The sequence below is a fragment of the Carassius auratus genome, unplaced genomic scaffold (genome assembly GCF_003368295.1).
Source record: "Carassius auratus strain Wakin unplaced genomic scaffold, ASM336829v1 scaf_tig00216060, whole genome shotgun sequence".
NCBI classification, from domain to species: Eukaryota; Metazoa; Chordata; class Actinopteri; order Cypriniformes; family Cyprinidae; genus Carassius; species Carassius auratus.
Genome location: NW_020528388.1, coordinates 71,691 through 190,735, shown reverse-complemented (window position 1 = coordinate 190,735; position 119,045 = coordinate 71,691). Strand labels below are relative to the sequence as shown.

Below are 119,045 nucleotides of genomic sequence, written 5' to 3'. Positions count from 1 at the left end.
AAAATTCCATCAGTATACATACGGGCGAAAAGTCAATGTACATTCCAATCATAAGCCACTGGAAAATAAAGTAAGAAAACCCCTGCTGACACCCCAAAACGCCTGCAAAGAATATTACTTAGGCTACAGAGATATGATATTGAAGTCAAGTACATTCCAAGGAAGAGCATGTTGCTAGCTGACACGCTATACTTACCTGAACATGCATGCCAGGGTTCAGTATAAATGAAGAGAGAGAGTATAACATGGTCCAGCACATACATATTGCAGAACAAAGACTCCAGACCATCAGAGAGGAAACAAGCAGGACAGAAATTGCAGTCACTAATTAAATTAATAAAAGAAGGTTGGCCATATGAACAAGAAAAACATACCGAGCGACATTGCACACTATCACTCCTTTCAAGAGGAACTGAGTGCCCAGGGTGGAATTGTCTTCAGGGGGGAGAGCGTTATAATCCCCGATGCACTCAGGGGTGACAGTGTTCGGCGCATTCACTCCTCACATTTGGGCATAGATGCATGTCTAAGAAGGACAAGAGAATGTGTTTATTGGCCGGGGATGAATGAACAGATAAAGACATTCATAGAGAAATGTTACGTCTGCAGGTCTATGGATGTGAAACAGCAGAAGGAGACTCTACAGTCTCACAAACTACCCAGTAGCCCGTGGTCTAAGGTGGGGACAGATATATTCACTTTAGACAGCAGAAACTACCTAATCACTGTCGACTACCTCTCTAATTTCTGGGAGCTTGACTACTTACCTGACACACAATCCATCACTGTCATCCGTAAGCTGAAAGCCCATTTCGCAAGACACGGTATACCGGATGTCATTATCTCTGATAATGGCCCACAATACACATCAGAAGATTTCAAAAGGTTCAGTAGACTGTGGGAATTCAAACACAAAACATCTTCACCTGCATACCCACAGAGCAATGGGATGGCAGAATCAGCTGTAAAGTCTGCAGAACGACTGTTGAAAAAGGCAAAAGCTGACGGGAAAATCCATACCTCGCCATCCTTGATCAGGGAAATACACCATCACAATAGATCAAAGCAAGTCCAGCGCAGCGGCTGTTCAGTAGGAGAACTAGAACTCTGATGCCCATGCATGACAACCTGCTACAACCAAAAGTAATTCATTCACGACAAGAGCAGATTGAAAACAGAAACCGTCAGGCTGTATACTATAACAGACATGCAAAGGACCTAAATCTTCTAAAAGAAGGAGACAGAGTTCATGTCCAGCCAGGAGAGCTGACCAAAACATGGAGAAAAGCGACTGTTGTGAAACCTGTGGACTACAGATCTTATGATGTCCAGCTTGACTCAGGAAACATTCTGAGGAGAAACCGCCGACACCTCAGGAAGGACAAAGTGATAGTAAAGGAACAAACCGAGACCAGACAGCATGCAGAAGTACCCAGATACAGTGTGACAGACTTAAACGCAAGCAAGGACACTCCCAGCGTTTCTATCACAAAGTCTGGAAGAAAAGTGATCATACCTTCCTACCTTAAAGACTATGTTCAGTAACTTAGTAATAATTACCTCCAATTCTCCAGTGAGAAGAGGAGAAAAAGAAAAGATGACACTAGACACTTTATTTTGTATGAGTTTAACACGTAACACTTCATTGTGTTATTAAGGACACATTACAAATTCAGTTAAATACAAAGTATAGTGAACATATACATACATGTTTTCTGAGTTACAGTTCATGAAGTTCTTAAGTGATCAAATTATCTATCCTTTATGTTGGAAAAAAAAGAGAAAGGATGTTGGGATGGTTGTGGTTGCAGTACAGTGTCAGGACAGATGAGGATCCAAGAGCGGAATGAGGCTGAAAATGTACTTTATTAAATGGAACGTCTTAACATCAAAAAACAAAACAAAAACAAAAACTGGGGAAAAAAACTCAGTCTTTGCTTCCAACTGCTCAGCAGGCAGGTCGTGCGCTCAGCCTCCGAGAGCGCCATGAGAGAAGGAGCAACAAATCCAAAACGGTAGGCAGGAGAATGGTCGGACAGACAAGGGGTCAAGCGAGGTGCAGACAGGGCTGAGAACGGCGGGCAGTACCAGGGTCAAAAACAGTCCAGGTCGAGAACCAGAAGAGCAGTCTACTAGTTATCTTTTTTTGCTCAGGATGAGAAAGTTTTGATTATTAGCTGTTTTAGCAGATAATGCTTTTAAGTCAGTCTCTCCAGAAAAATGCGATTATGCGATCGCATGATTTAATGCATAATCAGCCAAAGGCCGCATATTTATGCGGGGTTGCATTTTTCAAATATGCCGCTCTTTTGCCGCATAAATTGCCGATTTCAGAAAGCAAAATATGCGGGGCTAGCATGATTTCATAATCATGATTTTCATAATTGCATAATTGCATCATTGCAAAAACTCACATATATATTAGCAGAAAGTTGAAAAATTTTGCGTTTACTTCACACAAGGAAAGCGCCATTTCTCCCTATTGCCATGGGAACCTTATGAAGTGACGTAATTATGTGACGTGAACATCATCTGCAAATCCCACGGTGAAACCAGGGTGAAACTTGAAGCGCGCAAATCATTCTTATTTGCCAACAAAAATAAGCACAAAAGAACGCGCAAAGCAGTTTCCCGGTTTGTTACATGACAGTGGAGCCAAATTATATTGCGAGAACTTGCGAAAACTGAGGTTTGATGAAATAGAGAAAAAAAGGTGATTCCCCCAACACCCCCTTCTCACTAGGCTACTAAGCACTGTTGTAGTTTTATTCAGAAGTTGATGCAACTTTACAGTTGTAAGATTGCACTTTTTTGTTACAGAACAGTACCAAAAACTTACAGTTGTAATTATATTAGTAGTATGTAAAATAATTTACGTTGCAGTAAGAGATTGCAACTTAAATATTCTGTGATTTAGTATGCTCGCTTATCATAGGAAGTAATAAGAAATTACTCTTTACATTAAAGGGGGGGTGAAATGCTATTTCATGCATACTGAGTTTTTTACACTGTTAAAGAGTTGGATTCCCATGCTAAACATGGACGAAGTTTCAAAAATTAAGTTGTACGTTTGAAGGAGTATTTTTGTTCCCAAAATACTCCTTCCGGTTTGTCACAAGTTTCGGAAAGTTTTTTTCGAGTATGGCTCTGTGTGAGGTTAGATGGAGCGGAATTTCCTTATATGGGTCTTAAGGGCACGTCTGCCGGAAGACCGCGCTCCTGTATAGCAGAGCAGAGAGAGGCTGTGCACAGACAATCACTGATCAGAGCGAGAGCATTGCGAAAAGTCACAAAAGAAGTGTTTTTTTGGTTGCCAGGGCAAGACAACCCTGCACAGATTACCAAAAGAGAAACAGCATTAAGGGACCAGTGGATGGAGTTTATTTTTACAGAGCATCAACGGAGTTGTGCAAGTGTTTTTGTTTGTTCCCTGCATTTCGAAGATGCTTGTTTTACAAACAAGGCCCAGTTTGACGACGGATTTGCGTATCGTTTATTTCTTAAGGATGATGCAATCCCAACAAAAAAGGGTCACGATTGTGTGTTGGAACCGCAGGCGGGGAGTAAAACTGCTTAAAATATCTCTGCCTCCTTGTTAGTGCGTCCCCTCCCATGCCAGAGACGCTGGTTCGAACCCCGCTCGGAGCGAGTCGTTGCTGCTGCTGCTCTCGTTCAGTTTCAGCCTCGGGATCTGATTCTGGATCATAAATAAACGGCTGAATCTGACTGTTAGCCATGGTTTGTTTTGGATGATGTTTTTTTTTCCCTCAAGGTAATGTCACATCTTCCAAACGCTATCAACGCAAAAGCCTACTGGCGCTCGTGATTCTTTAGCTCCAGCCGGTCGTGTTTTTTCGGGAAAAATCGGTACAGACTATGGAGTTATGAAGGATGCAGTACTACTCTATAGGTACTCAAGATTAACAGGATATTGAGTGAAAACGAGCATTTCACCCCCCCTTTAAGGTAGTAGCCTAGTGAGAAAAAGGTGCTGGGGGAATCACCTTTTTTTTCTCTTTTTCATCAAACCGCAGTTTTTGCAAGTTCACGCAATTTCTTCGCATAAAATTGCAAAAAATATCCAGCATATTCCATCACATTTTTTAAGAAAACGTGCCGTGAAATCAAGGATTTTTGCTCGCAACAATCACAAAAAAAGTCTGTGTTTTTCTGGAGGGACTGTTAAGTAAAATATTAAAACAGTATAGATTTCATGAGGAAAACACTGGAAAAATAATCATTTTCTGTCACGTGGCACAGCTCTAAAGGTAAAATTACAATACATATAAAAACGATTTATTTTAATTTATTTATTTTGTCTGGCAGGCACGTGCACAGGTAGGGCTCAACCTGTGCAGAGCACATGCCCTTACACTGCGAAATGCCCTTTTTTTAGTGGTGTTTTTTTATTATTTTTTTTTTTAATCAATGCTATTGGTTACCCTTTACGCCTGTCTGTCTGTTTTACAAATATTTAGCAAATGAAAGTTATTAAAATGAGCTTCTGTAAATCTTATTCGATCCTCAAGCTGTCAGTAAGCTGATAACTCCGCCCCCTCTATATTCATGGACCATTTACGCAAAAACCGGAAACACATCAACGAAGTGTAACGTCTCGGTTACGTACGTAACCCTCGTTCCCTGATGGAGGGAACGGAGACATTATGTCGACCGAAAAATGGGGTCTCACTTGGGAGGCCAATCATCTCTGATTTTAAGAGAAAACGCCAATGAAATTGGCAAGTGGATTAACACACCTGAGCCACTCCCCGTGCCAGCGGGTATAAATAGGGCGACAGGTGCATCCACTCATTAGGTTTTACGCTGAGGAGCCGAGAACGTGTCCCGGCAACAGCGAATGGTTCAAGGTTGTGGCATGGGGACATAACGTCTCCGTTCCCTCCATCAGGGAACGAGGGTTACGTACGTAACCGAGACGTTCCCTATCTGTCGGTCACTACGAGTTATGTCGACCGACAAATGGGGTCCTATGGAAAACGCCATAACCTGAACCTCGTCACAACCCTGAGGCGCTGCAATTGTTGACAAGCCTTGGCGTGCCACAAAAGCTACGCTTAAGGTCGTAACCTTCCCAAAGCCCCAGCGCAAATTCACTGACCTTGGTACCGAAGGGGCCAAAGGGTGAGTACATCGCTGCTGGAGAAGGCCATGCTGCTGTTCCGCCCACATAAAGTAAATGGAAGGGATTTCAACCTTCAGTGAAAGATTGCTTCAAATCTTCCCTATTTGTTCTTTCAGCTGGCAAGACAATGGGGAAGCGAGCCTTTAGGAAAGGTCGCTACGGAGACCACATCCTACCCGTAGGGAGGTGACATGTGGATATACCGATATGGACTGACCCAGGGGGCAGTACTACATATGGAAAGGGTCTCTGAGGCAGGTCCTACCTTGGAGTAGGGATGGAACGGCTGCCAGAAGAGACTGACAGAGCGATCTGTCAAGGGAAGACACGGGTTTGCCAAGAGGGAAACCTTACCGTGGAAGAATACACATATGGGATTACCCGTAGGGAACCCAGCCATATGGACACCTAGCCCAGTACAGGGGCTGACCGGCTCCGGGCATGCTAACGCCAGTACTGGGCCTGGCGCCAGACTGCTCCGCCAAGTCTGACGCCGAGGGTGCTGGAGGATGCTCGACCAGGGTACGCCAACCGGGGAACTCTACTGGGAGAAGAAGGCGCTCACATCCCCGTGTTAGGGGGAATGGCGCAGCAAGCGAGACACCCAGCCAGCCCTTCCCGCCAATTACCTGTTACCCAACACACGGGAGGAAACTGGCTCTACACGGAGGTTGTAAAACCTCGCAAAGGTGTTAGGTGTCGCCCAGCCCACAGCTCGACAAACGTCTGCCAGAGAGGCGCCGTGCGCCAACGCATAGGAGGAGGCCACACTCCGTGTGGAGTGGGCCCTCACCCCCAGGGGGCACGGCTCGCCTTGGGAATGGTAAGCCAAGGCGATGGCGTCCACTATCCAGTGGGCCAACCTCTGCTTAGAGACAGCCTTCCGCTTCTGCTGACCTCCAAAGCAGACCAGGAGCTGCTCAGAGCTTCTGAAGCTCTGGGTGCGGTCCACGTATATGCGAAGCGCTCTTACGGGACACAGCAACGACAAGGCTGGATCTGCCTCCTCCAGGGGCAGCGCTTGCAGGTTCACCACCTGGTCTCGGAAGGGAGTGGTGGGAACCTTGGGCACGTATCCAGGCCGGGGTCTCAGGACAACGTGAGAGTAGGCCGGCCCGAACACAAGGCACTCTTCACTTACCGAAAATGCTTGGAGGTCCCCGACCCTCTTGATGGAAGTGAGCGCGATCAGGAGCGCTGTCTTGAGAGACAGGAACTTCAGCTCAACCGAATCCAGCGGCTCAAAGGGACCCCTCTGAAGTCCCGCCAGGACAATAGAGAGGTCCCAGGAGGGAATCAGGGGTGTCCTAGGAGGATGTAACCTTCTGGCACCCCTCAGGAACCTAACGATCAGGTCATGCCTCCCCAGGGACCGGCCGTCCACTGCATCATGATGTGCTGCAATGGCAGCCACATACACCTTCAGGGTGGAGGGTGACAGCCCACGCTCCAGCCTACCTTGCAGGAAAGAAAGCACGACTCTGACCGGGCATCTCCGGGGGTCTTCTCGGTGAGAAGAACACCAATTCGTGAACAGACTCCACTTCAGAGCATAGGCCTGCCTCGTAGAAGGGGCTCTAGCCTGAGTGATAGTGTCTACCACCGCTGGGGGCAGATCACTTAGGTCTGCCGCGTCCCGTCTAGAAGCCACACGTGGAGGTTCCAGAGATCTGGACGCGGGTGCCAAATGGTGCCAAGCCCCTGAGAGAGAAGGTCTCTCCTCAGGGGGATGCGCCAGGGAGGGGCTGTCACGAGGAGCATGAGTTCCGAAAACCAGGTCCGGGTGGGCCAGTAAGGCGCAACCAACAGGACCTGTTCCTCGTCCTCCCTGACCTTGCACAGTGTCTGTGCGAGCAGGCTCACTGGGGGAAACGCATACTTGCGTAAAGCCCGAGGCCAGCTGTGTGCCAGTGCATCTGTGCCCAGGGGGGCCTGGGACAGGGAATAGTACAGCTGGCAGTGGGAGGACTCGTGGGAAGCAAACAGGTCTACCTGGGCTTCCCCGAATCGACTCCAGATCAGCTGGACCGTCTGGGGATGGAGTCGCCATTCCCCGGGGAAAGTGAGCTGTCGTGAGAGCGCGTCGGCTGCACGATTGAGCTCCCCCGGGATGTGGACAGCGCGCAGCGACTTGAGCCACGTCTGACTCCAGAGGAGGAGATGACGGGCGAGTTGAGACATGCGACGTGATCGTAACCCGCCTTGTCGGTTGATGTACGAAACAGCCGCAGTGTTGTCCGTGCGGACCAACACGTGCTTGTCCAGCACTAGCGGACGAAACCGTCGCAAAGCTAGATGCACTGCCAGCAACTCCAGGCAGTTGATGTGCCAAAGCAGTCGAGGTCCTGTCCAGGACCCTGAGGCTGCCTGCCCGTTGCATGTTGCACCCCAGCCCGAGTTGGAGGCATCTGTTGTGACAACAACGTGCCGGGACACTTGTTCTAAGGGCACGCCGGCCCGTAGAAAGGCAAGGTCCGACCAAGGACTGAATAGGCGGCGACACATCAGTGTGATGGTGACACGATGTGTACCGCGGCGCCATGCCCATCTCGGGACTCGGGAGTGTAACCAGTGCTGAAGTGGTCTCATATGAAGCAACCCGAGCGGCGTGACTGCGGCTGCGGATGCCATATGCCCCAGGAGCCTCTGAAAGTGTTTCAGCGGTACCACTGTCCTGCCTCTGAAGGAACTCAGGCAGTTCAGCACTGAGTGGGCACGCTCGCTGGTGAGGCGTGCCGTCATACTCACCGAGTCTAACTCCATACCGAGATAAGAGATTCTCTGCACAGGGGAGAGCTTGCTCTTCTCTCGGTTGACCTGAAGCCCCAACCGACTGAGGTGCCAAAGCACGAAGTCCCTGTGATCGCACAACTCTTCTCGGGACCGGGCCATAATGAGCCAGTCGTCGAGATAGTTGAGGATCCTGATGCCCACTTCCCAAAGTGGGGCAAGGGCGCCCTCCGCGACCTTCGTGAAGACACGGGGGGACAGGGAGAGCCCGAAGGGGAGGACCTTGTACTGCCATGCCTGACCCTCGAAAGCAAAGCGCAGGAACGGTCTGTGACGAGGGAGGATAGAGACATGAAAGTACGCGTCTTTCAGGTCGATCGCTGCAAACCAGTCCTGGGGCTGGACGCATTTGATAATGCGTTTCTGCGTCAACATCCTGAACGGGAGCTTGTGTAGGGCCCGATTCAAGACTCGCAGATCCAGGATAGGTCGAAGGCCACGCTCTTCTTGGGCACGATGAAGTAAGGGCTGTAAAACCCCGTCCTCATCTCGGCTGGAGGGACCGGCTCGATTGCATCCTTCGCCAGGAGGACAGCAATCTCCTCGCGCAAGACAGGGGCGTCCTTGACTGCCACCGAAGTCTCGAGTACGCCATTGAACTTGGGGGGGTCGCCGGGCGAATTGAATCGCATAGCCGAGTCGAACCGTCCGGATGAGCCAGCGTGACGGGTTGGGCAGCGCAAGCCACGCTCCCAGATACCGTGCAAGTGGCACCAAAGGGACAGTCGACATACCCGCAGTGGTGCAGCGATGGGGAGTCGTGCCGGAAGGCCCAGAAGGCACTGCGTCCTGGGTCATCGCAACCACACTCCTCGTGTTCCCGGAGGAACTGGCCAGAGTCTCCGAACCGCGACCTCTTGGCCGCTGGCGAAAGGGGGCGTCGTGGGTGAGAGTGAGGAAGCTGTGCGTCGCTCATTGTCAAGCCACGAGCCTTGCAACTCGGAGGAAGGAGAATTTGCTCTTTTATTGAAAATGTGGGTACCACTGGCCGTCCGGCCAGTGGCGGAACAAAACAAAACAGAAACTGAAGATTCTCCGCCCGGCCCTCCTCCGGGGGAAGGAGTGGCGCTGTCTTCGCCATCTCCTGAAGAGCAGTTCTCCGCATCTCCGAGTTGCCCGTGTCAGGGCCGCTTGGTCGACTTCTTGGAGGACTTCGCAGCCGGGAGTGACACGGGGGGCGCCGCTCTCCTGCGCGGGGCTCGACGCGCCGGCCTCGAAGAACTCTCAGCACGGGGCGGAGCTGGTGTAGAGGACGCAGGGGGGCGCCCACGGCGACGAGCAGGCTGAGGCGCTACCCGCGACGGAACGGTGGCAGCCGGAGAGACACGTCGGGCAGGATGTGCTGGATGGCCTCAGTCTGCTTCTGTACCGCCGAGAACTGCTGGGCAAAGTCCTCAACAGTGTCGCCGAACAGGCCTGCCTGGGAGATGGGGGCGTCGAGAAAGCACGCTTTGTCCATGTCCCTCATCTCAGCCATGTTCAGCCAGAGATGCCGCTCCTGGACCACCAGCGTGGACATCGCCTTCCCGAGGGACCGCGCCGTGACCTTCGTTGCCCGTAAGGCGAAGTCGGTCGCCGTGCGCAGCTCCTGCATCAACCCCGGGTCGGTACCACCCTCGTGCATGGCTTTGAGTGCCTTGGCTTGGTGTACCTGCAGGATAGCCATGGCATGCAGGGCAGAGGCAGCTTGGCCCGCAGCACTGTAAGCCTTGGCAGCGAGTGCGGCCGTCAGCTTACAGGCCTTGGACGGGAGGCGCGGACGATTCCTCCAAGTGGCGGCGTTTTGTGGGCACAAGTGCACCGCAACCGCCCTCTCCACCTGGGGAACCTCTACGTACCCCCTGGCTGCCCCGCCATCGAGGGTGGTGAGGATGGAAGAGGGAGAAGAGCGGCTTCTGGCCGTGAAAGGGGCCGTCCACGACTTCGTCACCTCTTCATGCACCTCCGGGAAGAAAGGCACCGGAGCAGAACGAGGTTGTGAGCCGCGTCCCGCACCGAGAAACCAATCATCCAGCCGTGAGGGCTCGGGACTGGGCGGTGTAGTCACCTCCAGTCCGATACTCACGGCTGCCCGGGCAAGCATGGCCGACAACTCCAAGTCCGATTCGGCAGTAGCGACAACACCCGAGGGGGGCAGCCCCGCCGAACCTTCATCCTCAGAGGTCGATAACCCATCCCCCGATGCAGCAATCGACATCTGGTCTTCGGGCGGCACACCGAAAGACACCCTGGACCGCTGTGAGACGGCCCAGCAGAATCAATCGGCAGCTGCACGGGACAGTCGCTGCGTGAGGAGTGAGAGGTCCGTGGGGCGTGGCCCGGCGGAGAAGCTCTCACTGTGATCCTCAGATCTCCCAGAGCGCCAGCCGGCGGCCCTCTGCTCGAGCCAGAGAGACCGGGACGGGTGGCGACAGAGGGGTCTGCTGCACTCCCCTTGAGGAGTGAGAGATGCGATCGCAGCGCTGCCATGTTCATATGCCCACAGTAGACGCATGAATCATCCACGAGCGCAGCCTCAGCGTGTTGGACGCCCAGACACTGCAGACAACGCTCGTGACCGTCAACCGAAGACAGGAAACGACCGCATCCAGAAGGACACGGACGAAACGGCATCTTGAAAAAGACGCGAATCGTCCGTGATTTGCTCTTTTAGAACTGTCTCTTTTAGCCGAAGCGCCCAGGGGAATCGCCGTCTCGCAGGGACACCGCTGTAACGCGCCGTCACACCGACCAGGAACAGTTTAGCAAAAACAAAGATGAATGGCTTTGTAGTGATCTTCTTCATCGACTACTCGGCTCCGAAGCAAAAATCTAATGAGTGGATGCACCTGTCGCCCTATTTATACCCGCTGGCACGGGGAGTGGCTCAGGTGTGTTAATCCACTTGCCAATTTCATTGGCGTTTTCTCTTAAAATCAGAGATGATTGGCCTCCCAAGTGAGACCCCATTTGTCGGTCGACATAACTCGTAGTGACCGACAGATAGGGAAACCCAGTTCCGGTGTGAGCTTTGTTGGCGGAGAAATCGAAATGTCAGCTAGAGTGTTTTCGACGAGCCTGAGTTTTCTTCCGAAGTTCACCAGCGCCGATGTGGTGAAGAGTGTGGAGGTGCATTCGTCCACTAAAGGGAACAAATTGGACAAAGGATACAAGTTCTTCCAAGAAGAGTTTATCCACAATTACCAAGGTAAGCTTTAGCTAGCTTTAGCCATAGCACCGGTTATAACTCTGTTAACGTTAACTGTATATCTTAGGTGTTGCGAATTTGTAATATAAGGTATAACACATCGCAGTGAATATGTTGTGTGTATGTTTAACTGAGAAGGCAAGAGATTAACGTAACAACCAGTAATTTGGTGAAGCTGTAACGTTACTAGGTAACGTTGAATGTGAAATGTTACTGAAATTGTCTTGTAAAGTTGTGTATTTCTATGTGAGATAACACGTAATGTTTTCTTGTTGTATGCGGTTATAGTATCAAATATACTCCAGGGACAGGTAGTAGTGAGAGGTAAATGCTTCAGGTCAATGAGAAAGAGCGAGGAGCCTCACAAACTGGAGGTTTGACTATAAACAGACAGAATGCCGGTTGGCAAAAGTTGGCCGTTCTTGCGTGTTCACTCTTCTTGCTGCGGTTGCGGCATTTTCTTCACTTACTATTATTTTACTGAAAGTAGGGTGACCAGACGTCCTCTTTTTCCCGGACATGTCCTCTTTTTTGATACCTATATAATAAAATAACATTGAACATACATGAAATGTAATCATATTTGCATTATGTACGCAGCTCTGCACACCCATTACTCTCAATGAAATATCTCTCAAACTCACTTCACTCTTCCTTTTTTTTACCAACTCAAATCTGGTCACCCTACTGAAAGTTATAGTTTCATGTTATTATGAACATTGATGTAGCAACATAAGTATGACTTAATTGTGACCTATTTAATGTATTGTGTCTAGATATCACTGGATGTAGAGAGTGCCAACCTGAAAGCTTTCTCCTGCAGTTGTGCGGCTGGTAAAGGATTCTGCAATCACATAGTTGCCATCCTGTACCAGACCGCACATTATTCACAGCTGGGTCTGCAGGCTGTTCCACCCCCACTGGCCTGCACAAGTGACTTGCAAAGATGGCACAGACCAAGAACAGAGGTGGGTTTGTGATAAACATGTCATTATGAATTAAGAACCGATGCGTATCTATCTGTCCTGCGAGATAGCACAAGAAACTCAGCAGCAATCCAAATGTCCTGCGTGGACACAGCTACGGCGAACAAGGCTGACTGCTAGTCGTTTTTGGGATGCTTGTTGTAGTAGGGCGTGTCGTGCAGAGCTGGAGTCTGCAGCTATTCAGATGATCAGAGGCTCCACAAAGCAAACAGTTGCAATGAAGCGTGGGCTACTAGTGGAGCCTGAAATACTGGCAAACTATGCTGAACTGTTGCGAGTTAATGTGTTGCCAGCAGGGTTCGTCATTCACCCTGATGCACCACATCTCGGGGCCAGTCCAGACGGTCGAGTGTATGACCCTTCAGAGTCACCTCCTTTTGGCCTGGTTGAAGTGAAAAGCAGCACAAAAACTGATCCATCTCAGGTTGCTCACCTCAAGGTGCAGGAAGGCCACGCCAGTCTGAGGCGTTCACATAAGTACTACTGGCAGGTTCAGGGCCAACTGGCAATCACAGGACTGACATGGTGTGACTTTGTTACCGATACCCTATCAACTTTAACCGTGGAAAGAATTTGGCGTGATGACTCATTCATTGCGGAAATGAAAGAGCAAGTAGATATATATTATCATGGCACATACATGAATGCATACCTTAAATTACACTAATCTTGTCTTACCAATCAGTTTGTCTTAATGTTGATGATCTGTAATGTTAATTGTTTTATTGTAAATATTTGATGTTATGAGTTTTTATTAATCAGTTGATGTTATGCATACCAAAAAAATTAAATGATGCACAATTTTGATCAAAATTGTTTTATTTGTTCATCTATTTTTTGTGTGAAATCAAAGTCACATTTCAACAGAAAAATATTAAGAATATAACAATTATATTTAATTAGATTTTTAAGAATATGTGGGAACATTCAATTATTTACATACTATTAACACTTTATTTACATACCAAACATTAATTCACTCTTCAAAACAAAAAGGTCCTTGATAATTTGCCAAAACACAGCAGTTAAGCCAGATCTGATTCACACTGCCAATCAGTGTGAGCGGCACGGGAGAGTCCCAGATGTGAAAGGACTTTATCCTACCGATCACTCTTTCCACTATAATTCTGAGGCGGGCAATGGCTTGGGTTTGTTCCGTTTCCTCCTTGCTGAATTGAGCTGAACGCTTAAAAGGTGGAATGATGAGCTTAGATCCAACGTCAGCAAGGAGGTCTTGAATGAGGAACCCTTTGTCCGACATGACATCGTCTCCTGGCTCCAGCAAGGGAAGGACTCCACTGATCCTGGTGATCTCCTTATCTGAGATGCACCCAGTGTACAGGGGTGAGATGAATGTCACCAAAGCATTGGGAGCAACTCCAATTAGCCCTTTCAATGTCGTCCTGTTTTTGTAATTTGAAAATGTTTCTGATATTAAGGTCAGGGATGAGGCTGTTTCCAGGGCAATTTCTGTGCAGTCCAGTATCACTATGACATCGGGACAGTACCGCTGGAATTTAAGGGGCATAGTGGACTTAACCTTTTCCCTGCTTATCCAGATGGGAAGTGAGCTCAGCATCATAAAAAGATAATTGGCCCAGGTGATGGTAACCCTGCTAACCCTGGCAATGCTCACATTAAACATGTCAGCAATGAGCTGCTCCTTCATGCCAACAGCAACCCGCATGGAGTACATCAAGAACTCATCTATTAATGGCATGATGCGTGGTGGGCTGGGATCTTCGCAGCCTTCCTCACCTGCCCTCTGTGCTTTGGTCCAGTACACCAGTCTAAGTGCAGATGGTGCAATTGACTCCCAAAAAATAGTAAAAACACTCTCAGATGGAAATTTGGTGTAGAAACGTATTTGGTCGTCTGACGCACAGTATTGGCTGAAGAGAGTAGGGGGTGGTAGACCAGTGTTTTGCAATTTGGCTTCTAGGTCATGGATGTAATCCAAAGCCTCATCCAGAGCACCTGTAAAGATAAAGAAATTAAAAACCAGTCTTAACATATTTATGCTACATTTCAACACAACACAGTATTTTTAAGAATAAAAAGTATTTTAAGTATTTAATTACAAATTACACTTCATTTATTTTTTGTTAAGGAAAATACAAATGACAACATACTCAAAAGTAATTAAATACATGTAATTAAAATAGGGGAGAACAGGGCACAACCTAACACAAGGCCATTTGTAACACTTGTATTAAATACTTTCACACTTGCTAGTATGATGAAACAGTGTATTTACTAGCTGCTACATCAATACATTTTTCATTATTGTTTAAAAAAAATACATTATTTTATATGAACACTTAATAATTGTATTTTATTGAGAAAATATTTTAAGATTTCTTGTATTATTATTTTTTTATTAGATCGGATTACATTTTAAACTGTTATATGGTCGTGTTATATAATTTTTTGGGGAAAAAAACCTCTAAACCCAAAGTAGGTTTACAAAAATGGAGTCAAAAAGTCAAAAAGCGTTAGGTTGTGCCCGCTCTCTCCTACTGCCCATCTCTGGCCCCTTACAGCTAGACAGCATGAGACTATGTTACAGATGTAGGCTAACGTTAGTTGAATTTCGTGAACAGCTTATAATATAAACATCAGTTTGTTCAGGTATAAATGCATTTATCCAATAACGGTACACATAGTTGACTAGCGTTAACTAAACACATTATGAACAATCTTACCTGCAGGTGGGTGTGTCACATAGTCGTGATCCATCCTTGCTGCCTTAGCCACCATGTCGCTATCTTCACAGCATAGCTATATAGACTGACGTTTTAAGGTTCTGTCATATACTGACTCCCTTCTCAAAGGAGCAGTAAAGTTGTTCCAAGGGAATAGGCTTGGGACGACACCACTCTTCAGGCGAAGAACGACGCAGCCACCACTGTAATCATCCGGTGCGAAGTGCTGGCTGCAAACATAGGTGCTACCTGTTTTAACATTAAAACTATGCCCTTCCTCTCTTCGGATTGCCTGTATCCATTTGGGTTTCAGGTTTGGATCCACAGGAAAAGAATGAAAAGAAAGGTAGGGCTGTTTTTGGTTGGAAGACGAACAGCCTGGAACACAACAGAAACTGCGACTCTTTGACTCTGCCATTTTTCGTATATGCCGCGGACCGCTATGATAACAGGAAGTTCTAATACACTTCATTGACGTATTTCCGTTCGAAAAATGCGGAAGTGCGAAAAAGGTCTATTGAACCAACTGAAGTTCCACAGCAGCCGCACAGTAGACAACAGCTGAGCTGAACAAAGTTTTGCGAAGGGTAAATAAATATCTTGTTGTTTGAATAAGTACTACTAAACATTGTCTATAAAGGCTCATATTTTATTTATTTGATGTCTGACTGACTCAGACATGTGGGATGTCGCCTGAGAGAGAGGGCTAGCATTTGCCATCTAGTCATAGCCAATACATAGCCAACACTTAAATAGCCTGTGCATATAGTAGCATTTCATCTTTTATAAAATGCGATTTTGGCCAAATGCATTTAACACAGGAAAAACTGAGCGATCCATCTATATAGCTACAAAAACTAGTTTGTAACCTGTAGATGAAAATGTAATGTGATGCCGGCAGCGGCAGGCGCTGTCGCCGTTTTAATGACGGACAAAAAAAAACTATATATTGATTAGTAATACAACAACATATAATTTGTTTTTACCATCGGAAAATCATAACAGGTGCGCCCCCGCGCTGTTTTGTACTGGAACTAACACATAGCGACGAGTGATCCTCGTCACCTAGATAACTATATTTCTAAGAACTTTCTTTTTTGATTTATGATTGCTGATACACTTAATTTATTAACATTTAGGCTAATCATGTTATGGTATACTCTCCGTTCGTCCTCACATGTATAAAATGTTGTAAAACATGGTTTTACCACAGTAATGTAGTAGTAACTAAAAAAAAATAGAAGATCACTGTGAAATCTTTATTTTTTATCATGCAGAATGTAATTCATGATTCATTCCAAGGCTTCATTTATTTGATCCAAAATACAGCAAAAATAGTTATATTGTGTAATATTTTTACAATTTTAAATAACTGTTTTCTATTTGAATATATTTTAAAATGTAATTTATTTTTGTGATCAAAGCTGAATTTTCAGCATCATTACTCCAGTTCAGTACTCTTCAGTGTCATGTGATCAGAACGCTTCAGAAACGCTTTTCACTGCAACTGTACTTTTCACACTATTTTTATTTATTTTTTCATTGCTGGCTTATTTTAGGGAAAGTGTAGTGAATAAGAGACCTTTAAGAGACCAACATCCCTGGTCCACCACAGTATCAAATTTTTGCCAGGTAGGCGAATACATGTTGGATATGTTGGGTATGTTTGTGTATGAGTCAAGTATTTTTTTCTCTATAAATGCAATTAAGTACACAAGAGCAATTCACAAACAAAGGACCCTACAAATAATACTGACAAAAAAACGTACTAAATAATCTTGATATAAAAAAAGGGAGGGGGGTGCCCTTTTTCAGTTTCAGCACATGCCCCTCAAGAGGTCTGTGCACGGCCCTGTCTGGACCTCTGCTTGGAAAACATAGAGGCCATGCCTCTCAGAACATTAATGAATACCCCTAACTTTTATCATAAAGAAATGCTTTATTGGTATGGTTTTGTAATATCTGCGTCACATGTTTACTTGTGTCAAGGTAGATTTTTGTCTTATTATAGGATAAGTTTTAAACAGAGTAATGGATCAAAACAAACAAATAACAGGATGTACATTAATTAACCTTACATTTTAACACATTTTTTTCTTTTTTTTACAAAGATTATAGAATAGATCAGTGGTTTTCAACCTGTGGTCCACGGTGGTATTGCAGGTGGGCCACCAATTATTTTCTGTTCATTTCCAGTCCATTCTAGGGCTGTGCGATTAAAAGAAAACGTCCTAAAATCACGATTTGAGCGTGCGCATATGCCTAACTCCAGGTTCACACACTGTCTGTGATGCGCCTTTTTTCTGAGCCAATGTTGACGGATCAGAGCATTCTCACTGCGGTAAAAGGCTAGAAATAAAAACGTTCTAAAATAATTCATGTCTAACACATGAGCATAGAGTGAATTTGTTAGTGAACAGGATGCAGTTTAAGTGAGAGGAGACACGTTTTAAGTGTGCACACTCTCTCCTCGCAAAGCAGCGTGTATCTGAGCAAGCACGACCGGTTTTGTGACAGAGCAAAGGAAATCTGCTGCGAACAGAGAGATTCGCACTTGTGCATTATTTTAATGTGCTTTCGTGTTATATTTATGCGCTCTCACTGCTGACCGCATACACATACTGTATACACACTGCAAACACCTGAGGCACTGCTACAATTAATGAGCTCTATGAACAATGCATGGCAAAAAAGAAAAAAAAGTCCCTGTATACAGGATTTTTTATTTATTTATTTATTTTGTCTATACATTTTTTTACATCTTCACTATAGTGATAATTTTGACTTATGTCGGTTCTAGAGATGTTACAACTTTTTGATAAAGCTCTGATTGGTTTTCTTTTGGAAATATGTTTCAAATTAATCCTGAATGCATTTATGACTGTAAAAGCACAGTTGCAAAATTGATCAAAAAAATCGCGATAGTTTTTTTTTTTTTTTGTCCATATCGCACAGCCCTAGTTTATTCAATAAATATAGTTTAAAAATCTATCTTATGAGTACCAAGTTATTAACCCAACAATAGCGGGGTCAGTTAATTTTTTTGAAGTGGGCCGCGCAAACATATGTGTTTGGTTGTGTGGACCGCGAGTTGAAAAAGGTTGGGAACCACTGGAATAGATTTTGTCTATAGCCAAGATTTCAATACCTGATGATCGTGAATGGGATTTTTTTTTTAGCGAGTCATTAAATGACGTGAGACTTCAGACTTGACTAGGACTCCAGCGATAAAGATTTCAGACTTCACTCAGACTCTAGCGATAAAGACTTCAGACTTGACTAGGACTCCAGCGATAAAGATTTCAGACTTGACTAGGACTCCAGCGATAAAGACTTCAGACTTGACTAGGACTCCAGCGATAAAGATTTCAGACTTGACTAGGACTCCAGCGATAAAGACTTCAGACTTGACTAGGACTCCAGCGATAAAGATTTCAGACTTGACTAGGACTCCAGCGATAAAGATTTCAGACTTGACTAGGACTCCAGCGATAAAGACTTCAGACTTGACTAGGACTCCAGCGATAAAAGACTTCAGACTTTACTCAGACTCTAGGTTAAAGACTTCAGACTTGACTAGGACTCCAGCGATAAAGACTTCAGACTTGACTAGGATTCGAGCGATAAAGACTTCAGACTTTACTCAGACTCCAAGTTAAAGACATGTGAACATCTCTCGTCACACTCAATCGAAAATAAAATTAGATTAAGCAGACCTAAATTACAAGAGCGATTTCACTTCTAGATTGCAAAAATAACAAAAAACACATCAGTGATGAATTTCTCAATTTTATCTCATGTAGAAACATTTGACAATAAACAATTAGCTTGATAATGTTTATGTAAGAATAATAAATTGTGTGTTTTTTTTTATATACCCAGCATCAAAAGTAGAACAGTTAGCAATAGAGCTTATCATTACTACAGTCTTTTGTAATTTAGCCCCAGGACTCCTTTAAAACCGGGTTTAGGTTTCCATTCCTACTTACAAGAGAAGCAAAGAAGGAGCAATCACAAGTCTACATGACAGTTTTTCTTGCATTTGCATTTCCAAAATACATATTAAGCAGAATAACTCAGTCATTTTAAAAATAACCAAGAACAATTTAAAAAAATAATCTCAGTCTCTCTTAAAGTGTTATAGTCTCTTTTTCAGCTTCCTGATCAAGAACAATTTGTGAAAATCTCCATTAATTCATGAAAGAGTAAGCAAACCACAAGTGACACACATGCATTATAAGATAATTGACCATAACATGAAACTCATAAAAAAACAGTGATATCATTAATATCATGCAGCAAAATGATACGCAATAATAAAATATTTTGACATTGTTCTTTGGGAAGGATCTCCATCTTTGAGTTGAACTGAATCTCAGAGTTCATCTGCTGGTTTTGAAGATTAACTTTATTCACTCTGATAACTTGATTCACTGTGATAACTTTAGATGTTTCTTTGTCATATCACTCGGAACGACTGGTTAGAAACAGATTAATCCAGATGATACTGCTTAATGCATTACCGTTTCAAGTTTGATGACAAGGCAGCATCAGATCTGAAAGTGCTGGATCTGAAGATGATCTACTTACTGTGTTTTTTGTGAATGTTTTTTGTATGACTGTGTAGAGAAGATAATTGATTGAAACACTTCCCACATTCAGTGCAGTAATACGGTTTCTCTCCAGTGTGGATCCTCTCATGTTTCTTCAGGTTTGCTGACTGACTGAATTTCTTGTCACAGTGTGAACACTTAAAAGGTTTCTCCCCAGTGTGGATCCTCTCATGTTTCTTCAGGTCTCCTGGATGACTGAATCTCTTGTCACAGTGTGAACACTTAAAAGGTTTCTCTCCAGTGTGGATGTACATGTGTACCTTAAGGTTTGCTAAGAATGAAAAACTCTTTCCACATTGATAACATATAAACAGCTTCTCTCCTGTATGAACTTTCATATGTGTCATAAGGTTTCCTTTGTGTGTAAAACTCTTCCCGCACTGACCACATGTGTACGGTTTCACTCCAGTGTGGATTAACTTGTGTTTCTTCAGGTTTCCTGACTGACTGAATCTCTTGTCACAGTGTGAACACTTGAAAGGTTTCTCTCCAGTGTGGGTGTTCATGTGCTGCTTAAGGTGAGTTAAAAGTGAAAAACTCCTTCCACATAGATTACAGAAGAAAAGTTTCTCTCCTGTATGAACTCTCATATGTGTCAAAAGGTTAGATTTTTTTGTAAAACTATTCCCACACTGACCACATGTGTGTGGTTTCTCTCCAGTGTGGATTAACTTGTGTTTATTCAGGTTTCCTGACCGACTGAATCTCTTGTCGCGCTGATCACAAGTGAAAGATTTCTCTCCAGTGTGGATCATCTCATGTGTTTTCAGACTTCCTGACCGACTGAATCTCTCGTCACATTGTGAACACTTGTACTCTTTCTCTCCAGTGTGGATTTTCATATGTACCTTAAGGCTTAACGATTGTGTGAAACACTTCCCGCACTGATCACAAGTGAATGGTTTCTCTCCTGTATGAACTCTCAAGTGAACATCAAGATTATATTTGCATGTCAAACTCTTTCCACACTGAGTGCAGGTGAAAAATTTCTTGGCTCCTCTTGTCTTTAAATCTTTCTGTTTGGTTTGAGAGCAACTCAAATGTTTTTCTGAAGTTTTGGCATGATTCTTCTCCTGAACTTCATTTAATTCTTCGTTCTCCTCACTTTCTTCAATAAACTCTAAAATAAATGCATAAACAGTTAATTTTTCAGTAACTTTGGGGGGAAAAAAAGAGACACGTAAAAGTACATAAAAGTGAACCCTGTTGTAACAGAGTAAAGACTATTTATGTTTAAAATGTAGTTCCTTTTGATGCAATTTTACAATTTATACTTCCCTGAAACTTTTGAGTTACACTGTATTCAAAATATGATTTTTTAAACATTATAGACAAAAACAGGGCTGGACGATTAATCGAAAAGTTATCGAAACTGAAATTCAGAACCTCTAACCGACGTAATTTTCCCATGACGGTTATTTCGGTTTTTTAATCCTGTTTATACTTCCCCCTTAAAAGCACATGTAGCCACATGACTCTGCCCCGTCCAGTCAGTGGCATAAAAGCAAAACACGGAGGTGAACGCCGGTTCAACACATAGTGATGGCGCAAGAGCGGTGAGCGTTGCCTCTTCACTAAACTTTGTCAGTTGTAATTGTTTTATGGTTTGGACATTCAAGCGATTTGATGATTGGATGTGTATTATTATATTCGAGCTACCATGTTCGCGCAGCTGCATTGTGGCACTAACACTCATATAAACTGTTGCTGTGAAGATTGCACGCACAGAGGAACGCAGAAACTAGTTGCCTGCGCTGTCCTGTGATTTATCACTAAAGTAGCTTAGAATCTCAAACCTTATTATAGAATATTTTTCTACTTTTGAAGGAACTAGGCTATTTACAAAAATATAGAGACGGTATGACTAATTTACACACGCAATCACTTGTGTCTCGTACTGGTGCTGTGCAACCCTTTACATTGCGAGTAATCACTGGCTTTTAGCCATTGGCTAATAAGTTCTTAGATTTTACTCACCAAGTGTGTGTGTTCAAGGCTATTATAAGATTAGCACATTTTTACTCGCTGAACACAGACTAAGAGCTTCAGAGTTCTCTCTCCATCAAGCTAGCTGTACTTTTCAGTTCATCTCAATGGATGCACAGCGCACCTGTATTTGATGCTCTGTAAACTCGGTGTGAAGGCGCTCGACTCTCCGTGGCTTTACTGATAGCGCGGTTTCTCACACATTCAAAGAGAGAGAGAGCGAGGGTCTTCCCACGCTGAATCGACACACTACATCTAAACTATATTCTTTGTTATCTTCTCCTGTCAAAATAATGGAGGTCATTTAGAATTATTCAACTTTTTCGAACAAGCAGAAGATATGCCGGTTTCTCCGGTAGTGGGCGGAGCTAACTCGCAAATTTCATTGGCTGGCGTTGATCTAGTACCCGTCCCTGTTTTGATTTCAGCAAATCAGTTCGACCGAACCCAGACAACGTGATTAATATTCATGAACCCAGCAGCTCATCAATCCATAGTGCACTGTATATTGTTAGTATGGTAGTAGAATTAGTAGTAGTATTATCTTTTAATAATAATTAATATGATCGATTTTTTTTTTTACAGAAACCCTCAATGACCAAATATATCTTAAGCATCACCACCAGTCTTAAGTACAGTTAACATGACAAATATGCATTCATTTATGGTTACCAAGTTTTAGTTCTAATCAGTAAAGTTCTATCATTAAATAAATGCCATACACAGCCTTTCCTTTAGATCGGCATGTTTGAATGCAGGAAAATACACAGTTTATGCATTCAGCAAATACATTTTCTGTTGGGCGTTGGACCTTGTTGCGAAACAAAGTACTACATCGTAGATCTGGAGCCATTTCCATTCATGTCACCAATCCACATTTGTACAAGTTCCCGTGTAAGGTCCAGACACTAAGGCCCAAGGAAGGTATCCGGTGCTGGATGAAGGTTTCCTGCGTGTTCGGTCTTTCAGCGCGTAGAGTTATTCAGTTTAGGTTAAACTCAAATCTGACTCCATTATTTATTTAATCTGACTCCATTTTAGTATGACCTTGAATTTAGGATGAAATGCAAATTGGTTGTATGCCTTTTTAATGAGTATTCTTCTGACATTTGATTATTCTAGTTAACTCTTTACTTTTATAGTAAACCATTCATTCGGGTGCTCATGTTGCTATCAAGGATTCAACGTAATCTACTAGAGTCAATAATTATAGAGTAAAACACAATAAAATCAAATCTAACAATTTATTATCACACAGGTAAATATGTATTCTTCCAATTACATATCCAATTGAAAACACATCAAATCATATCAATACAAAACATCAAATTCTCAAAGATGAATCTAAAATCGAAATATGCATACCTGACCTTAGGAAATACATAGTATGAAGTGAAGAGACACACAACACACTACGGGCTTTCTGGCTACAGAAATCGCCCTGATCCTCTTGCTGCAATCGTTTAAATACCTCGGACCAAGACAAACATCCCCCGAGATGGAGACAGAAACTAACAATAGGAATTTGCATTAAGTCAGGTCCCAGACCAGGGTAGTTTACACCTCAAAGGGAACATAAGGTAATTTACATGGAAGACCCTGGGAAGGGGCACTCCCTCCCATTACAGTAGGCAAAATATCTCTTAATTCTTAGGAAATGAATTATTTTTGAATCTACTTTTGTAAGACTGAGACAATTTAAATGATACCAGACATGAGTGTTAGTTCACTTGCGTTGACATTTTCATGTGATAATTTTGAGCTGATTGAGTAGAAGGAAGAATGGGTGAAGGGATTTAAAATGAAACAAATGGCCATAAGGGTAGGAGGTCTCCTGCTCCTCCACTTTGTGGGGTGTCTCGAAGATGCCCGTGTGTGTTTGTATTGTCTGTTTCTCAGGAGATCAAAATATCTCAGGTTCTTTCATCCTTACAGATGCCTCTAAGGTTCATCAAATTCCTTGACACGTCTGTGTATAATTGCTCTTGATGCCTTGACCCCAGCCTCAGTCCATTCCTTGTGAAGTTCACTCAAATTCTTGAATTGATTTTGTTTGACAATCCTCATAAGGCTGCGGTTCTCTCGGTTTGTCTTTTCCTTCTACTCAACTTTCTGTTAACATGCTTGGATACAGCACTCTGTGAACAGCCAGTTTTGGCAATGAATGTTTGTGGCTTACCCTCCTTGTGAAGGGTGTCAATAGCCGCATTTCCACTGTCAGGCCAGTGCGAGCCAGGGCTTAAACCGGGCCAGGCGGGGCTCATAGCCTCGAGCCAGTAGCACGGAGGCCAGAATAGCGCAGGGTTTCCACCGTGGAGCCTGAAGCTCCACTGCGCGTCACTTTCTATTTTATTTATTTATTTTTAACGCTTATGAAAATAGCCTGCTTATTCAGTCGAGTCTGTTTCTGTTTGTTTGTAGTCACAGTGGCCTATACTTCACATTAAGAATGAATGATAATTTATTTTTATAAAGGCTCCCGAACAAAAACATTATTATATTTTTATGATAGGCTACGTGAAGCTAAACTCTCGAGACGAGGCTTGTGACAGATAATATACTAAATGAATACACGATTGTGATAGAGAATAAGAAGCTGACGTCTGATTTCTTCAAGCGGTCATATTTTACCATGTTTAATGTTAATGCCCAGCGTGCATAGTCTTTTACATCGCTTATAAATATTTCTGCCTTGTATGGTGATTATAATCCACATTGGATCAAGTTATTTCAAACACTTGCTGCTGACTGAAAGTGAGTTTTGAGCTCAACTTATTTAAAAAAAGTGTTTAATGCTGGTGTTAAAGCTGTAAAGAAATGATCCACAGCACAGACTCTCTATTTTTATAAAAGCTCCCGAACAAAAATCATTATTATATTTTGATGATATGCAATGAAGAGCTAAACTCTTGAAACGAGACGACAGATAAAATGTTACTTAATAAATACACAATTGTGATAGAGAATAAGAAGCTGATGTCTGAATTCTCCAAGTGGTTGCATTTACCATGTTTACCATGGTAATGTTAATGTTTAGCGTGCATAGTCTTTGACATCGCTTATAAATATTTCTGCCTTGTTTAGGGATTATAATCCACATTGGATCAAGTTATTTCAAACACTTGCTGCTTACTGAAAGTGAGTTTTGAGCTCAACTGATTTTAAAAAGTATTTAATGCTGGTGTTACAGCTGTTATCTTTCTGAAATGATCCGCGCTGACGCTCTCCAGACGCTGAGAAACTCCACCTTTGTTCATAACCCCTCCTCTAGCCCCAGCTGGCCCGCTTTGGCCCAAGGATTTCGTCGGGCCGAAAAAACCTGGCCGTTGGCCCCGAGGAAGCCCCGGCGAGGCACAATCAAGCCCCGGAAGTGACAGTGGAAACGCGACTGGCCCTGGCACGCACTAGCACGCCCGGTTTAAGCTTGCCAGTGGGAACGCGGCTAATGATTGTCTTCTGGACAACTGTCAGATCAGCAGTCTTTATATGAACGATATGAACATTGAGCCATGAGATGTTCAGTTTGAAGTCCTTAAAACACTTAATTTAGATTTTCTTTTTAATTTATCTTGAGATGTTTTGAGTTTAAATTTCAGCTCAATTAAGCACTTTAAGCACCAATACTTTTATTTTAGAATTGTCCTTCAAATAATGAACTTTATGTTGACCAGACTGTTAGATAATCATTTAGGCTACAAGTCAATAATGCCTATATGCCAAAATAAAATATAAAAAAATAAATTGTGGTGTTAATAGAGAGTTATTGACATATTTACATATTAATTCATCATCTACTTTTCATGGTTAAACCGGATGTAATTTCCTAAAGGAAATGGCGTTATGCAAAGTCTAGCCTAATTACTTTGAGGCTGATGAAGTGTTAATTGTTAAAAGTAAGGTTGTGCTTGCAATATATGAGAGTTGTTGAGCAGACTCTCTTCACAGAGTGAGGAGGCAATTTTCTCAGCTTCTTCAAAAGCAAGGGAAAGATGATTAAGGCAAGTTCATAATTCCATCATGTTATCACTTATTTTATTTTATTACTAAGAGTAAAAGAATGTTGTTTTTTGTAGTTGTTGAAACTTAGAGGGATAGGAGAGCATCATTCTATTGAGAATTGATGTGTTTTTTTATGCATATGATTATGTGTTCATATTTTAAGAAAACTATTGATGTCTGTGTATTTCATTGCAGAACTCAACCAACTTTGAAGTTGTCTGATTTAGAGTGTCATCATTCTTGGTAGCTTTCTGAAAGCAATCTATTTATTAAAAAAAAAAAAAATTCACATACTAGTGCTGTCATTATAGCATTCTAGAGCGCTGTGGTAGACAGAGACGTTAAAGGGTTAGTTCACCCAAAATTATCTTTCAAGCTGTTTAATGGCATTCAGCAGGTGTTGCAGTGCTTCAGTCCAAAAGAAGTGGAATAAAAAACAATGAACATGGAAAAACAACTGTGCCCTTGGCAACACTGGTTCAGATGGAGAACACAGAGCCATAGTTCACTGACAATCTACACAAAGTCGCTTTCAAAATCGCAGGCGATTCCTTGCAATTTTGAAAGTGATTTTGTGTAGATTATCAATGAACTGATGTCAAAATAGCCGTCCTGGCAAGTAACTTTGTAGATTTAACAATTATTTATCTATATTGAATTTATACACTGGAGTACAGATGCACCAATCAACCAGACTTTTTTTATTCATATTTTAGACTATCTTGTTCTGTGCTTGCACACAATCAATGGCCATTTGAGTGGAAATGCTATTATGTAAATGGCCATTTACACAGGCCAGAGATGCTGAAGACGGACACAAAGAGGAGAAAATACAGTAACAGACAGAACAAGATCACCATTCACGTTGCGTGAAATATATGAAGGAAATCCAAACATTGAAATTTATATGAATTTTAAATTCATATAAAAGTCAGGTTATTCTGTTTTTGAAATTATACAGTCTAAATGTAAATCAAACATTGCAAATATACTCTCAAAATATTTTAACTTTAATCTTTATTCATGAAACATTTTGACATTGTTCTTGAAACATTTTGACTTTATTTTGTTTAAATATTACAACTTTAATCTCGTAATCTTATATTTAATCTTATATTCTAAAACGCTCTCGTATGGTTCGGCAAGCACTAGGACAGATTTAATATTTAAATCTGACAACGCATCTTGAAAATAAATTACTATAATTAACACGTAAAACAAACAGGGTTCGGATAATGTATGTTTTTGTTGATGGATGCACATTCTGGCTTCCCAATACATTAGGACTACAGCAATGAAAAAAGAAAACAGGTGCTGATAGCGCACAGGCATAGGTGAGACCAGAACGTCACACACTGATATTTGTCTTTAAACTAAACTGATGTAAGCTTTGCCAGTGTAAACATTTAAGAGCCAGAAGACATGAGCTTGTGTGCGCAGTGAAAAGATTTGTGCATGTGTTCATCTGAAGCATGCCAACCTGTGCCTCAAAACACACACAACATTAAGCTTTCTCTGAAGTATTGTGTTTACATGGACAAATTCATACAAAAATGTTCCCGTCTTGGTAAGTATACTATAGCAGACATAGCCGGCTGAACGTAATTACAGTGGCTTAAAGTGACAGCACTTTCTTAATATTAATCAAACGGCAACAACACAGAAATCACTAACTGCTTTTTTTATTTTAATTAAGATTAATATTTAATTCATAGAGTCAAATATGCAATGCTGTTTTACATTTCATTACTTTATAAAATGTCTGTATTTAAAAACTGTTAGACCTAAAAAAAAAAAAAAAAACTGAAAATCACTGTTCATTTTATTAGAATCTTTATTCCATTATTTGTGCGGTTGCTTGTAGTTAGATTATTTTTATTTAACAGTATAGTTTTCCCCTAAACATAGCACATACCAAATTGTACCAAAACCGTGACTCTAAAACCGAACCTTGAGTGAGTTTTACCATTCCACCCCAAGTGAGTAGTATCTAACTTAAAGCCATAAAAAGTTTTAAATATGTTAAATGGTATAGGAAAAGTCTTAATTATAATTTCAAGAGGTCTTACAGTTGGGGACAGAAGGACAGCTGGATCAGACTTCAAAAGGCAATGATGTCATTGAATAAATATGAGTGCTGCAGTTAAAACGCAGGGCGGATGTCTTTATTTTAATCTAACTGAAGAAAACCGACTGTCCTCAGAAATGTGTAGTTGCCATTTTTATTTATTTAAACCTATAATTCCTGATAAAGCAACATTTATAAGTGCAAAGTTGCTGTATGTACTGCTGTTATCGGGGAAACTGCAATATTCCAACAACCACCTCATTGCAAAAGAATGAATTTGCATTTCCAACATGCCTTTCTTGCAGTTTATATTTAGATCAATGCAAATATCAACTTATGTTTTCATCCAACAAACAGTTGTAAATGAGAAAGAAGTTAATGTGCCTTCCAAAAATCTAAACAATTAAGATGCTTAATTTATCCTTTTTCATAAAAATGGTCTAAAGGCTGAAATGCTGTTGTATAAGATTTTTGTTTTTGTGGAAACCTGTATCTTAACTGTAAATCATGTAATTTTATGGCTTAATACTGTTTTACTATAGACATTGTCCAACACCACTCATACGGTGTTATTTTTTTACTTGTGCAGCTCTTAAAATGGGTCACAAATTGCCTTAAATGTATTATCTTTTAAATCTGTAGATATCCTGTATATAATATATATATAATCGAGCAGCCACAGCAAAAGCTGTAGTCTAGATGAAGAATAAACACAAACCTTCTTGTTCCTCCTGTTTAATTCTCCAGGTTTCTGGTTCCTCGCGTTTTATTCTCAAGGTTTCTGGTTCCTCATAATTTATTCTCCATGTTTCTGGTTCCTCGTGTGTTATTCTCCAGGTTTCTGGTTCCTCGTGTTTTATTCTCCAGGTTTCTGGTTCACTTGTATTTTCTTCACTCTCTTCTTTAACCAACTCCATCTTCACAGCAGCAGATCTCAATTCAGATGATAATCCTCCAGATATTCCTGCTTGCTTCAGAACGTAGTCAAGACTACGGGGATAATAGACTATTACAGGTATTTACTTACCGATTCAAAAACTGTTTTCTATTTAAAGAAATAATTCTAAAAGCTTAGCATCACGACAGAACAACAGAGGAAGCGGTGCACTAATCTTCTTCCTCTGTGGTTTAAAGGTGTTTGGCAAACAAACATATGTGTTTTAGCGCCAAACGCTGGACTGGAGAGAGAAGCGACGAGAGGAGAAAAATAATAAGGGGAAATTTCATAGAAATTACTCGGTGCGTGCATCTATAACGTGCGCTGTTTCCTTCTTCTTCTTCTTCTTCTTCTTCTTCTTCTTCTTCTTCTTCTTCTTCTTCTTCTTCTTCTTCTTTATAAAAAGCACAAATAGACGAAAGAGAATTAAAATTAACTTTTTATTATTATATTATTTAAAAGCCCATGCTATGAGGGCTTTTAAATAATATCACAATGAGGACGAAAACATTCCTATAAAAAAAAAAAATCAAGCTTGTCCAGTGGCTTTTTACAGTGATTTAATATTTAGTGAAGTTTTGACCATATGATAAAATAAAAACACTATTGCTGTGAAGATCACTAAGTTTATTTGTTCACTTTATTCATTAGCCTTGACATAATTGTATTAACAGTTGCTTGTGTGCAGAATGATTCCAGTCAGTTCACCAGTCAGTCAAACTATCTGTTCCCAAAATAAATGTACATAAAAACAACAAGTGCATCATTTCTTTTTTATTTAGTCATTCATATGAATTATGTAAATGACATTCAACGGCTATTTGAATTATACTTAAATATAAACATTCACTCTGTTATAAAACTACATCATTATGCAAAGTCACACATTTGCTCTGGGAGAGTCTACATAAACAAGAGCTGAGATCATTCTATGGCATCATTTTTTTAAGGTAAATGTGTTTAAAGCTATGGAATTAACCAACTAATAAATCAAACAAAATCATATTATGTGCATATTAATAAATGCAGTAAAAACAACAACTGTTAACAGATAGCAATGCAAGTACAGGAAATATTAATGCATATTTTTAATGCAAACTTCAGCAAACATATCTGGAACTAATGCTTCTGCTCATTTTATATTGTTGGTCTGATTTCACTTCATGGATCCGACGGTGATATCTAGTCTCTTCCATCCTGTTCAGCTCACGTCTTGTAGATCTGATGTCATAAACAATAAAAGCAACAGCAGCCACGCCCACCAGAGCAGAGATGACCAATCGGATCACAGGTTCAATAAAAACACAACAGTGGTTTGCTGAAAAAAGAGAAACATCAATCCGAATTGTGCATTTAACTCCTTTTTAATTAGGCTTACAGGTTTTGTGGGTTATATTATCAAGCATTCATTGCGAAGGAAAAATATCCACAAGCTTTACTGTCTGGATGTTTGAGTGTGTTTGCACACACTCCCCAAACTTGCCAAAACAGCATTAGCTAGAACTGTATGACATAATTAACATCATTCTTTTACAACTCTTTTAAAAGCCTCTTCTGTAATCTAAATGAAATAATGATCCATGATTCAATTATTATTATTTTTAATTACTTTATGCATAAAAACCCAGCCATGAATAACATTACATTTATCCCATGACGTTATAGCTCTCTTTTTTAACATTATAAAGGGCTCACATACTGTCCATTCTTTTTTTAATTGTTTTACATAAATAACTGCTCACCTTGTAACTCTAAACTTAACTGTGTATTTCAGAAGCTGTCACATCCCACCACCTCATCATCAGTAATTAGAAACATAAAGATGGACTTGAAGACATTGAGAAGGTATTTCACTTGAACCTTGTCTTCATTAATTCCATGTTCAGTGTCAACTTATATTTATTGATGTTTTCAGCTAATAACAGCTGCCCTGTGATTTTTTCTACACTTTGCCATGTCAATAAAAAGTACATAATTAACATACGCTGTTTGTTTGTTTATTTTTTTATGTTAAACCTAAATAGAAGCCACAATATATTATAAAATCAGGTAGATAGAGGAATGACAATTAATATTAACAGAAGAAGAAGAATGAGCTTTAATGCTAGGTATGTTTATATGAGGAATTTGTTTTTATGGCAGAAGCTTCTGCAGTGCAACAGAATGACAGCGATAGAACAAAAACACAGATAATAAAATAATAATATTATTATTATTAATAAATTATGTATAAATAATTTATTAATAAATAAAAAATAATATTAATACAATTATTAATAATTACAAAAATATTTAGGCTACTGATATTAATTGAAAATAAACTGTAACAGTTCTTTATGGAACCTTATTTATAAAGGTTTCTTTTTAGAACAACAACAAAAAAAAAAATTGGTTCTGCTATTTTTAAAACTCGAAGAACCCCATTTGGTACTGTTTAGAACATTTTACCAGGGAAACTTTGGAGGATGTTGTTGAATAAAACAGATTATACATTATATATTCTAGGCCATTCATAAAAAAATAAAATAAAATGGGAAAAACCCAACCCCACATTTATAATAAAATTTATATTCAAATAAGTTACGTTTTATGAACTGAATTCACAAATTCTGTGGATGACCGTATGAATATATGTGATGGTGTGACTTCGTTACAGATAATGAGTTCAGAAGGGAAACACAGCACCTCTCATTGGTTTCATTTGAATTACATATGCCTAAATATAAAATTATTATTATTTTTCAATTTAAATAGATTATTTTAAAAGTAGACATGTCCAGCTAGACATGGTTCGTCTGATGCATGAGCCTGGTTCTTTTCTGACGTTTCAGAAAGAAGTTAATGTAGACCGAGATGACAGAAAGCACATCCTGTTGAGTTTTGTAAGGTTTTCATGTTATTTTGGGTGTCTTACGACCCAAACTGACAGAGCTGAAGCTCTCATTGTAGATCATATAGGCCTACAGTAAAATTCAAATGTCATTGAATAAATTAATTTCTGTTTGGTCAAATAAATAAATAAATATATATATAAATATATATATTAAAAAACATCTTCAGTTCTCTCTTCACAGCAGTTCAGTCAGTGTACTGTTTATGTGCATGCATTACTCCGGGATATTGGTTTGTTTGGTTGAATTTCAAAAAATTCTAACTGACCCTCTGATGTCACATGGACTACTTTGATGATGTTTTTCTTACCTTTCTGAACATGGACAGTATACCGTACACACAGCTTCAATGGAGGGACTGAGAGCTCTCTAAATCTAAAATCTAAAATGTGTGCCAAAGATAATCAGAGTTATTACAGGTTTGAAACAACATGAGGGTAAGTTATTAATTACATAAATTTGCTATCTGGGTGCACTAACCCTTTAATTACTGCCTCAGTTCAGCGTGGCACCGAGGTGATCAGTTTGTGGCACTGCTAAGGTGGTATGGAAGCCCAGGTTTCTTTGACAGTGGCCTTCAGCTCAATTGCATTTTTTTGGTCTCTTGTTTCTCATCTTCTTCTTGACAAAAGCCCATAGATTCTCTCTGGGGTTCAGGTCTGGTGATTTGCTGGCCAGTCAAGCACACCAACACAACTTTTGGTGCTTTTGGCAGTGTGGGCAGGTGCCAAATCCTGTTGGAAAATGAAATAGTCATCCTCAAAAAGCTGGTCAGCAGAAGGAAGCATGAAGTGCTCCAAGATTTCTTGGTAAACGGGTGCAGTGACTTTGGTTTTCAAAAAAACACAATGGACCAACACCAGCAGATGACATTGCACCCCAAATCATCACAGACTGTGGAAACTTAACACTGGACTTCAAGCAGCTTGGGCTATGAGCTTCTCCAGCCTTCCTCCAGACTCTGGGACATTGGTTTCTGAAAAAAAAAAAAATTCTCTCATCTGAAAAGAGGACTTTGGACCACTGAGCTACAGTCCAGTTCTTATTATCCTTAGCCCAGGTAAGATGCCTCTGACATTGTCTTTGGTACAGGAGTGGCTTAACAAGAGGAAAACGACAACTGTAGCCAAATTCCTTGACACTTCTATGTATGGTGGCTCTTGATGCCTTGACCCCAGCCTCAGTCCATTCTTTGTGAATTCCACTCAAATTCTTGAATCCAGTTTGCTTGACAGTCCTCATAAGGCCGCGGTTCTCACGGTTGGTTGTGCATCTTTTTTTCCCCACACTTTTTTGTTCCACTCAACTTCCGGTTAACATGCTTGGATACAGCACTCTGTGAACAGCCTGCTTATTGGCAATTGATTTTTGTGATTTACACTCCTTGTGAAGGGTGTCAATGATTGTCTTCTGGACATCTGTCAGATCAGCAGTCTTCCTCATGATTGTGTAGCCTAGTGAACCAAACTGAGAGACCATTTTGAAGGCTCAGGAAACCTTTGCAGGTGTTTTGAGTTGATTAGCTGATTGGCATGTCACCATATTCTGCTTTGTTGAGAGTGAATTGGTGGGTTTTTGTTAAATGTGAACCAAAATCATCACAATTAAAAGAACCAAAGACTTAGACTACTTCAGTCTGTGTGCATTGAATTGATTTAATACACGAGTTCCACAATTTTGGAACTTTGGAACTTTTCCAAAAACATTCTAATTTATTGAGATGCATCTGTACAACAATAAAACATTGTTACAATGTTTCAAGATAACAAAGAAAGAACATTCTCTCAGCCACATTAGGAGAACATTATAGGAACATCACTGAGGCCTGAGATAGTGTATTATTTTTATTATTATTATTTTATCAAACTTTTCTTGTAACTTGACATAATAACAAAACTAGAACATTTTACCTGCAAAATTTTAGGGATGTTTAGAGGATGTTGTTGAGGTAACCAACAACATCAACAACAGTTATACAATATTGTCAATAATACATCTTCATCGTCTTCATATTCTAATTGGTTGAGATCGTGAAAATCATCAAAATTAAAAGAACCACAGACTTAAACTACTTCAGTTTGTGTACAACAAATTTATTTTAATACACGAGTTTCACAATTTGTGTTGAATTACTAAAATAAATGAACTTTTCCTCAACATTCTAATTTATTGAGAAGCACCTGTATATTGGTTGTTAATAGGGGTGGGCGATATGGAATATATATATTTTTTTAGAAATGTCAAGATTCACGATTTTATCACAATTCTTTGTCATGTTGGTTTTACTATTTTGCAAGTTGTCTGAGAACTACATCCAAACAAATTTCCCTATATAAAGAAAAAACCTTTCAAGGTAACAGAAAAAAAATAATGGCAGATATTTAAGCCAAGGAGGGCGAGGATAAGTTTTTTTGTTATTTTTTAATAACAAGGACAAAAGAATGACAAAGATATAAATTACAACTACACATGACATACAAATAAAACAAAGTGCTTTATTTTCAGGTGCAATAGGTGCATTTAGCAGGACCATTCAAGAAATTAAATGAGCAAATATAAAAATAAAATACTTTATGAACTGATTCCTAAAGCAACTGTATTCAATTTCTCCAGTCAAGAGCAGTGAGTGATTTTTTTTTTCTTTGTGTTTTGTTTTATTTTATTGTTTTATTTGACAGGCTTTAGCGCATGCCTTTTGGGTGTATGCGGCGCTCAGAAAAAGCACAGGTCAGACCAGCACGCGAATGAAACATTTAAAAGAACACACTTAGCACATGAGTAACTTTACTGCTGAGTTAACACTGCTGTGAATGCATGTGGCATTGTACAGCCTATATGACGGAGGCCCCAGAAATGCAGCTGATAGAATGTGCACTGTAGCACGATACTACGATATTTCTTCAAAAGCAGATCGTGGAGACATTTTTATCGTCCACGATCCAAAATTGTCATATCGCACACTCCTAGTTGTTCAATAGTATTTTAAGGGACACTCCCCCCTAAAATGAAATTTTTGTAATTAATCACTTACCCCACGTCGTTCCAAACCCGTAAAAGCTCCAGTTGTCTTCGGAACACAATTTAAGATATTTTGGATGAAAACCTGGGGGCTTGAGACTGTCCCATAGACTGCCAAGTAAATAACCGTGTCAAGGTCCATAAAAGTTATGAAATGTGTCTTCGGAATACTCCATCTGCCATCAGACGTGCAATATGAGTTATATGAAGCGACAAAAATACTTTTTGTAAGCGAAGAAAACAAAAATGACTTTATTCAGCAGTTTCTTTGTCAATCGTCTCCTCTGTGTCACTCCAGATCACTGTATGCTCTTTTGTGTCCTCTGCGCCACAAGGATGCGCTGTTTCTACTTGTATTTAGCTTCACCCAAAAATGAAAATTCAGTCATTAATTACTCATCCTAATTTCGCTCCAAACCCGCAACTTCATTCATCTTCAGAACAAATGCGGAGGCAAAGAATTGTTCAAGGAAGTGGCTTATTTTGTGTTTTTTATTCTCTTAGCTTCGTAAATTTATGATTGAACCTGGACCATTTTAACAATGTCCTTACTATGTTTGTGTGCCTTGACCGTGGTGGTAGTACCGTTGCTGTCTATGGAGGGTCAGAGAGTTCTGGGATTTCATTGGTGGCCGTGGGTTAAATTGAATCTTTTGATTTTTCCTTTTTTTTTTTTTTTTTTTTTTTTTTTTTTAATTCTGCACAAACAGCTGCTTGTGCTGCCTGACTGTTTCATGAACTGTTTCATGAAGAGACTTTCATGAAGAAATGAAATGTGTAACGCCACTCATAAAGAAATTCACAGAAACATACTGAGGTAAAAATTGAATCTCGGCTCAAGATTCGAGCTTTTCAAGCCAATGCCAAGTTGTTTTATTCATGTATAATTGATTACGTAGATGTGTTTTAAATTTATTTGAAGCAGTATATATACTCATAAGGTGTCATGCATACTTTCAATAAATTAGTCTTTTCACAGTTTGTGAAGACTAATTAGGCTGGGTAGTTCAGAAAGTTTTCAATATTGTTTGTGATCTTAAGATGTAATAATTATTTGTATTCTTTCTGTTTACACTATTGTATGCTCCTCTGTTACAGGCCATGAGGAAGAACTCTATCATGCACACAGTGAATAGAGCTCAGTGCTGCTAACTGGGAGAATAGCTGGAAAACTGGAGGAGGAGAACATTTGAACATACAGACAACTGTATTATTTTTCTGCAAGAACCACAACAAGCAAAGACGATGAGCACTCTGAGCAAACAACAGTCAGATGGTTAATTATGACTGAGTTCTACAACATGTGATGCTGAGTTAGATTTTTTTTTTTTTCAGGTTAATAAAATTATATGTTTTGAGAATGATATAGCTAAGAATTTAAGAATTTTGAGTGTTTTTTTTAAGAATGTTAGGGAATGATGTTCTCTAACAATGTTATCACTAAACATTTTCAGAATGTTTTTAGAGAATGTTATCCTAACTTTTTGAGAGAACGTTCTGGGAACTAAAATAAAACTACCCGCTAAAAACTTTGTAAGAATGTTAGGGAATGATGTTCTAACAATGTTATCACTAAACATTTTCAGAATGTTTTTAGAGAATGTTATCCTAACTTTTTGAGAGCATGTTCTGGGAACTCAAATAAAACTACCCACTAAAAACTTTGTCAGAATGTTATCACTTAACATTTTCAGAATGTTTTTAGAGAATGTTACCCTAAGAGAACATTCTGGGAACTTAAATACAACTACCTGCTAAAAACTTTGTAAGAATGTTAGGGAATGATGTTCTAACAATTTTATCACTGAACATTTTCAGAATGTTTTTAGAGAATGTTACCCTACCTTTTAAGAGAACATTCTGGGAACTCAAATAAAACTACCCGCAAAAAACTTTAAAAGAACATTATGGGGAAAATAATGTCCTAACAATGTTTTTAACTAACATTTTTAGAATGTTTTTGAAGAATGTTACCCTACCTTTTAAAAGAACATTCTGGCAACATAAATAAAATTCCGTGTTGGAAACATAAAAAAAAAAGTTAGTGACTACTGTTATAACAATGTTTTCACTTAACAGTTTTATAATGTTTTTAGACAATGTTATCCTACCTTTAAAGAGAACGTTCTGGGAACTTAAATAAAACTACCCGCTAAAAACATTAATAGAACACTGCCTGATAATGTTATAAAAACATTTTTAGAACCAAAAATTCTAGCTGGGCTGTAGCCTAGTGTGTTTAAACCCCACCAACGATCAACTGCAAGATAGAATACAACCAACTTACTGCTCCTTTTCAATAATCCGACTTGCGTTCCAATACTAAAAAAACTTATGTTTGCTACTTATGTCTCATGTCAACTGTAAATGGTTACATACAACTTAACAGATACAAAACACATTCCCATTTCCCAGAATTCCATTATAATCAGAGAACATCTCCTCTCGTAGCACAACTTACAACTAGTCTTGCTGATCCTAGCACTTAGAACTGACACTCTGTTTAAAAACAGCACTCACTGATGGTCTTATTGTACTCTATCTTTTTTTATATATAATTGTTGAGAGAATTGCCTTAAAAAGAAAACTGTGTAGGCTAGCATGTTAGTTGCTTTGGTTAAAAATGTGTCAGCCAAATGTAATGCAGCCTAATGTATCACATACCAAAACCCAGAGACACTTCAAGCCTCGGATTTCACAGCTATTTCTCTTCCTGACATCTTTAACAAGGCGCAGTGCAATCATGTTTACACACTGGATTCACTGCATGAATTTTGGATGAGAATGATGTTATCAGGCAGTGTGGGGAAAAAAAGTATCATTGCAGGCGGAATTTTATGAACGAGTCCAAAACGGACCCGGGCCGGATACGATGCTCATATGGACCCGGAGCGGATATGCAGATCATTCGCGGATCCAAAGCGAAGCCTGGGTGGATGTACCCATTTATATACGGAGCGGTGTCAAGTAGGTATCGCTGTAGCCCAGAGACCACCAAGTGGGAGGAGCTTTTGCCGCTAGTGGGCGGGACTTTACAAATGGGCGAGGTTTAAGCGGAAATTTCACATTGCGTCATTGCCGGGGTGCGCGCGAATGAGGATGGCATAGCGATACTAATGAAAAACAGATTTATTGTTTTTCATTGTAGTTTAAATTTTTATTAACAAGAGGTTGTTATATAATTTTGTGACAACTGCAAACATTCAAGTATATTAAATTATATTAATTTTATAATTATATCAGTATCAAGAAAATGAATGAGTAATTTAGAGCAATAAAATGTTTACTGTATGTTAATGTTTTTCTTTAATGCAAGTTTGAAATCTGAGGGAGAATTATATTGTTTAGATTGTTACAACCCCCTTGGCTCTAGGTGAAACAACATTACAAAAGGCCACACATGGAAGTAAATTTTACAAATAAACATTTAATTTAAAAAAAGAAAAAAAAATCTAAATATATTACAAGAATTAATAATAATAAAAAAAAACATTCCAAGACTTAAGAGGAAAATATTATTGGTACCAAAGTCCAATTTAACAATGTGCAGTGATGATGAGTTGCATAGTTAGGTTGTCATAAAATCTCAGTGTGCAGAGTTATTGGGTAGCCCTAAACAACCAGTCTATAAAGTGCAGTGTGTTTAATGTCCATGTTTAGTAGTCTGATAACATGAGGGAAGAAACTCCTCCTGAGCCTCTCCGTCTTTGCCATCAGACTGCAGAAGCGTCTGCCTGACTGTAGCAGATTAAACAGTGGATTTCCAGGGTGGGTGGAGTCTTTAAGGATCTTAACAGCCCTAGATTTACATCTCCTGGTGTGGATGTCTTGCAGAGAAGGGAGAGATGTTCTGGAGATGTGCTCAGCTACTCTTTGCTGGGCATCTGGAGGTATTTGAAGCTGCTCACTCTCTCCACTGGGGTCCCGTTAATGATAACTGGGGTAGATCTACCCAAGCTGCCTCAAATAGAAAAGAGCTATTGTAAAATATTACATTGGAACACTTTGCAGCTGCTTTCCCTCCAAGGTTATGGATTATATTTGTACTGAAATGAAGTGTCATTAGTCACTAAACATTCAGTCCAATGACATCCTAAAATAATTCACTGTTGACAAGTTAACATTAACTAAAGTACAATGCACATTTATGTGAGACGTCTACAGAATGTAATGTCATTTACATTCCATCATTTGTCATTTAGGACAGTCTCTGACCATACCCCTGGAGCAATTTTTGGGACAAGCGCTGTTGCAAATGTCCACCTTTAAAGTATGAACATAATTTATCCACACAAAGACCCCCCCCCCCCACACACACACACACACATTAGTCAAAAATCTTCAGAAAAAAAAAATTACACATCTTGATGCATAGAAAGAACAAAAAAAAAAGTTTACAGGAACGTGATCCTTTGTGTTTGCAGAGAGAGGCGGTAACCAGGTCACTGAAATATAACTTTTGGCCACCCAGACTTGAACTTTCTGTAACACAAAGTTTACACATAATGTTTTTGTTTGTTTGTGTCTCCTACAATGACAAAATTAATTCTACACCTTATACTGTTGATATGTAATGCATGGTAGTGGACACTGCAGTTATCCTCATATATCCACTGTTATGATTATTAAATTGAAAAATCAATTTTGTAATTAAACCAAATGTTTCAATTGCATTACATTATTTGGATTAACGTTACATGTAAAAATAGATAACATTTTAAAAATATAACAGCAGGTTTTGAAACAATGACAAGCTTTGTTAAAGTCAAGCATTATCAGTTAGGAGTTTTAACTAAGACTCATTCTTATGGAACACTGTACTAAATCTATTAATAGTTATTGATCGCTTAAATATCAGTGCAGTTAAAATACATAGGCCTACATATTTTACGTAACGTTAGTCACAATACCTGCTTATGGTCTTCAGTGTCCATAATCTGCAGCGTAAATCCTATATATTTATTGCAGAAATATTTAGCACAAAAGGGTAACAGATCAATAAAGATGTAATTTATCTGTGCTGCTAATGCTGTTTTAACGTGCTCTCGGAATAATCGTAAACATGAGTTTTGAAGGTAAAAAGTGCACATGTATGTCCTCCCATTTTCAAAATTGAATGCAATGAGCTTGTAATCATGATTTAACTACGTCAAGAATAAAACATCAACCGCCAAGATACTGCACTTTTTCACAACTTGTAATACGTTGTACAAGTCTAAACTTACCCCAAACTCCTCTTTCTTGACGCTGAAAAGCCTGGGAAGTTGAAGTCGTCTTTTTTTTTTTTTGGTGGTGGTGGGGGGGGGGGATTCGCAGCGTGCATTAACCCCATGACATTAAATAAACCAATCAAAAGTCTCTGGAGGTTTGTACAGCCCACTTGGAGCTGAAGTCCCACCCATTTGGATCTGACCCGCCCATTTGGAGCTAGCTCCGACCTCTGTTTATACCCATCTCAGCGGTGTCGGACCGTGTGCAAGTGGACGCAGTTTCGGATCCGCTTTCTGGATCCGAACGAGCAAGTTTCGTCCCGCTACCGCCTGCAAGATTCCGTGGGTAAAGTATACGTTTTTTTTGTTTTTTTTTAAAATGCATTGCATATTCTGCTTGCTACTCTGTTCTTTTTTCAATTGCTCCCCTGTTGAATATAAATTAAAAAAGAAACAAATGTTTTGTTTTATTTGCGTTTAATTAAAGCTGCAGTAGGGGAACTTTTGACGCTCTAGCGGTTAATAAACATAACTCCTTGGGTCTTGCGGAAGAACATCGTAGCTGGAAATACTTCTCTCTGTTTATGTCTATGAAGAATCACAAAGGTACTGGGTTACTCCGCCGCAGTATCCCCGAAGCAATCTAAAATAGTCCGAATATAAACACTTATTATAGGTGCACCCTAGTGATTCAGGACAAGCCAAAAACACGGTTTGGAAAATGGATTCATGGTGTACTCACTTATCATATTCATTTTTCTACATTTTGAACACAAAAAAAAGTTACAGACCGCAGATCTGATTGGTTATTTTTTACCGGGAGCGGCTGGCTTTCTGCAAATGGCAATAGGACCACTGGGAGGAGCCAGAGGAGCTTGATTTTTTTCACAGATTATCTGTCTCATATTCTACTGTCAGGACATAATGACAGGTTTAATAAATATGTAAAAAATATTTTTTTACAAAAGTTCCCTACAGCACCTTTAAATAGATGAAAGGAACGAACAAGGAACTTAGAACATAGAACATAGAAATACAGTAAAAAGTAAGAAATATAACATCCTTGTTGATCCAGGAACAACATTCCAATCAACCAATTAGAAGTGAGATATAACTTTTCAAGGTCATTCCAATCAACCAATCAGAAGTAAGATATAACTTTTTTGTCGGTCTTCCGTTTAGTGCGTGGCGTAATGGGTTTTTGTCTAAAATTAAGAATGCCACATAGTTTAAGTGCTACAATGCAATAGTGCAATGTACAATTACAGATTAATAATGTGTTGAAAATAATCATAAGTGGAGGTGAGTAGTGCCACTGGCACAACTTAACCCAGGCCCTTTGGCACAAATCACCCCATACCCAAAAATTAGAAAAACTAGCATGATCCAGCAGTTAAGAGCTAACATCATGCTAACTGTATAGACTCATTGTGTAGCCTGGTAAAGCACTAAAACATGTGTGAAATGTTTTCAAACTTCTCTAGAATTGTTCAGATGCTACAATCAAAAAACCTTGATAATAGAAATTTTACTTTTAAAGGAAAAAAACTGTTTTTTGAGCTAAAATATGATTACCATAAGTCTCTCTTCTTTGGAGGATGAGTAAAATGGATGGCTTTTTAAAATTATGTGGTCACGTGACCAATTTCTTCAAAGGTTTTCCAGAAACAAGGGGTGGAACTACTTCCCCCCCCCCCTGGCACAAATCACCCCACTTTCCCCTAAACGGAACGATAAAATAACGTTATTAACCGGTTAATGGCCATTTCAAATTTTCAATTCTGTTCAGAACTAAAAAAATTCATTTAGTTTCTGTTTCTGTTCCTGTCAAAATATAGTTCGTTTCCGGTTTTCGTTTCCGTTCCTTGAACCGGTTCAGAGCCCTGGTGAAAATACATTGTTTGTTGTGAAGTTATTCCCCCTGCATTAATCCTACAGAAGACATAGAAGATATTACATACTATATATCCACAACAGTCCTGCAGGATATTCCTGCAGGTATTCCTTCAGGAAAATGAGCTGAAAATCCTGTAGGAAATCTTCATAATATTCCTGCAGTATTCCTGTAGGTTATTTTTGTAAGGGTTCATTAAACTGAATTAGTAAACCTACAAAAATACAAAACACATACTCCTTTTCGATGGCATTTAATGTTATATCAGTTAAAATCTATGAATTAAAAGTAGATTTATAGCGCTTACCTTTTCCTCCGTGTTCATCCACTGGAAGCTGACCGTTACAAAATGACAGCGGGCACGCGCACGTCGCACACTTTACTCAGAAAGTGACGTGCACTGCTAGTTTAAGGTTTAAATGTTAATTTGTCCCGTAATCTCTTTCATTAACAAACATTAACACCATTTGCTAAGTAAATTGCTTACTTGTTTTGTTCTTAAACTGATGGCAAATTAGTCCACTAATTAAGTGTTTTCTTTCTATGAGGGATAGCCACTGTAAACAGAAAATGCGAGGCAGTCGCCACACTCCTGACACGCAGCAGAGATGCCACGCAGCCAGTGTGTCACCGGCCTTAAAGTGCAGTTTTTCTGGGTTACGTTCATATTCTGCTTGTCTGTCTGCTTTAATAAATTTAAAAAAAAAAATATTGGGGAAAACTGTTGATAGATGGCTAGGATAGAAGTTAAACTTTGAAACTAGTTATCTTTTTTTGCTCAAGTGTTTTGATTATTAGCTGTTTTAGCAGATACTGCTTTTAAGTAAAATATGAAAACTATAGATTTCAGGAGGAAAACACTGGAAAAGTAATCATCAGGCCATGCCTCTCAGAACATTAATGAATACCCCTAACTTTTATCATAAAGAAATGCTTTATTTGTATGTTTTTCTAATATCTGTGTCACATGTTTCCTTGTGTCAAGGTAGATTGGGGTCTTATTATAGGATTTTATTACAGAAAAACAGTTTTAAACAGGGTAATGGGTCAAAACAAACAAGTAACAGGATGTACATTAACCTTACATTTTAAGACCTTTTTGCTTTTTTACAAAGATTGTAGAATAGATTTTGTCTATAGCCAAGATTTCAATACTTGATGATCGTGAATGGGATTTTTTTTGGCGAGTCATTAAGGGCCGGTTTCCCGTATGGGGTAACCTGGATTTATTGATTAGCTTTCTCACACATGGATTACAATAGTCTAAGACTTGCACTAGTCTAGACTTTAACATTGAGATTTCTAGAAGTAGGATTAGACCTAATTCAGATCTAAATGAAGTCTTAAATTAAACCTGGACAGAAGCCGGTTTAACCTCAGATTAAAAACTTCTTGCCTCAAGGCTCACGTCCACAGTAGCAGAAAATGGATTACCTCGACTATTTCAACGACAATCAGAGACCACCACCAAGACCAGAAAGAAGGTTGCTGAAAGACGGGAACAACCCACTAAATGATTTTGATGATTTACATTTTCTTGACCGTTTTCGTGTGTCAAAGGAAAATACAACAGAAATAATTGGTTTGCTCCAGCCCAAGCTTTCAGGTGACTTAGTCAGGGGCACCCCTATTTCTCCTTCCTCACTGTTTTAAAAAAAGCTTCCTAATCATCCAGAAGAAGGAGGCGGGAACTCCAAATAAACACAAAACAGCACACCAGCCCCTCACGGACGACTGGTGCGCATAAATAAAAATCAAAACATAAAATATTGCCCAGGCCTGGTCCTCTCTCGTCCTTCACAGCCGTTGCTCCAGTTTTATATCCTTCCATCTCCTACGTGGGACTCGAGACAGGTGGTGGGGCGCAGGTGCAGCGCATCTCCAATCACTACACCTGGCCTCACTCCTCGTGCCCACGTCTCTCTGCCCCGCCCCACTCGTCACATACCCCCATCGCCCCTTGCAGGCCGGGGAGTACCCTCGAGACTGCGCTCTACTCCCCCCTCCCCCCCTCCGGGGGGGACCGCTCACGGGGACCTACGGGAACCTGGGGGTAGGACAGACGAGGCGAGAGAAAAGGAGATGGAAGGAGGAGCGACAGGGACGAGAGAGGGGAAAGAAAAAAAAAAGAAAAAAAATACGGTTCACAGACGCACTGCTGCTCGGCCCTCCACCAGCTGGGTGATCTCCTCCGCGGTGCCTGGCGGTGGCACTGGACGGCCCTCGGCGGACGGCACGACACTCCTCCGCTGCCCGGTGGACGGCTCCTCTGGTTTTGGGCAGCCGGCAGGAGTCCCCCGTTCCCTGCCCCTCCGGATTCCATCGCGGAGGCAGCAGGCTCCGGCCCCCTGGCGAAGGGGGCCGACTCCTCCGCTCCATCACGGACGGCAGCCGCCCCTCCATATCGTGGGCTCGACCGTCCCCGGCAACTCGCTCCAGCCCACCGCCTCGAGCACATACCTCGCCAGCTCGAGGGCACCGCGGATTCACCACAGCGGCGAGGGATCTTCAGCAGTGTGTCCCTCCTTCTCCCGAAGAATGGCTGCCACATTCCCATCAAGTGTCCATCTACAGCAGATGCTGAGGAATTCAGAAATCGTAAAAACTGGTTTTCTATAAATGCACTCCAACTATGCAGTTCTCCAATATTGTTGCACGTTGGAAAGGTTCAACTCATGACTCAAGGATTTTCCACAACTCCTCTTTGTACGGTCAGTTTGAAACAAGACAACAGATTAATCCAGATGATACTGCTTAAATGCATTACCGTTTCAAGTTTGATGAAAAGGCAGCATCAGAAGATGATCTACTTATTTTGTTTTTTCTGTGAATGTTTTTTGTATGTCTGTGTAGAGAAGATGATTGACTGAAACACTTCCCACATTCAGTGCAGTGATACGGTTTCTCTCCGGTGTGGATCCTCTCATGTGTTTTCAGATTTGCTGAATGAGTGAATCTGTGGTTGCAGTGTGAACACTTGTAAGGTTTCTCTCCAGTATGAATCATCTCATGTGTTTTCAGACTTCCTGACTGACTGAATCTCTTGTCACAGTGTGAACACTTGTAAGGTTTTTCTCCAGTGTGGATGCTCATGTGTTCTTTAACATGTACTGATTGTGTGAAACACTTCCCGCACTGATCACATGTGTATGGTTTCTCTCCAGTATGAACTCTCATGTGACCATCAAGGCTAGATTTGCATTTCAAACTCTTTCCACAAAGATCACATGTGTACAGTTTCTCTCCTGTATGAACAATCATATGTGCCATAAGACTTCCTTTTGCTGCAAAACTCTTCCCGCACTGATCACATGTGTACGGTTTCTCCCCAGTGTGGATCCTCTCATGTGTTTTCAGGTGTCCTGACAGACGGAATCTCTTGTCACAGTGTGAACACTTAAAAGGTTTCTCTCCAGTGTGGATGTTCATGTGATCCTTAAGGTTTGCTAAGAGTGAAAAACTCTTTCCACATTGATTACATAAGAACAGTTTCTCTCCTGTATGAACTTTCATATGTGTCACAAGGTTTCCTTTTTGTCTGAAACTCTTTCCACACTGATCACATGTGTACGGTTTTTCTCCAGTGTGTATTAACTTGTGTTTCTTCAGGCTTCCTGACCAACCGAATCTCTTGTCACAGTATGAACACTTGTACTCCTTCTCTCCAGTGTGGATGTTCATGTGTCTCTTAAGGTTTAATGATTGTCTGAAACGCTTCCCGCACTGATCACAAGTGAATGGTTTCTCTCCAGTATGAACTCTCAAGTGAACATCAAGTTTATATTTGCGCGTGAATCTCTTTCCACACTGAGTGCAGGTGAAAGATTTCTTGGCTCCTCTTTTCTTTACATTTTTCTGTTTGGTTTGAGAGCAACTCAAATGTTTTTCTCCAGTTTTGACATGATTTTTCTCTTGAACTTCATTTAATTCTTTGTTCTCCTCACTTTCTTCAATAAACTCTAAAATAAAAGCATAAACAGTTCATTTGTCAGTAAGTTGGGGAGAAAAGAGTTCCGTAAAATTACATAAAAATGAACCCAGTTGTAATGGAGTAAAGACAATTTCTATATAAAATGAAGTTCCTTTTGATGCAGTTTTACAAATCAAACCTCCTTGAAACTTTTGAGTTACAATGATATTCAAAATGTTAAAACATTATAGACACAAACCCCATGTTTCTGTAAGGAGAAGTATTAAATATCTTTGATCATCTTCACAATTATCTAACCTAGAGGGTTCTGTGACTGTTTGTACAATTTTATGAAAAATTATGTCGGACTGGTCCAAATGCTACTCAATATATATAGACACATATGGAATGATGTTCTGGACATTATTCAAAAGGAATTGCAAATTGTTAACGTTTACACAGAAACCTGTCAATCAAGGGGTGAGGCCATTTTATTGGGCGTGTTTGCATTGGGAAGTGATGTCACTCACAGTCGACGTTAATAAATAATTAATTAATTAATTAGTGTGGACTTTGTCATCTAAATACTTAACCAATAAGGTTAAGGATGTGTCTTACAAATTACTTCATCTTTTCTATCCTGTGACGCTTTACTTAAAAAAGATGTTTCCTGATATTGACACTTTATGTTCTATTTGTGGTGCTGAACATGAATCCATTTCTCATCTCTTCTGGGAATGCACATATACAAGTCTGTTCTAGTAGAATTTTTGTATCTTCGATCATACTAAAAAGTACCATGTTTTTTACTTTTTCGTAAATATGAGTTAACAATAGTGTTTATAATTAAACCACAGTAGCCACAAATGTACAGTTGTCTGAGACGTTATGAAATATTCTTTAACATCATGAACCATAAAATGTAGTCAGTGTTCTGCTATGGTTTATTTTCATAATAGGTAAGCACAGGTCACAAGTTAACATGGTCACATTTCCTTGATTCAGCAGCTGCACGATGTGATGCCGAGAGTCCTGTCTTGATATCTGTCGTCACGCTGCATGCAGTCTTTTAGCGCGTGTTCAAAACCCGCACCAACACAGACATACTTTATTTTTATTTTTTTGTTTATCCTAAATACTTCAGCCGCGAAACTGGCGATCATACTAATAACTTGTAATCTTTACAAGAACATCTGAATCATGCAATGAGCAAGTCCGTGTTTAATAAACACTTAATATCGCGTCAGTTTGTGCTTTCAGAATCGCCGAATCTACTGCCGTCGTTCCAGAACTCCTGCAATGGAGACCTGAACCAGGAAGTTGGTCACCAGATAACACGGTAACCAGTTGAACCGTAACACCAGGAAGATTAGGCAAATAGACTGGTGACGTAGGTCTGCACGCATTTCTCAATACAAAGTACGCTGATTTTGGACTTGCATCCTCAGCAGTTCAGACTTTGTGGATTCGACTCGGGAGTGTGATGTCCGCAAGGATGCAGTTCCGGTAATTCTGCAAACAGCAGCGTACTTGATAAAATGTCAGCTCGCTTTGACTACTGCAATTTTCCTCACTGTATATTTACAATAAAATGAAAAAGGATATGAAATACCACTGCCTCCTTTCATTTTTCATTTAAACAATTACAGCAGCAGAAATGTACATAGTTCAGGGAAATGTGTATATATACAGTCATTACAAATGAAACTAAATATTATATCAATTGCATCTTTTATTACCGTCGACTGTGAGTGACGTCACTTCCCAATGCAAACACGCCCAATAAAATGGCCCCACCCCTGTCACTTGATTGACAGGTTTCCGTGTAGACGTTGGAAATTCAAATGCAAAAAGAATTGCGATTCCATTTGAGTTTTGGCAGTTTACATGCGCAGTGCAGAGAGAGTGAAAAGGCAAATGTGGTAATTAATATTGCTATTTAAATATGACAGGGGATATGGGAATCTTCCCACAAGATATGGGAATCACAATAACAAACGGATTTGCATTTCCATTTTAAATTTGGCAGACACTGTGTTCACTTAAACGAAAATGCAAATGGTAATGCGTGATTTGCATTTGGATTATGTCACATTTTATGCGTCAACAAATTGAAAACGCAATTGCAAATACAATTTGCAATTCCTTTTGAATAATGTCTGGAATATCATTCCATACACACACACACAAATCAAACACATGGCAGCAACTAACAATCTAGATGTGGTGAAGAGGACTTGCTGAAGTTCAAACTGAGCATCAGACTGGGGAAGAAAGGGGATTCCAGTGACTTGGAATGGATGTTGGTGACATACAGGCTGGTCTGCGTATTTAAAAACTGCTGATCTGCCATCTCTAGGGTTTACAGAGAATGGTCCGAAAAAGAGAAAATATGTGTGGCAGCTGTTTACAAAAATGCTTTGTTGATATCAAAGGTAGGGATGTGCGATATCTTGTTGTTTGCGATATACCATTTGAAAATTCTCCTCACAAAAAAAAATTTGTCTCCTCACGATAACGATAAGTCTAGTTGATGACGTAGTTTTGTACGCGTGCCCGATTCACTATTCATGTGCGGACGATGTTAAGCGAGGAGCTACCTCCACAATTTGGAACTGGTTTGGTTACAGAAAATCAGTTGAGGAGCAAACTACGGTTATATGCAAAGTTTGCAGAAAAATGGCCATTACAAAGAGTGGAAACGCGTCCAATTTGTTCCACCATCTGAAACACAAACACAAACCAGAGTATGAAGAAACTCAGAAGATACGCGAGGCAACAGAGGCGAAAACTACAAGTGTAACGTTACCTAGGGGTAAGAAAATTCCCACCCAAATGAAAATTGGCAGCGCATTTGCTAATTGCGTCCCTTATGATAAGTAGGCCTGGCACGATAACAAATTTTGCTGAACGATAAATTGTTCAAGAAATTATCGCAATAAACGATAATATTGTCATTCTAAAAGCAGTTTCAACCACTGATCTATAATAATAGATCAGTGGTTTCAACTAATATAATGATAATGGCATAATGACGCAGGTACACCTTTTCAAAGATCAATAAACATATTTTATTTTATGGCAGATTCCCGAGCAAGAAATACCAACATGTAGACTTTGTGTGGCTTAAAATTAATTAATTTTTTATGTTATATTTATATGCCTGTTAGGGATGCTCATATTGACCGTTTAACCGTTAACTGAAAGTAAACATTTCGACCGATGAAGGGGCTGTTGACATATCACGTCTTTTTTTGTGTTCAAGTTCGTTATTTCAAATGCGGTATGTGCACTTATAATGGAAGAGACGCGCTTGTTTTTTCTAGTCATGTCCGCTCCACATCTAGTAAAATACATCTCAGAATGACGCAAGCGCATTAGCTCATGTGACAAGAACCAACTCAGTCAGCTTCCTTCGGGTTGAAATTCCCCATTGTTTTTGAAAAATGGGGTGCACTGAATTAAACAACTACCTGCATGGGCCACTTGCAGATGGTGAAAGCAATACACTTACATGGTGGAAGGTACATGAGGCGAATTTCCCTAACATCAGTCATTTGGTGAAAAAGTACTTGTGCGTCTCCGCTACTAGTACACCCTCAGAGAGGGTGTTCAGCGCTGCTGGAAATGTAGTGACATCCCAAAGGTTTTTTCTAAAACCAGCTATACAGTGGATATGTTGGTCTTCTTGACCAAAAATCGTGAGGTGTGAGCCCTGTTCTTTTTTTGAAAGCTACTGAATCACACTAGTATGTGTGTTATACTTGCACTACCAGACATGTTCATGTCCGCCTCATTTCTACATTTTGCAAGAGTATATCAGTGTTTACAGTTTAATTAAACTTATTTAAATTTAATTTATTGATTTGTTTTAAGTTATCATCTTGTTTTGCAATATTTTGTAAACTATCTGAAGACATAGTTGGGATTGTTACTTTCTGATTGTGATTGCACTATTTTTACAATTTGTTCCATGGGATAAGAGTATTGAAAATTTAACTACTTAATTGGTGGTAGCATGTTCCATTTACGTATTATACATTCTAATAGAGTGTCTGTCATTGACCGTTTTGTTTCACACTGAACTTCTTTACTTTATTAGGTTACTTTAACATGTTTGGTACTTTATCAGGATTTATTAGCAGTTATACTCTGTTGTAATTTTGAAACAACTGAAGACATGGTTGGTGATTGTTACTTTTGCTGTTTGCACTATTTTTGCACCATGAGAGTACAAATAAATACAGAATCGGTTTACATTTTAAACTTGTAATTGATTTGAATTATTATTGTGTAATTGTTATTGTGTGATTTTTTTTTTTTCAGCACAGTCACTGGAACACAACTTAAACATAACATAATCTGATATTTTACAGAAGAAAATAATCTATCGTCATTTGTATCGTTATCCATATCGCCCATTCCTAATCAGAGGTCAGAGGAGAATGGCAGACTGGTTAGAGATGCTAGAAAGGCAACAATAACTTATGCCGCGTTTCCACCGCAGGAACTTTACCCAGGAACTAGGGACTTTGGCCTGGTACTTGGTGTGTTTCCACCGCAGGAACCAGGAACTAAATAAAGTTCCGGGTAAAAAAAATGCCCCCCAGAAAGTCCCTGCTGGCGAGGTATAATGCAACAAAGCTACGCACAAGTTTCCACTTTTAAGAGGACGAGTGACAGACACATGCTCAGTAACAGAAAGCACGGTTATTTTCAACCGCGTAAAAGAAACAATATGCTAGGCCTATTAAATGACCATGGAGCTAGCAGCAGCATCATCTCAACCCACGGCCTGTCACGAATTCAAATGCGTCCCACCATGCTGAACACAATAAAAAAAAAAAAATCCCAGTTTTACAATTATTATTATTTTACAATTATATACTATTACAATTACAATGATATATTATTTACATTAATTTAAACATTTACTTAAGAAATATCATCGTCATGGGAGAGTGTGTGCGGAGGCTCTGAGAGGACAAACGCGTACCTCACTTTTTTTTATGACCGTGCGGACAGGTGCGCGTGGTCAGTAGGCTTCAAAAGCACAATTGCACATGTGGAGGCAGTGTGAAAAAGCCCATTGCTACTCGAACCTGTGCAACCCGCTTGCACTTGGACTTGGACCATAGTGCGGCCCAGTGGAAAAAAAAGGTTGAGAACCACTATAACATAACGGTTATGGAAATTAGAACGACAGTACATTGAATAAAATTGCAATGAAGTTATAAACAATCCACATCATTAAAGAGAATAAGCTTCGAAATAAAAATATAAATATAAAATAAATAAAACGAGGATCAACCTGAAACTTTTCAAGTGCGACAATAAAATTAGCCTACACACAATCCACAACATAATTAAGTTGCAAAGAGCATAGGCTCAAACATAAAATAAAATGAAAGAGGATGCATCTGGAACTTTTCGAGTGAAAAAAATCCCATTTAAAAAAACAGACCGCCATGACGTTTTTCCTCTCGCGCACACCCTGGTGGCAGCTCGCGAACCACACTTTGGGAATCCCTGATATAATTCATTCATATAATCATACTACTCTGCGCTGTGAGCACGTGAGACTGTTACTGAAAACGGTGCTTTATACTGGACTGGACAGTATTTATTTATCGCAAGTTGATCAAATACAGTTTTAATGATAAAAGATGAAACATTAATACTAACTGTGAGGAAACTTACAGTGTTTTATCCTCAAACCGATGATTGTTACATCCCTATTCTAAAGCAGCAGTTCTCGATCCTGTTCCTTGCAATGCTCTGCATCTCTCTCTCTCTCATTCAGATTGTCAGATCAGCTCAAACAAACTGTTCCTTTTATACACTTACTTTCAAAAAGCAGTAAAAAGCATAATACAAGCCCGATTCCAAAAAAGTTTGGAGACTACAAATTGTGAGTAAAAATGTATTTACAAAATACCATAAACTTATATTTAATTCACAATAGAATATAGATAACATATAAAATGTTGAAAGTGAGACATTTTGAAAAGTCACGCCAAATATTGTCTCATTTTGGATTTCATAAGAGGAGCAATAAGAGGCTGGAAAAGTTAAATGTACATATAAGGAACAGCTGGAGGACCAATTTACAACTTATTAGGTCAATTGGACACATGATTGGGTATAAAAAGAGCCTCTCAGAGTGTCTATCAGAAGTCAAGATGGGCAGAGGATCACCAATTGCCCCAATGCTGCTGCAAAAATTAGAGTCAAGAACCGTTTCTGTTGGACACGTCCGATTCGAGAACCGATGATTTGATGATTGATTCTGAACTGATTCTGTGAATCACTTCAGAATCAACCAGTTCTTGACTCGAGAACGAGTCAATCTTTCATTCATTATCTGGCTCGGTGTTCATCTTCATTTCTCTCTTCACAGCAATTCAGTTAGTAATGCTATTAGTAATGTTTGAGTAAATTAATTACTCCGGGATATTGGTTTATTTTAACTCAGAGGGAGTGTCAGCCACATTAAAAAAGTTAACAGCTTAAGTTATTTGTGGATTAATGCTTATGCGAACCATTTAAAACGATTCAGTTTGATTTGGTGAACTGGTTAAAGAAGATCCTGTTACATCGAATGATTCGTTCGTGAACCGGATATCACAAACTGCAACGTTTTGAATCGTCTCACAACAGACTTGGAAGAGAAGACAATGCTGAATGAAGTCATAGTTTTTGCTATTTTTGGACCAAAATGTATTTTCAATGCTTCAAAAAAATCAAACTGACCCTCTGATGTCACATGGACTACTTTGATGATGTTTTTCTTACCTTTCTGGACATGGACAGTATACCGTACACAGAGCTTAAATGGAGGGACTGAGGGCTCTCAGACTACATCTCACATATTTTAAACTGTGTTTCGAAGATTAACAGAGATCTTACGGGTTTGGAATGACATGAGGGTGAGTTATTAATGACATCCTTTTGATTATTGGGTGAACTAACCCTTTAATGTTGTGCATTGCTTATCAAGCTGCGTGTAATGAAGCTGAAGAGCTGAATGGACACTGCTAAAAAGTGCTGCCAGCTTATTCAACACAGGGAAACGCATTATATATTCAGACAATTATACAACATAAATATAACATTACAACTTATATACATTCAAAAAGACCCATAAGCACATGTGAACTCCAACTACGTTGCGTGCTAATCAGAATGTGTAACTAACAGCGTTCTTGGCTCTTCCCGGCAATATATTTTGCATTATTCAAGAACACTTGAAAAATGTCCACGAAAATGTTTTGGTGTTTTATAAGGTTTTTGTGCCTTTCGTGGGGCTCAACAATAACACAATAGTATAAGCACAATATCGGATTTGGATCTGTCTCGTCTGACCGATACCCGATCTGCGGAAAGTGCCAATAACAGAGCCAATACAGAGTATCGGACTGTTAACGACGACAGCAAAACAAGAGGGTGAATGTGAGCACTGGAATAAAAGTTAAATGCGCCATCAAAATAAAAGTCCCGCCTCAAACACATCAACCAAGCAGAAAAACATATCGGCCAGTGCCGATTTAGAAAAATGCCAAATATACCACTACTCTCTATATCAGTGGTTCCCAACCTTTTTCAACTCGCAGCCCACACAACCAAACACATATGTTTGCGCGGCCCACTTCAAAAGAATTAACTGACCCCGCTATTGTTGGGTTAATAACTTAGTACTCAGAAGATAGATTTTAAACTGTATTTATTGAATCAACTAGGGCTGTGCGATATGGACAAAAAAAAAAAAAAAACTATCACGATTTTTTTGATAAATTTTGCAATTGTGACACACCGATATGCTTTTACAGTCATAAATGCATTCAGGATTAATTTGAAACATATTTCCAAAAGAAAACCAATCAGAGCTTTATCAAAAAGTTGTAACATCTCTAGAACAGACATAAGTCAAAATTATCACTATAGTGAAGATGTAAAAAAAATGTATAGACTTGTGGCAAAAAAAAAAAAAATCCTGTATACAGGGACTTTTTTTTCTTTTTTACCATGCATTGTTCATAGAGCTCATTAATTGTAGCGGTGCCTCAGGTGTTTGCAGTGTGTATACAGTATGTGTATGCGGTCAGCAGTGAGAGCGCATAAATATAACACGAAAGCACATTAAAATAATGCACGAGTGCGAATCTCTCTGTTCGCACGCAGATTTCCTTTGCTTTGTCACAAAACCAGTCGTGCTTGCTCAGATACACGCTGCTTTGCGAGGAGAGAGTGTGCACACTTAAAACGTGTCTCCTCTCACTTAAACTGCATCCTGTTCACTAACAAATTCACTCTATGCTCATGTGTTAGACATGAAATATTTTCGCACGTTTTTATTTCTAGTCTTTTACCGCAGTGAGAATGCTCTGATCCATCAACATTGGCTCAGAAAAAAGGCGCATCACAGACGGTGTGTGAACCTGGAGTTAGGCATATGCCCAGTCTCTGTTCTCGCGCTAGGCGCAATGCATTCTGATGGGATCGGATAGCATACTACGGGAGGTCAGGGCCGCGGAAAATTGTGCAATAAAGCGATTTAGAAATCGCGCACGCTCAAATCGTGATTTTAGGACGTTTTCTTTTAATCGCACAGCCCTAGAATGGACTTGGAAATGAACAGAAAATAATTGGCGGCCCACCTGCTATACCACCGCGGCCCACTAGGGTGCCGCGGACCACAGGTTGAAAACCACTTCTCTATATTAATACGTCAATTTATATTGTCAATGGTTTTATGTTACATAGTCTGGAGATTTTTTTAGTTTTATTTAGTTACCAAATTTAGTTTTCATTCTATTCATATTGAAGGGGCAAATTATAATCTGTTGATTTATTAAAATGAAAACATTTACATGTGTGGAGATTTAATTTTACATAAAGTTTGAGTAAACACTAATATTTTCTATAAAACACATTAAAATTTATTTAATAAAATGTTTGAATGTTATAAAATATATGTAAATTTATAGAAATTTTATATACATACATATATACAGAAATGTAATGTGTTAACATATTGCAAATTAATATATAGACATATATTGCAAATAATACATTTACATAGTCTGATATCTAGATGTATTTACATGTAAAGGATATAAATACATTTAAATATGTCCAATATATATTTAATATATCTGTAAAATATTAAAAAGTGGCTAAAATCAAATATTGAAAATATTAAATGTATTTAAAATATATTTCAAAATATATTTTAATTTAAGATATTTAAAAAAATAAATAAATAAATAAAATAAAAATAAATAAATAAATAAATAAATATATATATATATATATTTATTTATTTATTTATTTATTTAAATCAATTTATTATTATTATATTTCAATCTTTGTGACTTCTGTATAGGTAATATGCTGGATTTATCCTTTTCAATAAAAATGGTCTAAAGGCTGAAATGCTGTTCCATAAATGTTTGTGTGTGTGTGTGAAAACGTATATCTTAACTGTCAATCATGTAATTTTATGGTTCAATACTGTATGTTACCATAAACATTGTCCAAAACTAATGATAGTGTTAAATTTACTAGCTCTTAAAATGCGTCATACATCACTTTAATTATTATTTTAAATTCTGCAGATACCATAGACAGTGAAATACAGTTAATTCTTTCTAATTTTGCGGGCCGTGATATATTTTTTTAATCACTATCTTTAAATAAATTACTAATGTAAAGTTTTGGGCATATGGCACTCATGTTAAAATAAGCATGATTACAATATTGACAAAAAAATTGTGATTACGATTTTTGCCATAATCGAGCATTTCTAGGAAAAAACTCTAGTCTAGATGAAGAATAAACACAAACCTCCTTGTTCCTCTTGTTTTATTCTCCAGGTTTCTGGTTCCTCCTGTTTAATTCTCCAGGTTTCTGTTTCTTCGTGTTTTATTCTCCAGGTTTCTGTTTCACTCGTGTTGTCTTCACTCTCCACTTTAACAAACATCATCTTTACAGCAGCAGATCTCAGTTCAGATGATACTCCTCCAGATATTCCTGCTTGCTTTAAAACTTAGTCACGACTGTGAGGATGAAAATATCAAAGGTATTTATTGACATGATTCAAAAAAAAAATTCTACTTACAGAAACCATTCTAACCGATTAACATCCCTACAAAACAACAGAGAGCGCGGTGAAACTAATCTTCTTCCTCTGTGGTTTAAAGGTGTTTGGCAAACAGAGTCTGTGTTTAGCGCCAAACGCTGGACTGGAGAGAGAAGCGACGAGAGGAGGAAATTTATTACTCCGTGCGTGTTTAGTCTCGCGCATGTTATCTTGGTCTTCCTGAGTGAGAATTTGAGGAGAAAAACGAGCTAATTATTAGTGAAATATTTCACTGAAAATCACACAACGTTGCAGCATGTAAATCTGGATAAAAAATAAAACCCTCAAAATTTAAACCGGTTTAGCTGTTTATATTGTCTAATTCAAAACAGTATCAGAATATCCTTGTAAACACATAACCGACTGTGTTGATATTTTGATATTGTTTTGAATTCAAGAATAATTCCAATCACCCACAAAACTGCTGGTCCACAGCCAGGTAGGGAAAGGGCTCTATTTGGATTTTTTTGTGATGTATTCATAGCTATCAAATATATGTAAATGACATAAAAAAGCCAAATAAATATTATAAAGGAAAAGAAACACAAAAATTCAAATGAAGATACACCCCAAAAAAAACTTAAGTACTTTAACGAAAGTGAAGTGACATACAGCCAAGTATGGTGACCCATACTCAGAATCTGTGCTCTGCATCTAACCCATCCAAATGCACACACACAGCAGTGAACACACAAACCACACCCGGAGAAGTGGGCAGTCATTTATGCTCAAGGGCAACTAAGCTTTTATTAACAGAAAATCAAATAAAACGGGATAAAAGGTGGCCAAAGGGGAAGAGTGTCCAAAATAACGGAATCTGGTGTCCTCGTCGTGCTGCAGGGTTCGTGAGGGTCGGGCAGTGTTCATGGGGGAAGGGTCCAGGTAAGGGGCGGAGTCCGGCGGCCGCATGCGCTCCCCTCTTCAGTCCGGTACGCGAGGGGCGCCGGCTTCCTCTAGCGGCCGTATCACTCTCGTTGGCCGCGGCGCTGGCAGGGGATGGACGGCCCAGCATCCTGGCCCGTCGGCCGTGTAAACGGGTGCGGTTCTCCTCCGGATCGCGGGACCGGCAGCTCACGTCTCTTGTGGTGCGGGAGTCCCTCAACGCACCCTTCCTGGACCCACGAGGACACCAGAATCAGAATGAGCTTTATTGCCAGGTATGTTTACACATACGAGGAATTTGTTTTCGTGACAGAAGCTCTGCAGTACAACAGAATGACAGCGACAGAACATAAAACACATAATAAAATAATAAAAAATACAAATAAGTAGATAGTGAATGGCAGTATACAAGTGACAATTGTAGGCAGGTATATTACAAAATGAAGTTATGTATGTACATATATATTGTGTGCAAAATTTAAGTGTATACTAAGTATGTGTGTTAGATAAATAAATTGTGTGTGTATATAAATATAAAGTGTAGTGTGTTCGCAGTTATTATCAGCTGTTCATAAGATGGATTGCCTGAGGGAAGAAACTGGTCCTGTGTCTGGTCGTTCTAGTGCTCAGTGCTCTGTAGCGTCGACCAGATGGCAACAGTTCAAAGAGGGAGTGTGCTGGATGTGAGGGGTCCAGAGTGATTTTGACATCCCTTTTTCTCACTCTGGATAAGTACAGTTCTTGAATAGATGGGAGAGTTGAACCGATGATTCGCTCAGCAGTCCGGACTACCCTCTGTAGTCTTCTGAGGTCAGATTTAGAAGCCAGTGTGCAAGCACAGGGAAGAGACCGGTCTCCTGAGGAGAGGCGCATTGGGCTTTTAAACAGCGGTGGTGATGAGGCTCCATTCCCTTCAGGTGTGCCCCATTACACGCCACCAGCCCTGACTCGTCCAGCGCCCCTCCTCTCACACACCCACTCCAGTCGGGAGCCTGGTGAAGGGCGGCGATTTAGGACGGGGATGCCGGTTACAATCAGGGAGGAGGCAGCTGACTCGTCAGAATATATAGATATATAAAACTGTATTTTAAACTGTAAATATGCTTCCACTATTCGAGCTCGCCGATTGGTTTAAGAATGAACAGATCATTTATCTTAGATAATTTTGCTGCATAAATGGCTGTCAACAGGGTTCCTGAAAAGAACAAATGGACATGTTTCTCCATCTACAAGTAGGCCTGACACTGAAAAGAATCAAAATAAATCAAAATGAAAATACAGTACTGACTACAGCGCATGTGTTTGTTTGCTCAGAAGTCTTATCAATTGAATTTTGAAACGGAACAAACTACGACGGCACCTGGGAGACTAAACACAGTGAATATTTGTCCTAACTTATCATAAAGAAATGCTTTATTTTTATTGTTTTGTAATATCTGTGTCATATATTTACTTATGTGTCAAGGTAGATTGGAGTCTTATTATAGAATTTGATTACAGAAAAACAGTTTTAAACAGGGTAATGGATCAAAACATACAAGTAACAGGATGTACATTAATCTTACATTTTAGCACCTTTTTTTACAAAGATTATAGAATAGATTTAGTCTATAACCAAGATTTCAATACTTGATGATTGTGAATGGGATTTTTTTTAGCGAGTCATTACATTACTTGAGACTTCAAGACTGGACAAAGCGACAAAGACTTCAGACTTGACTAGGACTCCAGCGATAAAGACTTCAGACTTTACTCAGACTCTAGCGATAAAGACTTCAGACTTGACTAAGACTCCAGCAAAAAGACTTCAGACTTGACTAGCACTCTAGGTTAGACACTTCAGACTTGACTAGGACTTCAGCGATAAAGACTTCAAACTTTACTCAGACTCTAGCGATAAAGACTTCAGACTTGACTAAGACTCCAACGATAAAGACTTCAGACTTGACTAGGACTCCAGCAAAAAGACTTCAGACTTGACTAGGACTCCAGCAAAAAGACTTCAGACTTGACTAGGACTCCAGCAAAAAGACTTCAGACTTGACTAGCACTCTAGGTTAGACACTTCAGACTTGACTAGGACTTCAGCGATAAAGACTTCAAACTTTACTCAGACTCTAGCGATAAAGACTTCAGACTTGACTAAGACTCCAACGATAAAGACTTCAGACTTGACTAGGACTCCAGCAAAAAGACTTCAGACTTGACTAGGACTCCAGCAAAAAGACTTCAGACTTGACTAGGACTCCAGCAAAAAGACTTCAGACTTGACTAGCACTCTAGGTTAGACACTTCAGACTTGACTAGGACTTCAGCGATAAAGACTTCAAACTTTACTCAGACTCTAGCGATAAAGACTTCAGACTTTACTCAGACTCTAGCGATAAAGACTTCAGACTTGACTAAGACTCCAACGATAAAGACTTCAGACTTGACTAGGACTCCAGCGATAAAGACTTCAGACTTTACTCAGACTCTAGCGATAAATTACAAGAGCGATTTCACTTCTAGATTGCAAAATAACAAAAAACACATCAGTGATGAATATCTCAATATTATCTCATGTAGAAACATTTGGCAATAAACAATTAGCTTGATAATGTTTATGTGACAATAATAAATTGTGTTTTTTTAATATAACCAGCATCAAAAGTAGAACAGTTAGCAATAGAGCTTATCATTACTACAGTCTTTTGTAATTTAGCCCCAGGACTCCTTTAAAACCGGGTTTAGGTTTCCATTCCTACTTAAAACAGAAGCAAAGAAGGAGCAATCACAAGTCTACATGACAGTTTTTCTTGCATTTGCATTTCCAAAATACATATTAAGCAGAAAAACTCATTCATTTTTAAAATAACAAAGAACAATTAAAAAATTAATCTCAGTCTCTCTTAAAGTGTTATAGTCCCTTTTTCAGCTTCCTGATCAAGAACAATTTGTGAAAATCTCCTTTAATTCATGAAAGAGTAAGCAAACCACAAGTGACACACATGCATTATAAGATAATTGACTATAACATGAAACTCATTAGAAACAACAGTGATATCATTAATATCATGCAGCAAAATCATACGCAATAATAATATATTTTGACATTGGTCTTTGTGGAGTTACTCCTTCTTTTGAGTTGAACTGAATCTCAGAGTTCATCTGCTGGTTTTGAAGATTAACTTTATTCACTGTGATAACTTGATTCACTGTGATAACTTTAGATGTTTCGTTGTCATATCACTCGTAACGACTGGTTAGAAACAGATTAATCCAGATGATCCTGCTTAATGCATAACCGTTTCAAGTTTGATGACAAGGCAGCATCAGATCTGAAAGTGCTGGATCTGAAGATGACCTACTTACTGTGTTTTTTGTGTGATTGTTTTTTGTATGACTGTGTAGAGAAGATGGACGACTGAAACACTTCCCACATTCAGTGCAGTAATACGGTTTCTCTCCAGTGTGAATCCTCTCATGTATTTTCAGATTTGATGAATGACTGAATCTGTGGTTGCAGTGTGAACACTTATAAGGTTTCTCTCCAGTGTGGACCATCTCATGTGTTTTCAGATGTGTTGACCGACTGAATCTCTTGTCACAGTGTGAACACTTGTATGGTTTCACTCCAATGTGGATCCTCTCATGTTTTTTTCAGGTCTCCTGACCTATCGAATCTCTTGTCACAGTGTGAACACTTGTATGGTTTTTCTCCAGTGTGGATGCTCATGTGTTCTTTAACATGTACTGATTGTGTGAAACACTTCCCGCACTGATCGCATGTGTATGGTTTCTCTCCAGTATGAACTCTCATGTGACAATCAAGACTATATTTGCATTTCAAACTCTTTCCACAAAGATTACATGTGTACAGTTTCTCTCCTGTATGAACTCTCATATGTGCCATAAGTCTTCCTTTACCTGCAAAACTCTTCCCGCACTGATCACATGTGTACGGTTTCTCTCCAGTGTGGATTCTCTCGTGTGTTTTCAGGTATCCTGAATGACTGAATCTCTTGTCACAGTGTGAACACTTAAAAGGTTTCTCTCCAGTGTGGATGTTCATGTGTACCTTAAGGTTTGCTAAGAGTGAAAAACTCTTTCCACATTGATTACATATAAACAGTTTCTCTCCTGTATGAACTCTCAAATGTGTCATAAGGTTTCCTTTTTGAGTAAAACTCTTCCCACACTGACCACATGTGTACGGTTTCTCTCCAGTGTGGATTAACTTGTGTTTCTTCAGGTTTCCTGACCGACTGAATCTCTTGTCACAGTGTGAACACTTGAAAGGTTTCTCTCCAGTGTGGATGTTCATGTGATCCTTAAGGTGAGTTAAATGTGAAAAACTCCTTCCACATTGATTACATAAGAAAAGTTTCTCTCCTGTATGAACTCTCATATGTGCTGTTAGGCTTCCTTTTTGTGTGAAACTCTTCCCACACTGATCACATGTGTGTGGTTTCTCTCCAGTGTGGACTAACATGTGTTTCTTCAGGTCTCCTGACCGACTGAATCTCTCGTCACATTGTGAACACTTGTAATCTTTCTCTCCAGTGTGGATTTTCATATGTACCTTAAGGCTTAACGATTGTGTGAAACACTTCCCGCACTGATCACAAGTGAATGGTTTCTCTCCTGTATGAACTCTCAAGTGAACATCAAGATTATATTTGCATGTCAAACTCTTTCCACACTGAGTGCAGGTGAAAGATTTCTTGGCTACTCTTGTCTTTAAATCTTTCTGTTTGGTTTGAGAGCAACTCAAATTTTCTGAAGTTTTGACATGATTCTTCTCCCGAACTTCATTTAATTCTTCGTTTTCTTCATTTTCTTCAATAAACTCTAAAATTAAAGCATAAACATTTCATTTGTCAGTAACTTTGGGGAAAAAAGAGACACGTAAAAGTACATAAAATTGAACACTGTTGTAACAGAGTAAAGAATCCACTTTTGCTATTTTAACGATGGAAAACGATCTGTGCACTGGGGCACGTTTGGAATGGGTTTTCCCCATTCTCTTAATGAGTAATGGGCGTAACGTTCAATACACCAATCAGAGTGTCTTCTTCCATTTCCTTTAAGAGTGAGATGGCGGATCGCTATTTACATGGTGGAATTTGTTGGCGGAAAAGCTGAATGATTCTATTCTCGAAGAAACCGATCTGCTCCTGCGCGAAGTTAAAGCACACAAGCAGATCTACGGGACAAGCAGGAATCCACCAAAGCTCCAAGCGATGAGTCAGTTAATATATATGTGTGTTTATTGGCACAATATATATATATATATATATATATATATATATATATATATATATATATATATATATATATATATATATATATATATATATAATGCAAATAGGTAGCCTAATTCTAATACATGCAATGACTATCCATCATTAAATTTTTATATTTATGTAGCCTACACAATAATATTGTTTTACACTGTAATCCTTTTGTTCTACCAGCGCGCGCTCTTTAAATAAGATAAAAATATTGCTCCATTGACTTTGGACTAGGTTTGAGTTGGCCTATGGCGCAGTCTATTTTCAGGTCCTTAAAATAGCAATGCGCCAGCAATAGCCTACACCTGAACACACCTCTTTTTTTGACCTGCACGTCCATGGGCGCACAAATGGGTGCAAATGCATTTGCTAATTAAACAACGTGGCACTAGACGGGACAATGCAAACAGCGCTGGACTGAAACTTATATTTAATATAATCTTAAATTTAATATAATCTTTAATCTTATATTTATATTTTTTTCCATGGCACTAAAATGCTCTCGTATGGTTCAGCAAGCACTAGGACAGATTTAATATTTAAACGCAACGCATCTGTAAAATTAATTACTATAATTAACACGTAAAACAAACAGGGTTCGGATAATGTATGTTTTTGTTGATTAATGCACATTCTGGATTCCCAATACATTAGGACTTCAGCAATGAAAAAAAAATACATTAGGACTTCAGCAATGAAAAAAATAAAATAACGGGTGCTGATAGCGCACAGGCATAGGTGAGACCAGAGGCCCGTTCTTCGTACGTCGCTTATTACATCCGATATCAAATGACACATCCAAGATGATATCATCGTGCTAATCCTGATCCAGATAATTGGCTTAAAGGGGATATTTATCGATACTCGAAACCATGATCAGCAGTGCAGCGATTGGCTGGTGGCAAGACGCCAATGTAATGACGTCATATAATTTAAGACAACAACTAACGAAAAACTTGACAAATTCCTGGACTTTTATAAGGAAATAGCCAAGCAAACACAACTAAAGAAATGTTATAATAGATACATGAAACAGATAATAGATACATGCTTTTATTTTTATTTTATTTATTTTTCACGATTCCCAATTATTTAGATTCGCAATTTATAATAGTTGGCCAGTCTTTACATTTTTTATTTCAATGTAGAAATTATCTATTCATTTCATTTTATATTTGGACAGATATGTTACGTGACAGCATTAATGAAAGTTTCTTAAGGGTCAATATCATGTTATCTGCATCTCCTGCACTCTTATAATAGCAGTCATCACTCAAAATAATGCACGACTCTATTATCTGTATAGCATGTGTGTAAGACTCTAATACAATTATGAAGTTATAATTTTATGACAAATAAATATTTCAGCGAGTAAAACTGGCTGTGCCTATAGTAGGACTATAGTTATGGACTACACAGCCAGTGTTAATTTTGACACGAAATTTTAATTTAGTTTTAGTCTTAGTCTTTTGACTATAATTCTTTTTAGTTTTAGTCAAGTTTTAGTCATCTGATTTGTTTTAATTTTAGTCTTATTTTAGTCGACTAAAATTGCTTAGTATTTTAGTCGACTAAAATAAGACTAAAATCAATAACAGATTTACTAGACAATTTTTTACAGCTGGTATAGGAAACAAACTTAACCAAAATATATAAAACACAAATTCAACTTTATTTCAACACAACTGTGTCTTTATTTCGATTCAAAAGCTTTTATGCAGCAACAAACACTGTCATGATAATGTAAACAATAACTAGCTGCCAATTGACCATCAATAAAAGAAAAATAAAGTTAGGTCCAGGACCTTAAAGCTTACAGCTGAGCTGAACAATAAGTGCATACATTTAAAGTAAATATTTAATAAGTTGGCAGCTAGGTGGATAAAAAAAAGTAACAAGATTTTATAAGGTATTCATTTGTCTAGCAATATTGTATGTTTTAAATACTGCAATATTGCTAGATTTGTATGTATAATGATAGGATGTGAACATTCATGTTTCACATGACTAATATAGAAATATTTGTGATATTGTCAACAAGTAGAACATTATAAAATATACTAAACATTAGTATTAATCAAATGTATTTATCATGATATTACGTATTAGTATTGTGCTCTCATCTAACTTGAAGAAGGGGCTATTTTACAGTACTTTTCAGTTCGTAATATTTAATGAAACAACATCTACGCACTGCAGTCTTCCAATTTTGCTTAGCTCAATAAACAAAAGAACATCGTTGTGAAATTACATTTGAGAAAATGTCCAGGTGGCTCATCTGTAAATGTCTTTTCAAATTGGTGGTGTTCTTGCCACGAATGAGCGCTCCGCGTGCTTTACACTTCGTTTTGTTTTGTTCGTCGTCAAACGTGAAGTGAGCTGTGGACATTTTGTCGCTCTTTTAGACATCACCTCTTCGAATGGCGTCTTCCCGGGAGCTCATTTAAAAACGGAAAACCTTCGCTTCACGTCTCAATAAGTCAGGCTCGGATTGGTTCTCTTCTATCATGCAGTCTGTTCTGTTTTGCCGGTTCTTTTGTTCATTCCTCGCATCTCTCCCGTCTGGTGATTTGATTTTCGTCACAGTCTATTTTCGTCTCGTCCTTTATTCGTTGACGATAATGTCAATCAATTTAGTCATAGTTTTAGTCTCCATCAGTGCCTCCTATTTTAGTTTTCGTTTCGTTTTCGTCCGCAAAAATATATTCGTGACGAAAATAATGACGAAAATATTTAGTCAACGAAATTAACACTGTACACAGCATTTTTATATTATTTTTAAATATATTTTTAAATGATTATTATTTTAAATTATTGTCCCTGGATCAGTATGATACTCTTGTAATAAAGTAGCGGTGGTAGCAGACATATCTTGAGGATCAGTTCTGGTTGAAAAGAAGCGATCTAATCCTGTTTACATGAAATAAGCTGCTCCCCAGCAGGTTTAAGCTTACGGACCTGTTGCTATGACAGCAGCTCTGGGATGATCTTCGAAGAACCAAAAGATCACGCCAAATCGTCAACATTCAAATCCAGCTAACTGAGTTAGCGACATACAAAGAACAGGCCCCAGAACATCACACACTGATATTTGTCTTTAAACTAAACTGATGTAAGCTTTGCCAGTGTAAACATTTAAGAGCCAGAAGACATGAGCTTGTGTGCGCAGTGAGAAGATTTGTGCATGTGTTCATCTGAAGCGTGCCAACCTGTGCCTCAAAACACACAATATTAAGCTCTCTCTGAAGTATTGTTTAAATGGACAAATTCATACAAAAATGTTCCCGTCTTGGTAAGTATACTATAGCAGACATAGCCGGCTGAACGTAATTACAGTGTCTTAAAGTGACAACACTTTCTTAATATTAATCAAACAGCAACAACACAGAAATCACTAACTGCTCTTGATTGGATAGCTTTTACAATTTTAATTAAGATTCATATTTAATTTATAGAAAATCACTGTTCATTTTATTAGAATCTTTATTCCATTATTTGTGCTGTTGCTTGTAGTTAGATTATTTTTATATTCTTTATTTTTATTTAACAGTATAGTTTTCCCCTTAACATAGCACATACCAAATTGTACCAATTGTAAGTGGGACCATTCCACCCCAAGTGAGTAGTATCTAACTTAAAGCCATAAAAAGTTTTAAATATGTTAAATGGTATAGGAAAAGTCTTAATTATAATTTCAAGAGGTCTTACAGTTGGGGACAGAAGGACAGCTGGATCAGACTTCAAAAGGCAATGATGTCATTGAATAAATATGAGTGCTGCAGTTAAAACGCAGGGCGGATGTCTTTATTTTAATCTAACTGAAGAAAACCGACTGTCCTCAGAAATGTGTAGTTGCCATTTTTATTTATTTAAACCTATAATTCCTGATAAAGCAACATTTATAAGTGCAAAGTTGCTGTATGTACTGCTGTTATCGGGGAAACTGCAATATTCCAACAACCACCTCATTGCAAAAGAACGAATTTGCATTTCTAACATGCCTTTCTTGCAGTTTATATTCAGATCAATGCAAATATCAACTCATGTTTTCATGCAGCAAACAGTTGTAAATGAGAAAGAAGTTAATGTGCCTTCCAATTAAGATGCTTAATTTATCCTTTTTCATAAAAATGGTCTAAAGGCTGAAATGCTGTCGTATAAGATTTTGGTTTTTGTGGAAACCTGTATCTGAACTGTAAATCATGTAATTTTATGGCTTAATACTGTGTTACTATAGACATTGTCCAACACCACTCATACGGTGTTAATTTTTACTTGTGCAGCTCTTAAAATGGGTCACAAATTGCCTTCAATTTATTATATTTTAAATCTGCAGATATCCTGTAAATACTGAAATAAAATTCTTTCATATCTGTGATATTTTTTTATTATTTATTTTTTTAGCAAGCCCTGATATATATTTGAAACTCTATCTTTAAATAAATTACTAATATAAAGTTCTGGACATATGGCACTATAATCATGTTAAATATCAGATATTGACCAAAATAATCGGGATTATGATTTTTGCCATAATCGAGCAGCCACAGCAAAAGCTGTAGTCTAGATGAAGAATAAATACAAACCTTCTTGTTCCTCCTGTTTAATTCTCCAGGTTTCTGGTTCTTCGTGGTTTACTGTCCAGGTTTCGGGTTCCTCGTGTTTTATTCTCCAGGTTTCTGGTTCTTCGTGGTTTATTCTCCAGGTTTCTGGTTCCTCATGGTTTATTCTCGAGGTTTCTGGTTCTTCGTTTTTTATTCTCCAGGTTTCTGGTTCCTCATAATTTATTCTCCAGGTTTCTGGTTCCTCATAATTAATTCTCCAGGTTTCTGGATCCTCATGTTTTATTCTCCAGGTTTCTGGTTCCTCGTGTTTTATTCTCCATGTTTCTGGTTCCTCGTGTGTTATTCTCCAGGTTTCTATATCCTCGTGTTTTATTCTCCAGATTTCTGGTTCACTTGTATTTTCTTCACTCTCTTCTTTAACCAACTCCATCTTCACAGCAGCAGATCTCAATTCAGATGATAATCCTCCAGATATTCCTGCTTGCTTCAGAACGTAGTCAAGACTACGGGGATAATAGACTATTACAGGTATTTACTTACCGATTCAAAAACGGTATTTTTCAATTTACAGAAATAATTAAAAAAGCTTAGCATCACGACAGAACAACAGAGAGTGCGATGACGCTAATCTTCTTCCTCTGTGGTTTAAAGGTGTTTGGCAAACAAACATATGTGTTTTAGCGCCAAACGCTGGACTGGAGAGAGAAGCGACGAGAGGAGAAAAATAATAAGGGGAAATTTCATAGAAATTACTCGGTGCGTGCATCTATAACGTGCGCTGTTTCCTTCTTCTTCTTCTTCTTATTCTTCATAAAAAGAACCAATAAATGAAAGGGAATTAAATTATAATCTTTAAAATTTGATCTTAATTCAGTGGCGCAGTATTATTTTTTTAAATTAAAAAGAGCGTTAGTAATATGCTTGGATCCACAACATTACACACACAAGAATAATTCGCATCACCACAAAACTGCTCATCCCCACAGCCATGTACAGAGGGAAAGTGCTTTATTTTGAGTTTTGTTCTACCATTTAAAATGCAATGATGTATTCATAACTATCAAATTTATGATATAATTAAATGACATTTAATAAATAAATAAATGCTAAATAACTATTTTAAAGTATATAATGAATGTAGTGGTCCCCTGGAGTTGTATAACTGGTTTTACCATAAGTGGTGTATAAAGAACCTGACAAATACATTTTAATTAGGAAATGAAGTGGAGTAAAAGTAAAAGTTGTTTGAAACACAAAAATTCTAGTAAAGTAAAGATAACTTTTTTTTTTTTTTTTGCTTTTTATTTATTATATTATGTAAAAGCCCTTGCTACGTGTACTCCATTTAAGCTAATAGACTTGTCATAACACTTACATATCATTGCTCTTTTGTTGTTTTTGATTGCTTCCATTGTCCTCATTTGTAAGTCGCTTTGGATAAAAGCATCTGCTAAGTGACTAAATGTAAATGTAAATGAAATAAAAAACCATGGACACTAACAGACAATGGGACAGAGGGAAATGTAAAGTCAGAAACAGATCATAACCATGACACTTCTCATGTGTTGTGGATCCAGACTGAAGCTGGTTTAAATCCTTGATAACGCATGGCAAGAAAAAGAAACAAATAGAGACATAAGTAGCATAGCTGCCGTTCCAGCCAAGTAAAAGTAATTTGTTTAACCCAAGCTAAAGAATGATAATGTGCATTTGATCAGATTCAGCCTTCAGGTCTGGAGATCGGGAGGCTTACAGCTCAGCCAGAGTCAACCTGAGGAAGGGTATCTGCCAGACCAAACTAACACACAAACAGAGGATTGAAGAACACTTCAATTCTTCGAACTCCCGTCATATGTGGCAAGGCATATAAACTATCAAAGACTACAAACCAGCCAGCACTATGTCTCCCTCAAGCTCTGCCTCCCTCCCTGATGAGCTTAATCACTTTTATGCTTGTTTTGATTAAAATAATATGGAGGTCTCCCTCAAAGCTGAGCTTCCACCCAATATACTGCCACTAACTCTCCGCAGCTCAGATGTTTCCTCCACTCTGCGTAAGGTGAATGCATGGAAGGCAGCTGGTCCTGAGGGAATACTTGGTTGTGTGCAACTGTCCCCACTAGTTTCAAAACCTCCACCATCGCACTCACCCCATTCATTGACAAATGTTTTGAGAAACTGGTTATATGCCATTTAAAACCCTGTCTCCCTGCTACACAAGACCCATTTCAATTTGCCTATCGCCGCAATAAGTCAACAGAGGACGCCATCTCAACGGCATTGTCAGTTTGACAGTACTCTAGCCCAATGATGTTGGGGGATCCATTGAGGGCGGCAGTCATATTCAGAGTGTCCATGCCACTCTTTATCACAACCATGCTAAAATGTAGCAGTGTAGTGCCAGAATGAGCGCTCATTGGCACCCCTTCAGCTGGTGACGCCCCTAGGTGACCACCTAGATCTCCGCCTAGAAACAGCACTGTGCTCGGTAATGAAAGAGGCAGGGCAGCGTTTTTATTTTTTGGTTTGTGACATCCTTTACAGGAAACGCTGGTGCAAGGCTGCTCATAGCACTTGGTCACGTGTCACACCTGAACCATTTTTGGAAACCGTGTTCTCTTTTGGGTGCCGGTTCTTAAAAAAAAAAAAATAGAACCGGTTCTGAATAAGAACCAGTTCTTGGTTCCCAACCCTAATTTTAAGAAATCTTGACATACCAGAAGTGGACGTTTCTGTAGAATGGCCCACCACCTGCTGGTTTGTGTTTGAAGAGATTCACTCAGCAGATCTCAGTTGAGCCAATCGTCTCTGAAAAGGACCTCAGTGGAGTCAATCCATGATGTTGATGATTTCAACCTCCTAGAAGATGTGATTAGACAAGAAATTTCTGCTGTCTGAGATCAGATTGAGAGTCAAAACAGAGACATTTCCAGTAAATATGGACTATAGGTTCAGACCACATTACCTTCTGTCTGATCACTTGTGTCGGTGTTGTTGGATTCAGTGTCCGTTCTGTGGAGCCACCTTCACAAACAGCAGAGAAAAAGAGTTCATCTATCCTTAAGAGCTTCATCATACACAGAAGAGGGTTTAAGACTCAGTTCCACATATTAAAGGGGTCATATGATGCGGAGGGTTGGGAGTGTTACAAGCTCTTGGTGCATAAAGAATATCATTCCAAAATCCAAAGAGATATTCTTTATCAATGTTAAGCTTCTGCCAAGCCCTCTTAAAATGGCTCATTCCAGCACGCCCCCAGATGTCTATGTCACTATGTGTAAATATTTGTGTAACAACACTCAAATGTTCACGCAAAGAAAGAAGACATGCTTTCAGTAACCGCAGTAGGTGTTGAGGTAGTCATGTCAAGGAGATGCTGTGTGAATCTAGGAGAAAGCAAAAGCACTTGATTTGGCCTTCTGAAAGTAGATGCATTTAGGAATCTTTAAGATTATTTACAACAGAACAGCAACGCATTTTATGGATGACCGTTTTGTGAACCTTGGAGAGGAGGTAATTCTGACTTTGCTGACTGTTCAGATGCAGAGTTTTGCACATTGTGTGTGTGTGTGTGTGTGAGAGAGAGAGAGAGAGAGAGAGAGAGAGAGAGATTTCATACACCTTTATTATACAGAGATATTAAAAAAAACATTACAAAACAACTTGACCAAAACAAATCAAAACATATACCCCAAGCTCAAATTAACAACATATCAAAAATTAATACTCCATCAATTACAACACAAATAATATTACTAAAACACCACTGTAATTCAAAAGACTCCAAATCATTCATTAGTTGGTAATACTTAAATTCAACACCCACTCGAGCCCTTAAAAAAGCTTTAAAAAGAGTTACAGCATCTTGATTTGATCTGTTTTCAATTCTGTTTCTCCTTGTAACATATATTGCAAATTTTGCTTGTCCAACAATAAAGTTGATCAGCTGCCACTTTATTCTCTGCTTCTGACAATATCTCAATCCTAAAATAAAGGCATTAGGAGAGAAGTTTTCCTGAAATCTTAAAAATAAGCCCTTTAACAAGGCAAAGATCGGTCCCAATCGAAAACATTCTGTAAAGCAATGAAAAACAGTCTCTCTTATCCCACAAAACACACATTTATCAACAACATCTGAGTTAATAACAGAGACAAAGGCGTTCACCGCTATAGCCCCATGTAAGATACGCCACTGCAGGTCACCAGACTGCTTATTCAATGGTGGTTTGTATAGCACCCTCCAAACCGGCTTGTCTTCCTCTCGTAAACCAAATTTTTCTCGCCAAATAGTGTCTTTTTTCTGGTTTAATGCCCCTTTATTCAAAATTTTAACAAAACACCTATAAAGCTCTTTTCCTCCAGCAAAACTCAGATCCAGATCTTTTAGACCTTCTATATCTAGCAGTATGCTAGACATACCTCTCATATCAGGAGATATGGCAACTTTGGGAAAAGGATCTTTTATATCTGGAACCAAACTTCCATCAGCAAAGCTTTGTAACATAGTTAATTCTTCCTCTGTTAATCTTTTTTTCCAGAGTTTTAAAATAAATTCAGTTTGGCGTACGGATCTCTGACCTAAAATGGCGGCCAGTGCAAGAGCATCGCTTAAATGAGGCCCAGCCACATCAATTAAGTTCCTTAACTTTACTAAACCAGAGCCACAAAGTCTTAATGATAGACCTGGCAAACACTCATTTGACAAGTCAAAACGAGATCCTTTAACCAAAGGCTCCTCAAGTAACCAAAACAATGACTCTGTTTTACAAACCCTGATGATACTGAAAAGTCCCCACATTTTAAATAGTCCATGATAAAATGAAGGAAGTCCTTTGAAATTCAGTTGTTTGTGATCCGTAAATACCAGAGTACTGTCAAGTCCAAGTCCATCAATCCTCTGTAATATGTTCTGAGCCACTTTCCTCCAGACTAGATCTTCAGGCCCAGTTAGCAGTCTCTGGATAAACTGCAGGCGAAAAGTTGCAAGTCTACTGAACAGATGCACCAGACCTTGACCTCCTTCATCCAAAGGCAGGAAAAGTATGCTTTGAGGGACCCAGTGAAGCCGATCCCAAAAAAAGTCTACCAGCATTGCTTGTAATCTTGAAAGCAGACCGGAAGGAGGGTCTACACATACCAGTCTGTGCCACAATGTTGAAGCAGCCAAGTTGTTAATTATTAAAACACGTCCTCTAAAAGAAAGTTGTGGATGAATCCACTTCCATTTTTTTAACCTACCCTCTATTTTTTCGATCACCCCAAACCAGTTCTTTTCTTGTGTGACAGCATCTCCAATAAACACACCTAGATATTTAAGACCTCCTTTTTTCCAAGTTAACCCACCCGGTAATAAAGGTGGCCCCTTCTCCCATTTTCCAACAATTAAGGCATCACTCTTACTCCAATTTATTTTAGCAGCAGATACATTCCCAAACTCTTGAATTATTTTTACCAGAGTATTTATGTCATTCTGCCCATTGACCATTATCATTACGTCGTCAGCATAAGCTGATATCTGGTGTTGCAGATTAACGTTAGGTAACAGTAAACCTTCTATATTAGAGCGTAATTTGTTTAATAATGGTTCAATTGCTAAGGAGTACAGCATTCCAGAGAGTGCACAACCTTGTCTGATGCCCCTGTTAACACTAAAAGGGGCGGACAAACCACCATTGATTTTTAGCATACTTTCAATGTCTTTATATTACTCCACTTTGATTACTCCAATAAAACCTGGACCAAACCCAAAAACATCAAGGGTGTTCCAAAGATACTGGTGCTCAACCCTATCGAAAGCTTTTTCTTGATCAATGGAGATGAGTCCTAAATTAATGCCCAAAAGGCCTGCAACCTCCATTACATCTCGAACAAGAAAAATGTTATCAGAAATACACCTGCCCGGCACACAATACGTCTGGTCAGGATGTATAATGTCCCCCATCACTTCTCTTAATCTATTTGCCAGAGTTTTAGAAAAAATTTTCAAATCGGAGCACAACAAGCTCACTGGTCTCCAGTTCTTAATTTCCTGAAGGTCACCTTTCTTGGGTAGGAGAGTGATCACAGCTCTCCTACAGCTCACTGGTAAGAGACCTTCAGCTATGCTCTCATTGAGAACATCCAAAAAATCCTCACCCAACACCTCCCAAAAAGCTTTATAAAACTCAATCGGGAGCCCATCAATTCCTGGAGCTTTTCCACTCTCCATAGTCTGCAGTGCTTTCCAAAGCTCTTGTGCACACAAAGGCTTCTCTAGTGCCTCCTTTGACTTTTTTGGGAGCTTCGGTAAACCTTGATAAAAACTGGAAGACATTTCTTCATCATGTTTATATTCACTCCCATACAGATCCTTATAGAACCTTACAGCCCTTTGTCTTATTTCAGACAGCACTGTAAGCTCTTGCCCGTTCTCCGATCGCAAGGAGTGAATGTATCTACTCTGGCCATTCTTTCTTTCCAAATTAAAAAAGAATTTGGATGGGGCATCCATTTGTGTTAAATTTTGGTAGCGTGACCTAACCAATGCACCTTTTGCTTTCACGCCTAGCAGGTTTGCAAGAACCATCCTTTTGGACTTGAGAACATCAACACCATTTTGTCCTCCAGTGGACTCCAATATTGTTTGCACCTCTACAATTTCCTCTTCAAGTTCTTTCATTTTTTGTGTGATATTTTTAGAGACATTGAAAGTATACTGTTGACATAATAACTTGGTTTCAACTTTTCCAACATCCCACCATTGTTTTAAATTGATAAAACACTTTTTCTTTAATTTAAATTCCTTCCAAAAAAAGCGAAAGACCTCTTTAAATTTTGCATCACTCAACAAAGATACATTAAAATGCCAGTAGGCACTCTTTGACCTTATATTTGATATAAACACTTTACAAATAACAATAGCATGATCAGAAAACCCAGAAGGACTAATTACACAGCTTTTGACAATATTGAAATGATGTTTAAAACAGTAGAGTCTATCTAATCTGGCCAAAGAAATAAAATTCTCCCGAGTATGCAACCATGTATATTGTTTATCATTTCCGTTTAAACGTCTCCATATGTCACACAGTTTATGGGTTTCAATCAAGGTGCGCATGGTACGACTGGAAGCTGTATGGGGTTCAGCATGATTTCGATCTAGTACACAATTCTCAGTACAATTAAAATCCCCACCTAAAAACACATATTCATCTGAATTACAGCTCTGCAAAATTTCATTAAGATTATTAAGAAAACAAACTCTCTCATTACCACTATTAGGGGCATATACATTAATAAACACCACATTAAATTTTTCAAACTGTGCACGTACAAAAATGAGTCTACCAGCAATTTCTTGCTTCACTTCAAAAGAAACAGGAGTGAAATGTGTAGCAAAAAGCACAGCTACCCCTCCTCTAGAAGAACTCATGTGAGAGCACACCACCACCCCTTCCCATTCTCTCCTCCAATCAGTTTCATTTAACACATCACTGTGTGTCTCCTGAATAAACATCACATCAATTTTCTTTTGTCTTATTAATTCAAATAACAATGCCCTTTTATAAGCATCTCGTGCACCATTAATATTAAGAGAGCCTATTCTCACCACACTCATCAAGAAGAATGAGAGAAGGATTACACACAAAGCAGCTTTCAGCATGTAAAGACAGAGAGAACTACATTGTTTCAAACCCATCCTCTGCCTGAAGTTCTGATCTTAGTTTAGCAATAATTTTCCTTAATCTATATATTTCTTGAACAGTGAACTTTTCTTCACCCTCACTCCTCATCAACATCACAACAGAATCAACAAACATTTTACGATCAGGAAAAAAATCTGTAACCTGCACATTTTTCACATTTTTTGATCTTTGTAAAAAAGATTTGACTTTATCAAAAGAATAGTCACTACTTGTATTCCTTCTACTCTTAATTTCCTGAGTTTCACTGTCAGAATCTTCAACAGGACTACTTTCAACATCATCACATTCATCAACCTGTGTTTCAGACCATTGTTTTGACTTTTCATTCCTCATCTTTGCTTTGTTTCTTTTTCTCTTAACAGGAGGTGTCTTAAACAGTGCGTCATCGCCCACATAATCTGTAATAATTTCTTCTCCAGTCACCCGTTTAGCTGCTTTAACAGCATCTATCACCGTTTCCTCCGCTATCACCTCGGGTTCTCCCTCCGCAGCAGTACTCGCTCCTGCCGCTGGTGCAGCAGACGCACCTTCTTCAGCCTGATCAGCTTCAGCCGAACCACTGACGACCGCATCTACAACCTCTTCATCAGCCTCGACATGAGCGCTGTCATCCGCGCTCTGTACCCGGCACGAACTACGAATGTGGCTCTCTGATCCACACTTAAAGCATTTCATAGTCTCTGAACTTGCATAAACAACATAGTCAAAGCCATCAATTTTGAATTTGAACGCCACACTTAGATCCTCGACTTCACTTTTAAGAACCATAAAGATTTGACGTCTAAAAGAGACTACGTGTTTAAGTAAAGGGGACTTGCAGCCTAGCGGAACTTTCCTCATTTGTGAAACAATTTTTCCATGTCTAGACAATTCCGCTATCAACAAGTCATCTTTTATAAACGGGGGAACATTGGACAAAATTATCTTTTTTGCCGGTTGAACTAGAGGAATTACTGGCGTAAACGTATCCTGAATAGAAATTCCATTTTCCACCACCCTGTTTACTTTCTCAACGTTATCCAAAAAGATCACCACAGCACTATTCATTCGAGATGCTGACATAATACTGTCGTGTCCAACAATCTGTCCGACCGCTAAACTGCAGTCTTCAACTGAGCAATTCATTACCGGCGCGATCTTGATTCCATGCCGGCGAGAAAGCCGATCATAACTCACGCGCTCTGAAGACGCCATCGTCAACCAGCGCGCGCTGGAAGACCGCGCTTCCTGAACACCTTACGCAAACCTAAGTTAAAATCTGGCAGACAGAAGCAAAAGTAGCTTAGAAAAAAAGGAAAAGAAACTCAATCTCACCGAAGAACTCTCACCCACACGCTCTGCACACTCACGCTCGCACCGGAAATGACGAGAGAGAGAGAGAGAGAGAGAGAGAGAGAGAGAGAGACCGGGTCACTCACATTACAGTGGAGTCATCTGTCTTAATCACGGTTTGTGTACTGCAAACACATACGAGCTTACAATCCAGTGCAAACGTACAAACATCACTGTGAGGACGAAAACATTCCTATAAAAAAAATCAAGCTTGTCCAGTGGCTTTTTACAGTGATTTAATATTTAGTGAAGTTTTGACCATATGATAAAATAAAAACACTATTGCTGTGAAGATCACTAAGTTTATTTGTTCACTTTATTCATTAGCCTTGACATAATTGTATTAACAGTTGCTTGTGTGCAGAATGATTCCAGTCAGTTCACCAGTCAGTCAAACTATCTGTTCCCAAAATAAATGTACATAAAAACAACAAGTGCATCATTTCTTTTTTATTTAGTCATTCATATGAATTATGTAAATGACATTCAAAGGCTATTTGAATTATACTTAAATATAAACATCCACTCTGTTATAAAACTACATCATTATGCAAAGTCACACATTTGCTCTGGGAGAGTCTACATAAACAAGAGCTGAGATCATTCTATGGCATCATTTTTTTTTGGGGGGGGGGGGTAAATGTGTTTAAAGCTATGGAATTAACCAACTACTAAATCAAACAAAATCATATTATGTGCATATTAATAAATGCAGTAAAAACAACAACTGTTAACAGATAGCAATGCAAGTACAGGAAATATTAATGCATATTTTTAATGCAAACATATCTGGAACTAATGCTTCTGCTCATTTTATATTGTTGGTCTGATTTCACTTCATGGATTTGATGGTGATATCTAGTCTCTTCCATCCTGTTCAGCTCACGTCTTGTAGATCTGATGTCATAAACAATAAAAGCAACAGCAGCCACGCCCACCAGAGCAGAGATGACCAATCGGATCACAGGTTCAATAAAACCACAACACTGGCTTGCTGAAAAAAGAGAAACATTAAATCCAAATTGTGCATTTAACTCCTTTTCAATAAGGCTTACAGGTTTTGTGGGTTATATTATCAAGCATTCATTGCGAAGTAAAAATATCCACAAGCTTTACTGTCTGGATGTTTGAGTGTGTTTGCACACACTCCCCAAACTTGCCAAAACAGCATTAGCTAGAACTGTCTGACATAATTAACATCATTCTAGACTCTTTTAAAAGCTTCAGCCTCTTCTGTAATCTCAGCTCTCATAGGAACCCTTTGTGATTATGTGATTCTTTCTCTGAGATCCTTGTTTTGTCTCAGTGTTTCATAAAGCTACAGGGCTCCTGCTCAGACACCTGTTTCACAGCTGCCGCTCGTCTGCGGTCTGCTCTCGGTTCCAGTGAAATCACAGAAAGAAATAAAAGGAAGTGCACTTATTTGCACAAACATATTTATCTTTCTATGAATGCATGAGCTGATCAAATAAACCTTGAATGCAATTTAAGAAAATGCATCTGCCAAATGCATATATGCAATGTAAATTAACATCTTGCTGGATTGCTTAAAACTCATCAACAGTAACATAAAGTGAAACTTAAGAATATGTTTGGAAACAACTGCATGAGTGTGATTTCTGACTTTCAGAGTGAAATATATTAGTTCTCACATATATTATAAGGTATGTACCTGAACACGGCTGATGGAGATCAGTAATGTTGACGTCCTCAGTCTGGTTGACAGTTAATGACAGAAAATTGGACCTTGATGAACTTTCTGGAGATGAAGTACTTTGTGGAGATTCTGTTAATGACAGATACTTTGACATCAGTCTCATTGTACACACTTCTGATCTTTATTTATAGTAGAGCCATAGCAATATCAAAATATAAATCAAATGATGAATGGTCAAGCTAACATTTCCCCCCCACTCACCGTAGACAGTAAGATTGAAACGCATGTAGCTGGTGTCTTTGCTGTTTTTGCTGATAACTGTTACTTTATAAAGTCCAGAGTCGGTGGTTCTGGTGTTTGTGATGGTCAGAGATCCAGTCTGAAGATCCAACTTCAGTCTGTCTCTGAATCTCTCATCAGGACCATCATATGTCGAGTTGGTTTGTGAGAGACTTTCGACTTCAGCAATTCTTGTGCTTCCAAACATCCATTGTATCAACAAATATTTCTGTACTTCAGAAAGATCAGTGTTCAGAGTGACAGAATCTCCCTCCATCACTGATAATGTCTTCACATCTACAGAAAAATGATTAAAATAGACTATAGTTAAAGTGATTTGTATTATGCATTTTTTTGTGAAAATTGGATGAATTGCATTAATTAGGATGTAAGAACTTAAAGTGGTTGATATTAGACATTTAAACAATGACAGTTCAGTTTCAGGTATTTTTTCTCTCATGAAAACAGAAGTGAAACAAACAGTTGTTTTGTGGATCAGACTGATTTCAAACTAAATATCAATCTTTGTGTGGATTTGCTTCCACTAGTACTCAGCTGGGGTCAAAAGTACTACATTACATTTGCAAAGATATTAAAGAGATATGAAACTGATACACTTTTATTGTTTTATGTAAACCACAATAACACAATCCTTTATTTATAAAAATGAGTGGACCTTCATAATTAAAAACACTCATAACTTACCAACCAGACCCCACGAGCACATAAAGAACAAGACAAAAGCATTAACCATATTCCCTGGTCGTTTGTCAGCCACTTTAAAGACGCAGGAAACCTCTCTACCCGTTTACATCAACAACGATCACTTTGTCTCTTCATGTCGACAGATATTAGTAGGTGTTCCCACTGGTTGCCTAAAGAGGATGTTGTGGCAAGTTGTTCACTGAATATGTTTTCTTACCGTTTAAAATATACGTTTTGGAGGAGATATTTTGTACATTAAGTTCTTAAACTTACACACCTAAAATAATAATAATAGTAATAATAATACTTACCATTGTAGTTGTGCACATTAAAACACAAAGTACAATTTTATGCATATTAAATAAAACCTACTTTTGTAATTAAGGACTGGAACTTTTTTGACACTAATCAGTTAAAATCAAAAAAAAAAAAAAAAAAAAAAAATACTACTACTAATAATTTTTGTGTGTGTTAATAAAAAAACTGACCTAAGTGAATAAAACAGCCCTTTAAAATACCCTATTTATTTTCCTTCTAATTAAATTTTCCATATCCATTCAAGAAATCCTTGTGTACACATTTACAAAACAGATGGACTTCTTTTCCATCACAGAAAAATCACAGAAATACTCAATATCAAAATGAAATTTCTCTAAGACACTTTTAGTTGGACATATACCATATACAATTTTAGATATAACCTATTTTACTTCAAGCTTTTATGGTTGGTTTTATCACCCACAATGTTCTTAATATAATTATGAGGAAGTAATGGTGCCCCATTGAAATGTTCTGTTTCCCACGTTCTTCAAAATATCATCCTTTATGTTGAGCAGAAGATATATATGCAGGTGTGTAACAATATAAGTGTGAGTAAATGAAAGAGTTTTCATTTTTGGGCGAACTATCCCTTTAAGTCAAAAAACGAACCCACTGCAATTTACTTATTACTTCTTTAAAACTGTAATTTGAATACATTACTGATTACTGCATTTAAAAAAGTAATCAGATTACAAATTACTTTACTTTCAGGTTTAAAAAAAATACACTACAAAGCAGTGTATTATCACTACACAAACTAGTTCTTCTATTAATATAATATTGACTGAAAAAATGCATAAGTAGCCTGTTATATTTATAGCCCACACTCCTAAAATCTACCAAAACTTCTTTTTTTGTAGAATAAAGAAAACAAATAGGGTGAGCTTTTTGCATTCAGTCTCCGTGAATATCTTCCAGAAACGTCACTAAAATGAAAGAAAGCTTGAAGTGTCTCTATTAAATGAAGTAAGTCAAGTCTAAAACAAATACTCTGTTATAATATAATCTGCATGAAACCAACAGGTACATTCTCTTCCGTATGAGCTCAGCTCTCATAATGTGCACGCGCATTGATGATGACGCGGCTTAATGCAGCGGATCTATTCTATGAGTAATTTATATATTTACTCGTTTTAGTGTTACTGTGACATAACCTGGTACACATTCACTTTATGAAATTTTCCCAAACTATAATGCCATACTAAAATATTTAAAGTGCAACATTTTTAAATATGATTCATATGAATTTAAATACAATCTTTAATTGCGTCTACTCGTCTGCGTTTTAGCTCGCATTGATTTATTAAAGGGCCTATAACGCGCAAAACACTTTTTTTTCTTCAAGATTATTAACACTGCATTTGTTACAAAAGTTACGTAATTTTATTGACATAAGTAATTGTAATACACTTACATACATTTAAAATGTAACTCATTACTTTACTGCGTTACCAGGAAAAGTAATTAGATAATATAAAACGCTTTACCCCCAAATCTGTTCCACGCAATCCTTCAGCAACCACCTTTACAGTGTGCTTTTATGAGAATAAAAAAAAAACCGTAACATTTAAAACAGTACCAAAATAAAAAAGTGTTTAGGAAGTCTTAGTAAAAGGTTTTTGAAAGCTTAGTCCACGCTCCTAACCAGCAGGTGTCGGTGATGCACCTTGAAGTTGCATGCCAACCGCCATTAAAACCAACAAAGAAAAAGAACAAGAAGAAAAGAAGAGACGCGCTCCGAACTACTGCTTTAAAAGTAAAGATTTGAGACAAAAGCATTTTAGATCATTCACGAGTGAAAACAGTGAATGAAAGCATTCAAAGCAACAGTAATAACAGAAACCTGTAAAGATAGAGTTTACTGAATAGTACAGAGAGAACACGAGTGATCCAGAACCCTTCAGACTCAAGCATGAAGAAACTGAAGAAGAAGAAAGAGGTTGCTGTTTATTCTTAATTCTCGTTATCAATGTTGTAAAACATAAAAAGCATTACAAATTTGGTTTGTGGTACTCTTTCTGTTTATATAACATTACAATCACTTTCAGTTAAACTGTAACATTCACATTCGGTGAATCTACTCTCACAGCAAATCGCACTTTCAGCAATTCAGTAATAAATGCTGCGATATTCCCATTAGTTTACAGGAGAATCAAATCATCAGAAAGAGGTGAAACTTGCAAAGAGTGAGTTTATTAAAGAGGACAGAGAGAAGATGGGAGATCCAAAGCACACTGAACATACTCAAGAACAAACAGGTTGGTGATTATTATTGATTCTTCATTAATGAGGCTGATGGTTGGTTATAAAGCTTCAAGCACATTTAGATTTTGTTTGATGTGACATGAACAATTGCTTACCCCTGCAAACAAATGTATTAGTTCTCCCTATAGAAACATGGGATTTGTGCCTATAATGTTTTAACCCTTATGCGTTGTTCACTAGGGGGTCAAGTTGAGTCTTATTTTGGCCACAACTTTCTCTGTGTTTGAGCAAATGGAATGATTTTTGGTGACAAATCTTATTTTGACACATATTTTGGGAAATGAAAATGGTCAAACACTGTGGGCAAATTCACTATCCTTTTGGTTTATTTTGTGGATTAAAACATCCACTAAATTAAACTGCTGTAAAAATGTATCAGATAAATATTTTTTTCAATTTTTTTTAGCAGAAATCTATTAATCAACCCCAGTCCTGATCAAAACTACCAAATGTTAAAAAGAAATCCAATATTTTAACTCTTTAATTACCAAGTTCATTAATGATGTCACTGATTTGAGAAAAAAAAAAAAAAAACACAAAATGACATTTTCAATAAAAAAGTGATTGTGGACTGGATATTTTTTTTTACCTTTTATCACAGTATTGGGCATGTCAAAGATTTGTAACAACATTGGCTTTGATGCATTGTTAGTTTTTGTGCAAAATTAGAATTCAATATTTTCTCCCTCAAGCCATGACACCATAAAATCATGCATTGTTTGTGGATTTCCATTTTTGCAAGAGGTAAAAAAAAATATTTTTACAGTTGATCACTAGGTGGGACCATCAACCCTTTAGATAGGCCTGTGCTACAAAAGGCTTAGTTTCTGGCTTGTATATGGAGTAATATGGAGTATAACAGCAAATTTTAGTGTTTGTGTGTGTGAAAGATTCTTGATTGTTGGTGGTTTTACCTGTTGGGAAAAGGTAACATTTGTTCTTTTTACAGTTGATCACTAGGTGGGATCATTAACCCTTTAGATAGGCCTGTGCTACAAAAGGCTTAGTTTCTGGCTTGTATATGGAATTATATGGAGTATAACCAGGGTCGGCGCGTGCCTATAGGCGAACTAGGCTCAGCCAGGGCGGCAAGAGAGAGAGAGAGGGGGAGAGGGAGAGAGAAAGAGAGAGAATTATTAATTTATTTGTTTGTTTCACATTAGGTTACAATTATCGCACTTCAACAGAATTTTTTAGTAGCTATAGGCTAAATAAAAAAACTTTACATTTCGAATAAAAATTCCCGCCCGGCAGCGCCCTTAGTAGGTCAATAGCTGACTGCTTTGGGCAGATGCCTGGTTGCTGCATCTAAACCACTGGATGCGCTTAAATTCATCTGTGAAAAAGGGATGGAAAACTAATTTCCAAATGTTTTTGTAGCATTGAGAGTGTTTCTCACTCTCCCCGTCACTGTGAGATCTGGAGAACGCAGTTTCTCAAAGCTTAAACTGATAAAAATTATCTCAGAAGTACAAGTTAAACTCGAGGACGCAATCAAAGCATTTGCTGCAGCGAAAGCCCGACGTGCACGCTTCCGAAATTAGGTGTGTGAATGTGTGTATCAGCCAAGAAAAAATCGAAACCTCCAGTTTTGTGAGCTAAAAAGTTGTGTGAATATGTTACATTTTATTCTGTACACTATCTATTAGCCTATAAAACAGAAATTATATGCAGCTGTTGCATTGTGTAGCCTACCTTTTTCACCTTTTTGCAGAATGAAAAAAAACCCTCTGAAAACATGCTTGCACGTTTTTATTTTAGTATAATTTCATAGATAAAAAAAATAATAAAATTGTTTACATGCATCTTAAGGATCCCTGATTGTGAATGTGAGGTGGGAGCGGCACGATCGCGCTCCGCCTAGAGCGGCATTTGAGCTTGCGCCGGCCCTGAGTATAACAGCATATTATATTGTGTGTGTGTGGTTGTGTGTGTGTGAGAGAGAGAGAAAGAGAGGGTGTGAGAGAGACCTTTGTGCACTTACCTTAATGTATCTGAAAAAATCCAAATATGCACCTCAGCTCTTAGTACTACATAGAGTAAACAATAACAAAGTAAGTGTATTTATGCACCTGCTGCCTTTTGATGGTGAGGAGCAGAGATGGCTTATGTGTGAAGTGCTGGTCTTTTCTTGATGGTAAAGTGACACTTTTAGATTTTTCTGTAAAAAAATCTACTTTGCATCAGATATAAGAACATAATTTATTATGAAACAAAATGCAATACCAACTTCAAATAAACTGCAGCTCGCTGGAGGGTTCAAGCTGCATAATCATCTCTAAAACTTTGGTATAAGTCAAGCCCTTTCTCGTGTTGCTTGCTGCTCTTCTCACCATCAAATGACCAGCAGGATGGCATGCAAGTGTTTAAATCCACATACTTTGCTTTTGTTTAGTCTATACTTATCACCACCATTAAAAGGCAGCAGGTGCATAAATACACTTTTGTTTACTCCATGTTGTTCTGAGAGCTGAGGTGTACATTTAGATTTTCCTCAAATACATCAAGGTAAGGTCAAAGGTCTCTCTCTCACACACACACACAATATGATATGCTGTTATACTCCATGTAGCTTAATATACAAGTCAGAAACTAAGCTTTTTTCTTCCCAAAAGGGAAAACCACCAACCATAAAGAATGCATTGTTTTATGGTGTCATGGCTTTGCAATCAAAAGAATTCTTTGTAATGGGGGAAAAATTGTAAATCTAATGCTGCACAAAAACTAAAAATGCATCAAAGCCAATGTTGTTACAAATCTTTGACATGCCTTAGACTGTAATAAAAAGTAAAAAATAAGTTTTTTTTCTCTAATCAGTGAAATTCATGAACTTGGCAATTAAAGAGATAAAATCTTGGATTTTTAAAATTTGGTAGTTTTGATCAGGACTGAGGTTGATTAATAGATTCATGGAAAAAAAGTACGTTTTTATATACATTTTTAGATACATTTTTACAACAGTTCAATTGAGTGGATGTTTTCATCCAGAACATAACGAAAGGGTAGTGAATCTGGGGCCCGTTTCACTAATGAGGTTCAACCAACTCTGAGTTTAAACTTGAACTCTGAGTTGACTTATATATATATATGCATTTTTCTTATTTTACAAATGATATGCCAAGAGATTAAGAAAAATACGGCAGTGGCTGTTTTCACTAAGTTTATTTAACATACTTTCTTTGCGATAGATCCTGTTTACAGTAGGCTAAGTGCAAGTAGCTCTAGATGCTATTTACAGAAAAAATGTACAGTGAAAATCGTGATGTATTCTATTCACCATGTAAAAGTAGCAGTTCTTTGCAACAGGCCAAGTGTAAATAATAATTAGATGCTAGTTATACTTTATACTGGCAGATACATTTGCACCTCACTATTGTTATACATTAACAGGATGCAATAATAACAGATTGTAAATGATTACATTTGTCATTATTAAACACTCGTTAGGCACTTAACTTCCACTTTTAGAACATTTTGTTCATTTTTATTGAAAATAAATTCTAATGTCAGCAAAAGCCAGACTCTAATACAATCAATCAAGCTAGTTTTCTCTGCCCAAAACATTAGTGCCTACAAGAAGAAGAAAAGAAGAAGAAAGAAGAAAAAACTATTAGTAAGAAGAGCATTTTTCCAGCGGTAATCAATGAAGTTTTTAAAAAGGGGGAGGAGACCGAAAGAAACTCTGGGTTTATCGAAGAAAACCTGCTCCTGACCAGGTTAGGTTCACAGTGTAAGTTACCATGGTAACTGACTCTGAGTATAAGTTACCTCTCTTTCAGAAACTCAGGCTTGATTTATCTTGCTTTCTCGGGTTTGACAAACCTCCCATTCTGAAACCGAAAACCTAAAGTTTCCCTCATTTCAGGGTTAACATACTCAGAGTTTTCTCTTAACCTAATTTGTGAAACAGGCCCCTGAACAATGAACAATGGTTAAGAAAGTAGTTTTAAGTTTATAAAAAATACATCAGGATTATCTACACTCTGCATCGCAACTATCTACTTCACATCAGGTTTGACAATTTTTTTATTTCTTTTTTATTTATTTCAGAGCTGATTGAAGAGAACCAAAAGAGTGAAGAATCAAGTGAAGTTGAAGAGAAAAATCATGCCAAAACTAGAAAAAAACTTTTGAGTTGCCCTCAGACCAAACAGAAAGATTTAAAGAAAAGAGACAAGAAATCTTTCACCTGCACTCAGTGTGGAAAGAGTCTCAGAAACAAATATGGTCTTGATGTTCATATGAGAGTTCACACTGGAGAAAAACTGTACAAGTGTTCACACTGTGACAAGAGATTCAGTCAGTCAAGAGACATGAAAATACACGAGAGGATCCACACTGGAGAGAAACCGTTCCCTTGTAATCAATGTGGTAAAATGTTTGTTTGTGCTTTAGCCCTAAAGAAGCATCAGAAACTTCATAAAAAGGAGAAACCACATTCATGTGAATTGTGTGGAAACAGTTTTTCATCACTGAGCTATTTTAAAAAACATCAGAAAATGCATGCTGATGTTAAAGAGTACATGTGCTTTGAGTGTAAAAAGACTTTTACAACAGCAAACTGTTTAAAACGGCATGAGAGGATCCACACTGGAGGAAAACCTTACAAGTGTTCACACTGTGACAAGAGATTCAGTTTTTTATCAATTCTGAAAACGCATGAGAGGATTCACACTGGTAAGAAACGGTACAAGTGTTCACACTGTGACATGAGATTAAATCATTCAGGAGACCTGAAAACACACGAAAGAATCCACACTGGCGAAAGACCGTACACATGTGATCAGTGCGGGAAGGGTTTCACAAAAAAAGGGAGCCTTTCCAGACATATGAGAGTTCATACTGGAGAGAAACCATTTGCTTGTGATAAATGCGGGAAGAGTTTTACACGATCATCAAGCCTTAATGTACACATGAACATCCACACTGGAGAGAAACTGTTTGCTTGTGATCAATGCGGCAAAACATTTTTGAGAGCTCCTGACCTGAAGAAACACTTGAAAGTTCATTCAAAGGAAAAGCCACATTCATGTCAATTGTGTGAAAAGAGTTTTTCACGTTTACAATATTTAAAAGTACATCAGAAAACGCATACTGGTGTGAGAGAGTACATGTGCTTTGAGTGTGAAAAGACTTTTACTTCGGCATACAGTTTAAAACTGCACGAGACGATTCACACTGGAGAGAAACCTTATAAGTGTTCACACTGTGACGAGATTCAGTTGGCCAGGAGACCTGAAAATACACGAGAGGATTCACACTAGAGAGAAACCTTATAAGTGTTCACACTGTGACAAAAGATTCACTCATGCAGGAAGTCTGAAAATACACAAGAGGATTCACACTGGAGAGAAACCTTATAAGTGTTCACACTGTGACAAGAGATTCAGTCGGTCAGGAGACCTGAAAACACATGAGAGGATTCACACTGGAGAGAAACCTTATAAGTGTTCACACTGTGACAAGAGATTCAGGGTGTTAGGAAACCTGAAAATACACGAGAGCAGACATCCCAAGTCTCCCGGAAGTTCCGGGAGTCTCCCGCATATTGAAGGCGGCTCCCTGAGACCCGCAAATTAGTTAAAATCTCCCGGAATCTAGACCGAGCAAGCAAAAGTGCGCATGCGAAACAGATACTGTGTTTCAAACCGTGTAGCGCGCGCACGGCAGAGAGGGAGAGGGAGCGAGAGACCTTGCGTGTGTGTGCTAATGTGCGTGTGTGCGAAGCGCATGTCAGACAGAGAGCATCCTGATTGGCCGGTTTCTGCAAATCAACCAATCAATTGTCAGTGTGGGCGGGCTTTTATCTCTTTTCCCGAACAAAATTAATCAGTTATGTCTCTCTAGAAACAGGAGCACCATGACAGAGGGAAAGTGCCAAAAAAAAAAAAAGTACAAGACACATTTTACGGCAGACTACACGAAAGTGTACCCCTGTCTTATATATGTAAAACATAATGACAGTCTTGCTCAAGCATTGCCCATGGCAGGTTAAATGATTGCAAAAGGCATGTTGAGGTGAGTTGACAAGTTTAATTTCATCTGCATATTATTCAGGCTAGTTGCCAAGGCTACATGAAAACAACAAACTCTTTAGACCTGTTTAAAGTTGCAATGGAAAATAAATAAAAGCAGTTTACATAAATTGTATAAGCAGTTTATATAAATAGTAAAAGTAATCTACATATTTAAACATAATTAACAAATAATTACATAGGCCTATAGCTTATAGAAATAATATTTTATGCCATATCTTTTAGGGACCACAACATGCTAGGGAGGCTAAGCGCAGGGAAGTTCTCCCATTCACATAGGCAAAGTCTCACTGAGAAGGTGACTACAGCTGAGATGTATTTCCTTCCTTTTTGGGGGGGGTCTTCGGGATACCTCCCTGAAATGACTTTTTGCAGGTTGGGATCTCTTCGACAGGATCCACACTGGAGAGAAACCGTATCACTGCACTGAATGAGGGGATTTCATTTCACTGATTCATCTAATCTACACAGTGAAATCATTGTGAAATCATTACAGTGACTAGATCATCTTCAGATCCAGCACTTTCAGATCTGATGTTGATGAGAAAGCTGTCCTAACCAAACATGAGAAGTTATGTATATATAAAGAAATATATAAAGTTTCACAGCGAATAAAGTGAAGTGACATTCAGCCAAGTATGGTGACCCATACTCAGAATTTGTGCTCTGCATTTAATCAGAATCAGAATCAGAATGAGCTTTATTGCCAGGTATGTTTACACATACGAGGAATTTGTTTTCGTGACAGAACCCATCCAAAGTGCACACACACAGAGTAGTGAACACACACACACTGTGAATACACACCCGGAGCAGTGGGCAGCCATTTAAAAAGTTTATCCTTATATTCAAAACCTGCAGATTCAACTGTGAGGTTTAATCAACAGGATGGAATTCCTCCCACAGAACAATGTCAAAAAGTTGTATTATTATTGTGTATAATTTTCTTCACGATATACATTATATCATTTTGCTTTCTTGCGAGGTTCATATTATGTTCAAATGTCTTAAAATGCATATGCATCATTTGTAGTTTCCTGTCTCTTTCAGGAAAGTAAAAGTTTTTTTTACAAACTGTTTTTGTTCACGAAGCTGAAGAGGTGCTAATTAAGTGCAACAGATTTATTTTATTTATTTATTTTTATTTTTCACTGATGTTTTTTTAAGTGACTAGTTATTCTTCCACATGTTGTTTTCAGAAAACACAAATCGAAGAAATACTGTCATTTAGCTTTGCAACTGATCATTATTTGCTTCTCTTGTAAGAAGTAATGAGTATCTGAACCTCGTATTAAACAAACCCTGGGGCTAAAATCTCAAGTGTCTTGAGGACTTTATGGCCACTGTGTGCATGTGTCTGTTAAGTCCACATGACAGTAGTAATACATTATTATAAGTTTACACCACATTGATCTATAACAGAACTGGATTGGTCATGATATCACAGAAGTTAAGCCGCCACACCACCATATTGCTTTTTATTACACTGAACAAAATTATGAACACAACACTTTTGTTTTTGCCCCAATTTTTCATGAGACTAACTCAAAGATCTTTTTTCTATGTACACAAAAGGCCTATTTCTCTCAAATATTGTTCACAAATCTGTCTAAATCTGTGTTCGTGAGCACTTCTCCTTTGCCGAGATAATCCATCCACCTCACAGGTGTGGCATATCAAGATGCTGATTAGACAGCATGATTATTGCACATGTGCCTTAGGCTGGCCATAATAAAAATCCACTCTAAATCTGAATAAAGTTTTATGCGGTTGTGGCAGAAGACCAAGGGTTTTAGAGATTGAACACCTAGCGATTATAGCACCCTGGAGTTTAACCAGGGACTATACAAATTTGCTCTTAAGGCAACACAGGTTCATTCACAGTGAGTAAGCAGGAGACGTGTATATATAAAAGAAAATATAAATTTATTAAAAATAAGCACAGAGGAGACGAGCAAATTCTAAACAGTTAAGTAGTTATACAATATAAAGAAATCCAAGAATAGTGATCTGAATAGCCTCAGACGTCTGAATTCAGAGTGCAGGAAGCATGATAGCAGGGAATAAAATCCACAAAAAGGCAAGTCACCGTTCCCTTACACTTGTGCATAAACACACTCACGCCTACACACACCAGAATCATCACAGCTCCAGTTATAAAACTACAGTCACCCCATAACATTAAACAATCAATTAATGCACATCAATCTCGAAATAAAAACAGTACAGTTTCTTTCAAAAGAAAGAGAGAAAAAAAAGAAAATGGTAATAATGATCACTTATTAATTCACAAAATAAAGCACAGCTCAAGATAAATAGAAGAAAAAGAACAGTGCAATTTTTACAAAACAATATAGAAGAAACAACCAATGAAAAGAAACACATGATGACAAATCTTCAATATCTAATTACACACTATTACTATTGTTAGCCTTGTTTTGGGAGATATAAAGTACTTTTGTACCTATTTACCACAAAAATCCTCAACTACACCATTAGCTTGCATGTGAAATATAACATTTTTGCAAAAAAAAAAAAAAAAAAAAGAGTATCTAAATTTGATTTAAGTTGTTTCTGGGAATTGATCTAGGTGTTTGATGTTGAATTATGCTATCTGCTGGTTCGAGACAAAAACTTGTAGAAATCATCTTTTTGAAAGAATAGTGTAATGAGCATAAAAACCCAGTAGAGGCCCATAGAGACCCATTCATTTTTCTGGAAGCGGCCAACTACTCACAACTTTTCTGAAATATATTTTAAATATGTATATATTGAAACATTATAAAATACATTAAAAATAAAAAAATTTCTCAAAGGTTAGAATATGTTTTGTTGTTTGCGGTATTTTGAAGTGCCCACTTTTGCAATAATAAAAACAGCCTTCTTTCAACTCAGAAACACTGCTAAGCTTCGGTACAATTTATATATATATATATATATATATATATATATATATATATATATATATATATATATATATATATGTATGTATACTTAAGCATGTGGACATCGAACTATATAAACTCTTAACTCTTTTTTCTGAAATGGCGATATAATTGCAACTCACATAATTAGAAACACATTGTATTCTCCTGTTTAAGCTTAGGTTTACAAATGATAGCATTATTTTTTACTTTGCACAAGGAAATAAATCATTTTAATTAGTTTGGTGTTACTGGAATAGCCTCCATAACTCTTCAGAATCAACAAAAATCACCAAAACTGAACTAAGATAGTTAAGGTTGGCTTGTCATGGTCAATTTAGAAGAAATCTTTACATTTCTCCTATATTGACCAAAACAAGCTAACCTGCATAATATTCATGTCAGGAGGAACGACTCTCATTATCTGCGGAAGTTCTGTATTAAATTTTAGTTATTTTCTTTACCCCATTCACAAGCAGTGCCTTGTCAAAAGTTTGCATATATGCGCATATTATTTAGCCTAGTCAACACCTGTATATTCAATGGGGAGATTGTGATGAAGATTTAGAAACAACTTTTACTGTAGGTTTTTTACATGCCTCCAATAAAGTAGGCTACAGTAGATTATGCTACTTAGTTAAACTTTATCTAGTTTATTTAATTGGTTAGTGCTAACGAATCAAACTTGACACAGGATAACTACCCTTACGAAAAATAACCATGGTTTTATTATAGTAAAACTGTAGTAACCCATGGTTTCTTGGTGTGTTGACTACCATTTGTATAACCACAGATTTACTACAAATACCATGGTTAAACTATGGTTAATTTAGCAAAACCATAGTTAATTTGTGGTTACCATGGTTTAACTATAGTAACCATGGTTTTTTGTTTTATTTGTAGTAAAACCATGGTTAATTTTCATAAGGGTATATTTGTTTTCAGTCCATTAGCCGTAAAGTCAAGTCCAGGTAGTTTGTTTGTTCAGCACCATATAACCTCACCAACACAAGCTGAGAAAAACACGAAAGTGCGGATGAGTGCGCGATCTGAGATTTGATAAATATAGTTCTTTGACAGGGAAGTGCGCAAACTGGAACATATTTAGGACTATAATATAATAATAATAATAATCAATGAACGAGCTCGGGGAAAAGCGCACTTCCTCCTCTCTCCTCGAGGAAGAAAAGGGGCAGGTGCAGACACCATTGGGCTTTCGAAACTGCGCCTCGATCGCGACACGCCTTTAGGACACATATATATATTTTTATATACTGGCTACAATTATACTGGTTCTTCTTTAATCCACATTCACAAGTCTTTATCCTATCTCTTTTAACGTCTCTCCGTTGAAGATTGTTTTTCAAAACTGTCTTTTGAGTTTAGGATCTTGTCTAGTGCGAGCTACTGAAGGACGACAGCGATTCAGCCGGACAGAAACATTAAAATCTCATCGATCATCGTAAATACATTCAGTTTCTTCACAGCTCTACAACAGCATGTGGAACATGTTGATCTTTGTGTTTTTATTAGTCATTCACGGTAAGTTTTGGACCTCGATTTCGTTTCATTTTCATGTTTAAGTTAGTCATGTTTAGGCACGTTTGTATAATTTCTCTAGTCAATGACTATTTATGACAGAAGAAGTAACACATCTAATAGAGATAAACTTACAGAGTATTTTTGTCTTCAATAGTCGAGATGCGATTGAAACTACACGAAAGACCACATACCAGTTGCATAAACTATATGTTAAGACTGTATGAAGAACTAGTTTTACAAGCTTGCAGTCATCAAGGGAAAGTCCATCTAAATTTTCCAACTCAACTCAAACCAATCTACAACTTCATGTAACTAACATGAAAAAATATTACCAAATTGTAGTCTGGGCAGTTAATGCAACCGTCAACAATTGGTATAAGTTAATGTTTTGTGGTTGTTTTCATTTATGTATTCAATTCTGTATACTACAAGATGAAAACTCTGACAATGCATTGAGACACAATATTTATTTTCAAGTTTCAATCTTTGAAAACAATTTAAGGATAAAATAAAAATTTTGTTGTCCAAGTTGTTATGAACCTAGGTTGTTTTGTTTTGTTTGTGTGTGTGTGTGATGGTTAACATAAAAGAAATCATGCAACTTTGATTTCATATACTATGAAATACTGAACCAAATGACAGCATTTCCATTTTTAAATACTTTTATCTTGTTAAGTTGCTTAGCTATGTTGTGTATGGTCTTTATTTTCTCAGTTTTTCCCTTCACAATCTGAAGAGTAATTCCTAATCAGTTTGTCTTTTCAGCAGCTACACAGTGATTTCAGCTGAATGTGTTTGCTGAAGTTAGTGTGTAGTCATTAAAGCGGTTGTGTTTGTTTTCCAGGTGTGTCTGCTACAGAGACGGATGATGAATCGGAGTCAGTGACTGTGATGGAGGGAGATTCAGTCACCCTACACACTAACCTTTCTGAACTACTGAACGATGATACAATACTGTGGATGTTCGGACCTAAAGACTATCTCATATCTCAAATAAAGAGAAAGCATGACTTGACCACATTTTTTGTCACCAATGATGCTGGAATCGGTGGCAGATTGCAGGTGGATCAAAAGACAGGATCTCTCACCATCACAAACACCAGAATCAGACACTCGGGACAGTATAAACTCACCATCTCTAGAGAAAAGACTACGACGAAGACATTTGATGTGACTATCATGGGTGAGTATCTCAAGTCTTTCACTGTAACTTCAGCTGCTCTTCCACCATTGGGCCAAACTTTTTCCATTGCTTATGCATTCTATTCCGAGATCCAATTGTACTTTTATATTTCACAATTCTGACTCTTTTTGGCACAATCGCAGGTTTATATTTCACAATTCAGACTCTTTTTGGCACAATTTTAAGTTTATATTTCACAATTCGGAATTTGTCTTAACAATTACGTGTTTGGATCTCATAATTCTGACATTTTTCACACAATTTCAAGATTAAATCTCACAATATCACAGTTTTGTTTTTCTCTCATTGGAGAATTTATATTTTGCAATCCTAAATCCTAAGTTAATATCTCATACCTGACTAAGTTTCTTTCAGTTGTGAGTTAATATGGCACAATTCTGACTTTTCTCGCAATTGCAAGTTTTTATCTTGCAGTTCTATTTTTTTATCCCATTGTTATCTCTCAATAATGGCTTTATAACATGCAATTACAAATTTATATTTTACAATTTTGAGAACAAGTCAGAACTGTAAAATAAAAAGATTCAATTACATTTTTATTAATATTTAATTCAGTGGCGTAGTTGAACTTTGATAAACAGTGTTCTTGGCCAGCTACACTGAAGCTGTGAGTCAGACAACAGACAAAAAAAAGAGACCAATCCGAAATGTTTACATAGTGTATAGTGGTTATAGTTATTCAGGTTTCATGATTTCAGGTCACACGTTTGCAGTTATTGAGTGAGGGTTTCCAGATTTTGCACCATTTTGGTTTTCATGATGGGAAGTGTTGTGTAAAACATTTTGTTAATGTTTTGCAGGTGTGGTTGGTGAGATGGATGGAGTGAAATCAGTGTCAGTATCAGTGACAGAAGGAGATCCTATCACTCTACGTATCGATGCTGAAACACACAAAGATGCTCTGATGCTGTGGAGGTTTGGAGATAAAGGAATCCTCCTCGCTAAAATCGATAGTGAAACAGGTGAAACCTCATTGAACAATGCTGACGAGAGATTCAGAGATCAACTGCAGCTGAATCAGAACGGATCTCTGACTATCAAGAAGAGCAGAAGTGAACACGCTGGACTCTATGAGCTCCAGATCAGAGGCCGTGAGGGCTCACAGCGATTCCTTCTTTCGGTCAATGGTGAGGAACTGAAAGAGCTAGACTAGGCATACAGTATTACTAGTCCTCTAAGATTATTACATTGACTGTCTCTCTTTATCGCTGTCCCAGATCCAGGTCTTTCTTCCGGTGCTATAGCAGGAATCATTTTTGGTGTTTTAGTTCCTGTTTTGCTGCTTGTGGCTGCAGCTTTGGTCGTGAATCACTATCGCCACAGGATCTCTACATTAAAAAAGCAAGTGGGTAAGTATTATATTCTCTAAATAGGATTTTAATCTCCTCCAAACTGTGTTTTAATTATTTTGAGTCACGCATTTATCCATTTATTTTAGAGTCCAGTCCTCTGAAACTGTAGTTTGGCAAGCTACTTGCCTTCTACTCCTGCATTAATAAATAAATTAGCCGATTGCTGATCGATAAAGGTCATCAAATACAGGATTTTAAATTATTTGAATGACCTGAATGACTTTCCTGACAGGGACTTTGACCCTCATGAACACATTTCTGTTCTGTGTTTCTAGGTGAAGCTGTGCCAGCTGAAGAGAAAGAAGAGACTGTGAAGGAGGGAGATTCTCTAACTCTACGCACTGGCCTCACTGAAATAAATGCTAATGAAACGATAGAGTGGTGCTATGAAGAAGACAACAATCGCATTGCTGAAATCACTGGAGGGAGCAGAAGGACATCTACATTTGCGGGTGCTGATGGGAGATTCTGGAGCAAACTGACGCTGGATGAAAGAACTGGAGATCTCACCATCAGTAACATCAGAACCATTCACTCTGGACTCTATAAACTAAACATCAGCGGGAGCACTATGAAAACCAAACACAAGAGATTCATTCTTTCTGTCAAAGGTAAGTATATCACATCTCTTCCAGTGTGCTACTGAGCCCAGGATCTGAAGCACATTCACACACACACACACACATTCTCAGAGTGCTCAAATATTACATTTCCTTTAGATCGCTTGCAAGTATAGGACCACGTATTCCCAATGTCATGAGAATAAAGCCTATACAATTAGAAGATTAAAGCTGCAATACTGCATGAATAAATATGCATATTTTAAGGAGAAATAATTCAGAAAGTGAGAAAAAGCATGATCAGGAATCATAGATAGTCAGAGATTCAGGCTGACTTGTCAATATCGATTACTTAATTTTAATTTATCTTAAGGCTACATCTACTTTAATCGATTTAAGTCTGCAGTTAAAACTACATTTTATGACGCAGCTGTAGTAACCAAAGTAGCTTATTTCATTAAGAGAAAATAAGTGGTTTTAATCTAATTAAAATGGTTGTTTGTATTTGACTATTACTTATGTTATCTAAATAATACAGCTGGTCCAAGAGGATTACCTGTATAGTTTACAGTATTACGGTTCAAAAGTCTCAAGAAATGTATGAGATATTGAAAATGCAAACAGAATTAATTCAGTGGCTTGTTTTCCTGTATTCCTCTGTTTCTGCGCTGCTGTGACGTGAAGTGGAGTCGATGTCAGTGAAGGAGGGAGCGTCTGCTCTTCTCCAGACTTCTGCTGCGGTTCAGAAGGATGATCTCATAGTGTGGACGTCTGGAGCTCAAAACCGTCTCGTTGTTAAACGGGATTCAGGAAAGGTGACATATGGTAAGCAATTCAGAGACCGACTGAATCTGAACCCGAAGACTGGATCGCTGACCATCACGAACATCAGATTCACAGACTCTGGACATTTTAAACTGCAAATCATCAACAGCGAACAGACCACATTCAAAAGATTCGATGTGACTGTCACTGGTGAGTAACAAACAAAGAAACAAAGCTAAAATGTAAGTCTTTATTCACTGATTATCTTCTGAAGTCAACAAAAAAGATGACCTGCTTCTTTCACTTGTTTTAATTTCTCTGATTGTCTTTCAGACGCCACAGCTGAAGGAGTGAATGAACAGATGACTGTAGTAACGGCGCTGTTACAGTATCAATTCTAGGTGGCCACCCCAGATCTGCTAGTTGGTCAAGTTCGTCAGCACAAGAAAGGAGAAATGCTGTCAATCAATGATGACAGCTGATCAACTGATTAAGGGCCAGTTTTACATTTTTTACTAACACAGTAACGGTCGTACGGAGACAGAGAGCTGATTTCTGCTCAGCGGACGTTTGGCCATGCAGGTCAGGTGACCCGTGAGATGAGCGCGCGCTGCACCTACTGCTGCTGGTCCGTGAAACACAGGAGGACGGTCACACAGAGTAGCAACGACAAAAGTGCTGGAATCAGTCGATTGAGATGTATGGTAAATCAATGTTTAGTTAGTTCTCTCTGAATGTGTAGGAAAAATGTATCTAGCACTAAGTAGCAGCTTAAAGTCGAACTACACTGCACTGGCTAGTTTAGTAGCCTGCAAACTAAGTTAAAGGGGGGGTGAAATACTCGTTTTCACTCAATATCCTGTTAATCTTGAGTACCTATAGAGTAGTACTGCATCCTTCATAACTCCAAAAAGTCTTTAGTTTTATTAAATTCATAAGAGAAAGATAGTCTTTACCGATTTTTCAAACTGGGCTTTGTTTGTAAAACAAGCATTTTAGAAATGCAGGGAACAAACACAAACACTTGCACAACTCCGTTGATGCTCTGTAAAAATAAACTCCATACTGGTCCCTTAATGCTGTTTCTCTTTTGGTAATCTGTGCAGGGTTGTCTTGCCCTGGCAACCAAAAACACACTCCTTTTGTGACATTTCACGACGCTCTCGCTCTGATCAGTGAAGTCTGTTATGCTCTCAGTGCTGTGCTATATGGGAGCGTGCTCTCTTCCGGCAGAAGTGCGTCAGGACCCATATAAGGAAATTCCGCTCCATCTAACGTCACACAGAGCCATACTCGAAAAAAACTTTCCGAAACTTGTGACAAACCGGAAGGAGTATTTTTGGAACAGAAATACTCCTTCAAACGTACAACTTAATTTTTGAAACTTTGTCCATGTTTAGCATGGGAATCCAACTCTTTAACAGTGTAAAAAACTCAGTATGCATGACATAGCATTTCACCCCCCCTTTAAGCATTGAAGGTTAGATTACCGCCGGTGCAGCAGCAGTTAAATATTTCTGCTCTTTTTTTTAAGACATGGATAAATACCTTGAGTTTTCCTCATGTAGGTTTGATCTATATGAACTATATTTCGCTGTATCAGTAAGAAGGTAAACAGATTAATCATAGAATATTAGTTCAAATGTATTGTTGCTCTATATTGAAACGTCAGCATTTGGACATCAGCATAGACAGATTACACTAATTTGCAATGGAAAAATTAAACTGCAAAAACTCGGACATAAGACAAAAACAAAGGAACAACTGCAAGATGAAGAAAAATAATAACGGAACATTAACTGGAGTGTAAGAATCATTTTACTATGTTGCAGTGTAGCAAGAGATTTGTCCCTTTTTGCTTTCCTTACATCCAGGTGTGTTTGGTGTATTTGCATGCGGCACAATTTAGGCTACTTTGGGGCAATGTTTGATAAACTATTTGGTTGGGTTTATTACACAGACCTTGCAACCCGAGGGGAAATAATAATTCCAGAGGGGAACAGAATCAACTGCTGCGCCATGAAATATGAAAAGCTATTTTCTGGACTGAAGACTTAGGGTGTTTTTTTGCAGATGTGTGTGTTCAGTAGAGCTAATGTTATATTTTTGGCCAACCAGTGTGTGAAATATAGTGTGACAGCCTAGATTTAAGTAACTATAACACAAGAACAAGCTTTGACTTATTTATCTGCTCTGTGATTAAAGGGCTGTTTAAAGTCTTTTAGTCTTGAAGATGTCTACATCTAAGTCATGAAATCACAGAAAAGGCGATTAAAGCTGCAAACTGTGCGTGTATAAGCAGCAAACCACGTATCTCAAATAGATGTTCAAATGAAATATAACCTATTCTGTAATTCTGTAATCACAATATCAGACGTAAGTTGATTTGTATTTTTTTATTAGTAATTTAATTTTATAGTACAGTGCACTTATACTATAAAATATGCGAAAATTAAACCATTTAAATGCATAAACAAATTCTACTGTTATGTTGATTTCTGGCCTTTTTCACATTTTTTTTTTTTTTTATCATTGCACGCCTCATCCATGATTAATGTTGGAGAACAAGCATTTACAAGTTTTGAGAAGCTGAATGAGCAATAAAGTTAAAGTGAGCCCCTTTTTTAAAATACCTGGAGGTGAGGAATAATACAAAAATTAATTGTGTTTAAGGCACTAAAATAGCCCATTATGCCTACATTATAGTCAAACACATTTTTTATATAAAACAATGAAGATTTCTGTGCCACCCCAGACTGGTTGCTGGCCCTTACTTGGCCACCCCTATAAAAACATCCTGGCTTCGCCACTGCGCTGTTAAACGGAGAAGTTACTGATGGAGGCAACGAGTATCAGGCAACCAGTCCAGTTTGACGAGATAAGACACGCCCACCACTGTGACATCATCCACAATTATGCCGAACAACATTTCTGCTGTCAGTGAAAAATATGAAGAACACTGACAAAAAGTTACATGAGCACATGACAAGCAACAGGTTATACAAGATGTGATATCTGACACGGAAACAAGCAGAGAGTGTTGAGTCCCAAACTAAACCATTCTCTGTCCACACTGAAGACACTTTGATGACACTGTGAACTGATCTGTGGTGCTACAACTATCACATCAATACTGGAAAAGATGTACCTACATTGTTTACTACATCTGAACCAATTCCAGAGAGTCAAGATGATACAAGAACAGGCAAACACTTTTCACTTAAAACACTACTGTGTTTACCTTGTTTATCTCTGCAAACTTTGAGTACACTACTAGTTTACCTCTATGTTTGTAGCTTGTACTGCAATTATAAAGGTACACTGAGAGTTTACTAATTAAAGACTTTTTACACTTTGAAGTATAGTCTCAGTAATCTACTAGATTAGTAGTTTTATACTGCAAGTACTTATAAGTTCTTTAAGTGAACTTTACATCATACTTTAAGTATACTATTATGTCCCTATTTAGGTTTTTATTTGTATATATTTTGTTATATGAATATCTGAACATACAAAAAATCCATAGAAAGAACAGAATATCTGTTTGTAAACAAAAACATTGTATTCATCCATTGTTTTTTTTAAACACTTTAATGTGGGTAAGTTTCATAAAAAATAAAGAAATAAATAAGCTGAAAAAAGACTGAATTAAGAATGATAATCAAAACGTAGATGGAGTCGATCAACTCCCCAAAGCTTGACTGTAATTATTACCTCTTCATCGGTCGACATTTTATTCCAAAATGTTACAGTTTTGATGCTGTTTCATGTCAGATGATTGTGTTAGATTACATGTGTTAGTTTATTCTTCTTAACTTGTGTTTTTTGGAAATTCTGTACAGAATATGTGTACTAGCGCCCTCTACTGTATAATAATAAAAACATGGATTCTAGGAGTATAGCTCAAATATATTTAGACTTTTGTAAGTATAAGTCAAGAATACTTAAAGGTACAGGTTGTAGGACCTGCCACTAGAGGGTGCACTACCAAAACAATAACAATCGCGTGGTTTGATGACGCTATGAAGGAGCGTGGAATGATGGTATGTGTTGTCTTCTACCCAACTGCTGACGACCATCAATCAGACGGAAAGATAAATCATGGATTTAACGCAAGTTCAACGATTTGCGCAAGTAGATTACATACAAAGTCAATGCAAAGACGCGATTAGACTATGGATCATACCCGTCCTCACGCAGGTATAGAGATGCGATGCCCCGCATTTGGCATGTATGCCCCATAATACTAATCTTGTTGATCGTTATAAAAGCATACGTTTTCTGTAAATATACGAATCAAAACAACTCACCTGTCGAGTAATACACAAGCGAGATCGGCATCTCTTTTAGTTGAAGTTTATCGCGAAGCTACTTCTGCATTTGTCCACGACGCTGTTGTCATGTGGTTTCTACGTCAGTAAAGGCGGTAACAAAGGGTAACTGACGTCATTGACAGGTGACTGCACTGCCCCGCGTCACTGTTTAGAACGGGAATTTTCTCATGATTTACAAGTACTTGAAGTCATGGCCTAACGGTTAGCGACTCGGACTCGCAATCGAAAGGTTCTGAGTTCGAGTCTTGGGCCGGCAGGAATTGTAGGTGGGGGGAGTGCATGTACAGTTCTCTCTCCACCTTCAATACCACGACTTAGGTGCCCTTGAGCAAGTCATCAAACCCCCAACTGCTCCCTGGGCGCCGCAGCATAAATGGCTGCCCACTGCTCCGGGTGTGTGTTCACAGTGTGTGTGTGTGTACACTTCGGATGAGTTAAATGCAGAGCACAAATTCTGAGTATGGGTCACCATACTTGGCTGAATGTCACGTCACTTTCTTTTTTTCTTTGAAAACATTAGAGATATTGTTAGTAATCAGCTGGAAAAAAATATATAACCCTAGTGGTTTTTGGATATTTTACTGCAAATATCTTACAAATTGTACCTTTAAATGTCATTTTAAGTATATTTCTGTAAAGCACATAAAGCCTCTTTCTGAGAAGCACATAAAAAGTAAACTAAAAGCATACTTTCCTATTTTTAGTTTAAAAGAAGCATAGGGATATCAATATTTATTTACTCATTTTTTCTGTTAGTTGAGCTTGTGTTGTAAGCTATGATGCATTTAGTCATGTAGAGATCAGAGAAAGTCTCCATTCCAAGATTTTGTTGTCATATGATGTTGACTGATGACTGATGATGATGATGCCGCTTCTATAATAATAACACTTCAGTTAAATTTGTGCTGGTCAGACACTAGAAATGGTTATTAAGGAAACTCTGCTCATCTTCACTTTGTCTCCTGCTCTCTCCTGCCTCTCTTTTGATTTATTCCAAAGAATCCAAATTGTTTTCCAAATTGGTGCAGTAGTCCTTAGTCTCCTGAAGAAAATGAATGAAATTTGGCTTGGATCCTGACCATTTCTTCTCATGTACAGTATGTGAAATTTTCCCAAATAAATAAAAAGAAAATAAGTTATGTTAGCGTCACTGTAATAATATATCCACATAGCCTATCAACTTGAATATAGTATTTGTTTCCCGATTTATATTTCTAAATACAGTGGTACATATTAAGCTTTTATGAGTAGTTGTATCACCCTATTTATTAGTACAGTACAACTTTCTACCTCAAAATAAATAAAAAAAATCCCTTCCTAAAGCAAGTCATTACTCACAATCCTGCAGCCTTCAGTAAGGAATTACCAGTATTAAAACAGACAAGTAAAAGGTGTTTTTTCTGCCTTATTCTTTGCCCCCATCCCCCCTTTCTCTCTCTCTCTCTCTCTCTCTCTCTCTCTCTCTCAACAATTGAGTGCTGAACTGTGCGATTCACACTCCAGAGCATTGGGTGGCAGAATGGCGCGTTTTTTATTTCTATTTTCAAACGATCCGAACAAGAGAAGAAGAAGAGCTGCGCTCCTAGCTGTTGTTTTAAAAGATTTTCTAAGTTTTCAAAGCATCCCGAGATCATTCACGAATGAAAACATGCATTCGAAGCAGCAGGAAGATCAGAAACCTGTAAAGATAGAGTTTACTGAAGAGTGCAGAGAGAACACGAGTGATCCAGAACCTTTCAGAGTGAAGCATGAAGAAACTGAAGAGTGCAGAGAGAACACGAGTGATCCAGAACCCTTCAGAGTGAAGCATGAAGAAACTGAAGAAGAAAGAGGTTCCTGTTTATTCTTAATTCTTCATGATGCTCTAAAACAATAAGGTTATTAGAACAGAAATTGAAATAATTGCATCAGATTTTATGGTTGTAGTCAGTCAGCATTAAGAAGTCTATTACACTAATGTAAATGTAAAGATAAATTATTATAGAAATTGGCTTAAGAAAAAAATAAAGATGCTCACTGATAATAAAACCTCTAGTATCAGAAGTACTAGTAAATAATATAAATAATGGCACAGAGCCACATATGGTTGGATCCGAGTAGTGGGTTGCTAAGAGTCTGTGTTTATGATGTGTAATAGTTAAAGCAATTGTTCACAAAACAATACATTCTGACATTATTGTAGGCATTGCACACAGAGGACAAAAACGTTCAGCCTCGGCTCTTAATCGTCATTTATGTTAAAATTTGCAAAGCATACCAAATTGAACAAAACAATATAAATGCAAAAATTACCAAAAATTAAAATTATAAAAACCGATATAGATTTTTTGACAGGCAATGCCGATATCTTGGAAAACAGGGGGCCGATAGCCGATATAAAAGCCGAAACTAATTATGCTTAAGAAATACGAAATCATTTGACAATGGATTAAAAATAAACATACTTGTACTTTAGATGACAAAGTTTTTTTCAAAAATAAATAAATATTTAATAAAAATATAATTAAAAGGAAGGAACCAACAGGGCACTCAGTATTCTGGGAAGTTAGTGTGCATTGTGAATCATATTTGTCAAATAAAGCCTGGCGGCACACAGAGAAAATGACATGAATATGACGGTGGGCAAATGCATAAAGCGCAGCATAATTTGGAACCACGAGTTTATATTCATGTCAGACAGAACTGTTAACAACCTCAGTCAAACAAGAGAGTGTGTGTGGGCTCAGGTCCTGCCTTTCTCAGCACCGTCAAAATAAAAGTCCCACCTAAAACACACCGGCCAAGCAGAAAAACGTATCAGCCGATGCCGATATTTGAAAATGCCAGATATTGGCTGATATATCGGTCTACCACTATTCATGTATACAACGTATCCATAGCAAAATCCATATTGTGAGACAGATTTTAAAAACACACAAGGTTCCCAGATAAAACTAATCCTGTGCGAATAGGGCTTTAGTTTGTCTACTTCTCAACAGACTGTGTTTTTGTAACTCGTGTGTGTTTAACATAAACTTGTGTGTGAAAAAAATACTAGTTTAGTACTCAAACGACTCAAGCACTTTCTGATCATGTGTGTACGTTCTGCTGATTCGTCAGGGTTCAGTCTTTTCAAATTTATTTTTTTGTAAGCAAATAAAATTCTTTTTTTTTTTTAGAGGTGATCAAAGAAAAGGAGGAGAATGAAGAATTGACCTGTCCTCAGTGTGAAAAGAGTTTGACATGCAAATATAGTCTTGATGTTCACATGAGACTTCATACCGGAGAGCAACCATTTAAGTATTCACTTTGTGACCAGAGATTCAGTCTTTCTGGACATCTGAAAATACACGAGAGGATCCACACTGGAGACAAACCGTTCACTTGTGATCAATGCGGGAAGAGTTTTAGAGAATCAACAAACCTTAACGATCACATAAACGACCACACAGAAGAGAAACCGCATGCATGTGATCAATGCGGCAAAATATTTAAGTGGGTTTCAGTCCTGAAGAAGCACCTGAATGTTCATACAAAGGAGAAGCAACATTCATGCCATTTGTGTGGAAAGAGTTTTTCATGTCTAAATACTTTGAAAGTGCATGAGAAAATGCATACTGGTGTGGAAGAGTACATGTGCTTTGAGTGTGAAAAGACTTTTACTACAGCAAACAATTTGAAAATGCATGAGAGGATTCACACTGGAGAGAAACCGTACACTTGTGATCAGTGTGGGAGGAGTTTCACACAATCATCAAGCCTTAAGGTACACATGAACATCCACATGGGAGAGAAACCGCACACATGTGAACAGTGCGGAAAGCCTTTCAGACAAAAAGGAAACCTTAAGACACATATGAGAGTTCATACAGGAGAGAAACTGGTCATTTGTGAGCAGTGCGGGAAGAGTTTTGCAAACTCAGCTAGACTTAAGGATCACATGAGAGTCCACACCGGAGAGAAACCTTATACATGTGATCAGTGCGGCAAAACATTTATGTGGGCTTCAGTTCTGAAGAATCACCTGAGAGTTCATACACAGGAGAAACCACATTCATGTCATTTGTGTAGAAAGAGTTTTTCATGTCTAAATACTTTGAAAGTGCATGAGAAAATGCATACTGGTGTGGAAGAGTACATGTGCTTTGAGTGTGAAAAGACTTTTACTACAGCAAACAATTTGAAAATGCATGAGAGGATTCACACTGGAGAGAAACCTTACACTTGTGATCAGTGTGGGAGGAGTTTCACACAATCATCAAGCCTTAAGGTACACATGAACATCCACACTGGAGAAAAACCGCACACATGTGATCAGTGCGGAAAGCCTTTCAGACAAAAAGGAAACCTTAAGACACATATGAGAGTTCATACAGGAGAGAAACTGGACTTTTGTGATCAGTGCGGAAAGAGTTTTGCAAACTCAGCTAGACTTAAGGATCACATGAGAGTCCACACCGGAGAGAAACCTTATACATGTGATCAGTGTGGCAAAACATTTATGTGGGCTTCAGTTCTGAAGAATCACCTGAGAGTTCATACACAGGAGAAACCACATTCATGTCATTTGTGTGAAAAGAGTTTTTCACAGCTCCAAAATTTAAAAGTACATCAGAAACTTCACACTGGTGTGAGAGAGTACATGTGCTTTGAGTGTGAAAAGACTTTTACTACAGCGACCAGTTTAAAACTGCATGAGAGGATTCACACTGGAGAGAAACCTTACAAGTGTTCACACTGTGAAAAGAGATTCAGTCGGTTAGGAGACCTGAAATCACATGAGATGATTCACACTGGAGAGAAACCTTACAAGTGTTCACACTGTGACCAGAGATTCAGTATTTCAAGAGACCTGAAAAGACACGAGAGAATTCACACTGGAGAGAAACCTTATCACTGCACTGAATGTGGGAAGCGTTTCAATCAATCATCCTCTCTACACAAACATACAAAAAACATTCACAGTAAGTAGATCATCTTCAAGCGAAAGGACAAAGAATCATTATCCCAATGGATACATTTAATCTTTTTCAAAACCAGCAGATTCAACTGTGAGATTCAGATTAACTCAAATATAGTGAAGTCAAGGAACCGTGAATTTTTTTTTATTATTATTGTGCTTTCTCATGAATTTCATATTATGCTTAATTGTCTTATCATGAACATGTGTCACTTGAAGTTTTTTTACTCTTACATAAAGGGAAAGTAGAAGCTTTTTACGAACCGTTCTTCCGCTTGATATGTGTTTAGGAAACGGAGATGCAAAATATACTGTCATGTAGCATTCTAATTGATCCACATTTGCTTCTTTTGGATGAATATTTGTACCCTGGTATTAAACAAGCCCTAATAAATTACAAAAGACTGTATCGATCAGCTCTAATGTTAACTTTTCTGCTTTTGGTGCTGGGTAAATTAACCCTTCAACTGGTGAGTTTAAAATATTCTAGCGGTCCCCCCAGAGCGCTTTTTTGTTTTTCCTTTTAATTAAAAAAATTTATAAACTTGCTCAACATAACATCAACCATCTGATATTCTGATTCGCAAGTTTTATGTGAAACATGTGTTTTGTCATTTAAAAACCATTCTAAATGATCTTGATCTCAATCTGTAACGTGAGATGGGTGCTGCAATGTTTGTTCACGCTGCAGTTCAGAGTCTTGTCAGTTGGGTTTAATGCACGTTAAATTCATAAATTTCTCCTGAAATACAAGTAACTTTATAGTCACTTACACTATGTGTATCTGATATTAATAAAACACTTTGCAAATTATACTTAAATGTCTTGTCATTGCTGCTTCCATAAACATCTGTATTTTACAAACTCTAAATGTATTGTTTTACTATTACTTATGTGTATTTGAATGTCTGAAACCTAAAATAAACATTATGTGATTAAGAACAATGCATAGTTGTCATATGACAAGTGCAGCGGCGACTCAAGGTCAGCCAAACCACGAAAATGCTCGAATGTAAAATAAAAATTACAATAAAAATCCCTTATGTTGGACTGTACCACTCAGCAGATTAAGAAAATACACCTACAATTTATTATTAAAGCTGCATCATGTGGTTTGAACAACTCTCTTTAATGATTGCACTTAAAACTACAGTAAAACTATGGGTATGTTGTGTGTGGGTGATCTAATGTTCCTATGATATTTCATAAAAAATTTTTTTGAACCAATGCTTCTGCAAATACAAAGTTTATTTAAAGATATAAGCAAAAAAGGCTTTCAATTCAGATTTATTTATAAATTTAAAACCGAAAGCCCCAAAAGCACACATTTTCCTAATGCAAATACAATCAGCAGACATTAAAAATTGTTGATAAAATATAAAATGTAACTATCGTATTAATAAAAAGGTATCTTTTAATCAGTAATTATTTAAAGCAAAAGTGATCAATAATTACTGAAAAGTTAAAACTGATGAGATGGATCTATCCTACTGAAAAGCAGGGATTGGTATCATTAAGGTTTTAATGGTATTAAAGTCCAACTGAAAACTTTGTTTGCATAAATTGATCGTTTTGTGTTGAACAATTCATCCATGCAAGTCATTCCACACAAAAAAGTATTTTGGCTTCGTAATCTTTAATCAAAATCTGAAAGTGCCCCTCCTCTCTGCATTGGAGGACCTTCCCTGATGACGTAGGTTTGACTATTTTCTTAGCATTAGTTAACCACACCCCTCCAACTGACAGTAGACAGGCTGCCTGTGTGTTTGAAGCATTGACAGCGCGTCAAAGGAGAGATGGCGACAAGGTGCATTTTCGATAGCGGCACTCACAAAACACTTTTCCCATTCCCTAACATTTCCCATTCCCTAACACAATGGAAAAAATTGACTTTTCAATGACACACACAAGGTGTGGTGTTAATATGCCAAAGCCTCAAGTGTCATTTTGTCATTGTGCCTCAAATTCGTCGCTGTGAACGAGAACCTTTTTGTCTATCGACACAAAATCCATAAATTTGTGTCAGCATAGTCTGAAGATCATCTGATTCGAATTTGGTGAATGCATTTTGGCACCCTTCCAGCAAATTCGTTGATGCGCTAAATGAGAACCATTTCGTATATCGACACGAAATCCATAATTTTTTGCCAGCATGGTCTGAAGATGATTCAAGTCAAATTTGGTGAAAATCGGACTAACGGTCTAGGAGGAGTTCGAAAAAGTAGGTATGCAACATTAATCAAAATAGCGGACAGGAAGTATGGCCAATTTTCACGTAATTGGTATCAATGCTCTCGGCATGACCCAGAGAATATAGGGAGACCATTAAAATTTTAATAGAGTAATTTATTCAAAAGTTATTAGCATTTATGTGATATTTCATTATAACTCTTGGCAACAAGGTGGCGCTGCCACCAAACTTTTTGAATAACTTCAGGGCATGGAGCTGAATATTTTGTAATTATTTTCGTAACGATACAATGCTGCGTTCAAAAAATACAGCATTTTAAAACATAATTCAAAATGGCCGACGCTTAAAATGGCTGACACGGGAAAATTGGATATCATTCGACTCGACATGACTCACTGAATCTAAAAATCTAAAGATTTTTGCCAAACCATTCAGAAGTTCTAAGCCAAAATATGCATTTTTCATATCTCCTGACCACTAGGTGGCGCTGTGTCGAAACACTACAGTTAGTCTCAGGTCATGGTTATTATAACACACACCAAGTTTGGTCTCAATATTCCAAACCGTTGCGGAGATATATGCTCATGTGTATTTTTGTGTGCTTTTCGTCAGATTTTTTCACATGTCATTCGAGAACGGTTGGACGAATCAACTTGAATTCCATAACTTTTTGCCAGCATGGTCTGAAGATGATCTAAGCCAATTTTCGTGAAAATCGGACAAACCATCTAGGACGGGTTTGAAAAAGTAGGATTTTTGAAAAATTGAATTTAAACCTTGCGATTTTTGAATTTTGGGTTCATTCAATTTGGCATGAGCCAAGGATTCAGCCTTGGCTGAAGGATTTGTGTTTAAAATGAATACATACAAAAGGTTAACCAATAATTTTGATACTAAAGAAAAAACGAACAGTAGTATTCCGTTAAGTAATGGCCTACAAATCAATTCAATAAATGAATCGAATGTCAAATGACACAGTATTGTCTTCCCTGTATAAACTGTTCTATTAATGTTTGTTAATGCTACTAAAGTAATTCAGACAAGATCAGAGAGTGAAGTTTTGTTTGATTATCATTAATGACCCAAACAGCTGCAGGTTTATTAGACTGCTGTCACTTTAAGAACTAATGCATGGATCCAATGTACTGACAAATCAGATTTTCTCCAATACATCAATTTACCTTAAACATCTTGTCTTCATGAATATTTTCATAGTTTTGACGTCACTTCCTGTTTTTTGCTACAGCGCATTTTGAGTTTGAGCTACATCAAGTTCATTCTTTGTCTATTTTTATTCTTACAAATAAAATAAAAAAACACCATCACTTCCTTTTCTAAACCACGTGAATATATCCCATATTGTATTCTACAACAAAAACAATCAGAGCCCCTTATCATTAGTTTTATTTTGATTTTCCATGTCCACTATTAGCTTATAGTCCATTAGCATCACAAGTGTGGTTGCCGCTTATCTTACTTACATTGCTAATACTCTATTCACACATTACCTTTGTTATACTTACTGTTACTTGCTTTACATACTCATACAATTACAAAACTATAGGGGTATTCAAGGGTAGGCTTTAAGGTGGTTAAGATCCTACCCGACCAATCGCGATCACTTTGTTTTATTTAATTTATTCAGCTTTCAGATGATGTACAAAATCTCAATTTAAATGACTGATGCGTGTTCCAGGGCCACAAATGTCTTGAAATTATTGCATATAGAAACATTTGGCTAGATTCAAATAGCTTCACAATATTCATGCTGCAATAATAACTTGCAAGTGTTTTTTGTGTGCCTGTGTAGATTAGATGAATTATTGAAACACTTCCCACATGCAGTGCAGTGATACGGTTTCTCTCCAGTGTGAATCATCTCATGTCTTTTCAGATGTGTTGACCGACTGAATCTTTTGCCACAGTGTGAACATGTGTGCAGTTTCTCTCCAGTGTGAACTCTCATGTGAGCATCAAGATTATATTTGCTTGTCAAAATCTTTCCACAGGTGAAAGTGCAGGTGAAAGATTTCTTGGCTCTTCTTTTCTTTAAATCTTTCCGTTTGGTTTGAGAGCAACTCAAAGGTTTTTTTCCAGTTTTAACATGATTTCTTCCCTCAGATTCACTTAATTCTTCTTTCTTCTCACTTTCTTCAACTCTGAAATAAAAGTAAAAACAGTTCAGTTTTTATGTGAAAGGACAGAAATATTAATGCTGATGAAACAGTGGAACGTAGACAATTTTGTGCTAGGGCTATATATATATATATATATATATATTTTTTTTTTTTTTTCTTCTTAAAGACAGAAAACAACAGTCAGTGATTCAGAATCATTGTGACTCTTAGGAGACTAACTTTCACAGAAGAGACTTTGTTGCTCTGCAAATAAATATTAACTACTTACTGTGATTTAAGACTGTGCTGATCTGGTTTCTTCACTGCGTGGATCTTCATGTGACTTTTAATAGTGCTTGTTTCGCACTGATCAGATGTGTTCGGTTTCTCTCCAGTGTGGATCCTCTTATGTTTTTTCAGGGTTCCTAACCGATTGAATCTCTTGTTGCAGTGTGAACACTTGTAAGGTTTCTCTCCAGTGTGGATCCTCTCATGTATTTTCAGGTATGAAGACCGATTGAATCTCTTGTCACAGTGTGAACACTTGTAAGGTTTTTCTCCAGTGTGAATAATCAGGTGCTTTTTTAAACAGTTTGAAACCAAAAAAGACTTCCCACACTCAAAGCAAACGTAATCTCTCACACCACTATGTATTTTCTCATGTCTATGTAAATTTTGCTGCAGTGAAAAATTCTTTCCACACACAGAACATGAATAGGGTTTCTCCTTCGTATGAACGGACAGGTGTTCCCTCATGTTTGAGGCCCAAAGGAATGTTTTTCCACACTGATCACATGTGTACGGCTTCTCTCTGGTGTGGATTCTCATGTGAACATTACGATTACATTTTAGCATGAAATTCTTTCCACACTGATCACATGTGAATGGTCTTTCTCCGGTGTGGATTCTCATGTGAAGTTTAAGACTTTGTTTGGCTGTGAAACTCTTTCCACACTGATCACATGTGAATGGTCTTTCTCCGGTGTGGATTCTTATGTGAAGTTTAAGACTTTGTTTGGCTGTGAAACTCTTTCCACACTGATTGCAGGTGAAAGGTTTCTTTACTCTCCTTATATTTAAAAATTTATTTTTAGTCTTAGAGCGGCTCAGAGGTTTTTCTCCAGGTTTGTCATGGTGTTTCTCCTCCACTTCACTCAGTTCTTCACTCTCCTCGTTCTCTTCCATCAGCTCTGAAATGAAAGAAAAACAGTTTAACTTCATTTTCAGCACATCAAAAACCATTTAAAAAAGTGAAAGGGCATAAAAGTGAACCCTGATGTAACAGCAGACATAAGACAACTACTAGAAATTATTTCCATTTTTTTTCATTAATTATATAAGCAGTGTATAGACATATGGGAGACCCTGGCAAAATGAATTTTTCCATTACCGTTTGGTCCAACAGTGAAGGAAAAAGGCAGACAGAAGGGATAAAACAGTTTACCTTTTTTGAGCCAGGATAATATAACACATAGTACAGTGTCATAAATGTACATTAATTATTTTTAGGCAGAAAACATTGGGAAAACAAGTAAACCTATGCCCACAAAATGTTTTAGATTACACTAATGGAAAATCAAAGTGAATGTGTCTCACAGGCTCTGGGTTCCAGTTTTATAATAATAATTAAAAAAAAAAAGACATCTCACTGTCAGTTCCATTACATTTTTAAGACGTTTAAAAGGTGTATTTAAGGAATTTTAATTATAATTATGACCTTATCTTTACATTAAAGAATGTAAAGCCTTTTAAGGATCCACAGGCACACCGTTAAATCTTTGTTACCTTAATGCAGGGGCGTAGCAACCGGGGGGGACGGGGGGGACACGTCCCCCGCACTTTTAGAAACAGGTGATTCTGACCCCTGCTAATTTTTTTTTTTTTTTTTTTTTTTAGGATCCAGCGTGAATATTTCCAGTAGTGTTCTCTGATTTGTTACTTAGATTTGAGTGAAGTAACATTCAGCCAATCACAGAGCGAATTATCTCCTGGGCGCGTCTGCTATGAGCTTCAAATCTCTTGTTGCTCTTCTGAATTTTCAGCTCTCCTAATTGTCACTTTGGATAAAAGCGTCTGCTAAATAAGACGTAACAATATTATTGGTTTCTGCTGTCTTTTGTTTGTCTACGTGCTGCTCGCGGAGGAAAATTATCATTTCACAATAAATCATATTTGTTTTGCAACGAATATCTTAAAATACTTTATCAAATTTTATTCTTTTAATTCATAACTGTTACTTTATGTCCTAACTAGTCTGTAGGAAAGGCAGGCTGTGACGTCACTGGCAGAGAGAGGGGGCAGTTGCTCAACCTCTCCAGAATGTGTACAGGTGAGATTTGTGTAAAAAAAAAAAGCAGATTGACTATCTTAAACTGAGGTAGGGAACTTTTGACGCCTTAGCGGTTAATAAACAGAACTGCTTGCGTCTTGCGGAAGAACATCGTAGCCGGAACTACTTCTCTCTGTTTATGTCTATGAAGAATCACAAAGGTACTGGGTTAATCCGCCGCGGTATCCCCGAAGCAATTTAAAATAGTCCGAATATAAACATTTATTATAGGTGCACCCTAGTGATTCAGGACAAGCCAAAAAGACGGTTTGGAATGGATTCATGGTGTACTCGCTTATTATATACATTTTTCTAAATTTTGAACACAAACAAAGTTACGGACCGCAGCTCTGATTGGTTGTTTTTTACCGGGAGCGATGTATTTCTGCAAATGGCAATAGGACACTGGGAGGAGCCAGAGGAGCTATTTTTCATAAAATGTATGTTGTATAAAATTACTGTAGATGTAATCTGTATACTCATTTAACACCTGTTTTTGCCCAACTGTAAAAAAAAAAGTTATTGTTCAAATGTAGTGCAACTGAAATATTGTAAAAATCATAAAATATCTTTATTTCATAAAAAAAAAAAAAAAAAATATAGATGGTCTCCCATTGGTCTCAAAGTCCTTCAGTATTTTTAAATTTTGAGTATGATTTAACAAAAATAGGTTCCTGTAAGCTATCATGTCATGTTCCCAAATTTGAAAAAGTAAAATGCCAATTGGTATTCTATTTAGAATTTATTATGAACATCAGCTTTGGGTCAAATCACCATACAGCTGTCCCCTCCACTTTTAAAATGGCTGCTACGCCCCTGCCTTAATGTACCACAAATAGGCATCAAAGAGGAATGAAGAATACAGTCCAACCTCCTTGTTCCTCTTGTTTTATTCTCCGGGTTTCTGGTTCCTCGTGTTTTATTCTCCGGGTTTCTGGTTTTATTCTCAGAGTTTCTGGTTCACTCGTGTTCTCTTCACTCTCCTCTTTAACAAACATCATCTTCACAGCAGAAGATCTCAGTTCAGATGATGCTCCTCCAGATATATCTGCTTGCTTTAAAACTTAGGTCTCGACTACAAGGATAATATTACAGGTATATACTGACCTTATTCAAAAACTGTATTTCTCTATTTACAGAAACAACATTTCTAACAGTTTGTACTAAATATGCATCGCGACAAAACAACAGGGACCACGGTGTAACTAATCTTCTTCCTCTGAGGTTTAATGGTGTTTGGCAAACACACGTGTGTTAGCGCCTCCCGCTGGACCGGAGAGTGAAGCGACCTGTATTTATACACTCTATGGAACCGACGAGCAGTGATGGCCAAAAGAAACTTATATTAATTTCCCTCTGACTGTTGTGGGGAAAGTTACAAAGGTTCGAGTCTGTCAAAACCTTTCATTTCCTGGTATATCGACATGCGCTGGTAGACAAACCAAATTCACTATTGTTCATGTCTTAGTCTAAATAATATAATCATTTATATGAATATATAATTTCTAATTGATTGGAATGTTTGAAGACTAATAAGTGATGTCACTGAATCAGAACATATCAGAACTTTGTTAGGCTTCACGTGCTCTGCCTAAAAGAGAGCCATCTGAATTGAAACCATTTCAGTGTAAACTGAAGTTCCATCTTTTAATCTCCCACAGTTTAAATTCTGGAACATAAAATGCTAATCCAGTACAGCGTGTCTCTGGGTTTCATGAGCCACCTGTATACATTGGAAGAAATCCATAATAAGCTGTTCTGATTCTAATGCATAGTTCTTGATATCAAAGATGTTCTGTCCTCTTTAAACATCATGAATTTGTAAACCCACCTCTGCCTAAAAAAACCAAGGAGGAATTGGAGAACTTGTAACCATTGTTACAAGACATCTCTGAGACCCACTCCTTTGCTTTCCAGGAAAACCTTGATCTAGCTTACTTTGTTAGGACTCATGGCCAGTAATACTACAGTAGTTTTACTGTTCTGAAGTTTTTCAATGGCTTTCTGCATTTTACCAGTGGCATTACCTGAGCAGTCGAAAGCTGTCTATTTATTGCATGGACGGAGAAGAAATGTAAGTGTCTAAATAATATGCACAGTTCCATTGAATGATAAATGTCTTTTAACAATGCTGATGAACCAAATGTATGAAGCACACTGTTAAATAAGCACAGCATTAACAACGACCTTGAAATAAGAGGTTTATCTGATAATCAGATGCATGAAAGTAGCGTTTGTTATTTTAGCAAACAGACATTGGGCATGTTTTCTCTCATCATTCTCTGATGGAAAGGAAATAGCTACTATAGCCTTTTATTCTGTGAAACTGAGATAGAGAAGTGATATGAAACAAAAATACATTAAATAAAATTCTACTTCTTTGTCCTGATTGCGCAACATATTTCAGATGTGCAGATTCCAGCAATATTAAACCAACATTTAAATCATTAACTGCTTCAAAATGCATGCCTTTAATGAAATTACGCTTGAAAAATTTGCAGTTATGAATAAAAACATTTGAATAAGAACTTTGTCATTGGTATAATACATTTGTTGAGTATAATACTGATGTTTATCATGTGCAACTGTTGTTTGTTACTGTAATGAATATTACAGCATGTTAAATTTTGCATGTTTGCATTGTAAGAATGTACATGAATACTTCAGATATAAATATGCTGACATATGTTTTCTCATTAAACTCATACAATTTAATATGGGAATATTCCAAAGTTATACTTTATCTTCATAAAGTAGTAATAAGTGTAAGTGTATTATCTTAATTCCCCCAGCACCAAAAGCAGAACAGTTAACATTAGAGCTCATCGATACTACTGGTTTTCGCAATTTATGCTTAATAATATAATATAATAATAGCGGGTTTAGGTATTAATTCCTACTTACAAGAGAAGCACAGAGAAATAAGATACAAAACGGTATTTCTTATACCTGCATTTCCTAATAACAAGTTATAAAAAAAAAAAAGAAAAGAAAAAAAACACCGGTGAACAACAAAATTAAAATTAAATCTCAGTCTTTTTTGGAAGTGCTACAGTCTCGTCAGCTTCCTGAACAAGAACGATGGGTAAAAAGCATAATAATCATAATTTTTCCACAGGGCTCGTTTAGTACTGGGATCAGGTGTTCATTCTTTTTAAGCAAAGAAGCATCTTTAAGTCTTAAGTTCTTAAGTTTTAAAAAAAGCTAATTTTAAAAACAACAATGAAGAACAATACAAAATAAATCTCAGTCATTCTTAAAAAGTATCGCAGCCTGTTCTTCGGCTTCCTTAACAAGAACAGTATGTAAAAACCTACTTTTCTTCAAGAAATAGTAAGAAATCTACAAGTGACATATGCATTATAAGACTATCGAACATCAAATGAAACTATGATATAATTTGTATCATGAAGCAAACTGATCTTTGAGATTGTTCTTGGGGGAGGAACTCCATCTTTGAGTTGATCTGAATCAGTATAATCCGCTGATCTCGAAGATGATGATTTATCAAGCTGATATTTTATTGCTTGCACTATTTTGTAACTTTTGGTAAAGATGCAGCATCAGATCTGAAATTGCTGGATCTGAAGATGATCTACTTCCTGTGAATGTTTTTTTGTATGGCTGTGTAAAGCAGATAAACGACTGAAATGTTTCCCACATTCAGTGCAGTGATACGGTTTCTCTCCAGTGTGGATACTTATGTGTGTTTTCAAATCTCCTGAAGCACTGAATCTTTCATCATCATGTGAACACTTACAAGGTTTTTCTCCAGTGTGAATCCTCTGGTGCTTTTTCAAATGTTTAGCTGAAGTAAAAGTCTTTTCACACTCACAGCACACAAACTCTTTCATGACAGTATGTACTTTCAGATGTACTTTTAAATTTTGTAGAAACGAAAAACTCTTTCCACACAAGTAACATGAATGTGGTTTCTCCTTCGTATGAACTCGCAGGTGTTTCTTCAGGTCAGGAGCTCTCAAAAATGTTTTGCCGCACTGATCACATGCGTGCTGCTTCTCTCTAGTGTGGATGTTCATGTGATCCTTAAGGTTTGCAGGGTGAGTGAATGTCTTTCCACACAGATCACAAATGTACGGTTTTTCTCCAGTATGAATTCTCATATGTGTCGTAAGGTTTATTTTTTGTGTGAAACTCTTGCCGCACTGATCACATGTGTACGGTTTCTCTCCAGTGTGGATCCTCTCATGTGCTTTCAGGTATCCTGACTGACTGAATGTCTTGCCACAATGTGAACAGTTGGATGATTTTTCTCCAGTGTGGATGTTCATGTGCTTCTTGAGGTTTACTTTCTGTGTGAAACTCTTCCCGCACTGATCACATGTGTACGGTTTTTCTCCAGTGTGAATCCTCTCATGTGTTTGCTGGTCTCGAGACTGACTGAATCTCTTGCCACAGTGTGAACACTTGTATGGTCTCTCTCCGGTATGAACTCTCGTGTGACGCTCAAGACCTCTTTTGCTCGTCAAAATCTTTCCACACTGAGTGCAGGTGAAAGATTTCTTGGCTCTTATTTTCTTTAAAACTTTCTGTTTGGCTTGAGAGCAACTCAAAGGTTTTTCTCCATTTTTCACATGATTTTTCTCCTCAACTTCATTCAATTTTTCACTCTCATTGTTTTCTTCAATCAACTCTGAAATAAAAGTAAACATTTTTCATTTACAGTAATTCTTAGTAACTGATTTAACAGTATAAAGTAGACATTTGCGATATACATTTTTTGGTCATGTTGATGCTTTATTTTATAGAGAATGTGAAGCTACATAACGTGTTGCATCTGGGAGGATCACTTTCATACCTTTCATACAAATGCTGAAATAAATATGTATACCAGCTTATCTTGTTTTTTCCTCAAATTTATATTCATATTCTTCATTGGATCATTAGCAGGGAGGAGAAAACTAGTTTATTGCTTCACATGATAATCAGATTTTGGAGGATATTCATTAACCTTGATCTGATTAGCATGAAAACAGCTTCAGCCATCATATGGTAGATTATCCAAATAGTGTTTTTTTGATGACAGGTGACAGAAGTTGATCCATTTCTTTGTAGTATACGTTTACAGATAATGAAGGAGTATAACTGTCATTGTAAATATAAATGTTTCTGTGGCCATGGAGAAGAATCAGAGATTGTGGGTCAGCTTTACATACTCTATAAACTGTATTTCGCAGAAACGTTCCTTAAGAGAGGTACATTGATTGATCTTCAAAGGATTATTTTTTTAAACATTATAGGCACAAATCCAATGTTTCTCTAGGGAGAACTATTACATATTTTTGTTCAACTACACAGTTATCTAACACAAGTATTATTGAAAAAAGTACCCTTTACCAACAATCCTAAATCTTCTTAAACCTTTATAACCTTTACCCCTTACTGATGATGAATTAAGAATAAACGCCAACCTGTTTGCTCTTCAGTATCTTCACTGTGTTTCATTCTGCAGTGTTTGTGGAATTCCTATGTGGAAGGGGCAGATTTACTTAATTTTAACCATGTAAAGTAAAAATAACGAATTTTATCTGCTAAAAAAATAAAAATAGCAGCAGCAAAACTGGACATCGGTTCGCATTCATTCCTCTAACAGATACATTTAGAAACAGCGAAATCCCTCCAAACATCAAAGCAATCATCAACAACACATATCTCTCAGCTTTTCTAAGTTTGCTGTGCTGTACTCGATGATAAGAAAACGACCTCGTTTATAATGCATAAACATACGGTTTAAAGTTTATTTGACAGTAGTGTACATGTGTAAAATACCGTGATCTGCTCACCTCTCCTCAGAAGACCCGACGCTGACTGTGAACGCGCGCGTCGCGCGCTAGTGATGACATAATCGCCGCGAGGCGGGATCAATGGCGATCATCAAAAAAGCGCCAAACGAGATTTAAAACGGCAAAGCATCTATAAAACAATACCTTTAACTAAAACAAGGGTTACTAACGTTTACTGACATTTAAATTGATTTATGATTTAACACTAAGTTTTTTTTTTCCATGATAACAACTAAAACCAAAAGCTGAAGATGTTTGGTGGTGTATCCATTAGTGTTTTTGCAAATATACACAATCACTATAAACTGAAGTGACAGACTATCCTCATTCTTTTGTCTCTAGACAGTGTGCAATTAGACATACAGTTAGCACTATACATCATACACAGTATGAATACATTCTACATTATATAGACTTACATACACATAAAATATGCGAAGGTGCAACAGATTATACATGAACTGGATACGCAAAATATCATGGATGTGCATTGAATGGTCTCCAGTGATAGCAGATAGATTACTGTTATTAATGTAGTGTATATGTACAGTCCAGTAATTAACTGTTGGAGTTAAAGTGCAATGTATAACATACCGTGTGGTGGGAATATAGGGTTGCCAACTCTCACGCATCTGGCGTGACATTCACGCTTTCAGTATCAATCTCACGCTGAAGTCCATGAGTGAGTGTCACGCCAGATGCGTGAGAGTTGGCAACCCTGGGAATATGCTGTAGGGTCTATTAGTTCTGACTGTTCATTAGTGTGATATTAGTAGCCTGAGGGAAACAGCTATTCCTCAGTCGGCTAGTGCGGAATCAGATGCTGCCGAAACGTCTTCCTGAGGGCAGCAGAGAGAGCAGTCTGAGGGAAGGGTAGATGGAGTCTCTGATGATCCTCTGGACTTTCCTTATACTCTGCCTGGTGTAGATGTCCTGGAGGGAAGAAAGATCACCTCCAACAATGTGGCGGTCAGTTTGCACGACCCTTTGCAAAACTTAAGTGGTTTCCTGCTCAGTTATTCCCATACAGTTCCTTGAGTGCCTAGACTGTGTTGGCTTGAGGGGGGATGTAAAAATTTGTGATTATGGTCACTGTAAATTCCCTCGGTAGCCAGAATGGTCGACACAGAAGCATATGAAATTCCAGATCAGGGGGCAGAAGGATTTAAGAGTGTAGGTTCCTTTCATCACACCACGAGTTGTTGATAAAGAAATAAACGTCCCATGCGATGTCTGTAAACAAAGTGCCGGCATTCAAGAACTCGAAGTCTGATTTGAATTGTGTGATTATACTAACAACATGCAACACATAGAACAACAACATTACAAGTTAACCAAATGTAAACCAGCATAGTTTTCTGGGAGCTCGCAACACGGCTGCCATACTCGGCACCATCTTTGAACATTCATCACTAATCATGCAACACCGATGTACTACGTCATCTGCTGGAACGGCTTCCATGTACGACGGATATGGACATCAAATGTATACTGTAGGAAGTGTTAAATATTTAGGAACATTTATTGATAATAAATTGATGTTTGCTAGAAAAGGTATGTTTTTTTTTTGTTGTGTTGTTTTTTTAAAGCAATGTAGAGATTACATCTTATTAGGAGGTTACAACATTTTGGCGTGAGTCAACATATTTTAGAGATGGTTCATAAGAATCGTGTTGAGATTATTGTATGTTTTAATATGAATATGTGGTATGGAATATTGCCAGTTAAAGAAAAGCAAAAACTGGGTTTAGATAAAATTGCTAGTGTAATTTTAGGACAACTACAAAGACAATTGAGTCAAACAAAAGGCACCGATTTTTCCTGAAGATTGTTCTCATCAATTAAATATAAAATTTCAATGTTTACCATCAAAAATACATTTTACACAACCTTAAGCAAGGAAAAATTTGTATCAAAAGTCATTTGTGCCAACTGCCATTAGAATTTTAAATACTGGGATCGGAGTGTGAGTAGGGGTGATTGTGTTACTTGTTGTATTTCATGTAATTTGTGTGTTGGTGAAGCCAAAGACAAATTTCAACTTGTGGACAATAAAGTGAAAAAAAAAAAATCAGGACAAACAAAGGACTCATTAACAGCCATAATTTGCAAGCACATCATAAATGATTCATGAAGCTATCTGGTGCTAGCTTATTTTCATATTAGCCAATCAGACCCATTCAAACTTTTCCAGATATTACAATTATGAATACATAAACATTTAAAATATATTGTAGTAGGCCTACACATGATTATAAAGAACATTAAAATTCCACTAAAAGTGTAATCATTTTGTTATGTTCTTACACAAAGTAGGCATAAAATATACTTTAAGTAAGAGTAACATGAGTGTGTTTTCTGTAAATACACTCAAACGTCACTGAAAGTATGCTTAAGTTTAGTATCTTAATTATTAAAAGTGAAACTAAGTTTATATTTATTAACATAGTGTTTCTACTATAGGTCTTAGAAATATATTACAAGTATGCTTGTGTCTAGCATAT

The 119,045-nt window shown here is 38.1% G+C and overlaps 7 protein-coding genes and 2 pseudogenes across 8 annotated transcripts; 3 read left to right on the top strand and 6 right to left on the bottom strand.

Moving 5' to 3' along the window:
* Positions 1-13,032: 13,032 nt before the first annotated feature.
* On the bottom strand, positions 13,033-14,984 carry LOC113096999 (uncharacterized). The gene is made up of 2 exons (XM_026262230.1): positions 14,812-14,984; positions 13,033-14,083 (listed from the first exon to the last, which is right to left on the bottom strand). The coding sequence occupies exons 1-2, from the start codon at positions 14,864-14,866 to the stop codon at positions 13,083-13,085; spliced, it is 1,056 nt and encodes a 351-aa protein (XP_026118015.1). The 5' UTR covers positions 14,867-14,984; the 3' UTR covers positions 13,033-13,082.
* Positions 14,985-18,587: 3,603 nt separating this feature from the next.
* Positions 18,588-28,590, bottom strand: LOC113096989 (gastrula zinc finger protein XlCGF57.1-like). The gene is made up of 2 exons (XM_026262213.1): positions 28,196-28,590; positions 18,588-20,544 (listed from the first exon to the last, which is right to left on the bottom strand). The coding sequence occupies exons 1-2, from the start codon at positions 28,392-28,394 to the stop codon at positions 19,394-19,396; spliced, it is 1,350 nt and encodes a 449-aa protein (XP_026117998.1). The 5' UTR covers positions 28,395-28,590; the 3' UTR covers positions 18,588-19,393.
* Positions 28,591-43,835: 15,245 nt separating this feature from the next.
* Positions 43,836-55,506, bottom strand: LOC113096991 (gastrula zinc finger protein XlCGF57.1-like). Its single transcript, XM_026262218.1, has 2 exons — positions 55,184-55,506; positions 43,836-45,386 (listed from the first exon to the last, which is right to left on the bottom strand). The coding sequence occupies exons 1-2, from the start codon at positions 55,320-55,322 to the stop codon at positions 44,191-44,193; spliced, it is 1,335 nt and encodes a 444-aa protein (XP_026118003.1). The 5' UTR covers positions 55,323-55,506; the 3' UTR covers positions 43,836-44,190.
* Positions 55,507-58,948: 3,442 nt separating this feature from the next.
* Positions 58,949-66,833, bottom strand: LOC113096984 (gastrula zinc finger protein XlCGF57.1-like; annotated as a pseudogene).
* A 13,045-nt stretch (positions 66,834-79,878) lies between these two features.
* On the top strand, positions 79,879-86,194 carry LOC113096985 (zinc finger protein 271-like; annotated as a pseudogene).
* On the top strand, positions 80,060-105,042 carry LOC113096982 (zinc finger protein 658B-like). 2 transcript variants are annotated; one of them, XM_026262207.1, is made up of 2 exons: positions 80,060-80,119; positions 102,320-105,042. In XM_026262207.1, exon 2 carries the CDS (start codon positions 102,409-102,411, stop codon positions 104,110-104,112), a length of 1,704 nt encoding a protein of 567 aa, XP_026117992.1. In that variant the 5' UTR covers positions 80,060-80,119; positions 102,320-102,408; the 3' UTR covers positions 104,113-105,042. The 2 variants fall into 2 exon arrangements, with proteins under 2 accessions (XP_026117992.1, XP_026117991.1); XM_026262206.1 differs by lacking the exon at positions 80,060-80,119 and adding an exon at positions 100,682-100,993.
* On the top strand, positions 90,535-95,653 carry LOC113096987 (uncharacterized). The gene is made up of 7 exons (XM_026262211.1): positions 90,535-90,946; positions 91,791-92,129; positions 92,951-93,277; positions 93,368-93,499; positions 93,778-94,113; positions 94,747-95,037; positions 95,161-95,653. Exons 1-7 carry the CDS (start codon positions 90,904-90,906, stop codon positions 95,226-95,228), a joined length of 1,536 nt encoding a protein of 511 aa, XP_026117996.1. The 5' UTR covers positions 90,535-90,903; the 3' UTR covers positions 95,229-95,653.
* A 2,302-nt stretch (positions 105,043-107,344) lies between the features above and the next one.
* LOC113096988 (zinc finger protein 501-like) lies at positions 107,345-111,955 on the bottom strand. Its single transcript, XM_026262212.1, has 3 exons — positions 111,609-111,955; positions 108,698-109,598; positions 107,345-108,450 (listed from the first exon to the last, which is right to left on the bottom strand). Exons 1-3 carry the CDS (start codon positions 111,736-111,738, stop codon positions 108,036-108,038), a joined length of 1,446 nt encoding a protein of 481 aa, XP_026117997.1. The 5' UTR covers positions 111,739-111,955; the 3' UTR covers positions 107,345-108,035.
* A 1,045-nt stretch (positions 111,956-113,000) lies between these two features.
* On the bottom strand, positions 113,001-116,597 carry LOC113096998 (gastrula zinc finger protein XlCGF8.2DB-like). Its single transcript, XM_026262229.1, has 3 exons — positions 116,542-116,597; positions 116,170-116,224; positions 113,001-115,391 (listed from the first exon to the last, which is right to left on the bottom strand). Exons 2-3 carry the CDS (start codon positions 116,201-116,203, stop codon positions 114,301-114,303), a joined length of 1,125 nt encoding a protein of 374 aa, XP_026118014.1. The 5' UTR covers positions 116,204-116,224; positions 116,542-116,597; the 3' UTR covers positions 113,001-114,300.
* Positions 116,598-119,045: the final 2,448 nt, after the last annotated feature.

Coding starts and splice junctions, on each gene's coding strand:
- LOC113096999 (XM_026262230.1), bottom strand. CDS start 14,866: ATGGTGGCTAAGGCAGCAAGGATGGATCACGACTATGTGACACACCCA. Junction 14,084..14,811: donor TGTGACACACCCACCTGCAG/GTAAGATTGTTC, acceptor TTATCTTTACAG/GTGCTCTGGATGAGGCTTTG.
- LOC113096989 (XM_026262213.1), bottom strand. CDS start 28,394: ATGGAGTTGGTTAAAGAAGAGAGTGAAGAAAATACAAGTGAACCAGAA. Junction 20,545..28,195: donor TAAACAGGAGGAACAAGAAG/GTTTGTGTTTAT, acceptor CATTTATTTTAG/AGTTTATTGAAGAAAGTGAG.
- LOC113096991 (XM_026262218.1), bottom strand. CDS start 55,322: ATGATGTTTGTTAAAGTGGAGAGTGAAGACAACACGAGTGAAACAGAA. Junction 45,387..55,183: donor AAAACAAGAGGAACAAGGAG/GTTTGTGTTTAT, acceptor CTTTTATTTTAG/AGTTTATTGAAGAAAGTGAG.
- LOC113096987 (XM_026262211.1), top strand. CDS start 90,904: ATGTGGAACATGTTGATCTTTGTGTTTTTATTAGTCATTCACG. Junction 90,947..91,790: donor GTTTTTATTAGTCATTCACG/GTAAGTTTTGGA, acceptor TTTGTTTTCCAG/GTGTGTCTGCTACAGAGACG. Junction 92,130..92,950: donor ATTTGATGTGACTATCATGG/GTGAGTATCTCA, acceptor AATGTTTTGCAG/GTGTGGTTGGTGAGATGGAT.
- LOC113096982 (XM_026262206.1), top strand. CDS start 100,810: ATGCATTCGAAGCAGCAGGAAGATCAGAAACCTGTAAAGATAGAGTTT. Junction 100,994..102,319: donor AGAAACTGAAGAAGAAAGAG/GTTCCTGTTTAT, acceptor TTTTTTTTTTAG/AGGTGATCAAAGAAAAGGAG.
- LOC113096988 (XM_026262212.1), bottom strand. CDS start 111,738: ATGATGTTTGTTAAAGAGGAGAGTGAAGAGAACACGAGTGAACCAGAA. Junction 109,599..111,608: donor AAAACAAGAGGAACAAGGAG/GTTGGACTGTAT, acceptor CTTTCATTTCAG/AGCTGATGGAAGAGAACGAG. Junction 108,451..108,697: donor CAGCACAGTCTTAAATCACA/GTAAGTAGTTAA, acceptor CTTTTATTTCAG/AGTTGAAGAAAGTGAGAAGA.
- LOC113096998 (XM_026262229.1), bottom strand. CDS start 116,203: ATGAAACACAGTGAAGATACTGAAGAGCAAACAG. Junction 115,392..116,169: donor AGATACTGAAGAGCAAACAG/GTTGGCGTTTAT, acceptor CTTTTATTTCAG/AGTTGATTGAAGAAAACAAT.